We start from the raw sequence: 135,694 nt of genomic DNA, 5'->3' as shown, positions 1-135,694 counted from the left end.
AGTGGCTGTGGTCGCGGCAGAGCGATGCCCTGGAGGGGCAGAGCATCGCACCCTGATGGGCAGAGCGTCGCCCCTGGTGGGCGTGCCGGGTGGATCCCGGTCGGGCGCATGCGGGAGTCTGTCTGACTGTCTCTCCCCGTTTCCAGCTTCAGAAAAATACAAAAAATACAAAAACAAAAACAAAAAAACCCAAAAACCTCTCTTCTCTCTAAAAAGAAAAAAAAAAAAAAAGAAGCAACTACTGCAGGTTGATGCTCCCCACCCGCCCCTCTTTTTCTCCTCTCTAAAATCAATAAATAAAATCTTGAATTTTTTTTTTAATAAAAAAAAAAAACAGGGAGGCAGTCAGACAGACTCCCGCATGTGCCCGACCGGGTTCCACGCGGCATGCCCACCAGGGGGCGATTGCTCCGCCCATCTGGGGCACCGCTCTGTTGCAACCAGAGCCATTCTAGCGCCTGAGGCAGAGGCCATAGAGCCATCCTCAGCGCCCGGGCCAACTTTCCTCCAATGGAGCCTCGGCTGCGGGAGGGGAAGAGAGAGACAGAGAGGAAGGAGAGGGGGAGGGGTGGAGAAGCAGATGGGCGCCTCTCCTGTGTGCCCTGGCCAGGAATTGAACCCGGGACTCCTGCATGCCAGGCCGATGCTCTACCACTGAGCCAACCGGCCAGGGCAATAAATAAAATCTTTTAAAAAAAATAACAACTCTGGCCAGTTGGCTCAGAGGAGTGCTTCAGCCAGGCCGTGCAGATGTTCCAGGTTTAATCCCAGTGTTCCAGTCAGGGCACATATGGGAAACAACCATCTACTTCTCTTTCCCTCTCTCTCCTTCTCTCTTCCCCTCTTTCAGCCAGTGGCTCGATTGGTTTGAGCATCGGTGCCAGGCACTGAGTATAGCTCAGTTGGTCCAAGCATTTTCCCCAGGCGCTAAAGGTGGCTCGCTTGATTCTAGCATCGGCCCAAGAAGGGGGTTACCAGGTGGATCCTGGTCAGGGGCATGCAGAAGTCTGTCTGTCTCCCCTCCTCTCATTTAAAAAAAAAAGAAAAAAGGCTTCCTAGGGAAAGCTCAAAAAAGGGATGACCAGATGGGGACAGTGTTAAGGATGGGGAGAGTATCCACCTCAGGAGAAACAGTACTTGCAGAGTCGGCAGTGGGAAACAATTTGGTGTGGTTGACATGAAGCACAATTCCAGAAATGGGCAGCTTGTTAAGGCGAGGGGTAAGCGGGGCTGGAGATGATGTGGATCATGTCACCAGAGAGCCCTGGAAATGTCCACTGTGGGGGCGAGATGAGAAATTCCTCGAGTACACTGGAGGGGAGGATGTAAGTGGAGGGAACAGCAGAAACTCAGAGAAGGTGGAAACAGTGGTGTGGTCAGGACACTCCTCAGTGTGACAGAATATGAGAGGGACAATAAGGCATGAAGGCCAGATTGCAACCCTGGCCAGTTGGCTCAGTAGTAGAGTATCAAGGCGGCGTGTGGGGCATGTGGAAGTCCTGGGTTTGATTCCCGGACAGGGCACACAGGAGAAGCACATTCTAGCACTGCCCCAGGCGCTAGAATGGCTCCAGTTGCAACAAAGCAACACCCCAGATGGGCAGAGCATCGCCCCCTGGTGGGCATGCCGGGTGGATCCTGGTCTGGTGAACGCGGGAGTCTGTCTCTCTGCCTCTCTTTATCTCACTTCAGAAAAATACAAAAATAAATAAACAAACAAATAAATAAAAGGCCAGATCGCACAGAGCCTGGAGTTCCAGGCTTGGGGGCTGGGACCTTCGGGGGGGGGGGGGGGGCTATTGGAGCCAAGGAGGGGCTGCGAACAGGAGGGGCAGAGTCAGCTCTGGGAACATGCAGAAGACTAATGAAGGGAGAGACTGGAGGCCAGGAGTCAGGAAGAGCATTCAGGGAAGAGGACAGGGCCCAAGCTAGGCAGTGACCCTTTGGGACGCCAGGGGTACAGTTCAATGTCCCTCCTCCCTCCCAATCCCCTATGTATTTATTCCTAGCAAGACACAGACCAAAGGCAAAAAACATTTTTATTTCCATTTTAGAGATGCTACCACCTTCTTCTCCCCACTTGGAAGCACAGGGAACACCAGGTCAAGAAGGCACAGACAGAAGGGGCATTGCCACCATCAGTTGCTGAGGACAGCAAAGAGAGAGGACTCAGGACCCAGGAGTTCGTCCCCCAGCCCCCTCCTTCCTCAGACCCAGAAGTCCAGGCCCCCCAGTGTCTCTGCTTCTCTGCTCCACCACCCACCGCCCACCCGGCTCAAGTACCCTTCTCTTCCGATGGAAGGCCGCCTTGCTCTTATCAGAGTTGATCTGCAGGGGGATGTAGACATCCAGATGGTACAGCTGCTGGGGGCCACCCATTACTAGACGGTTCTCCCCGATCTCCAGCGATAGCCCTGGAGCTCCATCCTGGGAAGACAGTGAAATCAGCCCACCCTTCCCTTCCCAGCTACAGGACACAGGATGCTAAGAACATGGACCAGGGTCTCCGGCCATACCACCCTGAACGCGCTTGATCTCATCTGATCTCGGAAGCTGAGAGGGTCGGGCCTTATTAGTACTTGGATGGGAAAATATGGGCCAGGGAAGAGAAGAATCAAGTGCTTGGATACCATATCTAAGGGCCTAACATTCCAGGTAAAAGGTGGAGTATGGTAATCACAGTTCTCCGTGTTTGATCACTTACAGTGCCCTGGGCATCTTTGGGACAGCACCAGAAGTGGGCCTGAGGGCCCGTGGGACAGGAGGCAGCCATATTCAGAGGGCAGCACTAGCCAAGCTCACACAGGTCTGGCAACAAGCCCATCTCACTTTCCCTCGAACACTCATCCTCATGCACCAGCTCTGGCCGAGGATGCACGCACCAGTTTGGGGAGGTCGATTTCCGCCAAGAGGAGGTCAGGGGCTTCCAGCCAAAGGTTCAGGTGAGGCTTCTCAGGGCTGGGGAGTAATAAGACCCAGAACTGAGGAGACCGCCTGTAGGTCTTTGCTGAGCTGTTCCCTCAGCCTGGCATGTGGCTCCCTTCCTTTCTCATTCCCACCAGCCCTGCTGCCTCAGGGTAGCCTTCCCAGTGGGAGTTCAGCTCCCCCCCTCCCCGGGGGTTCCTAGAGCCCCAGGACACGACCCCTTATGGGGAGGGAAAGGTTCCAAAGAGACACTAGGGAGACATGAGAGAGGGAACCCATGGAAAGCCCACCCTTCCTCCGGTCTCAAGGAGTCAGCGGTGTACAGGTTCCCCAGCTCCTGGATCCGAGGGCGCTGTTGGGAGCGGATATTTTGCTGGGAGATGGAGCCCATAAAAGGCCGGTTCTTCAACATGCGCCACTCTGCAGGGCGGGAGGGCAATGTCAAAGGTCACATGGGTCAGGGCTGCCTTTGCTTCTGGGAGGGGGGGGTCCTGCAAGAGCTTCCCAGGAGGGAGGACCAGGCGAGGAACCTGACCATACCTCCTGGCTTGGCTTTAGGAAGCCCGCCCACCTTAGCCCCACCCTTCCCAGGGTACTGGCCAATAAAATCTGTCCCCTGGAGATGCTTCCAACTCTGATGCTGTAAGGCTTTCCAGACCCCGCCCCTTACTTGGAATCCCGGGCCTAGTCACGACCCCCAAACACTACCCCCTACCCCAGCTTACCTTGGGGAGCCTCACCCTCTCCCTGGAATTCAGAGCCTAGAGGCTAAGGAAAAGCTCACACTAGCCTCACCTCTCCTGAGGGCTGCCCCCAGTTGCTTCTGGCTGGGCTCCTGGGATGGCCCAGGACCCGTCCCTCACCTGGATTCAGCTGCAGGCTGTATTTGTCCTCAAGGCCCTCCCTGGCAATGGTAATCACGAGCTCTCGCAGGAAATCGCTGTTCTGGGAGAGAGAGGGAGCAGGAATGCAGGGGTGCAGGAGGGCTGGGGGGGAGTCAAGGGAGAAGCCCCTGTCCCGCCCTCACCCTCAGCCACACCCCCAACCTGCATCCTCCGGTAGAAGTCGCTGTTGACAGCTACGTCGTAGGCGGTACAACCCTGACTCTCTGCAGGTAGAGAAAGGGGGTGAGGTGCCCAGCACTCCAGGGCAACCCCACCATTCAGACACAGGCAAGGAAAAAAGCAACAGAGAGACCCAGAGAGCATCAGGAAATGACTCAAGACACACACCTGCCAGGATGGACTCATACCAGCCTCTCCTAATTCCTTCTGGTCCTTCCCCAGTATGTCCCAGAGCTGACCCTCCCTCTCCCCTGCTCACAGACCTCCGTGGCTCCCTAGCACACCCATGCAAAGGCCTGAGTACTGCATCCTGGCCTGGGAGGCCCTGTGTGGTATGCTCCTCCCACCTGGAGAGAAAAAAAGCTATTCTCTTTACCAACCTCCTCCCTGTAAATTTCTTCCATCTCTCTCAATGACTGGCCAATCCAGTTCATTTTTTCTGGCCTCTGGATCTCTCTGTTCCCTCGGCCCCCAGAACCCTCTTCTCTGTCTTGCCTGATGGACTCCTCTTGTTCCTTCTAGTCTTATATCTGACACCTATTCTTCCAGGAAGCCGTACCTGACCACTCACTGTGGGTGAAGAGCCCATATAGTGCAGCAAGAATTACACAATATTGAAATCGCAGGTTCTGGGTTTAATAAGTCCCTACTTCTCAGGGCACAACCCAAAGCTTGGTTCCAGAAGGCTTCAGGGGACATATATGAATTTTTATTTTTATTTATTTTTTTCATTTTTCTGAAGCTGGAAACAGGGAGAGACAGTCAGACAGACTCCCGCATGCGCCCGACCGGGATCCACCCGGCGCGCCCACCAGGGGCGATGCTCTGCCCACCAGGGGGCGATGCTCTGCCCATCCTGGGCGTCGCCATGTTGCGACCAGAGCCACTCTAGCGCCTGAGGCAGAGGCCACAGAGCCATCCCCAGCGCCCGGGCCATCTTTGCTCCAATGGAGCCTTGGCTGCAGGAGGGGATGAGAGGCAGAGAGGAAAGCGCGGCGGAGGGGTGGAGAAGCAAATGGGCGCTTCTCCTGTGTGCCCTGGCCGGGAATCGAACCCGGGTTTTCCACACGCTAGGCCGACGTTCTACCGCTGAGCCAACCAGCCAGGGCGAATTTTTATTTTTTAAAAAGGATATAGCCCTTGCTGGTTGGCTCAGTGGTAGAGCGTCGGCCTGGCGTGCAGAAGTCCCGGGTTCGATTCCCGGCCAGGACACACAGGAGAGGCGCCCATCTGCTTCTCCACCCCTCTCCCTCTCCTTCCTCTCTGTCTCTCTCTTCCCCTCCTGCAGCCAAGGCTCCATTGGAGCAAAGATGGCCCGGGCGCTGGGGATGGCTCTGTGGCCTCTGCCCCAGGCGCTAGAGTGGCTCTGGTCGCGACAGAGCGACGCCCCAGATGGGCAGAGCGTTGCCCCCTGGTGGGCGTGCCGGTTGGATCCTGGTTGGGTGCATGTGAGAGTCTGTCTGACTGCCTCCCCGTTTCCGGCTTCAGAAAAATACAAAAAAAAAAAAAAAAAAAAAAAGAATAAAGCACTCCTAGAAAAAGATTAAAAAAAAAAAAAAGGATATACACGCCTGACCAGGCGGTGGTGCAGTGGATAGAGTGTCGGACTGGGATGCGGAGGACCCAGGTTCGAGACCCCGAGGTCGCCAGCTTGAGCGCGGGCTCATCTGGTTGGAGCGAAAAGCCCACCTGCTTGAAAACCAAGGTCGCTGGCTGCAGCAAGGAGTTACTTGGTCTGCTGAAGGTCCGTGGTCAAGGCACATATGAGAAAGCAATCAATGAACAACTAAGGTGTCGCAATGTGCAACAAAAAACTAATGATTGATGCTTCTCATCTCTCTCCGTTCTTGTCTGTCTGTCCCTGTCTATCCCTCTCTCTGACTCACTCTGTAAAAAAATAAACAAAAAAATTTTTAAAAGGATATACACAACAGAATTGAATGACAAGATAACCTGGACATGTTTCCTTTGAATATATGTACCCTGATTTATTGATGTCACCCCATTAAAATAAAAATTTATTTATTAAAAAAGAAGGATAGCCCTGGCCGGTTGGCTCAGCGGTAGAGCGTCGGCCTAGCGTGCGAAGGACCCGGGTTCGATTCCCGGCCAGGGCACATAGGAGAAGCGCCCATTTGCTTCTCCACCCCTCCGCCGCGCCTTCCTCTCTGTCTCTCTCTTCCCCTCCCGCAGCCAAGGCTCCACTGGAGCAAGGATGGCCCGGGCGCTGGAGATGGCTCTGTGGCCTCTGCCCCAGGCGCTGGAGTGGCTCTGGTCGCAACATGGCGACACCCAGGAGGGTCGCAACATGGCGATGTCCAGGATGGGCAGAGCATCGCCCCCTGGTGGGCGTGCCGGGTGGATCCCGGTCGGGCGCATGCGGGAGTCTGACTGTCTCTCCCTGTTTCCAGCTTCAGAAAAAGGCAAAAAAAAAAAAAAAAAAAAAAAAAGGATATACACAGGAATGCAACAGAGACAGAAGCAAGACAAGGCAGAGAGACAGAGACGGGAGAGGGCGAAGGAGAAAACAGGACGAGACTGAAACCTGGCCTGGAACTAGAGCCAGAAGATCGACTAATGAAGCACCTGCCCAGCCCTCCCTCTCCCTGGGGTGGAGCAACGGGAAGTGCCAACCAGGCCAGGTAGGCAGAACCAGAACTGCCCCATGAAACTGATGCTGGAGGTACAGGGGGCTAGGGTTACGCCTCAAGGAAAAAGGATCAGATCCGGGGTCCAGATTTCTAGGCCTGCAGGAGGAGAGTCCTGGACCCTGGATTCTAGGATCCTAGGAAAGAAAGGACCGAGGGGGCTAGAGTCCTGGGTCCTTTGAGGGCACTAACTTGCATCCAGTTCGGCATGAGGCTCTCCGAGACTCATGGGGATGCGAAACCCGGCTTGGTCCTCCTCCAGCATTTGAAGCAGCTCATCCTCCGTCAGGTCAGCCGGAGGAGGGATGGAGGGAGAGTGACAAATGTTGATGAAAACCTTCCCTTGGGATGAGTTGGTCTTTATGCAGAAACCTGGTGGGAATGGTTTGGTCCTGACCATCCATCTTCACATAGGTCCTGATTTCCATCTGTCCGCTCCTCAGTCTGTCCTTTTGATCTGTTCCCCTCTTTGAGTCCCAGTCGTCCACTTTCTGGTTCTGTTCCCCTTCCTCCCTCCTGGGACCTCTGACTGTCTAGCTTGGAGTCTCAGATAGCTAGTCACTCCTATCCACCCCTTCTCTCTTTGGACCTTCCTCTGGGCCTCTCTTTCCTTTCCCACCAAGGCCTCTAAATCCCATTATTGGGTCTCTTTCCTCTCTCCTCTGTGTCCCCTGCCTCCAGCCTCCTCCATTTCTCTCTGGGAATCTACCTCACACTCTTCAGGTTTCTGCAGTTCTCACCAGGTTGAGGTTGGATCTGTGTTGATTGTGGTCTGCTTGTCTGGGCCTGCTGGAGCTCCTTGGAGGCCTGTATGGAAGAAAGAGACTTCCACGCTTGACATCTGTGCTATCAGACCATTTGTTCCTCAAATGTTCATTGAGCAATGTTTGTGGATATAAGCCATGCAGGAAATAAGACATATTACAGTATGTCCCCTTCATCCTTTGTGTGTGTGTGTGTATGTGAGAGAGACAGACAAATAGGGACAGACAGACAGAAAGGGAGAGAGATGAGAATCATCTATTCTTCATTGTGGAACCTTAGTATTTCATTGATTGCTTTCTCATATGTGTGTTGACGGGCGGGGGAGGGAGGGCTACAGCAGACTGACCCCTTGCACAAGTCAGCAACCTTACGTTCAAGCTGGTGAGCTTTGCTCAAACCAGATGAGCCCACGCTCAAGCCAGCGACCTTGGAGTTTTGAACCTGGGTCCTCTGCGTCCCAGTCCGATGCTATATCCACTGCACCACCGCCTGGTCAGGTATGTCCCCTTCCTCCTTTGAGGAACCCAAAGAACAACCCCAATCCTACTCCCATTTATTCTAGAGCCTACAAACTTGGGAGTTAACCAACAACAATTCCCATTAACCCTGTTGACTCCTAGTGCATTCTACTAACTGTAATCCTAACTCTGGGGAAAAAAAAAAATCCCCAAATACCCAGGAACACAGGAGTCCCGGTCAGTCCGCACCTGCAGCAGCAGCTCCTCGAAACGCGCCGTCTCAGTGCCCATGGCCTCTGCCTCGTTTAGCTCCGGCACCAGCAGTTTCGAGTCCGTCATGGCCCTGGGAAAAAGACCTAGGCGTCCCCAGCAACCCCGATGTGCGAGAACCTTTGCTGGTATCTGAACTCTGGGGCCTGCTTCCCGGGCCCTCAACAGACTCCGACACCCACTATTCTATATGAAAATCTAAGACTCTGGCCAGAGATTACAATTCCACTCAGATCAGATACCGTCGTCAAATCTGTTGGGAGTCGATATCTCAAGGTACTTTATAGGTCCTACGTGCCAAATGTGTGAAGGACAGCCACACTTCAGGTCTCTGTGTAACCAAAAAGTTGAGTTGGTCACATTTCCGACTACTCCCCAGTGCTCAATCCTTAACCGGCAACTGCTACCGACCAATCATAGTCCAAGTATGAGGCCACGCCTTTCATCTCAACCAATCAAAGTTAAATTCTGAGGCTGATCCCTCAATGCCACACTTCCTCTCTCTGTTCAAGTCACACTTCCCCTTCTTCCTGACAACCACCTCTGGCCAGGTTACGGGAAGTCAAGGCTGGATGGAGTACTATCAAAACCTTAATTTCATTGTCCATCCTAAAAGACTCTTTCTGATCTCTGAACTATTGCTTCGTCACAGAGCTTGATTCTATTCTAGAGTAAATGTTCTTCGGACCAAATGCTGTACGTTTGTAAACAGGGCGGTGGATACACCAATACAGCTATCCTTCTACATCTGTAACTCTCCTAACAATTGGCAAGGCACCCATTTTCTTTTCTCCTCTCGTGTCACCAACCGCCCCCCCCCCCCCGCTTTGAGGAGTGCGCATGCTCCAACTACGTTTTCCTCAGCCCAGCTCGTGGGCGGGGTCGCCGGGTCCTAAGGTTAGATCACTCTCTCCTATAGCCCGCCCTTTGAGCTGAAGGGGGTGGTCCCGCCCTTCGGACCTCAAGGTTCCTTTCGGCAGAGCGCCACGCAGTCATTGGAGAGTGGTCTGGACGGGTGATGGCTGCCACACGCGCAGAGCCCTGCGCCCGAGAAATCTTCAGCACGCTGGAGTACGGACCCGTGCCGGAGAGCCACGCATGCGCACTGGTGAGAACCTGCCTGCGGCGCTGTCCATCTCCCTCCCCAGTCCCGCCGCCCCGTTTTGCGCGCGGGTTCCCGTGATCCACCCGGGCAGCTCAGAGACTCCGCCCCTCTTGGTTCCAATGATTCCGCCACCCCTTAGGCCCCACCCATGAAGGACGTTCCCTTGAGCCTTTGCATTGCTACCTCTCAGCCCATTAGTCTGTTCCCAGGATTGGTGGTAGTTTTCGATCTCCACGGCCCCAACTCACGGTGGTGTTGGCCGGATTCCTCAGACCCGCCCCGAGAGGTTCCAGTGATTCTTCAGAGCCCCATCAGACCCTCCCGTGGTCCCCCGTGACTCAGAATTCCTGTGGGGCTCCCATGATCTTCCAAGGAGTCTCTGAACCCCCGTAGACTTCTCATGATTCTTTAAAACATCCTGTGCTTCCCATGGCCCTCCAGGGCACCCCCCAGAATTATTCTGGGGCTCCCTTAATCACCCGGAACCTCCGTGGAGTTCCTGTGATTTCTCAGGGGCCCTTCAGTACTTGTGAGGCTTCTATGATCTCAGGAACTCTCAGAACTCCAAAATACATCAGAACTTATAATTACCGACAACCCCTCAGAATACCCTTATAGGGCCCCCCATGATCCCTCACTACCTGTTGAAACGTCCCATTGGGTCCCTATGAGTCTTCAGGGCCTCTTAAATTCTAATGATCTCGTAACCTCAAATGTTCTGAAATTCTCTAGGACTCCTATGAACCTTCGGGGTCTCCCAGAACGTTTTGGGGGTTCCTATATATAAGCAAGTTGCCTCGAATTTTCTGCAATTACCCAGGTCATTCAGAATTCTCCTATGGAGCTATGGTCATCTCTGGGTCCTCTAGCACCCAAATGTGAGAAGGTTGGGCTTCTGTTGAGGGAGAGAGGAGAAGGCTAGAAAGATTGCCCAAGGGGAAGAAGATGAGACCAGAGCCTGTGCGGGCTGTACAGATGGAAAGTAGGGAATGAGATAGCGATGCAGGAGGAACAGTGTTTGGGGGAATTGAGAAGGCAAAGACAATACTTGGGGTCTGGCCCTGTGACTGGGTGGCTGCCCACCCTTCCATGGTGAACCCTGAAGGAACAGTCTTTCAGGGAAAGTAGCTAAGCTATCACATGTTGAGAGTGTAAGGGACCTGGGGACTGGCATGAACCATGTGCAGAAGTCAGATACTACTTTGATCCTCAGGTCTGCACACAGGGGCCTGGGAGGTACCAGTTGTATAAAGATAATTGAACTGTGGGAGTGTGAGAGTGACAAGATTATCAGAAATATAGTGTAGACTCAGATAAAAGGAATTATACAGAGAATTCCCACACTTAGAGGTTAGATGTCTAATATGAAATAATGATGTGATAAAAGCTTACATTTTAAACCTTTCCTTTTTAAATTTATTTTTCAGAGAGAGGAAGGAGGAGAGAGAAAGGGAGGAAAACATGTCAATTTGTTATTCTGCTTATCTATTCATTCATTGGTTAATTCTTGTACATGTCCTGACCAGGTTCGTATTGGGAAGATGCTCTAACCAAATAAGCTGACCAGGCAGGGCTAAGCTTATATGTATTTATTGGATGGTATCTATATGCCACCCTCTGTGCTCAGCGTAATTGCACTGAGTCCTCCAGAGCACCTGTGTGAGGGGATTGTCGTCATTATTTTAGTGATACACAGAGGCTTGAAGAAGTAAGTAGTTTCCCCATGGTCAACACAGCTTAAAAGAGGAAGCTGAGATTTGAACCCAAGCCCTTGGATTCCAGAGCCTGTGGTACCCCCACTTCTTCTGAAACAAAGGTCTCAACCTTTTAGTCTATTGATCAGACTCAGCCAACAAAAATGGTTTTTTTGGCCTAAACTTTATTTATAAAAATGTGAATTAATGCAGTGATTTTCAACCTTTTTTTTTCATAGCACAAACATACACTAATTACTAAGGTCAGTGCCCCAGACTAAATACAACAATTTTCATCTCATGGCACAAATAAATTAGTTACTAAGGAAGAAGAGGTCAGGGCCCCTTTTTCTTTAGTAATTAGTTTATGAGTGCATGAGAAACAAAGGTTGAAAACCACTGATTATTAATGGACCACTAATTCCATGTAAACATCCGGGGATTCCAGCTTCTCTGAAATAAAATCCCAAAATTTGGCAGCCTTTGGCTCACATTCCCTGACAAAAGTCATCTGGATCCATTTAGTGACAGTCTTCCCCCTCCTTTTTTTCCCTGTCTTTCCAAGTCTCCTCCTATCACCATTTATTCCCCTACACCCTTCTCTACCTCCCCCAACCCTCTCCCGGCCCCCCATCTTTTTTTTTTTTTTTTTTTTTTTTTTTTTTACGGAGACAGAGAGAGAGTCAGAGAGAGGGATAGACAGGGACGGAGAGAGATGCGAAGCATCAATCAACAGTTTTTTGTTGCAACACCTTAGTTGTTCATTGATTGCTTTCTCATATGTGCCTTGACCACAGGCCTTGAGCAGACTGAGTAACCCCTTGCTCAAGCCAGTGATCTTGGGTCCAAGCTGGTGAGCTTTGCTCAAACCAGATGAGTCCGCACTCAAGCTGGCGACCTCGGGGTCTCGAACCTGGGTCTTCCGCATCCCAGTCCGACACTCTATCCACTGCACCACCACCTGGTCAGGCATCCCTGCCCCCCCATCTTATTAGACAAGTTGTGGGTTCTAAATCTCTACCAGGCCCTCCTCTCACACTAACATGGTCTTCCAGAATCCTGTGGACATTCTTTTAGGATTTTGTTTTTCCTTTGGGGGAAATTTTACAAAATTCCACAGAGTACTTAATATTATGAACTCCCAAGCACCCATCACTCAGCTTCAACAAGCGCCATTTGGTCCTCTGTTGTTCCTTTTTCTGTTCTCTTTTTCTTGGGTGGTTTAAATCCCAGATGTCATGTTATTTTCCGGTAAATATTTGACTCCCCATTTCTAACACATAAAGACAGATTGTGTAACATAACCACCATGCCATTTTCACACTTAACATTAACAATTATTCTTTATTTTTTCTAATTTTTATTTATTAGTCTGAGAGAGCGAGATAGAGAGACATTGACTTGTTGTTCCACTTATTTATGCATTCATTGGTTGATTCTTGTGTGTACCCTGATTGAGGATCAAACAAGCAACCTTGGTGTATCAGGTCAATACTATAACTAACTGAGCTAACCATCTAATGCCCAACTCATGTTCAGATACCCTCAACTGTTTCAAAAATGTCTCTCCCTCCAAAGGCGGTGGTTGGTTGAATTAGGAACTTCTGGCTGACCATTTATCTTTATTTATTTATTTTTTTTTTTAGTTGAGAGGAGGGGAGATAGTGAGGCAGACTTCCATATGTGCCTCAACTGGGATCTACCCGGTAACCCCGTCTTGGGCCAATGCTCTAGTACTGAGCTATTTTTTAGCACCTGAGGCTAATGCACTCAGACCAACCGAGCCATCCTCAGTACCCAGGGCCACACTGGAACCAATCAAGCCACTGGCTGCAGGAGAATAAAGGAAAAGAAGGGGGCAAAGGAGGGGGAGAGAAGCAGATGGTCACTTCTCCTATGTGCTCTGACCGGGAATCAAACCTGGGATGTCCATACGCCAGGCCAACACTCTGTTTACTGAGCCACCAGCCAGGGCCCATTTGTATTTAAAGAAAAAGTGAGAAGGGCCAGTTGGCAGGGGAAGGGAAATATCAGGAGAATGTGGCATCGGGGATGCTAAGAGAAGAGTTTGTAGGAGGAAAGGTAGAAAGTGTGTCTTGGATTTAGCAAGGATTTGGGGAAGACAGGACCAAGGACAGAAACATGAAGCTCATGTGGAGGGTAAGATGCCATAAAATTAATAGAAAGTCTTAAGTAGTGAGGCTCTGAATTTATAACACATATGTAATCCTCGCCACAGCCTTTTGAAGTGGGGAGGGACTGTCATTACCCCTGTCCTCCAGGTAGTTTAACAGAGGCCAGGGTATTAGAAGATCTGGCTAAGGTTGTACAGTGAATAAAGTATCAGAGCCAGGATTCAAACCCTGGCCATGTAGCCCCTCGCTGCAGAAACACCACACTAGGCTGCCCTTCCGCAAAGCCCATGTGCTATGCCTTGGGCTCAGTTAGATGTGTCACAGCCAAATAAACTGCACCTGGCAGGGAAGCATCGATCCTGGCTTCAGTGGAGTCCACACCCACTCCCTAAGGAACAACTACTGAGATAGGAGGAAACACCATCCCACGGGGGGTGTAAGAGCCACCTGGTCTCATGGGCATTGCTTCTAGGGCCCTGGCAAGGGTCCCAATTCACAATAGCCAAAAAGTGGAAACTACCCAAATACCCGTCAACTGATGAATGGATAAATAAAATGTGCTCTATTCAGATAATGACTATCCTACAGCCATAAAGAGAAATGAAGTGTTGATACAGGCTGTGACATGGGTGAACCTCAAAAACACCATGCCAAGGGCAAGAAGCCAGTCATAAAAGTCACATATTGTAGGATTCCATTCATATGCAATGCCCAGAATAGACCAATCCATAGACACAGAAAGCAGATTAGTAGTTAACAGGCTAGGGCAGTGGAGAAGGGAGAGTGACTGCCTAATGACTATGGAGTTATCTTTTGGGGTGATGGAATGTTCTGGAATTAGATAGTGGAAATGGTTGCATGATGTTGTGCAGGTATTAAATGCCACTGAATGGTACACTTTAAAATGGTGAATTTCACCTGACCAGGTGGTGGCACAGTGGATAGAGCGTTGGACTGGGATGTGGAAGATCCAGGTTTGAGATCCCGAGGTCGCCAGGTTGAGCGCGGACTCATCTGGTTTGAGCAAAGCTCACCAGCTTGGACCCAAGGTCACTGGCTCAAGCAAGGGGTTACTCGGTCTGCTGAAGGTCCACGGTCAAGGCACATATGAGAAAGCAATCAATGAATAACTAAGGTGTCACAATGGAAAACTGATTATTGATGCTTCTCATCTCTCTCCCTTCCTCTCTGTCTGTCCCTATCTATCCCTCTCTCTGACTCTCTCTCTGTCTCTGTTAAAAAAAAAAAAAAAGTGAATATCTGTTATGCCTCTTATGTTGATGGGTATTTTCTACCGACACAGGAAAAAATTTAACTGATGGGGTGAAGGGGGCAAGTGTCCCCCACCCAGAGGACACAAGGTTGGAATTGAACTCCCTAGCTGCCTCCCAGACCCCTTTCCAAACTGTCTCCACCTCCCCTAGGCCTGGTTGGACACCCAGGACCGGTGCTTGGGTCACTATGTAAATGGAAAGTGGTTAAAGCCAGAAAACAGGAATTCAGTGCCTTGCCAGGATCCCATCACAGGTATGTGGTATCCCCCAGTCATTAGGGGAGGGACAGGCATCCATACCCCCAGTCATACCCACCAAAGACACCCTGTTCCCTTTGTTCAGGGCCCTGAGGGCAGGAAGCAACCGATGGGAGTAGGAGGCTAAGTTCTGGTTCCTCCTGATAATAATTATTCTAATATGGTCCCAAGTCCCTGTGGATGATTTTAAAGTCACCACCTACTAAAATCCTTTTCTTACCTTTGGGAGGCAGTCAGAGCAATGACCAATAAATTTATCCCCATTTGTCAGATGATAAAACTGAGGCCCTCAGCAGAGCTGGGGACCACCTTTAGTGCCTACTCCCAGTCCTGGAAATCTCAGCCCCCTCCAGTTCTGACATGACACAGCTTCCCTCTTTGATCTGGGTCTGCCTGTCTTCTCCCCAGGAGAGAGCTTGGCCAGGTGCCTCGAGGCGCAGGCTGAGGATGTGGCAGCAGCCACAGAGGCAGCCAAGACGGCACTGGCGAACTGGAGTGGACTCCCCGGAGCCTCTCGGGCCCAGCACCTGACCAGGTGATGCAGTTGAGGAGCGGACCACAGGACATGGGGAAGGACTTGAGAACAGAGTCTAGTTCCCAGCATTCCACTGAATTCATTGGCCACTAAGGCTCATATTCCCAGCATGCCTTAGGACCTTTAGTGGCTAAAAGGTCTACGTCCCACTATTCACTGGGACTAGTAGTAACAAAGCCTCTATTTCCCAGAATATCCTTGGGGCTCATCTGAGTTCTGTTTCTCTGCTGCTCATTGGAACTGATAGAGTGCCAAAGCCCATTTTCCAGCACATTCCTGGGACATCTAGAGACAAAGATACCATTCCTAAAAGTAACTGAAATTAAAGTTAAGCCCCAGCACCTGTGGGGGTTAGAGGTGGCCAAAATCTTTGGATAGCAGCCTCAGGTTTTGTTTCCTGGACTACATTTCCCATAAATCTCTGGTGTCCTCCACCCCTAATATATAGTAAGATTGTCCCAGGGGTTCGTAGGGATTATTGTAGTCCAGGTGTATAGTGTGTGTTCCAAGACTCATCAAGCCAAGGGCACTGGGAAATCACCCCCCTTGCTTTCTCCACAGGCTGGCCAAGATGATCCAGAAGCACCAGCGGCTGATGTGGACCCTGGAGTCCCTGGTTACTGGGCGGGCTGTCCGAGAAGTTCGAGACAGGGATGTCCCGCTGGCCCAGCAGCTCCTGCAGTACCATGCAGTTCAGGCACACATCCAGGAGGAGGCGCTGGCAGGCTGGGAGCCTATGGGTGAGAAGCAGGAGCCCTTGCCTTCAGTCCCTTCCTCCATCACCATCCAACAGGGCCTGTCTCAGTTGCCTCATTTGTACTTGCAGGAGTAATTGGTCTCATCTTGTCACCCACGTTTTCCTTCCTTGAGATGATGTGGAGGATTTGCCCGGCCCTGGCTGTAGGTAAATGATGGGCTGGGTGCCTGGACTCTTTGGTCTGAGGGAGGAGGGGGCTAGGGGCTGGGACACCTTGGTCTGAGGGAGGAGGGGGCTGGAGGCTGGGACACCCTGGTCTGAGGGAAGAGGGGGCTAGGGGCTGGGACACCCTGGTCTGAGGGAAGAGGGGGCTGGAGGCTGGGACACCGTGGTCTGAGGGAGGAGGGGGCTAGGGGCTGGGACACCGTGGTCTGAGGGAGGAGGGGGCTGGAGGCTGGGACACCCTGGTCTGAGGGAGGAGGGGGCTAGGGGCTGGGACACCTTGGTCTGAGGGAGGAGGGGGCTGGAGGCTGGGACACCTTGGTCTGAGGGAAGAGGGGGTGGGGGCGGGGCTCCTGGGTCCTTGAGCTGCCTGCCATCCCCAGGCTGCACTGTGGTGATCCTCGTGCCCCCGGCGTCCCCGACACCCCTCCTCTTGGCCCAGCTGGCAGGGGAGTTAGGCCCATTTCCAGGAATTCTCAACGTGATCAGTGGCCCTGCCTCCCTGGGACCTGTCCTGGCCTCCCAACCTGGAGTCCAGAAGGTGGCCTTTTGCGGAGCCGTCGAGGTATATTTAGGGCTGAGAGGGTGACAGACATGGCTGGGGGCCAGAAGGATTTTTCCCCAGCTTGAACCTTGCGGTGGCGGACCCTTAGGAAGGACGTGTCCTTCGGCGGATCCTGGCAGGCACGGGTCCCGAGCTGGGCCTGGCATTGGGGACCGAGTCGCTGCTGCTGCTGACGGAGGCGGCGGATGTGGACTCTGCCGTGGAGGGCATCGTGGATGCAGCCTGGTCTGACCGCAGCCCAGTAAGACCCATGCTCTGGTCCCCTCATGTCCTGGACCATGCATGTCTGTCTCCAGACCTTGGGGCCCTGTGTTTCTGTTTATTTTAATTTTCAGTTCTTGGTGTCCCAAAGCTGTGTTGACCCCATTGCATGTGTGGGACTCCTCATCTCCTCAGATTTCTGAATCTTCCTGTCTTTCCTGGTCATTCAGGGGTGGGGCCTGTGCCTCTTGTCCTGTAGAACTCCTTGTCATTCTCAGTGTTGATGTCCCTGGTTTTCCAGCCTCCGCCTTGACTCTGAATCACCACCTTTCTGCACTCCACCTTCCACCCAGGGTCTGGGGCCTCGGAGAGTCTCCAGGGTCCTTGGCCATGTCTCCTTGACCCTCCTTTGATCTCTGCGTGTGTGTCCCTGAGTCTCAGCCCTCTGTGGGGACCTATCCCCCACCCCTGACATGGGCCCTGAGTTTGCCTACCCTGACATCCCTTTCCCTAACAGGGAGGCCTCCGGCTTCTCATCCAGGAGTCTGTGTGGGATGAGACAGTACGGCGACTCCAGGCGCGGATGGCGCGGCTTCGGGTAGGCCGGGGGCTGGACGGGGCCGTGGACATGGGGGCCCGAGGGGCAGCTGCACACGACCTGGCCCAGCTTTATGTGCAGGAGGCCCAGAGCCAGGGTGCACAGGTGAGCTAGGGGTGCTGGCTCCAGGGGGCCGGGGGAGAAAGGACCTGGGCTTGAGGGAGGAGGGGCTGGAAGCCTGGACTTCTGGGTTCTTGGGAGGAGACACCTAGGAGTGGACTTCTAAGTCTCTTCTTCTTCCCCAGGTGTTCCAGGCTGGTGATGTGCCCTCAGACAGCCCGTTCTTTCCCCCCACCTTGATCTCTGACCTGGCCCCAGCCTCCCCATGTACCCAGGCAGAGGTGAGCCCCTTTGGGTCCAAGAAACCCTATTCCATCCATCTATCTGCACCCAGACAACTGGGCAGCAGCAAAGGGAGGCCCCTGGGTGACCATCTGGCCTGGGTCGGGGGCTGCTGATGGCTGGATGCCAGCCCCTGATGGGTGGGGTGTGGAGGAAGGGGCTGGCCAGACTGCTTGAACTCTCTCATCACCCTTCCAGGTGCCATGGCCTCTGGTCGTGGCCTCCCCATTCCGCACAGCCAAGGAGGCACTGGCCATGGCCAACGGGACGCCCCGAGGAGGCAGTGCCAGTGTGTGGAGCGAGAGGCTGGGGCAGGCCCTGGAGCTGGGCTACGGGTCAGTCGGCACCCACCAGGGGCACAGCCGCCGGCCTGTTGGGATGGCCCACGCTTTGGTCTTCATGTCTCCATCTCTTTCTGGGTCTCTCTCCCCCAGCTGCTCTGACTCACCACACCCTCAACTTGTTGTTTTTCTCTCTGACATTCCTGTCTCCCCATAGGCTCCGGGTGGGCACGGTCTGGATCAATGCCCACAGCCTCAGAGACCCTGCGGTGCCCACAGGTGGCTGCAGGGAGAACGGGTCATCCTGGCATGGGGGCCTAGATGTGAGTGCGCCCCATCCCCACCCACAGCCACCCTTCATCGACTTTGTGCTCACCTTACGTCCCTTTGACACTGTTCTTCTCACAGGGTCTGTATGAATATCTGCGACCCTCAGGAGCTGCTGCTCGGCTGCCCTACCTTTCCAAGGATCTGAACTATGACACCTTTGGCCTTGTTGTCCCCTCAACCCTACCAGCTGGGCCTGAAACAGGTCCCAGGTGTGCTGTTCCAGGGGCTGCAACTCCCTCCCTGGGGGTGGGGGAGGGGCGAAGGGCAGTTGTGGCAGGCTCCCCCTGGGCTGAAGTGGGGTTCATGAGAGCCATCGAGGGGTCACTGAGTCCCTCTGAGAATTTCATTCTGGTCTTATGACCTCATACTCATCATCATTGGAGCCTCAGTTCTGCTCAAGGAAGGTCTGTGATTTCCCAGAGCCTTGTGGGGCCAAGAACTTGGGGTTACCCAGAGTCCTCTTGGGAGCTGGAGTGGTCCATCCAATGGGGTGGCTCATGGGGTTCTAGCAGAACACACCTTTATGCTTCATCCTCCTCCAGCCCAGCGCCCCCTTATGGGCTCTTCGTGGGGGGCCGTTTCCAGGCTCCTGGGTCCCGGAGCTCCAGGCCCATCCAGGACTCTCAGGGCCATCTCCATGGCTATGTGGCTGAGGGCGGAGCCAAGGACATCCGAGGTGCCGTGGAGGCTGCTCACCAGGCTGCTCCTGGGTAAGTGGGCTCACGCAAGAAAACCCAGGAGTTCTGAGATATCAGAGAGGGTAGCCTGGGACCCCCAAGGGGTCTAGACCTCGAGGGCCGGTACTCTGGAGGTTAAGCTCCCATGGTTGATGGAATATGGGTCTAGCCCCTCATTCTTCTTGGGCAAATGAGCTATAGGGCTTTGGCCCCCATGATAAGGAGGAAGGCCCCCTGGGAAGAGCCAGGACCAGGATTCCAGTCTTCCATGTGCACTGTCCACCCACAGCTGGGTGGGCCAGTCACCAGGGGCCCGGGCAGCCCTGCTGTGGGCACTGGCAGCTGCCCTGGAGCGTCGGGAGTCCACATTGACCTCGAGGCTGGAGAGAGACGGAGCAGAGGCCAAGGCTGCCAAGGCGGAGGTGGAGCTGAGCATCGGGCGGCTTCGGGCCTGGGGGGCCCGAGCCCAGGCCCAGAGCCACAGCCTGCAGGTGAGAGGGGTCTATTGGAGGGCAGACAGGGGCGCAGTCTGGAGTAGGACCAAACAAAGACTCTAGAATGAGCCAGACCTGGGGCTCAAGTTGTGATCACCAGCAAGTAACCTTACCTCTCCCTGTATCTCAATTTCCTCATCTGTATAATGGGCATATGGCCTATCTCACATTAGGGTTTCAAATTGTTAGTAATGAATGACTGAGCCATGAAATCAATTTACTGGGTTGTAGCCATGATTTTCTTTCTTTTTATTTTTATTTTTATGATTTTCTTTTTTATTTGACAGTTTTTAAAGTTCAGCTTTAACTTCGGTATAATATGTATATAAACTATATCATCTCAGATGTACAGTTTGGTGAAGTTTGACAAATATATACTTTTATATAATCCCAATCAGTACACAACATTTTCATCACCCCAGAGGGTTTCCCTTGTCCCTTTGTGGCCAATCTTCTTCCCCCCACTCCAAGTGCTTGGCAACCACTAAACTTTCTGAATTTTTAGTGTCAGATCTTATAATATTCTTTTTCCAGGGGATCGTAAGAGGAATCATCTTATGGCTTGCTTTGTGTCTGGTGTCTTTCATTGCTTTAAGATTCAGCCATGTTGCCTGACCAGGCGGTGGTGCAGTGGATAGAGCATCGGACTGGGATGCAGAAGACCCAAGTTTGAGACCCTGAGGTCCCCAGCTTGAGTGCGGGCTCATCTGGTTTGAGCAAAAGCTCACCAACTTGGACCCAAGGTCACTGGCTTGAGCAAGGGGTTATTCGGTCTGCTGAAGGCCCATGGTCAAGGCACATATGAGAAAGCAATCAATGAACAACTAAGGTCTTGCAACGAAAAACTAATGATTGATGCTTCTCATCTCTCTTTGTTCCTGTCTATCTGTCCCTGTCTATTCCTCTCTCTGACTCTCTCTGTTCCTGTTACAAAAAAAAAAAAAAAACAAGATTCAGCCATGTTGCATATATCACTATATCTCTTTCTCTTCCCCACTATATTCCTTTTTATTGCTGAATAGTAGTCTGCTATGTGTTTACCATATTTCTTCCTGCATTTACTAGTTGCTAGAAAGGGGAGTATTTCTAGCCTTTGGCTTTGATGAATAAGCAATTTGTATATATGCCTTTGTATGAATATGTGGGTTGCTTTATTCTTAATTGACTTTTTTAAAATTTTTATTTATTCATTTTAGAGAGGAGAGGGAGAGACAGAGAGAGAGAGAAAAAGAGAGAGAGAGGGAAAGAGGAGCTGGAAACATCAACTCCCATATGTGCCTTGACCAGGCAAGCCCAGGGTTTCGAACCGGCGACCTCAGCATTTCCAGGTTGACACTTTATCCACTGTGCCACCACAGGTCAGGCTTAATTGACTTTTGAGTGAGAGGAAGGGAGAGAGTGAGAGAGAGTGAAACAGGAACATTGATCTATTCCTGTATGTGCCCTGACCAGGAATCAAACCAGCAACCTCTGTACTTCAGAATAACACTCTAACCAACTGAGCTATCTGGCACCAGGGCTAAGTTTTTTCCTTTTTTTAAAAAATTATTTTTTATTTTTTATTTTTAGAGACAGAGAGGGATAGATAGGGACAGACAGGAACGCAGAGAGATGAGAAGCATCAATCATCAGTTTTTTGTTGTGGCGCCTTAGTTGTTCATTGATTGCTTTCTCATATGTGCCTTGACCGCGGGCCTTAAGCAAACCGAGTAACCCATTGCTCGAGCCAGCGACCTTGGGCTCAAGCCAGTGAGCTTTTGCTCAAGCCAGATGAGCTGGGCTCAAAGCTGACGACCTCAGGGTCTCGAACCTGGGTCTTTCGCATCCCAGTTCGACGCTCTATCCACTGCGCCACCGCCTGGTCAGGCGTGGTTTTTTTTTTTTGTGGGGGTTTTTTTTCTGTATTTTTCTGAAGCCGGAAACAGGGAGAGACAGTCAGACAGACTCCCGCATGCGCCCGACCGGGATCCACCCGGCACACCCACCAGGGGGCGACGCTCTGCCCACTAGGGGGCGACGCTCTGCCCCTCCGGGGCGTCACTCTGTTGCGACCAGAGCCACTCTAGCGCCTGGGGCAGAGGCCGAGGAGCCATCCCCAGCGCCCGACCATCCTTGCTCCAGTGGAGCCTCGGCTGCGGGAGGGGAAGAGAGAGACAGAGAGGAAGGAGGGGGGGGTGGAGAAGCAGATGGGCGCTTCTCCTGTGTGCCCTGGCCGGGAATCGAACCCGGGACTTATGCACGCCAGGCCAACGCTCTACCACTGAGCCAACCGGCCAGGGCCGTGTTTGTTTTTTTTTAATATGTTTTTACTGCTCTTGAGTAAATACCTAGGAATCAGATTGCTAAATTTTGTGATACCTGAATATTTAATTTCATGAGAAACCACTAAACAGTTTTTCAAAGTGCTGTATCATTTTGCTATCCACCAGCAATATGTGTTTAATTTTCTCTATATATCCTCACCAACATTTTAGAAATACCAATTTTTATTTAAAATTTTAGCCATTTGCCTGACCAGGTGGTGGCGCAGTGGATAGAGCATTGGACTGGGATGCGGAAGGACCCAGGTTCGAGACCCCGAGGTCGCCAGCTTGAGCGCAGGCTCATCTGGCTTGAGCAAAGAGCTCACCAGCTTAGACCCAAGGTCACTGGCTCCAGCAGAGGGTTACTCGGTCTGCTGAAGGCCCGCGGTCAAGGCACATGTGAGAAAGCAATCAATGAACAACTAAAAAGTCGCAACGCGCAACGAGAAACTGATGATTGATGCTTCTCATCTCTCTCCATTCCTGTCTGTCTGTCCCTGTCTATCTCTGCCTCTGTAAAAAAAAAAAAAAAAAATTTAGCCATTTTTCTGTCTGACCTGTGGTGGCGTAGTGAGTAAAGCATTGACCCGGAATGCTTAGGTCACAGGTTCTAAAGCTGAAACCCTGAGCTTCTTGGTCAAGGCATATACAACAAGTAATCAAGCAATTGATGAACAACTAAAAAGAAGCAACTATGAGTTGATACTTCCTGCTACCCCCCTCTTCTCTCTGTAAAATCAACAAATAATTTTTTATTTTATTTTTTAGCAAGAAGGGGGTACAGATAGGAACAAACAGATGGGAAGGGAGAGAGATGAGAAGTATCAACTCATATGTAGTTGCAGCACCTTACTTGTTCACTGATTGCTTCTCATATGTGCCTTGACCCTGGGGGCTCCAGCTGAGCCAGTGACCCCTTGCTCAAGTCAGCGACATTGGGTTTCAAGCCAGCGATCCCGTGCTCAAGCCAGATGAGCCTGCACTCAAGGCAGCAAACTTGGGGTTTCGAACCTGGGTCCTCAGCATCCCAGGCTGATGCTCTATCCACTGTGCCACCACCTGGTCAAACACAAATAAAAACTTTAAAGTAATTTTTTTAGCTATTTTCATAGGTATGGGATTATACCTCATTGTGGCTTCAGTTTGCATTTCCCTAATGATCAGTCTTTAGTGGTGTATATACAGTCTTTAGTGGTGCTGAGCATCTTTTCATGTGCCTGTTTGCCATTCATATCTCTAGAGTGAAGTGAATTGTAACGTTCTTAAGCCTTTATAATTAGATTTATTGGTGAGTTCAAGAGTTCTTTCTTGGCCCTGGCCTGTGGCTCAGTGGCTAGAGTGTCAGCCAAACATATGGACATCCCAGGTTTGATCCCTGGTCAAAGCACACAGGAGAATCAACCATCTGCGTCTCTCTCCCTCATTCTCCACCTTCTCTCCCACAGCCAGTGGCCCAATTGGTTCAAGAGTCAGCCCAAGGTGCTGAGGATGGCTCAATTGGTTTAAGTGCGTCAGCCTCAGGCACTAAAAATAGCTCAGTTGATTTAATCGTTGGCTCCAGACAGGGGTTGCCAGGTGGATCCTGGTCAGGGCGTGTCTGTCTCTGTATCTCCCCTCCTCTCACTTAAAAAAAAAAAAAGTTCTTCATTTTTATTGATTGATTGATTGGGGAGAGAGAGAGGGAGAGTGAGAGAGAAACGTCAGTTTGTTGTTCTAGTTATTTATGCATTCATCGGTTGATTCTTTTTTTTTTTTTTTCCTGAAGCTGGAAACAGGGAGAGACAGTCAGACTCCCGCATGAGCCCGACCGGGATCCACCCGGCACGCCCACCAAGGGCAACGCTCTGCCTACCAGGGGGCGATGCTCTGCCCCTCCGGGGCATCGCTCTGTCGCAACCAGAGCCACTCTAGCGCCTGGGGCAGAGGCCAAGGAGCCATCCCCAGCACCCGGGCCATCTTTGCTCCAATGGAGCCTCAGCCGCGGGAGGGGAAGAGAGAGACAGAGAGGAAGGAGAAGGGGAGGGGTGGAGAAGCAGATGGGCGCCTCTCCTGTGTGCCCTGGCCGGGAATCGAACCCGGGACTTCTGCACGCCAGGTCGACGCTCTACCACTGAGCCAACTGGCCAGGGCCATCGGTTGATTCTTGTATGTACCCTGAATGGGTATTGAAACTGCCACCTTGGCATATCTAGACGATGCTCTAACCAACTGAGGTACCCGGCCTGAGCCTTCCTGTGACTGTTATGTAAATTTGTACTTCTTAATCTCCTTAGCTTTTCCCCCAGATCTCTAATCTTCCCTCTAGCAACCCTGTTTTCTGTGTCTTTGAGTCTATTTTTATTTTGTTTGTTCATTTATTTTGTTGTTTAGATTCCACATATAAGTGAAATCATATGGCATTTGTCTTTCTCTGACTGACTTATTTCACTTAGCATAATACTCTCTAGGTTCATCCATGTTCTCACAAATGGTAACATTTTATTCTTTTTCATGCTGAGTACTATTCTGTTGTATGTATACGTACCACCACTTTTTCATCCACTCATCTAATGATGGACACTTGGGTTGCCTTCATATCTTAGTAAATATCACTGCAATGAACATAAAGGTTGATATATCTTCAAATTAGTGTTTTGGGTTTCTTTGAGTATATACCCATAAATGGAATCGCCAGGTCATAAGGCAGTTCTATTTTTAATTTTTTGAGGAACTTCCTTACTGTTTTCCTTAGTGACTGCACCAATCTGCATTCCCAAAAGTGCATTAAGGCCTGACCAGGCGGTGGCGCAGTGGATAGAGCGTCGGACTGGGATGCAGAAGACCCAGGTTCGAGACCCCGAGGTCTCCAACTTGAGTACAGGCTCATCTGGTTGGAGAAAAAAAGCTCACTGGCTTGAGCCCAAGGTCGCTGGCTCAAGCAAGGGGTTACTCGTCTGCTGAAGGCCCGTGGTCAAGGCATATATGAGAAGGCAATCAATGAACAGCTAAGGTGTTGCAACACGCAACGAAAAACTAATGATTGATGCTTCTCATCTCTCCGTTCCTGTCTCTCCCTGTCTATCCCTCTCTCTGACTTTCTGTCTCTGTAAAAAAAAAAAAAATCATATAAAAGTACATTAGGCTTCCCTTTCCTCTGCATTCTTGTCAACACTTGTTTGTTCGTTTGTTTATTTCTTTATTTATTTTATTTTTCTGAAGCTGGAAACAGGGAGAGACAGTCAGACAGACTCCCGCATGCGCGGACCGGGATCCACCCTGCACGCCTACCAGGGGCGACGCTCTGCCCACCAGGGGGCGATGCTCTGCCCCTCCAGGGCGTCGCTCTGCCGCGACCAGAGCCACTCTAGCGCCTGGGGCGCCCGGGCCATCTTTGCTCCAATGGAGCCTTGGCTGTGGGAGGGGAAGGGAGAGACAGAGAGGAAGGAGGGGAGGGAGGAGAAGCAAATGGGCGCTTCTCCTATGTGCCCTGGCCAGGAATCGAACCCGGGTCCCCCGCACGCCAGGCCGACACTCTACCGCTGAGCCAACCGGCCAGGGCCTGTTTATTTATTAATGAGAGCCATTCTGACAGGTGTGAGGTATATCTCATTGTGCTGTTAATTTGCATTTCCTGATCATTAGTGATGTTAAGTTGTTTTTTTTTATGTGTCTATTGGCCATCTGTGTGTCCTCTTTGGAGAAGTGTCTATTTAGATCCTCTGCCCTTTTTTTGTATGTGACAGAGACAGAGAAAGGGACAGATAGGAACAGACAAGAAGGAAAGGAGATAGATGAGAAGCATCAGTTCTTTTTTTGCAGCTCCTTCATTGTTCATTGATTGCTTTCTTTTCTTTTTCTTTTTTTTACAGAGATAGAAAGAGTCAGAGAAAGGGATAGATAGGGACAGATAGACAGGAACGGAGAGAGATGAGAAGCATCAATCACCAGTTTTTCTTTGTGACACCTTAGTTGTTTATTGATTGCTTTCTCATATGTGCCTTGACCATGGGCCTTCAGCAGACCGAGTAACCCTTTGCTTCAGCCAACGACCTTGGGTCCAAGCTGGTGAGCTATGCTCAAACCAGATGAGCCTGTGCTCAAGTTTATGACCTCAGGGTCTTGAACCTGGGTCCTCTGCATCCCAGTCTGATGCTCTATCCACTGCGCCACTGCCTGGTCAGGCTTGATTGCTTTCTTATATGTGTCTTGACCAGGGGTCTACAACAGAGCGAGTGACCCCTTGCTCAAGCCAACGATCTTGGGCTCAAGCCAGTGACCTTAGGCTTCAAGCCAGCGACCTTGGACTTCAAGCCAGCAACATTTGGGCTCAAGCCAGCAATCATAGGGTTATGTCTATGATTCCACACTCAAGCCAGTGACCCTGCGCTCAAGCTGGTGAGTCTGTGCTCAAGCTGGATGAGCCCGCACTCAAGCTGGTGACCTCGGGGTCTCGAATCTGGATCCTCTGCATCCCAGTCCAACTTTCTATCCACTGCGTCACCACCTGGTTTGCCCATTTAAAAATATTTTATTTTATTTTTTTGCATGAGAGAAAAAGAGAGATGAGACATGTCAACTCATTGTTGCATCACTTTAGTTGTTCATTCATTGCTTCTCATACATGCCTTGACCTGTGGTTTCAAGCTGAGCCAGTGACCTTGGGTTTCAAGCCAGCAGCCTTTGGGCTCAAGCCAGCAACCAAAGGGTTATTTTGATGATCCCATGCTCAAGCCAGCATCCTCCAGGTTTTGAACCTGGGTCCTCAGCATCCCAGGTTGATATTGTATCCACTGCACCGCCACCAGTCAGGCCCTGTGCCTACTTTTTAATTGAATTAGCTGGGTTTTTTGATGTTCAATTGTATGAGTTCTTTGTAAATTTTGGATAGTAACATCTTATCAGATGTATCACTGGGAAATATGTTCTCGCATACAGTAGGTTGTCTTTCATTTTGTTGATAGTTTCCTTCAATATGCAAAACTTTTTAGTTTCATTTGTTTATTTTTTTTTTCCATACTGTTTTCTTTTTTTTTTTTTTTTTTTTTTCGCATTTTTCTGAAGCTGGAAACAGGGAGAGACAGTCAGACAGACTCCCGCATGCGCCCGACCAGGATCCACCCGGCACGCCCACCAGGGGGCGACGCTCTGCCCACCAGGGGGCGATGCTCTGCCCATCCTGGGCGTCGCCATGTTGCGACCCTCCTGGGTGTCGCCATGTTGCGACCAGAGCCACTCTAGTGCCTGGGGCAGAGGCCACAGAGCCATCCCCAGCGCCCGGGCCATCTTTTGCTCCAATGGAGCCTTGGCTGCGGGAGGGGAAGAGAGAGACAGAGAGGAAGGCGCGGCGGAGGGGTGGAGAAGCAAATGGGCGCTTCTCCTATGTGCCCTGGCCTGGGGTCGAACCCGGGTCCTCCGCACGCTAGGCCGACGCTCTACCGCTGAGCCAACCGGCCAGGGCCTCATTTGTTTATTTTTTATATTGTTTCCCTTTCCTGAAAAGATATATCAGGAAAAATATGGCTAAGAGAAATGTCAGAGAGCTTACTGCCTGTGTTTTCTTCCAGGAGTTTTATGGTTTCGAGTCTTACATTTGAGTTTTTAATCCATTTTGAGTTTATTCTTGTATGTGGTATAAGAAGGTGGTCTAGTTTCATATTTTGGCATATATCTGTACAATTTTATCAACACTATTTATTGAATGGACTATTTTTACCCCGTTGTATGTTCTTGCCTTCTTTGTCATATACTAATTGACCTTATAAGCTTGGATTCATTTCTGAGCTCTCTATTCTGTTCCATTGATCTATATGTCTGTTACTATACCAGTATCATGCTGTTTTGATTACTATAGCCTTGTAATATAGTTTGATATCAGGTAGCATGATACGTCCAACTTTGTTCTTCTTTCTCAAGATTGTGGCTATTCATGGTCTTTTGTCATTCCATATAACTTTTTAGGTTGTTTGTTCTAGTTCTTTGAAAAAATGCTATTGGTATTTTGATAGGGATCAAATTGAATAGATTACTTTGGGTAGTATGACATTTTAATAATGTTAATTTTTCTATCCATGAATATGGTATATGCTTCTATTTACTTGTCTCTTCTTCATTTTCTTTCTTCAGTGTCTCATAATTTTCTGAGTACAAATCTTTTACATCCTTGGATAAATTTATTTTTAGAGTTTTTTTGGGAGGGTGCAATTGTAAATGGGATTTTTTAAAGCTTCTTTTTCTAAAAGCTTATTATTGGTGTATAAAAATGCAGACAAGCCCAGGCCAAATGGCTCAGTTGGTTGGAGCATCATCCTGATATACAAAGGTTGTGGCTCCGATCCCCAGTCAGGGCACATATAGGAACAGATCGATGTTTCTGTCTGTCTCTCTCCTTTTCTCTCTCCTCTTTCTTGAAATCAATAAATAAACTTTTGGCCTAACCAGGCTGTGGCACAGTGTATAGAGCATCGAACTGGGACACAGAGGACCCAGGTTTCAAACGCCTAGGTTGCTGGCTTGAGTGCGGGCTCATCTGGTTTGAGCAAGGCTCACCAGCTTGAGCCCAAGGTCACTGGCTTGAGCAACAGGTCACTCAGTCTGCTGTAGCCCCCTAGTCAAGGCACATATGAGAAAGCAATAGATGAATAACTAAGATGCCACAATGAAGAATTGATGCTTCTCATCTCTCTCCCTTCCTATCTGTCCCTCTCTCTGTCTTTGTCACAAAAATAAATAAATAAATAAACAAACAAACAAACTTTTTAAAAATGCAACCAATTTCTGAGTATTAATTTTGTATTCTGGTACTTTACTAAATTCATTTTCAGTCCTAGTAGATTCTGGTAGAATCTTTACAGTTCTATATATATCATATCATGTTAACTGCAAATAGTGACAGTTTCTCTTCTTCCTTTCCAATCTGAATGCCTTGTATTTCTTCTCCTTGTCTGATTACTGTGGCTAGGACTTTCAGTAAAATGGAATTCCTCTCTTGTTCCTGATTTTAAGGGAAATGTTTTTTAGTTTCTCTGTTGAGTGTGATGTTTTTTTTCCTTCATGAAGAAGTCCCTTTGGCCCGGGCCAGTTGGCTCAGCGGTAGAGCGTCGGCCTGGTGTGCGGGGGACCCGGGTTCGATTCCCGGCCAGGGCACACAGGAGAAGCGCCCATTTGCTTCTCCACCCCCTCTCCTTCCTCTCTGTCTCTCTCTTCCCCTCCCGCAACCAAGGCTCCATTGGAGCAAAGATGGCCCGGGCGCTGGGGATGGCTCCTTGGCCTCTGCCCCAGGCGCTAGAGTGGCTCTGGTCGTGGCAGAGTGACGCCCCGAGGGGCAGAGCATCGCCCCCTGGTGGGCAGAGCGTCGCCCCTGGTGGGCGTGCCGGGTGGATCCCGGTCGGGCACATGCGGGAGTCTGTCTGACTGTCTCTCCCCGTTTCCAGCTTCAGAAAAATACAAAAAAAAAAAAAAAAAAAAGAAGTCCCTTTAACATTTCATGTAATACTGGTTTGGTGGTGATGAACTCCTATAGCTTTTTCTTGTCAGGGAAACTCTTTATCTCATCTTTAATTTTTTTTTTCAAGTGAGAAGAGGGGAGATAGTGAGACAGACTCCTGCATGTACCCCAACCATGATCCACCTGGAAACCCCTGTCTGGGGTTAATGCTCTAAGCAACTGAGCTCTCCTCAGTGCCTGAGGCCAATACTCACATGAATCAAGTCACTGGCTGCAAGAGGGGGAGAGGAAGAAAAGGGGGAGAGCTAGGGTAAGAGAAGCAGATGTTTGCTTCTCATATGTGCCCTAAGCGAGGAATGAATCCGGGATATCTGCATCCGGGCTGATGCTGTTATCCACTGAGCCAAGTGGCCAGGCCTCTGTTCTTCCATTTTAAATGATAGCCTTGCTGGGTAGAGTAGTCTTGGTTATAGGTCCTTGCTTTCTGTCACTTTAAATATTTTGTGCCAATCCCTTCTGGCCTGAAAGATTTCTGTTAAGAAATCAGCTGACAGCCTGACCAGGTGGTGGCGCAGTGGATAGAGCGTCAGACTGGGATGCGGAGGACCCAGGTTTGAGACCCCGACGTCGCCAGCTTGAGCATGGGCTCATCTGGCTTGAGCAAAAGCTCACCAGCTTGGACCCAAGGTCGCTGGCTCAAGCAAGGGGTTACTCGGTCTGCTGTAGCCCCATGGTCAAGGCACATATGAGAAAGCAATCAATGAACAACTAAGGTGTCGCAACAAAAAACTGATGATTGATGCTTCTCATCTCTCTTCGTTCCTGTCTGTCTGACCCTATCTGTCCCTCTCTCTGACTCTCTCTTTGTCCCTGTAAAAAAAAAAAAATTAAAAAAAAAATCAGCTGACAGTCTTATGGAAGTTCCCTTGTAGGTAACTGTCTTTCTCATGCTGCTTTTAAGATATTTCTCTTTGGGCCCTGGCCAGTTGGCTCAGTGGTAGAGCGTCGGCCTGGCGTGCGGAAGTCCCGGGTTCGATTCCCGGCCAGGGCACACAGGAGAGGCACCCATCTGCTTCTCCACCCCTCCCCCTCTCCTTCCTCTCTGTCTCTCTCTTCCCCTCCCGCAGCAGCCGAGGCTCCATTGGAGCAAAAGATGGCCCGGGCACTGAGGATGGCTCTGTGGCCTTTGCCCCAGGCGCTAGAGTGGCTCTGGTCACGACAGAGCGATGCCCCGGATGGGCAGAGCATCGCCCCCTGGTGGGTGTGCTGGGTGGATCCCGGTCGGGCGCATGCGGGAGTCTGTCTGACTGCCTCCCCGTTTCCAGCTTCAGAAAAATACAAAAAAAAAAAAAAAAGATATTTCTCTTTGTCTTTAACCTTTGCCATTTTTTATTTATTTATTTCTTTTACAGTGACAGAGAGAGAGAGTCAGAGAGAGGGATAGATAGGGACAGACAGAGAAGAACGGAGAGAGATGAGAAGCATCAATCATCAGCTTTTCCGTTGTGGCATCTTAGTTGTTCATTGACTGCCCTCTCATATGTGCTTTGACTGTGGGGCTACAGCAGACTGAGTAAGCCCTTGCTCAAGCCATTGACCTTGGATGCAAGCTGGTGAGCTATTTTTTTTTTTTCAAACCAGATGAGCCCACGTTCAAGCTGGTGACCTCGGGGTCTCGAATCTGGGTCTTCCACATCCCAGTCTGATGCTCTATCCACTGCGCCACCGCCCAGCCAGGCTGCCATTTTAATTATGATGTGTCTTGGTGTGAACCTCTTTGGATTCATCTTGTTTGGGACTCTTTGCATTTCCTGGACTTGTATGTCTTTTTCCTTCATCAGGTTAAGGAAGTTTTCAGTCATTGTTTCTTCAAATAGGCTCTCTGTCCCTCGTTCTCTCTTTTCTATGATGCAGATGTTGTTATGCTTGATGTTGTCCCAGAGGTTCATTAAACGATCCTCATTTTTAAAATTCTTTTTTCTGTTTGCCTTTGAGTGGATGTTTTCTGCTACCTTGTCTTCCAAATTCCTGACTCCATTCTCTGCTTCACCTAATCTGTTGATTCTTTCTGGTATATTCTTCATTTCAGTTAATGTATTCTTCATTTCTGACTGTTACTTTTTTATGGATTCTATGACCTCTTTTATGCTATTGAAGTTCTCCCTAACTTTTTTCCTTTGAGGCATTTTATTTGCATATATGTATTACATCCCTAGAAAAAGAATCCCAGGATTTTCCCTCCTGTGTGTTTTCATCTTGCTTCTTCATGGTCCATGATGCCCGCTGAGGTTGTCAGTACAATGAAACCAAACTGACGGGACGGAAGCAGGTTGTTCTGCCATTTTTCTAGATCTTTGAGTTGCACATCAAATCTGGAGCTGATTACTCCACACTTGTTTAACCTGCCTGTGAGGTTCACAACAATTTTCCCAGCCATGTGGTCATCAATAATTTCAAACTCGCCAATATAACCATGCTTCATCATCACAGTTAGAAACCGGACGATGACTTTGGAGCACGGCCTAATGAGAACCTGGTGTTTGCCTCTCTTCTCGGCATTGTTGATACTCTTGAGAGCATCGGCCAGGACATTCATGCGCACCATTATGGCGGCACGGAAAGATGGTGGAAAGAGCTCCCTAACTTTTTTTTTTAAGAGATAGAGAGAGCTTGACCTCTGGTGGTGCAGTGGATAAAGCATCAACCTAGAATGCTGAGGTCGCAGGTTCAAAACCGTGGGCTTGCCTGGTCAAGGCACATATGGGAGTTGATGCTTCCTGCTCCTCCCCCTTCTCTCTTTTTCTCTCCTCTCTAAAATTAAGAAATCAAAAAATATATAAACATGTAAAAAAAAAGAGGGGGGGCAGAGACAGGAAGGGAGAAAGATGAGAAGCATCAGCTTGTGGTTGTGGCACTTTAGTTGTTCATTTATTACTTCTTATATGTGCATTGTCTGGGGGGCTCCAGCCACACCAGTGGCCCCTTGCTCAAGCCAGAAATCTTGGGCTTCAAGCCAGCGACCTTTGGGCTCAAGCCAGCAACCATGGTATCCTGTTGTTGATCCCACACCAAGCCAGCGACCCGGCACTCATACTAGTGAGCCTGCGATCAAGCCAGTTAAGCCCGTGCTCAAGCTGGCGACTTTGGGGTTTTGAACCCGAGACCTCAGCATTTCAGGTCAATATCTATTGCACCACCACCAGTCATGCCCTTGAGCATCCTTAAAACCATTGTTTTGAGCTCTGATTCTGGTAGATTGCTTGCCTCCATTTTATTTAGTTATTTTTCTGGGGATTTCTCTTGTTTTCATTTGGGCATGGTTCTTTGTCTCTCATGTTGGCTACCTATCTTTGGGGTTTTTTTGTGTGTGTATTAGGTAGATCTGCATCTCCCAGTCTTGGTAGAGTGGCTTTATGTTATAGGTGGCCTGTGGAGCCCAATGGCTTAGTCTCTCTGATCACCTGAGCCTGGTACTCCAGGTTTGTCCCCTGTATGGGTTATGTGTGCCCTCCTGTTGTAGGTGAGCTTTGATAGCTGTTGGCACATCTGTGGGTGGGGTTGACCCTCAGGGTGGCTGGCTGTGAGGATTGGCTACAACCACAGTAAATAAAAGCAGCTGTGTGGGGGCTGACCCCACAAAGTGGAATTCACCACAGCAAGGTCTGGTGCTGAGACCTCCCTTTGGGTGTGCCACTTGTGGAGCTAATCAGGTGGTGCTCTGTTGTAGTCCAAAGCCAGCCACCAGATATCTTGGTTCTGGGGCCTCTTGGGAGGAACTTTAGTGCAGATCAATGTTAGACGCTGCCTGTGACCACCTCTGGGCTACCTGTTAAGAGCTAGAAAGCAATTCATGATTGGTACCTTCCTGTGCTGGGCCAGGATGCATGTAAGAGGGGCCGAGCTGGGAGCTGAGGCTGGCTACCACCAGTGCCAGGCCCAGGGCACCCTGAGATCCACCATCACTTGCAAATTGTCCTTTAGGCTTAGCCTCTGAAAGAGCCTCAGGTGGTACATGAGTTGTGTGAGTCAGTTTCTTGGGGAGTCATGCGTTGGTGTGATCGGTATTCACCAGGTTAATACAATTTCAAACTTAGCACCAATGCTGGCTCTGAGACCACTCAGTGAAAGCCCTCAGGGAACACCAATGCCAGCAGCCACTCACCAGGGCCTTCAGATCTATGCAGAGGGTCAGGGTCTCCAGGAGTCATAAGGGTGAAGTTAGTAGAGTTCACCAGGCTAAAGCAGATTAAGATTTGGCCAGTGGGTGGAGTGCTTAACACAGTAAAGGTAGCACCTGTTGGCCATGCAGAGAGACAGCCTCATCTTGAAGCCAAACAACTCAATTTCTGTTTATGTGCCTCTGGTATCACCACTCCTCCCCACCTTGAGCTTTACCAGAATTCCTTGAGATTTTTGTTTTGTTGTTGTATATTTCTGAAGTGAGAAGTGGGAGGCAGAGAGACAGACTCCTGCATGTGCCCGACCGGGATACATCCCGGCATGCCCACCGGGGGGTAATGCTCTGCCTGTCTGGGGCGTTGCCCTGTTGCCATTCCAGTGCCTGAGGCAGAGGCCATGGAGCCATCCTCAGCGCCTGGGCCAACTTTGCTCCAGTGGAGCTTTGGCTGCGGGAGGGGAAGGGGAAGAGAGAGACAAAGAGAAAGGAGAGGGGGAGGAATGGAGAAACAGATGGGTGCTTCTCCTATGTTCCCTGGCTGGGAATTGAACCCAGGACTTCAAAACACTCCAGGACTTCCACACATTGGGCTGATGCTCTACCGCTGAGCCAACCAGCCAGGGCCTCCTTGAGAATTTTTTTTTAATTTAATTTAATTTTTTTACAGAGACAGAGAGGGAGATAGATAGGGACAAACAGACAGGAATGGAGAGAGATGAGAAGCATCAATCATCAGTTTTTCGTTGTGGCACTTTAATTGTTCATTGATTGCTTTCTCATATGTGCCTTGACTGTAGGGCTACAGCAGACCTAGTAACCCCTTGCTTGAGCCAGCGACCTTGGGTCCAAGCTGGTGAGCTTTGCTCAAACCAGATGAGCCCGCGCTCAAGCTGGCGACCTTGGGGTCTTGAACCTGGGTCCTCTGCATCCCAGTCCGATGCCACCACCCGGTCAGGTCCTCCTTGAGAATTTTTAAAGAAGGACTGCCGTGTGCTCTGGGCTGGTTGCTGCTGCTGCTGCTGCAGAGCCTCTGGGTTGCTTGAATTGGTTAGGGTGGGGCCTCAGGGTGGAGCTACTGCAGCTCATCAGGCTAATGCCATGGAGGGGAGTGCTTGACCCGGAGAAAGATGGCACCTGTGGGCTGTGCGGTAGGAGGACACAACACAGGGGCATTGGACTCTATTTCTCCAGTTCTTGCCTTGAAACCACACTACTCAGTCTCCCCTGAATGACACCAACTCAGCCACCGTCCTCACGCTGGAGCGCAGGGCGAGAGCCTGCGAGCGAGTTTGTGTGCCGGCCGTTAGAGGGTGCCTGGGCTTCCAGCAGCCTTCCTTCTCCCCAAGCGGCAGAGTCCCTGCTGGTTTTCAGTCAGGTATTCTGTGGGCACCTCTTTCTGGCTCTGGTGCTCTGGGCTGGTGAGCCCAGCATCGGTAGGGCTGAGAGGCCCTGCTCCTCAGGGGGCCTCAACACTTGAGATATCCCTCCGGATTCTCAGTCGCCAGTGTAGAGGGACTGGAGGTCTGTACCCTGCTAGTAGGCATGTGAACGGGACAGCTATTCTGGAAGACAGTTTGACAGTTTCCTCAAAAGTGAAACACTCATCATATAACCCAGCTATGATTCCCGAGTACTTATCTCGATAAATTTAATTTTTAGGTTTTAACCCAAGAGAAATGGAAGCATATATCCACATAGGAATTATGCACAAATGTTTATAGCAGCATTTCTCATGGTAGTAAAAACTCAAAGCAACCCAGATGTCCCTCAGTAGGTTAGTGGATAAACAAAGTATGGCACCTCCTCACAGTGGAATCCTACTTGGCAATCAGAGGGTGCGAACACACCACCACACGGGTGAACCTCCAAGCAACTGTGCTGAGGGAAAGAAGTTAGATGGAAAAGGACGTAGACGGTGTGGTTCCACATCTAGAAAATTCTAGAAAATACAGATTAACCTGGTCTGTGGTGGTGCAGTGGGATAAAGATTCAACCTGGAATGCTGAGGTGGCCAATTCGAAACCCTGGACTTGCCTGGTCAAGGCACACACAGTAAACAACTTTTACGAGTTGATGCTTCCAGCTTCTACTCTCTCTCTCTCTCTCTCTCTCTTTTTCTCTCCTCTCTCTAAAAATTAAGTAAAATAAAAAATATATATATAGCCTGACCAGGCGGGGGGCACAGTGGATAGAGCATTGGACTGGGACGCAGAGGACCCAGGTTTGAAACCCTGAGGTTTGAGCGCAGGCTCATTTGCTTGAGCCACGGTCGCTGGCTTGAGCAAGGGGTCACTTGCTCTTCTGTAGCCCTCCCCGTCAAGATACATGTGAGAAAGCAATCAATGAACAGCTAAGGTGCCGCAACGAAAAATTAATGCTTCTCATCTCTTCCTGTCTGTCCCTATCTGTCCCTCCGTCTCTCTCAAAAAATATATATATATGTATGTGTGTGTGTGTGTGTGTGTGTGTGTAGAAAGAGAGAGAGAGAGCACTTAATCTATAGGTAGAAAAAGGTCAGTGGTTGTCTGAGGACAGAGAAGGTTCAAGTAGGCGTTGGGGGGAAGGACCACAAAGGGGCACAGGAGTATTGGGGATGAACTTTATGATCTTGATTGTGGTGGTGGTTTCCCGGGTATATGCATATGTCAAAACTTATCAAATCCCTTTAAAATATGTGCAGCCTGACCAGGCGGTGGTGCAGTGGATAGAGCGTCGGACTGGGATGCAGAGGACCCAGGTTCGAAACCCCGAGGTCGCCAGCTTGAGCGTGGGCTCATCTGGCTTGAGCAAAAGCCCACCAGCTTGAACCCAAGGTCACTGGCTCCAGCAAGGGGTTACTCGGTCTGTTGAAGGCCCACGGTCAAGGCACATATGAGAAAGCAATCAATGAACAACTAAGGTGTTGCAGCGCGCAATGGAAAACTAATGATTGATGCTTCTCATCTCTCTCCGTTCCTGTCTGTCTGTCCCTGTCTATCCCTCTCTCTGACTCTCTCTGTCTCTGTAAAAAAAAAATATATATGTGCAGTGTAGTGAACGTCAGTTATAAAGTGTTATTTTATTTTATTTTGTGGCAGAGACAAGGGAGAGTCAGAGAGAGGGACAGACAGACAGGAAGGGAGAGAGATGAGAAACATCAAGTCTTCGTTGCAGTTCCTTAGTTGTTCATCAATTGATTTCTCATATGTGCCTTGACCAGGGGGCTACAGCAGATCTAGTGACCCCTTGCTCAAGCCAGTGACCTTGGGCTCAAGCTGGTGAGCCTTGCTTGAACCAGATGAGCCCATGCTCAAACTGGCGAACTCGGGGTCTCGAACCTGGGTCCTCCACACCCCAGTCTGACGCTCTATCCACTGCGCCACTGCCTGGTCAGGCTATAAAGTGGGGTTTGTTTTTTTTTTTTTTAATAAACAGTTTTTATTTTTATTTTTATTTTTATTTATTTATTTTACAGAGACAGAGAGAGAGTCAGAGGGATAGACAGGGACAGACAGACAGGAATAGAGACAGATGAGAAGCATCAATCATTAGTTTTTCGTTGCGCGTTGCAACTTCGTAGTTGTTCATTGATTGCTTTCTCATATGTGCCTTGACCGCGGGCCTTCAGCAGACTGAGTAAACCCCTTGCTGGAGCCAGCGACCCTGAGTCCAAGCTGGTGAGCTTTTGCTCAAGCCAGATGAGCGCTCAAGCTGGTGACCTCGGGGTCTCGAACCTGGGACCTTCCATATCCCAGTCCAACGCTCTATCCACTGTGCCACAGCCTGGTCAGGCTATAAAGTGTTATTTTTAATGTACACACAAACAAACCCATGGGCCAGATTCTGAGCCCTCTACACACATTAGCTCATTTCATTTTAACCGCAAATATCTGAGGTAGGTACTATTATTATCCTTACTTGAAGATGAGAAACTAAGGCCCAGAGAGGTTAAGTAACTTGTGTGGTGTCGCACAGCTAATAAATAGTAGAGCTGGGGCTTGAACCCTGGCCATTTGGCTCTGAACCATCACCTGGTTATATTGTTATTGGAGTTGTTATGGAAAAGGGAAGATGGGATGTGAGGAGGAAAGGGACGGGTAATGGAGGGCAGTCAGGTACCTCTGCCACACCCATGACCTCCCACCTGTCCCTGCAGGTTGCTGAGCTGAGAGGCCCTGTGCTCCGACTTCGGGAGCCACTGGGGGTACTGGCTATTGTGTGCCCAGACACGTGGCCCCTGCTTGCCTTCGTGTCCCTACTGGCCCCTGCCTTGGCCTATGGTAACACCGTGGTGTTGGTGCCCAGCGGTACTTGTCCCATCCCCGCCTTGGAGGTCTGCCAGGTATGGTTGCCTGCCTGCTGCTACTTCCAGCAGCCCCTGGGGCAACAGACGGATGATAGGTGCCCAAGGCCTACAGGGAGAGGCTCTCCTCCTCACCCCTTGGTAATCCCAGTCCAAGAATCCAAGTCTTCAACTCCTCTAGATCCAGTGACCATGTTCTTTAGACCACAAACCTTCACTAGTCGGAACTGCAGTCCCATTTCTTCTGGGTGACCCGTGCCACTGCCCCAGATGCTCACTACCCTGCCCCTACTGCCCTCAGGGTCTCAGACTCCTTCCCTCCCAACCCTGCATGGCCCATTCTCTCTGCCCCCTAGGATATAGCCACCTTATTGCCAGGGGGCCTCGTGAACGTGGTGACAGGAGATCGGGACCACCTGACTCGCTGCCTGGCCTTGCACCAGGATGTCCAGGCCCTGTGGTATTTTGGATCTGCCCAGGTACCCTTTGTTTTCACATCTTCTGGCTCTTCTTTTTCTGAGAACATGGCTCTTCCCCCTTAAAACTTCCATTGCAGCCTGACCAGGCGGTGGTGCAGTGGATAGAGCACTGGACTGGGACGCGGAGGACCCAGGTTCGAGACCCCGAGGTTGCCAGCTTGAGTGTGGACTCATCTGGTTTGAGCATGGCTCACCAGCTTGAGCCCAAGGTCGCTGGCTTGAGCAAGGGGTCACTCGGTCTGCTGTAGCCCCCCGGTCAAGGCACATATGAGAAAGCAATCAATGAACAACTAAGGAACCGCAACGAAGAATTGATGTTTCTCATCTCTCTCCGTTCCTGTTTGTTTGTCCGTATCTGTCCCTCTCTTTGACTCTCTCTGTCTCTGCCACAAAAAAATAACACAAAAAACAAACTTCCATTGCTAAGGGGGGAAACTCCTTGCCAACCAGGTTCTGAAGGGCCTGTCCCTTTAGCACCCTAGTTGCTAAGGAAGAGGATGTGCTTAGCAACAAGGGCCTGAGAACTTACCTAGCGCAAAGACCTTATCTTACTGGACAACCTATTGCTAAGGACCACATCCTAGCAACAGAGTTAGAAGCCCATAGTCTACCCTCTTTAAATTTCCTGGGGACTCCTTGTCAGCAAAAACCTCAGGCCCCACTGGAACATGAGCTGCTCATTGGACGGAAGTCCCCTAGCCACAAAGGTCAGCCCCATTTCCCTCAACATCTGGAAGGTTTGCTTGCCAAGAGCTGAGCATTACAGCCACAGGGCCGAGGTCAAGCCCTCACGTCCCTTCTCAGTAATAGTTCTTGTTGCCAAGGAAGCAGCTGCTGGTTACAGAACTGGAGTAAACACCGGTCCCCTGTCTCCATGCCAGGGCTCCCAGTTTGTGGAATGGGCCTCAGCAGGAAACCTGAAGCCCGTGTGGGTGAACATGGGCTTCCCACGGGCCTGGAATCAGGAGGCTGAAGGGGCAGGCCCAGAGCTAGAGCTTCGGGCAGCACGAACCAAGGCCCTGTGGCTGCCCATGGGTGACTGACGCCTGAGTGCCACCCACTTGATCTTGGACGGAGAAGAATTGGACTCCAAGCAGACTCCAGAAGGCTGAAGTTTTCCTCTTATTTTGGTTTCCATGACCTCAAATAAATTCTGACCAACCTTGGCTCTGCTTCTAAGGGTGGGAGGAAGCAGTAACTTTTAGTCTCTCGGAGGTCACTTTAGTTCTGTGATTCAGCAGCCTGGTGGGCTGGCTTCAGTACAACACAGTGTTTGTGAAACAGATAAAGGGGACTTTGAGAAGCCCAGGACAGGACAGCAGGGCTTCCTGTTTCTTCTGTTCTTCTCCATCAGGCAGCTCCTGTTTTTTGACATTCTCTGCCTATGCTTTGCCTTGGAATCCGGTGTGCTGGTATAAAATAAAACACAATAGCTCTCCTGAATAAAGAGCCCTGGTGAGGAACTTGTGCCAATTTCCATGGTGTAAATGTTCCCATCATGTCAGCTGTTCCCATGAGCTCCCCCAGCATACTAGTTTTAGAATTATTTTTGATGCAAAGAACCCACTGACACTAGCTTAGGATAAAAGGGAATTTTCTGGAAAGCTACAGAGACACCTTGGAGAAGACAGAACAAGATACACATCCAGGTACCTCAGGTCCTGAGAAACTGAATGCAGGCATGGAACCAGGGCAGGTGCTTGCTTTCACTTTATTTTATTTTAGTAATTATTTTTTAAGTGAGAGGAGGGAACATAAACTCACGCATGCACCCCACTGAGATCCACCCAGCAACCCTGTCTAGAACCAATGCTCAGTACCAAGCTATTTTTAGCACCTGAGGCTGATAGGCTCGGACCAGTCAAGCTATCCTCAACCAGCAAGTGCTTTCTGTGGGCCACATGATTTCTTTTTTTTTTATACGCTTTATTTATTTTTATTTTATTTATTCATTTTAGAGAGGAGAGAGAGGGAGAGAGAGAGACAGAGAGAGAGGAGAGAGAGACAGGGAGGAGGAGCTGAAAGCATCAACTCCCATATGTGCCTTGACCAGGCAAGCCCAGGGTTTTGTACCGGCTACCTCAGCATTTCCAGGTCGATGCTTTATCCACTGCACCACCACAGGTCAGGCCCACATGATTTCTTGTATCTCTGCTGGTCTGCTTCATTTAAGTCTTTTAGTCATGTGATATTAGGAATGTTTCTTGGCCACTCTGAGCCTCAGTTTGCTTAGCTATAAACTAAAGCTAGTAGTTACAACCTATTGGGTTGACTCAGTGGTGAGTACACTAGATGTGCTTAATGAGAGTGCTAGCTATTAGAGGCTGATTTTGGCCTTGGAGTGAATGAAAAAGAGCACCTTCCTGTCAGTATTTCACTAAGACTGGGCCAAGTCCGTTACTGGTTCCAGGACATTTGGACATGTTTGGACAGAAGAGACACGAATGTGAGTTGGAGGGAAGTCCCAGGAAGCCTATAGTTCCCATCTGTGGTTCCACAACTCACTCCCAGATTCCATGGGCTGCCTCATGTCCTTCCTATTAATTCTGATTATAATTCCTATAATTTTTTTTAAGTGAGAGGAGGTAAAGCAGAGACAGATTCCTGCTTGCACCCCAACCAGGATCCACACAACAAGCCCCTACCAGGCAATACTCTGCTCATCTGGAGCCCTTGCTTTGTTGCTCAGCAACCGAGTTATTTTAGCACCTGAGGTGGAGGCCATGGCATCATCCTCAGTGCCCAGGGCCAACTTTGCACAAACCATTCAAGCTATGGCTTGGGGAGGGGAAAGGGGGGGGGGGGGAGAAGCAGATGGTCGCTTCTCCTGTGTGCTCAGACTGGAAATCGAACCAGGACTTCCACATGCTGGGCCAACACTCTACCACGGAGGCAATTCCTATAATTCCTGGGGCAGGGGAGTTTGTTTTCGTTTTTTTGACAGAAACAGTCCGAGAGAGGGACAGACAGGAAGGGAGAGAGATGAGAAGCATCAATTCTTTGTTGTGACACCTTAGTTGTTCATCGATTGCTTTCTCATATGTGCCTTGACTGGCAGAGGGGCTACAGCAGAGCGAGTGACCCATTGCTCAAACGAGTGACCTTAGCCTCAAGCCAGAGATCTTTGGGCCCAAGCCACCAACCGTGGGGTCATGTCTATGATCCCACTCTCAAGCCAGTGACCTTGGGATTTCAAACCTGGTTCCTCCGTGTCTGAGTCCAATTCTCTATCCACTGCGCCACTGCGTGGTCAGGACAATTCCTATAATTCTTTAATCAGCGGGAGCCACCTGCAGCAGGTCAGTATCCCACCAGCCCAGACCGCTAGCAATGCTCAGTAGCGCAAAAATTTGATTGGCCAGCCTGGGTCAGGTGTTCACTTCTGGGCCAATCATGTCAATCCAGGGAGTGGGAGCTCCTGGTTGATGCAGCCCCTCAGTCAATCAACAGGTATCTATTGATTGCCCGCTATGAATGAGACACCACTCTAGGTGCTGGGGAAATTGACATGAACAAAACAACTTGGCCTCTGCCTGACGGGTGGTAGCACAGTGGATAGAGCGTCGACCTGGGACGCTGAGAACCCCAGTTCAAACCTGGAAGTTGCTGGCTTGAGCAAGATGTCACTAGCTCTGCTGGAGCCCCCCTCACCCCCATCAAGGCAAGTATAAGAAGCAATCAATGAACAACTAAAGTGACACAACTATGTATTGATGCTTCTCATCTCTCTCTCTCTCTCTCTCTCTCTCTCTCTCAAAACAAACAAACCAAAACAGACAACTTGGCCTTATAGAGTGGGTTAAAGGTGTATTAGTTTCCTGTAGCTGCTGTAATAAATAACCAAAAAGTTAGTGGCTTAGATAAAACAACACAAGTGTATTGTCTTACAATTCTGCAGGTCAGAAGTCAAATGGGTTTTACTGAGCTAAAGTCAAAGTGTCAGCAGAAGCTGGGAATTTATCTCTGAGAGCACTAGGGAGCCATAGAGGGTCTGTAAGCAAAAGAGAGGTAGGTTCAGCCCTGGTTGAAAGACACACAGATAGAAGCTAAGGTGTCATGTACTATAATAATAGAGGAACCTCAGGGCACTCTGGGGGCCCAGAGAAGGCACACTACCCAGCGTGTGTGTGTGTGTGTGTGTGTGTGTGTGAGAGAGAGAGAGACAGAGACAGAGACAGAGAGAGGTGGCAGGAATCTTCTCAAGGAAGATGCTGTCTTCATTGATGGTGTTTTTTCCAGCTTTATTGAGGTATGATTGACAGATAAAATTATATATTTCCGTTGTAGAACATGATTCTTTAAGGTGTACAGAATGATTTAATATACATATGCATTATGAAATGGTTATCACAATCAAGTGAATAAACATCTATTGGCTCACATAATTACCTTTTGTGTGGGTGGTGAGAACACTTAAGATTTACTCTCTCAGCAGCTTCCAAGTACAATACAGAATAGAGTATCACTGACTCTAGTCACCACACTGTACATTTCATCCCCAGAACTTAACTCATCTTCGAAATGGAAGCTCGCATTCTTTGACCAACATCCCATTTCCCCCACACCAGCAACAACCCTTTTACTCTTTGGTTTTATGAATTTGACTTCTTTAGAATCCACATATGAGATCAAACATTGGCTGCGATACTGCCACTCTGCAAAACTTATATTTCACATCTTTATCCATTTGTCAGTGGACACTGAGATTGTCTCAATTTCTTGGCTCTTGTGAATGAGTAATGCTGCCAATGAACATGGGAGTACAGTTATCCCTTTCAGATACTGATTTCATTTTCTTTGGATATATACCCAAATGTGGAATCACTGGATCATAAAGTAGTTCTATTTATAATTTTTTCAGGACCCTCCATTCTGTTTTCCACAGTGACTACACCAACTTGAATCCCCACCGACAGTGCACAGGGGTTCTCTTATCTTCCTGGTATGGCCATTCTAACAGGTGTGAGGTGGCTTCTCATTGTGGCTTTCACTTGCATGTCCCTGAAGATTAGTCATTGCACTCAGTCTGAAGTCCATGAGAATCTGATTAGGCTGGAGAAGTGGCATTTGAGATCTTGCTTCCCAGCAACTGTTACCACTTTAGGCTCAAATAAACTCTTCTAAAAATTCAGGGGAGGGGGATGGCAGAGAGCATCTCAGGCAGAGGGAACAGCATGTGCAAAGGTCCACAGGAGAGCAATAGCTTTGAGGGAACTGTAGTGGGTTGAACAGTGATTCCCTAAAAGATATGGCCACATACTCCTCCCTGGAACCTGTGAATATGACCTTATTTGGAAAAACAGTCTTTGCAGATATAATGCCGTTAAGGATCTTTGATCTTTATTTTTTCATTATTGATTGGTTTTAGGGAGAGATAAGAAGAGAAAAACATTGATTTGTTGTTCCACTTATTTATGCACTCATTGGTTGATTCTAGTATGTGCCCTGGCCAGGGATCAGACCCACAACTTTGGCATATGGGGATGATGTTGGAACCAGCCTAGCCTGGCCAGGGCATCATTAAGGATCTTGAGATAAAATCACCCTGGGATATCCAAGTAGGCCCTAACTCTAATGACAAGTGTTTGTACAGGAGACAGAAGAGGGAAAGACACAGAAGGGGACAAAACCATGTGGAGGCAGAGGCAGAGGTGGAACTCTGTCTGCCAGCTACCACCCGACCCCTGCACTCGCCCCCCTCCCCAGCTTAGAGGTGGAAGATTGGCAAATTAGGCTGATAACCTGTATCTCAAAGCCCCAAACACTGTAGGCCCTGGCTGGTTGGCTCAGTGGTAGAGCATCGGCCTGGTTTGTGGATGTCCTGGGTTCAATTCCCAGTCAGGGTACACAGGAGAAGCGCCCATCTGCTTCTCCATCCCTCCTCTTCCCCCTTCTCTCTCTCTTCTTCTCCCATAGCCGTGGCTCAATTGATATGAGTACATCGGCCCTAGGTGCTAGGGATGGCTCCATTGAGCCTTTGCCTCAGGTGCTAAAATTAGCATGGTTGTGAGCATGGCCCCAGATGGCAAAGCATCGGCCCCAGACAGGGTTTGCCAGGTGGATCCCAGTCGGGGCACATGCAGGAGTCTGTCTCTCTGTCCCCTCCTCTCACTTGGAAAAGTGGGGGAGAAAAAAGCCTTAACACTCTAATCGTGATTGGTCTTTCTGGGCTGACCAGCCCCCATCTCAAGTAATCTCATTAGCATAAACTTAAGTGAAGTCAGGGGATCCCTTATGATTAGCAGGCACTCTTATCCCTTCTCTGGGAAATTCCCAAGAACTCAGAGGTTGTCTCCCAGGAAACAAAAAAAGACCAGATATGGTCTCTATATACAACAATAATAAGGAAAGAAGCCAGGATGCATTTGTTCATTTACTTATTTACTTAACAAATATTGATTGAGCACCTGCTGTGATTCAAGTACAGTTCTAGATGCTAGAGATCCAGCAGGGTAAACAGACACTCACCATCGTCCCGGAGCTGATGTCCCAATGGGGGCAATGAAGAAGGTAAGTGCACTATGTGTCAAGAGGTGATAAGTGACAAGGGAAAGAGCAAAGCAGGTGTACAATTTGGACAAAGGTGACTGGGGAAGGTTCTGCCTGTGTTTTTTTTTTTGTATTTTTCTGAAGCCGGAAACAGGGAGAGACAGTCAGACAGACTCCCGCATGCACCTGACCGGGATCCACCCGGCACGCCCACCAGGGGCGACGCTCTGCCCACTAGGGGGCGATGGTCTGCCCCTCCGGGGTGTCGCTCTGCCCCGCGACTAGAGCCACTCTAGCGCCTGGGGCAGGAGCCATCCCCAGCACCCGGGCCATGCGGGAGGGGAAGAGAGAGACAAAGAGGAAGGGGGGGGGTGGAGAAGCAAATGGGCGCTTCTCTTATGTGCCCTGGCCGGGAATCGAACCCGGGTCCCCTGCACACCAGGCCGACGCTCTACCGCTGAGCCAACCGGCCAGGGCCACTGCCTGTGTGTTTGAGCAAAGGCCTGAAAGCAATGTGTGTGTGTGTGGGGGGAGTGAGTCAGGTGGGTATCTGGGGGAGGGTATTCAGGCTGAGGGATCTGCCAGTGCAAAGGCCCTGGGGCAGGAGTGTGTATGTCTCAGGCTCAGAGAGGAGGCCAAGGCAGAGAGGCAATGTGGCTAGATCTTGCAAGTCTGTGTGGGCCATGGTGAGGACTTGTCTTTTCATTTGAGTGGCAGGAAGCAGGGGAAGGTTTAGAGCAGAGGAGAAAGAAGAGCTGATTTAGGTCTTCACAGCCTTCCTCTGGCTGCACATGAGGCACAGAGGGAGAAAGGAAAGGGTGGTGCTTGGGAGACCAGGGCGGAGGGGGGGACAGGACACACCCGGATTGTGAAGGCGGAGGCCAGGAGAGGAGGCCACAGCGGTATTCAGGTAGAAGACCGTGGCAGATCTCGGGTGATGGCAGCCGATGGTGAGAAGTGATTGGACAGACTATGGATACATTTTGAAGATCAGCGAACAAATTTGCTGACGGACTGAACTGTGTGGGCAGTGAGAGGCCAAGAGGCACAAGTCCATACCAAGGCTTTGGGCCTCAGCATCTTGGTACAGAAGGTAGGAGGCGGGAGTAAGGTTCAAGGCGAAGATGAAGGGCTTAGGGGGACCTCCTCCTCGCCCTGAGTGCATTGGTTCCAGCTAAAGATAGATCCGGGTTCCAGCCCCAGCTCCTCATTCAGTCTCTTCTCCGCGGGAGAATTGACCCAAACTCAGCCCTCCTGGGGGAGGCGCCCTTTGGGGCGTGAGTAACCACTAGGTGGCGCCCCTGATTCAGAAAGATCCACCCCCATTCACTATCCCCCTCCAAAATTTTCTTTCACTTTCGATCTTTGACTGTCACCCGGCCTGGCCCCTTCCACACCCATCGGGGGGAAAAGCCTGGTGCGAGAAGAGAAATGGGCTCCGGGTCCCCGAGGGGCGGGGCTGGGGTGCCCATCCTGGGGCTGAGAGAAGAGGAGTGGGGGTCGGATTCCTGGGCCCCTGCCTGGGGAGGGTTCCGGGGACCGGTCGTCGGGGTTCTTAGAAAGGGAGATGAGGAGTTTTCGCCGTAAATGGGGCGCACGCAGGAAACCCGAGTAAGAAGGAGGCGGAAACTTAGCCACATCAAGGAGCCAAGGGAGGAGCGAGTGAGGGAAGGGCTGGGGTGTGGAGACCCAAGACCCACTCTTCCGTCCCTTCCAAGATCCGGCCACAGGCATGAGGGGCTTCCGACGGAGATGATAGTATTGGCACCAGCCTGGAGCCCAACTGTGCGTATCCTCGAGGGTCAAGGTGGGGGAAAGGAGGGAGGTGTCATGATGGTCAGACAGGTGGGGCAATGCGGAGAGGTGGAGGAAAGAGAGACAGAGGTGGGAGCGATGGGCAGGATGGAGGGAGATGGGCAGGATGGAGGGAGATGGACAGAAGTGGAGGGAGATGGACAGAAGTGGAAGGAGATGGACAGAGGTGGAGGGAGATGGACAGAAGTGGAGGGAGATGGACAGGGTGGAGGGAGATGGGCAGGGTGGAGGGAGATGGGCAGGGTGGAGGGAGATGGACAGGGTGGAGGAAGATGGGCAGGGTGGAGGGAGATGGGCAAGGTGGAGGGAGATGGGCAGGGTGGAGGGAGATGGACAGAGGTGGAGGGAGATGGGCAGGGTGGAGGGAGATGGACAGAGGTGGAGGGAGATGGGCAGGGTGGAGGGAGATGGGCAGGGTGGAGGGAGATGGACAGGGAGGAGGGAGATGAGCAGGGTGGAGGGAGATGGGCAGGGTGGAGGGAGATGGGCAAGGTGGAGGGAGATGGGCAGGGTGGAGGGAGATGGACAGAGGTGGAGGGAGGGTGAGGGAGATGGACAGCGGTGGAGGGAGATGGGCAGGGTGGAGGGAGATGGGCAGGGTGGAGGGAGATGGACAGAGGTGGAGGGAGATGGGCAGGGTGGAGGGAGATGGACAGGGTGGAGGGAGATGGACAGAGGTGGAGGGAGATGGGCAGGGTGGAGGGAGATGGGCAGGGTGGAGGGAGATGGACAGGGTGGAGGGAGATGGACAGCGGTGGAGGGAGATGGGCAGGGTGGAGGGAGATGGACAGCGGTGGAGGGAGGTGGAGGGAGATGGACAGGGTGGAGGGAGATGGGCAGGGTGGAGGGAGATGGACAGGGTGGAGGGAGATGGGCAGGGTGGAGGGAGATGGACAGGGTGGAGGGAGATGGGCAGGGTGGAGGGAGGTGGAGGGAGATGGACAGCGGTGGAGGGAGATGGACAGCGGTGGAAGGAGGTGGAGGGAGATGGACAGCGGTGGAGGGAGATGGACAGGGTGGAGGGAGATGGACAGAGGTGGAGGGAGATGGGCAGGGTGGAGGGAGATGGACAGAGGTGGAGGGAGATGGACAGGAGTGGAGGGAGATGGGCAGGGGTGGAGGGAGATGGACAGGGGTCGGAGAGGTGGACAGAGGTGAGGGAGACGAACAAGGTGGAGGGAAGAAACAGTGGGAGGTGGGCACAAACGGGGCAGAGGGGACCCAGATGGAAGGAGAAATGGGAGACAGGAGCACAGAGGGGTAGAGGGTGGACTGGGAGGAGAAGATTCCACGCAGGAGCAGAGACCGAGATCAATGGGGCAACTTGGGGGACTGAGACCAAGGAGACTGGAAATTGGACAGCGTGGGACAAAAGCAGAGAGAAAAACAGGGACAGAGGGTCAGAGGTGGTCAGCCATGAGTGAGAGAGACTGAGGCGGGACCGGGAAATAAAGAGAGGGACTGAGCCCCGGAAAAGGAGGGGTGAGGGTCAATAGAGGCACCCCTCCCCCACAGACCCCCCTGCTGCTCCTGCTGCTGCTCAGCCCCAGCCCCGGCGGGGCCTCGGACTGCTCCTTCCGCCACAGCCCCATTTCCTCCACCTTCGCCGACACCATCCGCAAGCTGGTGAGCGCCCGGCTCCGTCCTCTTCTGCTGTCCCTTCTCAGGCTGAGGGTCTGGCGCTGAGTCTGAGTTCCCCCCGTCCGGGTCTCTGTCTTTGGGGTTGCCTGTCCCCTTCTCCCTGGGTCTCTCTTCATAGGTCTGTTTCCTCCTGTCCTCAGTCCAGCCTGAACCCATTTTCTCCCACAGTCTGACTACCTGCTTCAAGATTACCCCGTCACTGTCGCCTCCAACCTGCAGGACGTGAGTCACAGATGGGAGGGGCCTGGGATGGAGGTAGGAAAGAGACTCTAGATGCGCCATTCCTAAGGGGACCAGGCTAGTTTGCCAGCCCAGTTCCACCTCCCCTGGGACCCAAGAGCCCTGCCCCAGCCCCTCCCCCCTCAGACCCGGGAGTCCTGACCCTCAGCCCCTCCCCCCTCAGGCCCGGGAGTCCTGACCCCCAGCCCCTCCCCCCTCAGACCGGGAGTCCTGACCCTCAGCCCCTCCCCCCTCAGACCGGGAGTCCTGACCCTCAGCCCCTCCCCCCTCAGACCCGGGAATCCTGACCCCCAGCCCCTCCCCCCTCAGACCGGGAGTCCTGACCCCCAGCCCCTCCCCCCTCAGGCCCGGGAGTCCTGACCCCCAGCCCCTCCCCCCTCAGGCCCGGGAGTCCTGACCCCCAGCCCCTACCCCCTCAGGCCCGGGAGTCCGGGCCCCCCAGACCCGCCCCCCTCAGACCCGGGAGTCCGGCTCCCAGCCCCTCCTCCTCCTTCAAAATCGGAGTCCGGGCCCCAAGCCCCTCTGCCCACGGGACCCAGAGCTTGGGCTCTCTCCCCAGGACAAGCTCTGCGGGGCCTTCTGGCGTCTAGTCCTGGCCCAGCGCTGGATGGAACGGCTCAAGTCTGTGGCTGGGTCCCAGATGCAAAAGCTGCTGGAAGATGTCAACACCGAGATCTTCTTTGTCACCTCATGTGCCTTCCAGGTCAGCCCTGAACTTGGGGGACAAGTGAGGGGAGCGAGATGTCTTCCTAGAGAGTGGGAAACGAAGCTCCGTTCATCCTCCCTGGAGATTTCTTTAGTCTGGAGCAACTCAAGGGGTGTGTGGCTGGAACCCCAGTCCCACTGGGACCCTTTGCTGGGGGGAATAGCACTTCTCTAAGCGCAGGAGCGTGGGGCGGGGCCAGCCCAGTGCACCCATGCTGCTTTTACGGTATTCCTCAGGCCCTGCTACAGGGCGTTGCTACGGGGGTTTCTCCCAGAGCAACCAGGAGAAGAAGAGGATCTAAATGCCCTCTGGACGCAGGCTGTCCTGGGCTCCGTTGCTGGGTGTCGCTGAGCAGGGAAGGCCCTTGGGCTGAGATGCAGGGGGTGATACTGTGGTGACATCTCCCTCCCCTGCCCCCAGCCCCTCCCCAGCTGTCTTCGCTTCGTCCAGACCAACATCTCCCACCTCCTGCAGGACACTTCCGAGCAGCTGGTGGCCTTGAAACCCTGGATCACCCACTGGAATTTCTCTGGGTGCTTGCAGCTGCAGTGTCAGCCCGGTAAAGGCTCCCAGCCCTCCCAGCTGCCCACAGCCCCGCCCCCTCTGCACAAGGAGTCTCAGACCCCGCCTGCTCCCTTGGGCTGCGTGACTTTGGGCATGTTCCCCCCAGGTCATTCCCCTTTCCAAGCCCCAGTTGACCATCTCTGAGAAGGGACAGCACTCCCTTCCTGTTTCTCTAAGGCAGCCGTACAACAGTATATAACAAGCCAATTGTTTGAGTGTGTCCTTTCTAGTAGCCATTTAAAAAAAGTTAAAAAGAAAAAAGGTAAACACACTTTTTTTTTTGTGACAGAGACAGAGAGAGGGACAGATAGGGAGGGACAGACAGACAGCAAGGGAGAGAGATGAGAAGCATCAATTCTTTGTTGCGGCACCTTAGTTGTTCATTGATTGCTTTCTCATATGTGCCTTGATGTGGGGGTTGGGGGGGCTACAGCAGTCTGAGTGACCCCTTGCTCAAACCAGCAACCTTGGGCTCAGGCTGGTGAGCCTTGCTCAAAATAAATAAGCCCGCGCTCAGGCTGGCGACCTTGGCGTCTCAAACCTGGGTTCTTCACGTCCTATTCCAAGGCTCCATCCACTGCGCCACCTCCTGGTCAGGCAAACTCACTCTTGTTCAGGGTTTTTATATTCTGTCCACCTTCTTATGGTGTTACTCAGAGTCTTTTGGTCCTTGTCAAGTTTGTCTACTAGGTCTGTCAAGTTCTGAAAGGGAAATTTTATTTATTTTTTTAAATGAGAGGAGGGGAGAGAGAGACAGACTCCTGCAACCCCATCTTGAGCTAATGCTGGAACCAACTGAGCTATCTTCAATGCCCTTCAATGTTGGTTTGGGCCGACACTCAAACCAATCAAACCAATCAAACCACTGGCTGAGGGAGAGAAAGAGAGTGAGAAAGGGGAGTGGGAGGGGAAGGGAAGTAGATGGTCACTTCTCATGTGTGCCCTGACTGGGGATCAAACCTGGATGTCTGCATGCTGGGCCAATACTCTACCCACTGATTCAGCCGGCCAGGGCCAGTGAGAGAGAAATTTTAAAAAGCTCTCAACCTAAGTAGATTTTTCTCAATTTCTCCCTCCATTTCAATCTTTCTCACTCATATCTAACTTTGTTTGTCATTTATATATACATTTTTTTAGAGGGGGGGGACAAGGACAGGAAGGGAGAGAGAGATGAGAAGCATCAACTCATAGTTGCAGCACCTTAGTTGTTCATTGATTGCTTTCTTATATGTGCCTTGTCCAGGGTGTGGGGGGCTTCCAGCCTAGCCAGTGACCTCTTACCTAAGCCAGCGACCTTGGGCTTCAAGCAAGTGTGTGTTGGGCTCAAGCCAGTGACCCTGGAATGTGACTATGATCCCATGCTCAAGCCAGGAACCCTGCACTCAAGCTAGTGAGCCCACAGTGAAGCTGGTGACCTCGGAGTTTTGAACCTGGGTCCTCAGCGTCCCAGGTCAACACTCTATTCACTATGCCACCATCAGTCAGGCTATATTTACATTTTTTAAAATGCAGTCTTCTTTTTTCTTTTCTTTTTTTTTATAATTTTAATTTTTTTTATTTATTCATTTTTTTTTTAGAGAGGAGAGGGAGAGACAGAGGGGGGGAGAGAGAGAGAGAGAGAGAGAGAGAGAGAGAGAGAGGAGACACAGAAAGAGAGAAGGGGGGAGGAGCTGGAAGCATCAACTCCCATATGTGCCTTGACCAGGCAAGCCCAGGGTTTCAAACCGGCGACCTCAGCATTTCTAGGTTGACACTTTATCCACTGCACCACCACAGGTCAGGCATATTTACATTTTTAACTATTTATTTACTCAACCAAATTTTATTAACCATTTCCTTGGTGCCTGACATTGGAAACACAGAACAGTAAAAGACCCCAAGTTTGTTCACATGTAGGGTAGACAGACACTCTAATCAGGAGACAGGCAATAAACATGCAAACAAACAGGAAAATATCTGAGTGCAAAGAGCCTATGTAGTCAATTAAAACAGGAATCACAGTCTAAGGTGGTTGGTTAGAAAGTCACAGAAAGTAGAGAACAAGGCAATAGCCAGTGCAAAGGCCCTGAGGCAGAATCCTGCCTACAGTGAAAAGGCCTGTGTGGCTGGAGACAGTGAGGGGAGAGTGAGAGATGAAGGTATAGAGGGAACAAAGGGGACCAGATGGTATGGGCTCTGCGAGCCAAAAGAGCTTCATACATGGCATCGTTTATTGTTTATTATCTGTTTGTTTATATAATTTGTGTACATTAAACTCTTTTTTGTGTGGCAGAGACAGAGAGAGGGACAGATAGGGACAGACAGACAGGAAGGGAGAGAGATGAGAAACATCAATTCTTCATTGTGGCTCCTTAGTTGTTCATTGATTGATTTCTCATATGTGCCTTGACCATGGGCCTTCAGCAGACCAAGTGACCCCTTGCTCAAGCCAGCGACCCTGGGTTCAAGCTGGTGAGCTTTGCTTAAACCAGATGAGCCCGTGCTCAAGCTGGCAGGTGACCTCGGGTCTCGAACCTGGGTCCTCTGCATCCCAGTTCGCAGCTTTATCCACTGTGCCACCACCTGGTCAGGCTACATTAAACTCTTTGTTTGTTTGTTTTTTTAATTTATTTTTTATTCATTTTAGAAAGGAGAGAGAGAGAGAGAAGGGGGGAGGAGCAGGAAGCATCAACTCCCATATGTGCCTTGACCAGGCAAGCCCAGGGTTTCGAACTGGCGACCTCAGCATTTCCAGGTCGACGCTTTATCCACTGCGCCACCACAGGTCAGGCCGCTACATTAAACTCTTATATGATCTAGTGACCACTAAGTAGTAGGCTCTGGGAATAAACAAATAAATAATACAGATAACATATCTATCACCCACATGCAGCTCATAGACTATATCAGGGGAAGAAGAGGAATAAACAAATGAACATTGAAGCACTAGAAACATTTGTTCAGTTATAAAATATGCAACCTAGGCCCTGGCAGGGTAGCTCAGTTAGTTAGAGCATCATCCCAAAACACCAAGGTTGTGGGTTCAATCCCTGGCTAGGGCACATACAGGAATGGATTGATGTTCCTGTCTCTCTCTTGCCAGTCATCTCAATAAAATCAATAAATAATTTTTAAATGCATAAATAAGTGGAACAAGTCAATGTCCTTCTCTCTCACTCTTTCTCTCAAAAATCAACAAATGGCCCTGGCTGGTTGACTCAGTGAATAGAGCATCGGCCTGGCATATCAACATCCTGGGTTCAGTTCTCAGTCAAGGCACGCAGGAGAAAGGACCATCTGCTTCTCCACCCCTCCCCCTCCCATTCCCCCTTCTCTCTCTCCCTCTCTCTTTTCCTCTGGCAGCCATGGCTCCATTGGTTCAAGTGCATCAGCCCCAGGTGCTGAGGATGGCTCTGTGGAGCCTCCACCTCAGGTGCTAAAAAATAGCTCGGTTGTGAGCATGGCCCCAAATGGGCAGAGTATTGGCCCTAGATGGTGGTTGCTGGGTGGGTCACAGTTGGGATTTTTGTCTCTCTATCTCCCCTCCTCTCATTTGGAAAAGAAGAAAAACATTTTTTTAAATAAAAATATCAACAAATAAATAAAAATTTAGAACTTTCTGGTGGCAGACACAGTTCTAAGCTCTTTCTGTTTATGTATTTAATTTTTGTGACAACCTTAGGATGTAGGTATAATGACTGTCCCCATTTTACTGATCAGAAGACAGGCACAGAGAGGCTAGCAGCCCACCAGAGATCACACAGCCAGCACCAGAAAGGCCTCTCCCTAGCCTGACCCTTCTCCTTGGTCAACCGGGCTCCTCTCTCTCCTCAGACTCCTCCACCCTGCTGCCCTCAAGGATTCCCAGGGCCTTGGAGGCCACAGCCCTGCCAGCCCCTCAGGCCTCTCTGCTGCTCCTGCTGCTGCTGCTGCTGCTGCCCATGGCCTTCCTGCTGCTGGCCGCCGCCTGGTGCCTGGACTGGCGAAGGAGGAGGTGGAGGACGCCCTACCCTGGGGAGCAGGTGAGCCAGCAGGGTGGGCAGATGGCCTGGGCAGGGCTGAGGGGCGGCCGGAGGCCCCAGTTGCCCAACTGTGGCTGACCCTGGGGAGGCCACAGGGGGCCCCCTGCCTCCAGACCCCAGGAGCACTGACTCATCCTGGTGAGTCTCCACCAAACTGGGAACTCTTTGTGTGTGTGTGGAGGGCTGGCAACAAGGGAGGGGTAGGATGCAGAAAGTCCCCTCTGGGGCCATGATGGGGACAGACTGGAAGAAGGGGCCTGGAGGCCAAAGAGGAGGCTGGGTGAGCGTCCAGGGAAGGAGGACAAGGGCTGAGCCAGGCTGGGGCCACGGGGATGGAGAAAGGGAGGGCTGCCAGGGGTCAGGAGGGACAGGGCTGGAGACTGACAGGCTTGGAGGGTGACACAGACCACCTTGGGTCTGGCCCAGTGACTGGGTGGACAGGGAGGGGGGAGATTAGGAAAATACAGTGAGCCCAGTGGGACCTGTGGGCATGAGGGGCCCTCACAGAAATATTTAGATGCAGGAATCCGCAAGCCTGGGGACAGTCCTCTTCTGGAGCGGGAGGGGGGCAGCCTGTGCAAAGCCTGCCAGGTTGGACAAAGTTCAAGGTATTCCAGTAACTTCAGCCAGCCTGAGGCAGGTGTGGGTGGGGGTTTGAAAAGCACACAGGAAAATCTAGGCTTAGATGCCAGTCAAGGGAACTGAGACTGCCTTCACAGGGCAGCACCGAGCTGTGGGAGGCCTGCGATGGAAGGAAGAACCCAGAACAGGTGTGGGGGCAGAAGGTTGGTGGGCTTGGGAGGGAGGAAGAAGGGAGGCTATAGTTGGGTCCACAGAAGCCCAAAAGGATCTAACTAGAAATATTTCACAGTAACTACTTACATGCATAGTGCCTCAGGGACACAGGCCTTGCGCTGAGGGTTTCCACAGGTTCACCAACTGGAGGTGCCATTATTATCCCCATTTCACAGAAGCTGAAACCAAGGCCCAGAGAGGTAAATAATTTGCCAAAAGTCACACAGCTTGTGAGTGGCAGAGCCAAGATTTGACTTTGGGCTGTCTGGTTCTGGCAGCTGTGACTTTCACTCCTCTGCCTCAGTTTCCTTATCTGTACTAAAGACTGATAATAGTCCTTCTGCCACAGAGCTGTCTAGAGGTAAAGTGAAGTGACACATGTAAAGCCCTCAGAGGAACACGGGCCCAAGGAAATGGAACAGAAGCCACACATAGTCATATTTGAAATAAAAGAGGCCCTGGCCAAGTAGCTCAGTTGGTTAGAGCATCATCACAATACACCAAGGTTGTGAATTCACAAATAATGAACAACCAATGAATGCATAAATAAGTGGGACAACAGATTAATGTTTTTTCTCTCTCCTCTCTTTAAAGTCAAGAATTTTTTTAAATTTTATTTAAAAAAAAAAAAAGAAACAAGTACTTTATTATTATTATATTTTGAGAGACAAGAAGGAAGAGAGAGAGGATAGAGAGTGAGAAGCATCAGCTTGTAGTTGCTTCACTTTAAATTGTTCATTGATTTCATCTGGTACATGCGGGGGGTGGGGGGATGTGGGTGAGGGGTAATGGCTCAAGCCCAGCCAGTAACCCCTTGCTCAAGCAAGCGACCTTGGATCATGTGGATGATCCCGTGCTCAAGCCGACCTCAAGGTTTCCAACCAGGACCTCAGCATCCTAGGTTGAGGCCCTGGCCGGTTGGCTCAGCGGTGGAGTGTCGGCCTGGCGTGCGGGGGACCCGGGTTCGATTCCCGGCCAGGGCACATAGGAGAAGCGTCCATCTGCTTCTCCACCCCCCTCCCCTCCTTCTTCTCTGTCTCTCTCTTCCCCTCCCGCAGCCAAGGCTCCATTGGAGCAAAGATGGCCCGGGCGCTGGGGATGGCTCCTTGGCCTCTGCCCCAGGCACTAGAGTGGCTCTGGTCTCGGCAGAGCGACGCCCCAGAAGGGCAGAGCATCGCCCCCTGGTGGGCAGAGCCTCGCCCCTGGTGGGTGTGCTGGGTGGATCCCGGTCGGGCACATGCAGGAGTCTGTCTGACTGTCTCTCCCCGTTTCCAGCTTCAGAAAAATACAAAAAAAAAAAAAAAGCATCCTAGGTTGATGCTCTATCCACTGTGCCAGCACTGGTCAGGCATAAATAATTTATTTATTTTTTAATTTTTTTTATTATTTATTCATTTTAGAGAGGAGAGAGAGAGAGTCAGAGAGAGAAAGAGAGGAAAGAGAGACAGGGGGAAGGAGCTGGAAGCATCAACTCCCATATGTGCCTTGACCAGGTAAGCCCAGGGTTTCAAACCGGCGACCTCAGCATTTCTAGGTCGACACTTTATCCACTGCGCCACCACAGGTCAGGCCATAAATAATTTATTTTATTTCACCCTGTGTATTCAAAATGTTATTTCAACATGTAATCAATATTTTAAAAAACTATTAATGGTATATTTTACATCCATTATTTTTTTTTTTTTTTTTTTTTTTTACAGAGACAGAGAGAGAGTCAGAGAGAGGGATAGACAGACAGGAATGGAGAGATGAGAAGCATCAATCATTAGTTTTCATTGTACATTACAACACCTTAATTGTCCATTGATTGCTTTCTCATATGTGCCCTGACCCGGGACCTTCAGCAGACCGAGTAACCCTTTGCTGGAGGCAGTGACCTTGGGTCCAAGCTGGTGAGCTTTTGCTCAAACCAGATGAGCCCATGCTCAAGCTGGCGACCTCGGGGTCTCGAACCTGGGTCCTAGGCATCCCAGTCCGACGCTCTATCCACTGCACCACCGCCTGGTCAGGCTACATCCATTTTTTAAAAAGATTTTTTTTTTTTATTTTATTGATTGATTTTACAGAGAGAGGAGAGGAGAGAACAAGAAGTATCAAGTCATAGTTACTTCACTTTATTCATTGATTACTTGTTGTATGTGCCTTGACCGGGCAAGCCCAGGGTTTTGAACCGGCAACCTCAGCATTCTAAGTCAATGCTTTATCCACTGCGCCACCACAGGTCAGGCTAAAAAGATTTTTAAGGCCTGACCAGGCAGTGGCACAGAGGACATGAAGGACCCACGTTCAAAACCCCGAGGTCAACGGCTTGAGTGCAGGCTCACCCAGATTGGGCGCAGGGTCGCTGGCTTGAGTGTGGAATCATAGAGATGACCCCAAGGTCATTGGCTTGAAGCCCAAGGTCCCTGGCTTGAGCCCAAGGTCGCTAGCTTGAGCAAGGGGTCACTCGCTCTGCTGTAGCCCCGGGGTCAAGGCACATATGAGAAAGGAATCAAAGAACAAGCAATCAATGAACAACTACCGTGTTTCCCCGAAAATAAGACAATGTCTTTATATTAATTTTTGCTTCTAAAGACACACTAGGTCTTATTTTCAGGGGATATCTTATTTTTCCATGAACAAGAATTCACATTTAGTGGTGAACCAAAAAATCAATTTATTGCCTGACCAGGCGGTGGCGCAGTGGATAGAGTTTCGGACTGGGATGCGGAGGACCCAGGTTCGAGACCCTGAGGTCGCCAGCTTGAGCGCAGGCTCATCTGGTTTGAGCAAAAAGCCCACCAGCTTGAACCCAAGGTCGCTGGCTCCAGCAAGGGGTTACTCGGTCTGCTGAAGGCCCATGGTCAAGGCACATATGAGAAAGCAATCAATGAACAACTAAGGTGTTACAATGCGCAATGAAAAACTAATGATTGATGCTTCTCATCTCTCTCCATTCCTGTCTGTCTGTCCCTGTCTATCCCTCTCTCTGACTCACTCTCTGTAAAAAAAAAAAAAAAAAAAAATCAATTTATTAATATACTGTAGTCATGTCATCACAAACATCAGCATAACCAGCCAAACTCTGAATTCCATCAAGAATTTCTTGTGACTCTATTTCCATGTACAACAATCTACCCTGTTTCCCCCAAAATAAGACAGTGTCTTATATTAAGTTTTGCTCCTAAAGACGTGCTAGGTCTTATTTTCAGGGGAGGCTTTATATTCCTAAGCTTGAAAAAAATTGCACGAGGTCTTATTTTCAGGGGATGTCTTATTTTCAGAGAAACAGGGTAAGATTCTTCTCATCTTTCTGCCTTCCTATCTGTCTGTCCCTATCTGTACCTCTCTCTGACTCTCTCTGTCTCTGTCAAAAGAAAAAAAAAATTTTTTAAGGCCCTGGATAGTTCCCTCAGTGGTAGAGCGTCATCTGGGCGTGTGGAAGTCCTGGGTTTGATTCGGGGTCAGGCACCCGGGAGAAGCGCCCATCCGTTTCTTTACTGCTACCCCTCTTGTGTGTGTGTGTGTGTGTGTGTGTGTGTGTGTGTGTGTGTCTCTCTCTCTCTCTCTCTCTTTCTCTCTTCTCCTCCCACAGCCATGGCTCAATTACAGCAATTTGGCCCTGGGTGCTGAGGATGGCTCCATAGCCTCCACCTCAGGCAATAAAAATGCCTCCAGATGCAAAGGAGCAAGGGCCCTAGATGGGCAGAGCATCGCCCCCTAGTGGGTTTACCGAGTGGATCCCGGTCAGGTCGCATGCTGGAGTCTGTCTCTCTGCCTCCCCTCCTCTCACTAAAAAAAAAAAGAGAGAGAGAGAGAGAAATTTTTAAAATATATTGATTGCTTTGAGAGAAAGAAATACTGATTTGTTGTTCCAAGTTATTTATGCATTCATTGGTTTTTTTTTTCCATTGGTTGATTTTTTTTCTTTTCTTTTCTTTTTTTTTTTACAGAGGCAGAGATAGGGACAGACAGACAGGAACAGAGAGAGATGAGAAGCATCAATCATCAGTTTCTCGTTGCGCATTGCGACTTCTTAGTTGTTCATTGATTGCTTTCTCACATGTGCCTTGACCGTGGGCCTTCAGCAGACCGAGTAACCCCTTGCTGGAGCCAGCGACCTTGGGTCCAAGCTGGCGAGCTCTTTGCTCAAGCCAGATGAGCCCGCGCGCGACCTCGGAGACTAGAACCTGGGTACTTCCGCATCCCAGTCCGACGCTCTATCCACTGCGCCACCGCCTGGTCAGGCTGGTTGATTTTTTTTAAAAAAATTTTTATTTATTCATTTTAGAGAGGAGAGGGAGAGATAGAGAGAGAGAGGAGAGACAGAGAGAGAGAAGGGGGGAGGAGCTGGAAGCATCAACTCCCATATGTGCCTTGACCAGGCAAGCCCAGGGTTTTGAACCAGCGACCTCAGCATTTCCAGGTCGACACTTTATCCACTGCGCCACTACAGGTCAGGCCTGGTTGATTTTTTTTATTTTTATTGATTTTTAGAGGGCGGGGGAGAGAGAGAGAGAGAGAGAGAGAGAGAAGAGAGAGGAGCAGGAAGCATCAACTCCCATATGTGCCTTGACCAGGCAAGCCCAGGGTTTTGAACCGGCGACCTCAGCATTTCCAGGTCTACACTTTATCCACTGCGCCACCACAGGTCAGGCCTGGTTGATTTTTTAAAAAGATTTTATTTATTGATTTTTGGTGGGGGGAGAGAAGAGGGAGGAGCAGGAAGCATCAACTCCCATATGTGCCTTGACCTGGCAAGCCCAGGGTTTTGAACCAGCGACCTCAGCATTCCAGGTCAATGCTTTATTCTCTGCGCCACCATAGGCCAGGCGCATTGGTTGATTTTTGCATGTGCCCTGACTGGGGATCAAACTCGCAACCTTGATGTATCAGGAGGACACGAACTGATCCGCGAGGCCAGGACTTTTACATCCGTTCCTCATACCAAGTCTTCAGAATCCGTGTGTATGCTACCTTCACGGCACATCTCAAGTCAGATGCTACGTTTTTTATCAGAAATATTTGACCTGTACTTAGATTTCATGAAGTGTACAGTAGCAAAAGGAGACTTGCCTGATTAATCTGTTTGAAATATACAGTTTTCCAATAACTGGATCGAGGATCAGTTTCTAAATTTAATAATTTTTCATTTCAGCACTTGTTTTGGAACAGATCTTTTATTACAATTTTTTTTGAAAAGAAATACATCGAGACGTTTTCTTTGCGGCTTGTCCCTGCCAACATGTTTCCCCACTCTCTCAATAACCATACTATTAAGTTAAAATCAGGGAAAACTTCAAACTCAGGCGCACTGGCCACACGTGGGGTTTTGGTATTCCTGCAGCTGGGACCGTGGCCTCCTCGGCAAGCGCAGACCTGGGACGCGTCCGCCCCTGCAAAGAAGTCTTTGGGCAGCGAGGCCCTGACACGGGAGTGCTTGTCTGGGCGACCAGGTGTTTTCAGCACCAAGTCCATGAAGGCCCTGAGCTTGCCGCCTCCCTTTCCTCTGTCCACGGATCCCCACAGCCCAGTGAGACAGACGCATCTATTACCCCATTTTGCAGAGGACTCTGAGGCCCAGGGAGAGGAGTCACCTGCCAGAGGACACAGAGCCGGGACTCGGAGGAGGTCAGCTAGAGACTGGTCCCTTCCTCGGCAGCACTGCCCCTGTCACTCTCTCCCCAGGACGGAGGCAACGCCAACACCCAGCGCCTACCCCAGCCCCACCTGCCCCCCTCTGTACAAAGCCCTCGTCAGCAGGAAAGTGTATATAAATCATCCTTTTTCTACCAGCTCTGGTCAGGCCTGTCTGTGGATGGGACGATTGGGGTTGGAGTCTTGGTGTTTTCATTGAATGCAGTGTTTCACTCAATACCTGTTTCCTGAGGCCTCCTGGGACCCCGGAACAGTGCAGGGCAATGCTGGGCCCCAGACAGAGTCCGAAGCAGCTCAGCCCTCCCGGGGCTCCTGGTCAATGGGGGAGAAGACACGAGACAGCCTCAGTAGATAATCGCTCTGATCTGGTAACTCATAAGAGGCGCCTGACACAGCCTGCGGGCCACCACGTGTCCTACAGCTTGTTCTCTCTTGAAGGGGTTACAGCGCTGCCCCACCACGTCAGACGCCTGCCCCACCATGTCAGACGCTTTGCTCGAGGGATATTAGCAGTCCCTCAAAAATATGGCGGCAGAGGCTGGACGGGTCCAGCCCCACCAGAGCCCGTTCCACACCACGTGATCGCTCGCCCCGCACAATCATGGCCGCCGAGGTCCTTGGGGAACGATTCCCGGATTGGACCATCAGGAGACGGCCCGCCTTCTAATAGAACCTCTATACGCACGCGCATGACACTCTGGCCAATGAAAGAATACAAAGCTGTCCACATGGTTCATGTTGCGTCACTTCACCGCCCCTGTTACAAGGAATAAGAAACCCTGCGCCAACACTTCCTTCTTTTCCAGGCGGCTGCCGAAGATGGCGGAGGGTCAGGTGCGGGCTCCTCGAGGGTCGCGACGGCGAGGGTCCGGGTGGGATCCAGGCTGGAATGGGGTTGGGTCCTTTGCCCCTTTGTACGTATGTAGCAAAACTTAAAGTCGATAGTTGAGCAAAACGAAGAGTAAAAGGGTTGAGACAGTTCTGTAGTGGGGAATTACAGATAATGAAACTGTCTTTGTACTCAGGGCTGGGTAAATGCGACATCGTTCCTCTATTATGGGGGACTTTCAGCCCAGAAAGAGCTATTTTTAAGAACTAGACCTTGTTTACCTTGATATCGGCTGGTAAGAGGCTGAATTGAATCCGTGTGTTTCCAGTGAATGGGAAGCACGTGGAAAGCGGCTGAGAAGCCCTCCAAAATTGGCCAAAATGGAGGGTGTTTTCACTCTTCTCAAAAATGCCTTGCTCTGCTCCCTCTTGGGGGCGCGCTAATTAGGCTTCCCCTGCATTTCTAGGTATTTTAGCACGAAACCCAGTGGGTTGAAGGAGCTCTTGCTTATGGAGCTTTTTCAGGAACGAACTGCTTTTTCCTTTGCTTATGGGCTTTATGGATGCTTTGAAGTAATGTTGCTGTTGGAAATAGGACGGATAAAATGCACCACAGCCCCGGGACATCCTTTGTCCTTAGCCACTTGATCTTCAATGAAAGCAGCAGAAGCTTCTTTCTGAGTGGTTTCTTCTGTAACATGTTTTTGAAGGTGGGGAAAACTCTAGAACAGCCTTGTGCCGAGGGTAGGAGTCTGGATTTCATGCAGTGGGTCTGTAGGTAAAGAAAGAGAAATCAAGGTTGGAGGCAAGGGTAGAGTTCTCAGAAGGTGTCCCTGCATTTACTGTGTGCCTGGCACAGTTTCCCTTGTATTTTCTGTAACTGAGAAAATGATCACAATGTTTCTGAGGCAGATATTGTTATCCTCATCTTCCAGGTGAGGAAGTTGAAGCATGGAGAACTGCAGATCTTTGCCCAAAGTCACATTGTCAGGAAATGTGGCTATAGCTTCTGTATCTTTCTGCCTTCCAACAATCACAACGTATATAACCAGCACTTGATAAGAGTGGGGACTTTTACTCTTGATGAAGAAGCTATAATCTGGGCATAAAAATTCCTGCCCTTCAAGCAGCCAAGATGTGAGAGGAGTTCTTACCCCGTTCATTGAAATCACGAGTCAACCATTTGCTTTTTTGGCCTCGTCTGTAAAGTGAGCCATGGGTCCTAGTTCCTAGGTCTAGTACCTGGATAGGAGGCACCCTGGGGGATAAGGTGAAACAAAGAGAATTAGAAAGCAGTGACGGGTGGGGAATCGGAAAGTCCTAGATGACTAAGGCTTCATCCTGTCTTCAACAGGTCCTGGTGCTTGATGGCCGAGGCCATCTGCTGGGCCGCCTGGCGGCCATCGTGGCCAAGCAGGTACTGCTGGGTAAGTCTGCCCACTGCTCCCCCAGACACGAGCTCTGAGCGGAGGTCAGTGATGAGCAACAATCACCATCTTTCGTTTGAGTCTCACGACCATGAGATCAACCCCATGCACCGCTCTGAGACCTGCCAGCCCCTTGCTACCCTGGGGTTAGGGGCTCTGGGATCAAAAATGTTTTTCTGTTGGGCTAATAGTTCACTTAATCAGTAATCCACCTATGCCAAGCACTGCTCTATGGTTTGAGGCAAGAGGCTTCACCTCTGGGCCCTGGCCTTTCTAGGCATGGTCAGTTCCCTACCTGGGGGCATCTGTCCTTCTAGGCCCTCAGCAGTAACTGGGCAGGGTGTGGTTCAGGTGGAAGAGGGGCCTTTGATGGCTTCCAGATGACTGCCTCCCTTTCCTTTCCCTCTAGGCCGAAAGGTGGTGGTTGTACGCTGTGAGGGCATCAACATTTCTGGCAATTTCTACAGAAACAAGTGTAAGTTATGGCACAGGAGAAGAGCTAGAGAGGGTTGACTTGTGAGGTGTTGGTTGGAGCTCCAGAATAGCCCCTGCGGGTGTGGATGTGGGTTGGAAGCTAGCATTTGCATGGGGACTGGGAAGCCTCACGCCTTCCCCTCTCATCAGTAAAGTACCTGGCCTTCCTCCGCAAGCGGATGAACACCAACCCCTCCCGCGGGCCCTACCACTTCCGAGCCCCCAGCCGCATCTTCTGGCGGACCGTGCGAGGTGAGTTGGACTAGGGCTGCGGGCAGCGATGGGGTGGGTGGCCAGTGATGAGGACTTCTCCCACTCAAGTTCGAGTTTCCCAGCCGTGAGATGACTCCACATGCACTACCATCTGAGGCCACCTGTCTTGCCTGGCTTTCTGAGGGTCCCAGGAGCCTGTCTGAGAAGGGTCACTGTGCCTCTGCCTGCAGGCATGCTGCCCCACAAGACCAAGCGAGGCCAGGCTGCCCTGGACCGCCTCAAGGTGTTCGATGGGATCCCTCCACCCTATGACAAGGTAAGCTGGAGCAGGCCCTCCGCGCAGCAGCCACTGCCCGCGGTGTCCATGATGATCTACGGTTACCTACATTGTTTGACCCTCATGAGAACAACACTGGCTGAGACACCTGCCCTAGCCGTCCTCCTCCCGTCTCTCACTCCAGGTCCCTAAGCCCCTTTCCTTCTCTAACAGAAAAAGCGAATGGTGGTGCCTGCAGCTCTCAAAGTTGTGCGTCTGAAGCCTACACGGAAGGTGAGTTCCAGGCTACGTGAGTGGGCTGCCATGGGGACCCGATTGAGGGGTGAACTTAAGGTCCTCAAGACTGGCAGATGATGGCTTTTTCTCACGATGGTCTGCGGATGCCACTGTGGGCACTGCCGATAACGCCAATGGCTTGGCTGATGCCAGGAGAAGCACAGAGCCCTGGGTGGTGTGGGGCGGGGCAGGTGTCTTCTGGCTTAAGCTCGGTGTAGAAAGTTGGGTTGTTAAATTTCCAGGGTCTTTTTGTATTTTTCTGAACTGAGAACTGGGGTAGCAGAAAGACTCCTGCCAGAGGGGAAGGGAGAGGGAGGAAGGTGGAGAAGCAGATGGTTACTTCCCCTGTGTGCTGTGACCAGGAATCGAACCTGGGACTTCCACATACTGGGCCGATGCTCTACCACTGAGCAAACCGTCCAGGGCCTCCAGGACCTTTTATTTATTTATTTATTTTTTTAATTTTTCCTTTATTTATTTATTTACAGAGACAGAGAGAGGGATAGATAGGGACAGACAGACAGGAACAGAGATGAGAAGCATCAATCATCAGTTTTTTGTTGCGACACCTTAGTTCGATTGCTTTCTCATATGTGCCTTGACTGCGGGCCTTGCTCGAGCCAGCGACCTTGAGTTCAAGCTGGTGAGCTTTTTGCTCAAACCAGGTGAGCCTTCACTCAAGCTGGCGACCTCAGGGTCTTGACCTGGGTCCTTGGCATCCCAGTCCGACACTATCCATTGCGCCAGGCTCCAGGTCAGGCTCCAGGACCTTTTTTTTTATTATTTTTTTTTATTTTTCTGAAGCTGGAAACGGGGAGAGACAGTCAGACTCCCGCATGCTCCCGACTGGGATCTACCCAGCACGCCCACCAGTGGCGATGCTCTGCCTCCGGGGGGGTCGCCCTGCCGTGACCAGAGCCACTCCGCAACGCCTGGGCCATCTTTGCTCCAGTGGAGCCTTGGCTGCGGGAGGGGAAGAGAGAGACAGAGAGGAAGAAGGGGGTGGTGGAAAAGCAAATGGGCACCTCTCCTATGTGCCCTGGCCGGGAATCGAACTTGGGTCCCCCGCATGCCAGGCCGACCTGGCGAGTCTACCGCTGAGCCAACCAGCCAGGGCCTAGGACCTTTTGATAGAGGTCATCACCCCTCTTGTGGTCATTTTCTCCCCAAGCCTGGCTCCTGTTTCTTGACTTCATTTCTTCTCCCACCCCCAGTTTGCCTATCTAGGGCGCCTGGCTCACGAGGTTGGTTGGAAATACCAGGCAGTCACAGCCACTCTGGAGGAGAAGAGGAAGGAGAAGGCCAAAATCCATTACCGGAAGAAAAAGCAGCTTACGGTGAGGGTGGGGGCACCACACTCGCCAGTGGTCTTGCTTGTCCGAGGGCTCTGCTTAAAGCCCAGCCTGGAATTTCAGTAGGAGTTGTGTCCCTGGGGTGAGGGAGGTCCCAGGGAGCAGCCACTGAATATTCTGTCCTTCTGACCCCACAGAGACTACGGAAACAGGCTGAAAAAAACGTAGAGAAAAAAATTGACAGATACACAGAGGTCCTCAAGACTCATGGACTCCTGGTCTGAGCCCAATAAAATTGACTGTTAATTCCTCATGCTTGGCCTGGCCTGCCCTTCCTCCATCGCCGCCTTAGGATGTGGGGGGCCCCCAGGGGCTGTCCCGGGGCCACAGGAATCCCGGGCCTTAGAAGACTGGGAACACAGGAGGGGCTTTAGTCACTGCTGTTTGAGAAAGGCCTTTTAAAAAGTTTCAGTGCCTCATAAGAGCTGCACGATGTAATCTGCCTATCACCCTACTCTTTCATGAGGGTTTTAGGAAATCAGCAATTGGAACAGGTCATTCTGTTTTAGTATTTACAAATAAGCTGGAAAACTTGGATTAACTCCCCACATGATCAGACACTATTCTCTGCAGCTGTTAGAATGGGAGCAAACATGGGGAGACACAATGACCCTGGTGTTTGTTGTGCAGGGGTGTTCACAGATGCATACTGGGACACAGCCAGTGAGTCACAGGCATTGCACTTACAAGTTCCTGTACCTTGTGATCAGAAATGAATAAATTATTTTTAAAGAAATTTGTCGTCTTTGCAGTATCTGTCTGCAGTGGAGGCAGGCTCTTGGAAAGAAGAGGGCTGTGCTGGAGCATGGCCAGACAAGTGGATCATTTTGCTTTCTAACCTGTTGAAGGAGAGTTGACCTTTATGGAGATTTATCTGCTAACATTTTCCTCAAGCCTATGAAATTCCTGTTTCTCAAACCCACCGTAGCCTGTGACGCCTGGTGTTGCCCCCTTGAAAAGGCTGCCTCACTCCAGCTGCAAAGTGTGGAGTTGGCACCATTTTTAGGCCATACCCATTTGTGTGGGCTATTCTAGCTTTCTGCCAAACCGTGGGTGGGGTGTTCCTGTCAAGAAATGGGCAAGAAACATTTTTTTTGTAAGTGGTGTTCAGGCACTAAAAGCAGGATATTAAAGTTCACATAGTTGAAGCCTGACCAGGCTGTGCTGCAGTGCATAGTGTCCTTGACCTGGGATGCTGAGGACCCAAGAGCTGAAACCCCAAGGTCACTGGCTTGGCTGGAGCACCTTGTACCCCTCCCCCATCAGTGCACATATGAGGAAGCAATCAATGAACAGCTAAGATGCTACAAGTTAGTGCTTCTCTCTCCCTTACTGTCTCACTAAAAAAAAAAAGACAAAATGACGTTAAATCTGCCTGGGTGAGTCCCCAAAAGGGTAAGTAGCAGGTAACGAGCACTTCAGGTCACCTTTGATCACCTCATTCAGAGCCTGGTTTGGGTGGAGTCACCTAATAGGCTCCAGATCCAGAATTCCAAACGGTTTGACAAAGGTAGGTAAATCCATCCTGGAAAGGAAGCTGGGTTTATGCTGCCCCTGGGATTGGTGTGCCATATTTAGAAATCTTTCTAATTCAGTTCAGTATTCAAATGCCTGACAGCGCAAAGGGATCTAGTTGAGAATAGTTCACAAGCAAATTATAACATGCCACTCTATCATGCTTAATCTTTCTAAAATGTCTAAGATAACCAGCCAGACTGGTGGCACAGGTTCTAAATCCCTAAATCATCAGCTTGAGTGCAGACTCACCACCAGCTTGAGCGTGGGGTCGCCCAGCTTGAGCGCGGGATCATAGAATCCCATTGTTGGCTTGAAAGCCCACTGTCGTTGGCTTGAGCAAGGGGTTTCCAGCTTAGCCTGAGCTGCCCCCCACTCACCCATCAAGGCACATACGAGAAGCATAAACAACTCAAGTGACACAGCATTGAGTTGATGCTTCTCATCTCTGTCCCTTCCTGCCTGTCTCTTTCTCTCTGTAAATAAATAAAATGTCCAAGATATCAATGGCACATTTGCTCAATCTAACAGGTGGTGTTCCCACCTGTCCTGGGGCTCCTGGGATCTGTCCCCAAAAGCAACCAAAGACACAGAAAGCTTAATTCTAAAATTTAGCAAAACCGCATGTTAAAGCAGCACAATAATCCCAACAAAAGCATGATCTATTAAAAAGATAAATCTGGATTTACAAAAAATTTTCCACTTCAAAAGACACCATTAAGATGATGACAAGTCACAGACTGGGAGAAAACATTTGCAAATAATTTTTTTGAAGAATTCATATCCTAAACATGTTTTTAATAACCTCTTAAAACTCACTAACAGCCCTGGCTGGTTGGCTCAGGGGTAGAGTGTGGCCCAGTGCGTGGATGTCCCAGGTTCTATTCCCAGTTGGGGCACACAGGAGAAGCGCCCATCTGCTTCTCCACTCCTCCTCCTCTCACTTCTCTCCCTTTTCTCCTGCAGCCATGGCTCGATTGGAGTGAGTTGGTCCCAGGCACTGAGGATGGCTCCACGGCCTCCACCTTAGGCACTAAGAAACAGCTCCTGATGCAATGGAGCAAGAGCCCCAGATGGGGAGAGCATACGCCCCTAGTGGGCTTAATGGATGGATCCAGGTCAGGGCACACGTGGGAGTCTGTCTCTGCTTCCTCTCCTCTCACTAAATTGAAACAAACAAAATAACTCAGTAACAAGGAGACAAACCAAGTAAAACACTAGACAAAGATTTCAATAGACTTTCACTGAAGATATACAAACAGCCAATAAGCCAATGAGAAGATACTGAACATCATTCTTTTTTTTTATATAAAGATTTTATTTATTCATTATAGAAAGGGGAGAAAGAGAGAAGGGAGGAGGAGAAGAAAGCATCAACTCCCATATGTGCCTTGACCAGGCAAGCCCAGGGTTTTGAACCGGCAACTTCAGCATTTCCAGGTCGACACTTTATCCACTGTGCCACCACAGGTCAGGCCTGAACATCATTCAACACGAGAGAATGAAAATTAAATCTCTTGGCAGACACTTAATTCTTCATGTAGAACAAATGTGGGGAATCAGAGCCCTGGTCAGTAGGAGGAGCATTTTTTTTTAATTTTTTTATTTATTCATTTTTAGAGAGGAGAGAAGGGGGAAGGAGCAGGAAGCATCAACTCCCATATGTGCAAGCCCAGGGTTTTGAACCGGCAACCTCAGTGTTCCAGGTGGATTTTTTTTTTTAATTTTTTTTATTATTTATTCATTTTAGAGAGGAGAGAGAGAGAGTCAGAGAGAGAGAGAGAGGAGAGAGAGACAGGGGGAAGGAGCTGGAAGCATCAACTCCCATATGTGCCTTGACCAGGTAAGCCCAGGGTTTTGAACCGGCGACCTCAGCATTTCTAGGTCGAGGCTTTATCCACTGCGCCACCACAGGTCAGGCCATCCAGGTGGATATTTTATCCACTGCACCACCACATGTCACGCTAGGAGGAACATTTTTAAACCTCCAGTTCCAACTGCATACCAGCAAAGCATATGGTACTGCTCAGTCCATGGAGGGTGCCATAACGGACAGTCTTGTTTTGAGAGGCATTTCTGTGCTCACTGGGGATGTCTCCAGGTCTGTTAGCTTTTGCATTTGTTATGAAATACTGGGAAATAATGTCTGTGAAATCTGGCAGAGGCTGGAAGTAACTAGAATTGGCTGAAGTTTATTACTGGACACCACGGCTGTTCACAATGCAGGTCAAAAAATCGATCCAGCCACAAAATAAACAATATATATGAAAAGAAAAAAATCAGTGTATTGCAGGAAGAAAAACAGAGTTAAAAGTTAGAAAGGAAGGCAGGGAGGGAGGAAGAGAGACACAAAGAGACCACGGAAGAGAGAAATGTGTTTGATAAGAATGCAGAATGTTATTTCCTATTGTGGGTTGTGATTTAAAAACGTTTAAAAGCTAAGGCTCTAACCATCTCTAAATTTTCCCCACCCTTTCAGAGTGGAACAGTATTTTTCTTTGCTTTTCTCTTATCATCAAAATCTCACCAGCTACTCTGAACAATTTGCAAAATATTGAGCACTCTCAAAACCAGAAAGAAAATCACACCTATTTCCCACCACCTGGAGATGATGTAAACCACTGGGGCTTGCATATTCTTCCAGGCTTTTTTCTAAAAAATTTTATACATAGATTAGCACACATTGTAAATAGCAACTGTAGATTCTGCCTCTTTTTAAAAACTAACATTATAGCCTGACCAGGCGGTGGCACAGTGGATAGAGCATAGGACTGGGATGCGATGGACCCAGGTTCGAGACCCCAGATGAGCGTGGGCTCATCTGGTGTGAGCAGAGCTCACCAGCTTGGACCCAGGGTCGCTGGCCTGAGTGAGGGGTCACTCGGTCTGCTGAAGGCCCACGGTCAAGGCACATATGAGAGAGCGATCAATGGGCAACTAGAGTGTCACAACAAAAAACTAATGATTGATGCTTCTCATCTCTCTGCATTCCTGTCTGTCTGTCCCTCTCTCTGACTCTCGCTCTATCTCTGTATTAAAAAAATAAAAACTAACATTATAAATCCTTTCCAAGTCGTTCAAAAATTCCAGAAATTACTTTTTTCTTCAAAAATAAATTATAAAGATAGTTAAGAAGGCTCTAAAACAGGAAAAAGTCCCCGTATATACTATCCACAGAGAAACTGATACAACTACAATTAAAAATGTATTATTCAAGCCCTTGCCGCATAGCTGGGTTGGTTGGAGCATCATCTCGAAAGGCAGAGGTTGCTGGCTGAATCCCCCATCAGGGCATACACAGGAGCAGATCGATGTTTCTGTCTCTCTCCCTTCCTCTCTCTAAAATCAATAAAACATTTAAAAAACGTGTCCTTCAAAATTCACAAAGCTATTGTGTAAAAGAAATTTAAATAATTAAACTTCCAAATGACTTATTGTAAATTTGTAGCATTTATATATCCTATATTCTGCACTGCTCAACGTGGTAGACAGTAGATACGTATTTTTAAAAGTAATAAAATATAAGTAAAAAATTCAGATCTTCAGTGGTTATTCCAGTTTTGCACAGAGATTTCCAATTTAGAGGAAAGTTCTATTGGACTGGGCCGTTTACAGACAGAAAAGGAGCGAAAGAGCAGATTTTCTCTCCCAACACTCCATTGTCTGGGGTGTGAAATGGGACCTAAGAAACCAACTTTCACTAAACTTCAAAAAGCTCAGGGTAGCACCCGCCACTCACAAACATTGGCAGCGGTTTCACGGTCTCCCACCCCGCAAAAAGATGGCAGCCGCCGCATGCCGTTTGAAACCTGTACGTACGCAACCACGCGGTCCCGAATACCCTGGCTGACGTTACGGTCCGCAGAAACGGACGGCGTCTCTATAATTCTCGCGATAACGTCAGAGAGCTTAAGGCTGGCCACGCCTTTCTAACGTGAACTAGCGTGCCCAGTTCACGCGTATATGGCTGGACTATCGCGAGAAAGTGTCCAGCACTTCCCTCCCCTTTATAACTCTGCCCTCTGCCATCTTGGTGGCGTCCGTGCACTCTCCCAATCGCCTGCTTGGTTAGTGCCGTCCGTCAATCAGAGTCGCGCCCGAGGCACCGCCCCATAGCGTTGCTATCCCTTTCCCCTACTCGTCACTTCCTCTGTAGCTCAGTCGAAAAGGAAATCCGGATGCCAAGTGGCTTTCCTTTTACCAGGCGGCCGCGAAGATGGCGGACATTCAGGTGCGAGCTGGTGCCCAGCGCCGCGGTGCCGGAGCCCTCATGGGGCCTCAGGGGCGTGTCTCGGGGAGGGGGATCCCGCACCCCACTTGGGGGATTGGTTCTGGGTGCCCTCGATTTCCTGGGGTCTAATTCGGACAGACGGCGCATGTGTTTACATTGTCTAGACTAGCTTCTTTTCTCTCAACTTTTCAAAATGATTTTAGTGAGAGAGGAAGAGACAGACAGACAGGAATATCAGTCTGTTCCTGTATGTGCCATGACCGGAGATCCAACCGGCAACCTCTGCAGTTCGGGTAGATGCTCTAGGCGGCCATGGCTAAATTAGCTTCTAAATCCCGGGGACTCCACACTTGGAAGTCGTACATATTTGATAAGAAGTGAATCACGGGTGGATGTCTCTCTTGAAGAATAATCCTTGGCTGAATTGTGCCCTCCGGGGTGTTGGAGAGATGATGATTGTGTGTCTGCGGGGTTTTGTTTTTTTTTTTTCATTTTTCCGGAGCCATCCTCAGCGCCCGGGCCAACTTTGCTCCAATGGAGCCTTGGCTGCGGGAGGGGAAGAGAGAGACAGAGAGGAAAGCGTGGCGGAGGGGTGGAGAAGCAAATGGGCGCTTCTCCTGTGTGCCCTGGCCGGGAATCGAACCCGGGTCCTCCGCACGCTAGGCCGACGCTCTACCGCTGAGCCAACCGGCCAGGGCGTGTCTGCGGGTTTTAACGAGTGAATTCTGCAGGCGATGGGCGGTGTTTTAGAGCATAAATGCTTTCATAACGTCGGGTTTAGAGTCTTATCTGAATTAGAGGTACATTTGGGGTAAGTGTTTTTGGAAGTAATTCTGGGGCAGTAGCCCTTGGAGGCCAGGCTTGGAGAGGATGGGACCTGGGGGGTCTTGGGAATGTTTCCAGGCTCACTTGCTGCCTGTTGTAGACTTACCATCTTCCATATCCCTGCAGACAGAGCGTGCCTACCAAAAGCAGCCCACCATCTTTCAAAATAAGAAGAGGGTGCTGCTTGGAGAAACTGGCAAAGAGAAGCTTCCCCGGTACTACAAGAACATCGGCCTGGGTTTCAAGACGCCCAAAGAGGTACAAGCACCCTCATAAGAATGAGACCACCTCCCTCCTACACGTGTGCTCCAGTTCAGTTTCTCTTCCCACATCTGAATGTTTGCCCAGAGGGCTGCTGGGAATTGTAGTTTGTCTGAGGCCACACCCCCTGTTCTTTTCAGGAATTACCTTCTGAAGTCTTTTTCTTTTTCTACAGAGACAGAGAGAGGGATAAATAGGGACAGTCAGTAATGGAGAGAGATGAGAAGCATCAATCATTAGTTTTTCCTTGTGCATTGCAACACCTTAGTTGTTCATTGATTGCTTTCTCATATGTGCCTTGACAGTGGGCTACAGCAAACCGAGTAACCCCTTGCTCGAGCCAGCGACCTTGGGTCCAAGCTGGTGAGCTTTTGCTCAAACCAGATGAGCCCGCGCTCAAGCTGGCAACCTTGGGGTCTCGAACCTGGGTCCTCTGCATCCCAGTCTGATGCTCTATCCACTGCGCCACCGCCTGGTCAGACCCTTCTGAAGTCTTAACTTAACTTCTTTATCCCTTCAGGCCATTGAAGGCACCTACATCGACAAGAAATGCCCCTTTACCGGAAATGTCTCCATCAGGGGGCGCATCTTGTCTGGTAAGTAGGGCTGTCTGGGGTGTAGGTTCTGATTTCTGGGTCTGAGGTAGGAGGGGTTGGGGACACTCAAGACTCCTGGTTCCTGGGGCTCTGGCAGGTGATGTCTGCTTTCACAAAGGTCTTCAGATCCCTGCCAAGGGCACTATTTAGAAAGCCACATGGCAGAACTGATTCCAGAAGCACAGTTTCTAGAGAGCCCTGCCTATGCCTTGAACGTATAGCTCTTTTGGTTACAGCATCCTTTTGAAGAACAGACATTGCCATTTCGATTCCCGGTTCAGGCATCTACAGGAACAAATCAATGTTCCTGGCTCTCTCTTTTTCCCTTCCTCTCACTCAAATCAATAAACATTAAAACTTTTTTTTATAGAGCTTGACCTGTGGTGCGCAGTAGATAAGGCGTCAACCTAGAACGCTGAGGTCACCACTTCGAAACCCTGGGCTTGCCGGGTCAAGGCACATACAGGAAGCAACTACTACAAGTTGATGCTTCCTGCTCCCCTGCCCGGTCCTATTTCTCTTTTTTTTTTAAGCTGGGGGGTGGGACAGACAGAAAAGGAGAGAGTTAAGAAACATCAACTTATGGTTGCCGTACTTTTTTAGTTCATTGATTGCTTTCTTTTTTTTCTTTTAAGATTTTATTCATTCTGACCTGTGATGGCACAGTGGATAAAGTGTCAACCTGGAACGCTGAGGTCGCCAGTTCAAAGCCCTGGGCTTGCCCTGTCAAGGCACATATGGGAGTTGATGCTTCCTGTGCTTCTCTCCACCTTCATCTCTCTCTCTCTCTCTCTCTCCCCCCCCCCTCTCTCTCCCTCTCTCCTTCCTCTTCCCTAAAATGAATAAATCTTTAAAAGAAGAGAGATTTTATTCATTTTTGAGAGGAGAGAGAAGAGGGGGCAGGAAGCATCAACTCCAATATGTGCCTTGACACATATTGTCAAACCCGAGGCAAGCCCAGGGTTTCGAACCATCTTAACTGCCCCACCCCCCAGCCTAAAAAAAAGAGAAATAGGACCGGGCAGGGGAGCGGGAAGCATCAACTTGTAATAGTTGCTTCCTGTATGTGCCTTGACCCGGCAAGCCCAGGGTTTCTAAGTGGTGACCTCAGTGTTCCAGATTAACGCTTTATCCACTACGTCACCACAGGTTAGGTGTTGATTGTTTTCTGATATGTGCCTTGACCAGGGGGCTCTGGCCCCATGCTCAAGCCAGTGACCTCAGGGTTTCAAACCTGGATCCCCAGCGTTCTAGGCCAATGCTCTATCCGCTGTGCCACTGCCTGGTCAGGCACCGGCCCTCTCTCTTAAAAAAAAAAAATTTGAGAGGCCCTGGCCGGTTGGCTCAGCGGTGGAGCGTCGGGCTGGCGTGCGGGGGACCCGGGTTCGATTCCCGGCCAGGGCGCATGGGAGAGGCGCCCATTTGCTTCTCCACTCCCCCCCCCCTCCTTCCTCTCTGTCTCTCTCTTCCCCTCCCACAGCCAGGGTTCCATTGGGGCAAGGGTGGCCCGGGCTCTGGGGATGGCTCCTTGGCCTCTGCCCCAGGTGCTGGAGTGGCTCTGGTCGCGGCGGGGCGACGCCCCCCAGGGGCAGAGCATCGCCCCCTGGTGGGCAGAGCTTCACCCCTGGTGAGCGTGCCAGGTGGATCCCGGTCGGGCGCATGCGGGAGTCTGTCTGACTGTCTCTCCCCGTTTCCAGCTTCAGAAAAATACAAAGGAGAAAAAAAAAAGACAAAAGAAAAAGACCAAAAAAAATTTTTAGAGAGCCCTGCTTAGCAGCTCCCAGCATGCTCTGGGCTGCCTGTGGCTCCCTTTCCCAGCAAGCCTCACCTACAGTCTGTCCCCTCCCCCAAGGCGTGGTAACCAAAATGAAGATGCAGAGGACCATTGTTATCCGCCGAGACTACCTCCACTACATCCGAAAGTATAACCGCTTTGAGAAGCGCCATAAGAACATGTCAGTGCACCTGTCCCCCTGCTTCAGGTGAGCACAGTGGGTCCGAAACCCAAACCAGCCACCGTTGGAAGCAGAAAGGAGGAGGCAGGCTGCACTCCAAACTGAGTGATGTGGTGGGTGTTAACAAGGACACCTGGGTGCTAAGGAGGTAGTAAACTGAGCGGGTGGGGCGTGCAGAGGCTGCTGTAAGCGAACCACTGTCCTGGGAGCCTCCGGTTCCCTGTAAAGTGGAAATGGTTGGGATCTTCTGCCCTGAGTGGTCCCTGGAAGGGTTGGAACAACCTTTGCACAGCATTGAGCCTGGTGCCTTGCACAAGTAACTTGTGCTCAATAATTAATGACAGGAGGCAGCCTGATGACCATGAAAGAATGTCTCCTCTAGAAGCTGCTTGTGGCAGCTTTGTGTCATTGTCCCCAATATAACAGACGCTGCTCCCTCTCCACAGAGATGTCCAGATTGGTGATATTGTCACCGTGGGGGAGTGCCGACCCCTGAGCAAGACCGTACGCTTCAACGTGCTCAAGGTCACCAAGGCTGCTGGCACCAAGAAACAGTTCCAGAAGTTTTGAAACTAGGTGCCTGTTCATTCAAAATAAAGTTATTTTCTCAGTCATGTGCCAGGCTCCGGGTGTCTGTGGCCTTACCAGAGGGAGGTATTGTCCCTGGGAATGTTGACGAGAAAGACGGGGTTTTTTTCTGCCCTCTGGGGCGTAAGGATGGGAATGGGGGTCAAACCTGCCTCCCTGCCCTCATCTCTGGGTGAAGACAGCCTGTATTAAAGATGCTGTACCTCTCTGTCCTGTGGTCCTTTTCACATACCTGGCATTGAGCTGCTAACTCCCCACCCCCAAGTCTCTGGGGAGGAAGTGAGGGCGGAGGTTCCTGGGTTCTTGGGCCCTTTCTGGCCTTTTGTGGGGAGAAGGAAGAAGCAGCAGCCACACTCTGGGCCTCTCTGAGAGGGGTTGGGGGGCTTGAGGTCACAGCTACCTGGCTCTGAACTAGGAAGGCTTGACCTTAACCTGGCTTTGCTTTCTCCCCACCCCATGTGAGTCCCCCGCCCTAAGTGCTGTCCTTTTGCATATAGGCAGACTCATCTGAGGGGCAAGTTCCTCGCTTTAAGAGTCCCAGTAAGTACCTGAGCTCCAGGTGTCAGGTTCCGAAACTTCCTTTGCCTTGAAAATCCAACTAAAGAAACTGGCCCTGAGGCCGAGTTGCACAGTGAGGCCAGGCTGGAGTGCAGGGTCCGGGGCTGCTCAGAAATGAGTTGGAAGCCCCTGAAGGTGAGAGGGACTGACCAGGCAGGGGCCTTGTGACAGAGAAATAGATGGGGAGGAATGGGTCAGGATCAGGCCAATTAGGGAAAGATGGCTGAAAAAGGAAGATGGAGAAGGGTTGAGTTGGTAACAGCAGAAGGTAATCTGTTAGAAAAAGCAAAGAAAAACGAGAAAAGGGGGAGAGACCTTAAGTGTCATACAGAGATAAGGAGAGACTAGGCAGAGGGTTCATTCAGCTTGACATAGGAGACCTAACCACAGATGGGGACAGACAGGTTTCAGAAAAGGAGAAAGTCAAGAAAGGACAGGGAAAGGGCAGCAAGGACTTATGGAAACTGGATGGGAGACCCTCACCCAAGCAGAGATGGGAGATAGCAGGGATGTGCTGGAATCACCCCGCTGACTTGCCTTCGCTCCTTGGGCCGGTTGCTGCCGGGGTCCCCAGGTCCCTGCCCCCCATGCCTGTACCAGGGACCGTGGCACATCACTGGTACAAGGATTGGGAGACAGGGCCTTGAGGAGAGGGGAGCCGCTGCTACTCCAGGGAAACCACCTCGGGATTAGCCCCGGGGCTCCTTTTTACCCAGCGAGGGCGGGGGTTCCTGCCAGAGGAAGTGGGGCCACATCAAAGAGGGCAGGAAGGGGCAGGGACGGGTCAGAAAGGGGGCGCCGCCCAGATTGCAGCCTGCAAGCCCGCCCCACCCCACTGGAGGGCTACAGACCCTGAGGGAGGGGCTCTCAGACCCTGAGGGAGTTGAGGCTGCCCTAGAGCCCCCACCACTGCAGGTGCTTCCGTTCAGGGTGGGGCGGCCATGTTTACAACAACAGCCCAGCTCCCCTGTTTTCTCCCAGTGGTTGTTGGGGCGTTTCCTTGGCACCTCATCATGTCAGGCTACCTAGTCATGGACGCGGCAGGTGCCTGGTATGCATTAGGGGCCACCTCTGGTGGGCCTGGTGGGTCACAAAGACCCAGAAGAGACCTCTGGGCCTCGGCAGTTCTCTTGGCAATTCTCTTGCATGAGGAGTGGGACCGTACCTGTGACTGCACGTGACAGCTAAAGATAGAATTCCTTCGCCAGGATCACAACCTGGGTGCCTCTCCCTCTGCCCACCCGCTCTCCGCTCCCTGTCTCCCTCCCACCGCCTGCCTGTGCCCACCAACCTGCCCCCTCCTCTGAGCCTTTGCACTGGCTGTGCCATGTGCGAAGAACACTCAGCCCCAGGTTCTTTCTGGCTTCCTCCCTCACTCCTTAGTCTCTCTAATGCTCACTAACCTCTTTTCACTCCTAATCACCCTTCCAATCACCCTGCCTTGCTTTATCTACGTGGACAGGTAAGACCTATTTATGATGTATTTGTGGGTTTATCATGCAAATTAATTTGCGTGTTGACTGGAATTGGAGCTCCACGAGGGCAGGGATCCCTGCAACCCAGGCCCGGGATGAGTTGTAAGTGCTCCACGCGCATTTAGTTGAGTGAATGAATGACTTGAAGTTAAATCTCCACATTCGCACAGGGTGGGCTTGACAATTCACAGAATAACCAGAAGCAGTGAACACCAGCAGAAGCCTGCAAACATGAAGACCACAGGCTCTGTTCTGAATTCTAGCCCTGCCGCTCAGTAGCTGCGTGACCTTGGGCCGGTGACCCACCCTAACCACCAAGACTCAGTTGCCTAATCTGTAAAATGGGTTCTTGGTACCCTGCCCCCATTGGGAGGATGAGATATGCTCACATGTGTTAATGGGGTAAAACTGGTTCAGTTAAATGATATTAGGAAAGAATTATGCCCAAGCCCTGTGCCTGTTGTTAGAGAGGGCGGGTGGTATTCAGTGCAGTAGGCTCTGGGTCCCTTTGTTCCTTTGGACAAGCACCATGACAAGAATCCTTGGCAAGTGGCCCCAGAGATTTTTTTATTTTTTATTTTTTTTATTTTACAGAAACAGAGTCAGAGAGAGGGATAGACAGACAGGAACGGAGAGATGAGAAGCATAAATCATCAGTTTTTTGTTGCGCATTGTGACACCTTAGTTGTTCATTGATTACTTTCTCATATGTGCCTTGACCATGGGCCTTCAGCAGACCGAAGTAAATCGTAAACCCTTGCTCAAGCCAGCGATCTTGGGTCCAAGCTGGTGAGTTTTGATCAAACCAGATGAGCCCACGCTCAAGCTGGTGACCTTGGGGTCTCAAACCTGGGTCCTCTGCATCCCAGTCCGACGCTCTATCCTCTGCGCCACCGCTTGGTCAGGCCCCAGAGGTATTATGTGATGCGGAATCCTGAGTCTATTACAGGAAGCCCCGATGATTTGTCACGGGACCTTGAGTCTATTTTAGCATGCTTCTGGAATGTTTTGTTGCATGCCTCTTCTGCGAGGCCCCAGTAACAGGGAAGTTAGCTCCAGGCACAGTTTCATAGCAGGGCCCTGGGTTTATGAGAACAGCAGGCAGGTCAGGTGCATCATGATGTCTTATGGTCCTACCCCAATCACAGCAGACCACAGGGGAATTCTATCACAGCCAGACTAGCCAGCACTGTGGCAGCCCCCTGTAAGTGTCCTGTTAGGGCAGGACCCAGCTATATTGTAGTGGGACCTCGGGTCCTGTAACAGGACATGTTGGTGGTCACAATACCCTGGTTACATTATGGCAGGCCCGTGGGTATTATTTGTGTAGCAGGTACCTGAATTCATTTAACTGGTCCCGAGGGCTGTGAGGCCGAATCTAGGTAAATTGAATTGGAGTGGCTTTCATGTATGTATTCTTGTGCTGCCCTGAGGCTGTCATGGGAAAACTCAGGTCTAACATAGTAGGTCCCAACTTTATCACCTGTTATAACAGAACCTACAGATTGTTTCAGGGGTGGGTATAGATCCTGCTGGAACATTCTAACAGGACACTTATGCTATTTAAGAAGAATTTTAGGGGCATATTAAACCAGGCAGAGTCATTCATTATTGCCTTCATTCATTCTACAAACATTTTCTGTGCTGGCTGCTGGGTTTGCAAGAGAGAGCAAGACAGATTCAGAGCCTGGTATCTGTGACTCTGGGAACCTTAACAGAAACCTAGGATAGAGGGCCTTTAGGGGAACAGGTGCTATTATTGTGCCAAACCTTTGGCTTGCTGAAGCCACTCTCCTAAGGTGGGAACAATTATCCTGGCTTTACAGACAAAGAAGTCAAGGCTCAGAGAAGCCTACCTGGGAGAGGCAGGATTTGACTTGGAACTCAGGTGTGATTCCCTCTTGGGATCAGTAGGGGGCATTCTAGTGTAGATGCAGAGAGGGGAGGGGTAGATGTCAATATGTCAAGTCAGAGAGCACAACTCAGAGCTGCCTGGGGCCGTTTCAGGTGCACAGACACCAGGGGCCAAGGTGGCTGAGCAGATGTTCAGTTTGGTTTGATACTCTGCTTCAACTGTCCTGAAATTGGAATAAGGGGCCCTGGCTGGTTGACTCAGTGGTAGAGTGTTAGCCCAGCACATGGATGTCCCAGGTTCGATTCTGGTCAGGGCACACAAAAGAGGCAGCCATCTGTTTCTCCTCTCTTTCTCTCTCTCTCTCTCTCTCTCTCTCTCTCTCTCTCTCTCCTCCTCCCCCCCCACACACAGCCATGGCTCAATTGGTTCAAGAGCATCAGCTCCAGGCACTGAGAATGACTCCGTGGAGCCTCCACCTCAGGTGCTAAAAATAACTTGATTGCAACCAGTGGCCCCAGATGGGCAGAGCATTGCCCTGACGGGGGTTGCTGGTTGAATCCTGGTCAGGTTGCATGCAGGAGTCTGTCTCACTATCTCCCCTCCTCTCACTTTATTATTATTATTATTAATAATAATAATTTTTAGGGAGAGAGGAGAGAATGACAGAAAGAGAGAGAGAAGGGGGCAGCAGCAAGAAACATCAACTCCCATATTTGCCTTGACTGGGCAAGCCCGGGTTTCAAACTGGCGACCTCAGCATTCCAGGTCAATGCTTTATCTACTGTGCCACCACTGAACACCCCTTCTCTCACTTAAAAAAAAAAGAAAAAGAAATTAGAATAAGGGGCCCCACATTCTCGCTTGGCATTGGGCCCAGCTGATGAGTAACTGGTCCTCCCACTGGCTTTCTATTGCTTTCTGTTTACCTCTTAGGACATGATAAGAGGATCCCAGGAGATCTGGTGGGCATAGACAGAGATCATTAGAGCAGGACCCTGGGGATTCCATAGGAAACAGCCAGCAAATGATGTAGCAGGATCCCAGAGCACCTAGAAGGGACTCCCACTGGGCATTAAAAGACCATAAAGGCTTTTTTCTTTAAAAAAATTTTTATTATTGATTTTTAGAGAGAGAAACATTGAATTGTTCCACTCATCCATGCATTCAGTGGTAAACTCTTATATGTGCCTCAATTGAGGATTGAACCCATAATCCTGGCGTATCAGGATGACACTCCAACCAACTGAACTACTTGGCGAGAGTGAGGGATTTTTCTTTTATAGCAGGAAGGAGAGAAGTTATAGGGAATGTTTGGGGCTGACTTCTTTTTCTTTTCTTTCTTCTTCTTCTTTTTTTATATGGAACGCTTCACAAATTTGCATGTCATCTCAGTACAGGGGCCAGGCTACTAATCTCTGTATCGTTCCAATGTTCATTTTAGTCTCTGTGCTGCCAAAGTGAGCAGTCAGCTGACTTCTGAGAGGCCTCATGGCTAAAGCCTGAGGCCATCCTAACTGGAGGGAGAGGAGATCAGAATGGGGACATTCTCGCAGGGGCAAGGGAGGGCGTCCTCAGTGACTGCGGTAAACTGGATAAAGATCCCCCAAAGATGTCGATGCCCTAATCCTCCAGAACCTATGAATATGAGACCTTATGTGATAAAAGGGACTTTGCAGATGTGATTCAGTTCAAGATCTCGAGATGGGAAGATAGTCCAGGATCATCCAGGTGATGCCCCTGTCATCACAAGAGCCCTTATAAGAGGAAGGTGAGAGGATCAGAGTCAGAGAGAACTATAAGGACAGACACAGGGGTCAGAGAAGGGAGAAGATGCTGGTGTTGAAGATGGAAGAAGGAGCCTGACCTGTGGTGGTGCAGTGGATAAAGCATCGACCTGGAACGCTGAGGTTGCTGGTTTGAAACCCTGGGCTTGCCTGGTCAAGGCACCTATGGTAGTTGATGCTTCCTGCTCCTCCCCTATTTCTCTCTCTCTCAAAATGAATAAATAAAATCTAAAGAAAAAGAAAGATGGAGCTTCGAAGGTGCCAAGAATCACCAGCTTGAGCGCGGGGTCGCTGGCTTGAGCGTGGGATCATAGACATGACATCATGGTCACTGGCTTGAGCCCAAGGTCATTGGCTTGAGCAAGGGGTCACTCGGTCTGCTGTAGCCCCCCCAGTCAAGGCACATATGAGAAAGCTATCAATGAACAACTAAGGTGCCGCAACAAAGAATTGATGCTTCTCATCTCTCTCCCTTCCTGTCTGTCCCTATCTGTCCCTCTCACTGTCTCTGTCTCTATCACACACACACACACACACACACACACACACACACACACGGACATTATTTCTGGGCCTCAGGATACTGTTGGGGCCTGAGACGATCAGACCCAGAGGCAGGGTAGGGTCCGCTGGTGATGATACTGCAGAACTCAGGGGCACTGGAGTTAAAGCTAGTTATTCCTGAAGAGCTGTGAGAGGTGCATTGAGACCCCAGGGGCAGTGTAGCAGGGGCCTGGCACGGCCAAGGGAACGTGAGACCATCTTAATGGGCCACAAGGTCTGAGAGTGGAATGACAGGGCTCATGGAGCGTTAGGTGAGTTCTGGAGTGCCATAAAATATTTTTGGTTTTTCTTTTTCCTTTTTTACTCCCTTCTTTTTCTAGATGAGAAGAGGGGAAATAGAGAGACAGTCTCCCACATGCACCCCAATTGGGCTTTACCCAGTGACCCCCATCTGGGGCCAATGCTCTACCCATCTGGGGCCATGCCTAGCAACCGAGCTATTTTAGCACCTGAGGCGGAAGTTCCACAGAACCATCCTCAGCACCCAGGCCAATGCGCTTAAACCAATTGAGCCATGGCTATGGGAAGGGGAGAGAGAGATTGAGAAAGGGAGAAGGGGGAGGGGTGGAGAAGCAGATGGTTGCTTGTGCCTGTGCCCTGACTGGGAATCAAACCTGGGATTTCCACATGCAGGGCGACGCTCTACTACTGAGCCAACCGGCCAGGGTCTATTCTGCATTTCTAAAATTGGTTTGAGAGAGAAAGAAACATGATTTGGATTAGTTGTTTCACTTACTTATGCATTTGTTGGTTGATTCTTGTATGTGCCCCATCAAGTGTCAAACCCACAACCTTGGTGTATGGGGACAAAGCTCCAACCAACTGAGCTACCCGGCCAGTACAGTTCTGAGGCATCTTAAAGTGGGACATAAGAGTAACCCCAGGGTGATGGTTTCCAAGGAAAAGTATAGCATGATCCTGGGGGCATTGTCACAGGACATTGGGCACTTTATACCAAGGTCCAAGGAACACCATAGTAGAGGCTTGAGGGCCTTTAAAATGAGAGCTCAAATGTCCTGGCTGGATAGCTTGGTTCATTAGAGCATTGTCCTGAAATGCAGAGGTTATGGGTTCAATCCCCGGTCAGGGCACACACAGAAGCAGACTGGTGTTTCTGTCTGTCACTCTCTCCCTCCCTTCTTCTTTTGCTAAAATCAATAAATATATATATTTTTAATGAGAGACTAGAGACTGCTGAAATAGTGTCCCAGAGACATAACTGGATCCCAAGGACAGAAAGGACAGCCGGACATGACAAGTTCCTCTGGGAATGCTAAGGGTGCTGTAATAGGACTCATGGGACATGAAAACAGAAGCCTTCAGTGTCATAGGCAGGCACTTGTGGTGGGTCTGTGCCTATTCTAGCAGGACCCAAGGAGAGTAATGAAAATCAACAGAAGTTTCTCAGTAAGTCGAACATAAATTTACTATCTGTAGTGGTTCATTTCGTGTGTCTGCTTAGCTGGGCCTCCGTGCACCGAGGTTTGGCCAAATGTTACTCTGGATGTTTCTGTGAGGGTGTGTTTTGATGAGTTTTACATTGAAATCAAAATGTGGGGCCCTGGCTGGCTGGCTGGCTCAGTAGTGGAGCGTCGGCCTGGCGTGCGGGAGTCCCGGGTTTGATTCCCGGCCAGGGCACACAGGAGAGGCGCCCATCTGCTTCTCCACCCCTCCCCCTCTCCTTCCTCTCTGTCTCTCTTCCCCTCCCGCAGCCGAGGCTCCATTGGAGCAAAGATGGCCCGGGAGCTGAGGATGGCTCTGTGGCCTCTGCCTCAGGCGCTAGGATGGCTCTGGATGCAACAGAGTGACGCCCCAGAGGGGCAGAGCATCGCCCCCTGGTGGGCATGCCGGGTGGATCCTGGTCGGGCGCATGCGGGAGTCTGTCTGACTGCCTCCCTGTTTCCAGCTTTGGAAAAATGATTAAATTTAAAAAAAAATGTGGGTAGATCACATGCAATCAGTTGACAGACTAAGAAGAAATAGACCTCCCCTAAGCAAGAAGGAGTTTTGCCAGCAGACACCTTTGGGCTTCATCTGCTAGATCAGCTCTTTCTGGTTCTCCAGCCTGCCTGCCTTTGTCAGCTGCAACTCTTTCCTGACTCCCCAGCCCGCCCACTGCCCCTATCGAATTTTAGACTCAGCAAGCCTCCGCAGTCATGTGAGCCAATTCCTTGAAGTCTTTTTCTATATATATGTATATACACATCCTGTTGTTCTGTTTCTATAGAGAACCCTGACTAATACATCATATGACCTAGTAATTCCATTCCTGGGTATAGATCCAAAAGAATTGAAAACAACTGGTTTAAAAAAATAAAAAAGGTGGCCCTGGCTGGTTGGCTCAGTGGATAGAGCGTTGGCCCTGTGTATGGATGTCCTGGATTCGATCCCCGGTCAGGGGACATACAGGAACAGATTGATATTTCTGTCTCTGTCTCTCTCTTTCTCTCTCCCTTCCTTTCTCTAAAATCAATAAATAAAAGTAAAAAAAAAAAAAAAAGAAACAATGAAAGGAAGGAAGGAATTGAGAAAGAAAGGGAGAAAGACAGGAACATCAATCTGTTCCTGTATGTGCCCTAACCGGGGAACAAACCAGCAACCTCTACATTCTGGGAGCTATCTGACAGAACTGGAATCAAGATTTGATCCATGCTACATACCAGGGGTCGCGAACCTTTTTGGCTGAGAGAGCCATGAATGCCACATATTTTAAAATGTAATTTCGTGAGAGCCATACAATGACCCGTGTATGTTACACATTATCCAATAAAAATTTGGTGTTGTCCCAGAGGACAGCTGTGATTGGCTCCAGTCACCCACAACCATGAACATGAGCAGTAGGAAATGAATGGATTGTAATACATGAGAATGTTTTATATTTTTAACGTTATTATTATTATTATTATTTTTTTTTTACAGAAACAGAGAGAGAGTCAGAGAGAGGGATAGACAGGGACAGACAGACAGGAACGGAGAGATGAGAAGCATCAATTATTAGGTTTTTTTTGCGCGTTGCAACACCTTAATTGTTCATTGATTGCTTTCTCATACGTGCCTTGACATTGGGCCTTCAGCAGATAGAGTAACCCCTTGCTCGAGCCAGCGACCTTGGGCTCAAGCTGATGAGCTTTTGCTCAAACCAGATGAGTCCGCGCTCAAGCTGGTGAGCTCGGGGTCTCAAACCTGGGTCTTTTGCATCCCAGTCTGATGCTCTATCCGCTGCGCTACTGCCCGGTCCGGCCATTATTATTTTTTTTTTATTAAAGATTGTCTGCGAGCCAGATGCAGCCATCAAAAGAGCCACATCTGGCTTGCGAGCCATAGGTTCCCGACCCCTGCTACATACAATATGGATGAACACTGTGCTAAGAGAACAAAGCCAAACACAAAAGGCTACAATATTGTATGATTCCATTTATATGAAATAACCTTAACAGGCAGATCCATAGAGACAGAAAGTACATGAGTGGTTTCTAGGAGCTGGGAGGAGGAAGGGCTGCTAGATGTGTAGAAGGTTCCCTTTTTGGGGTAATAAAAAAGTTCTGGAACTAGATAGTGGTGATGGTTCACATAGTGAATGCAGTAGATGTCATTAAATAGTAAGTCATTTTATTTTATTTTTTTTTAATTTATTCATTTTAGAGAGGAGAGGGAGAGAGAGAGAGGAGAGACAGAGAGAGAGAATGGGGGAGGAGCTGGAAGCATCAACTCCCATATGTGCCTTGACCAGGCAAGCCCAGGGTTTCGAACCGGCAACCTCAGCATTTCCAGGTCGACGCTTTTATCCACTGCGCCACCACAGGTCAGGGCAAATGGTAAGTCATTTTAAAAATTTTATTTACTTATTGATTTTAGAGAGAGGGAGAGAGAAACATCAATTTGTTGTTCCACTTATTTATGCATTTATTGGTTAATCTTTTTTTTTTTTTTTTTTTACAGAGACAGAGTCAGAGAGAGGGATAGACAGGGACAGACAGACAGGAACGGAGAGAGATGAGAAGCATCAATCTTCAGTTTTTCGTTGCAACACCTTAGTTGTTCATTGATTGCTTTCTCATATGTGCCTTGATCACGGGCCTTCAGCAGACTGAGTAACCCCTTGCTGGAGCCAGCAACCTTGGGTCCAAGCTGGTGAGCTTTTGCTCAAACCAGATGAGCCCACGCTCAAACTGGTGACCTCGGGATCTTGAACCTGGGTCTTTCCGCATCCCAGTCCGACGCTCTATCTACTGCGCCACCGCCTGGTCAGGCCATTGGTTAATCTTTAAATAATTTTTTTAGCGAGCAAGAGAGACAGAGATAGAGAAAGAGACAGGAAGGAAGAGAAATGAGAAGCCTCACTTGTAGTTGCGGCACTTTAGTTGTTCATTGATTGCTTTTCATACATGCCTTGACCCGGGGGGCAGGGGGACTCCAGATGAGCCAGTTACCTCTTGCTCAAGCCAGCAACCTTGGGCTTCAAGCCACTGACCTTTGGGCTCAAGCCAGCAACCATGGGGTCATGTCTGTGATCCCACACTCAAACCAATGACCCGGCACTCAAGCTGGTGAACCTGCTCTCAAGCCAGATGAGCCCGTGCTCAAGCCAGCAACCTTGGGGTTCCAAACATGGGTCCTCTATGTCCCAGGTGGATGCACTATTCACTGTGCCACCACCAGTGAGGCACATTGGTTAATTCTTTTTTTTTTTTTTCTGAACCTGGAAACGGGGAGAGGCAGTCAGACAGACTCCCGCATGCGCCCGACTGGGATCCACCCGGCACGCCCACCAGGGGCGATGCTCTGCCCACCAGGGGGCATGCTCTGCCCCTCCGGGGCCTCGCTCTGCCGCGACCAGAGCCACTCTAGCGCCTGGGGCAGAGGCCAAGGAGCCATCCCCAGCGCCCGGGCCATCTTTGCTCCAATGGAGCCTTGGCTGCGGGAGGGGAAGAGAGAGACAGAGAGGAAGGAGGGGAGGTGGAGAAGCGAATGGGCACCTCTCCTATGTGCCCTGGCTGGGAATTGAACCCGGGTCCCCCGCACGCCAGGCCGACGCTCTACTGCTGAGCCAACTGGCCAGGGCCCATCGGTTAATTCTTACATGTGTCCTCACTGGGGATGGAATCTACAACCTTGACAATTTGGACGACACTCCAACCAACTGAGCTACCCAGCCAGGGCTCTTTTCTTATTTTTTTTTCTTTTTAGTTTTTATGTGTGTGAGAGAGAGACAGAGAAACGGAGACAGACAGAAAGTGATAAAGATGAGAAGCATCAACTCATAGTTCCGTCACTTTAGTTCAGGGGTCCCCAAACTACGGCCCGTGGGCCGCATGCGGCCCCCTGAGGCCATTTATCTGGCCCCCACCACACTTCTGGAAGGGGCACCTCTTTCATTGGTGGTCAGCGAGAGAAGCATAGTTCCCATTGAAATACTGGTCAGTTTGTTGATTTAAATTTACTTGTTCTTTATTTTAAATATTGTATTTGTTCCCGTTTTTTTTTGTTTGTTTGTTTTTTGTTTTTTTTTTACTTTAAAATAAGATATGTGCAGTGTGTATAGGGATTTGTTCATAGTTTTTTTTATAGTCTGGCCCTCCAACAGTCTGAGGGACAGTGAACTGGCCCCCTGTATAAAAAGTTTGGGGACCCCTGCTTTAGTTATTCATTGATTGAGTCTCATACATGCTTTGACCAGGGGACTCCAGCTGAAGCAGTGACCCCTTGCTCAAGCCAGAAATCTTTGGAGTCAAGCTAAACATGACCATGGGATCATGTCTATGATGTCACACTCAAGCCGACGACCGTGTTCAAGCTGGTGAGCCCACGCTCAAGCCAGCAACCTTAGTGTTTTGAACCTGGGTCCTCTGTTCCATGTCAACACTATCCACTATGGCAGTGCCTGGTCAGGTAAATCTTTCTTTTTTTTTAAGACTTTAAAAAATATATCCATTTTAGCCTGACCAGGTGGTGGCGCAGTGGATAGAGCGTCGGACTGGGATGCGGAAGGACCCAGGTTCGAGACATCGAGGTCACCAGCTTGAGTGCGGGCTCATCTGGCTTCAGCAAAGAGCTCACCAGCTTGGACCCAAGGTCCCTGGCTCCAGCAGGGGGTTACTCAGTCTGCTGAAGGCCCGTGGTCAAGGCACATGTGAGAAAGCAATCAATGAACAACTAAGAAGTCGCAACGCGCAACGAGAAACTGATGATTGATGCTTCTCATCTCTCTCCGTTCCTGTCTGTCTGTCCCTGTCTATCTCTGCCTCTGTAAAAAAAAAAAAAAAAAAAAAAAAAATCCATTTTAGATAGGGGAGAGAAAGAGAGAGAAGTAGGGGAGGAGCAGGAAGCATCAACTCCCATATGTGCCTTGACCAGGTAAGCCCAGAGTTTTTTGTTTTGTTTTTTAATGTTTTTAAATTTTTTTTATTTATTCATCTTTAGAGAGGAGGGAGAGGGAGAGAGAGAGAGAGATAGAGGAGAGAGAGAGACAGAGAGAGAGAAGGGGGGAGGAGCTGGAAGCATCAACTTTCATATGTGCCTTGACCAGGCAAGCCCAGGGTTTCGAACCGGCGACCTCAGCATTTCCAGGTCGACGCTTTATCCACTGCGCCACCACAGGTCAGGCAAGCCCAGAGTTTTGAACTGGCAACCTCGGGATTCCGGGTCGACACTTTATCCACTGTGTCACCACAGGTCAGGCTTAAATGTTAAATCTTATGTTCTGTGCATTTTTACAATAAAAAGAATGAATAGAAGCATTATAACGAGCATGTAGGCTAGGGGTTAGTGACTGAATAGGACCTGTAAGCATAATAGCAGCACATTGGTGTGCCTTGGTAGTGGGGGAGGGGGGGATTGGTTCCAGGACCCACTGAAGATGTCAAAGTCCAGGAAGCTCAAGTCCCTTATATAAAAGGATAGAGATACAGCCCTGTTGGCTCAGTGGTAGAGCGTCGGCCCAGCATGTGGAAGTCCTGGGTTCGATTCCCGGCCAGGGCACACAGGAGAAGCGCCATCTGCTTCTCCACTCTTCCCCTTCTCCTTTCTCTCTCTCTCTCTCTCTCTCTCTCTCTCTCTCTCTCTTCCCCTCTCTCAGACAAGGCTCCATTGGAGCAAAGTTGGCCCAGGCACTGAGGATGGCTGCATGGCCTTCACCTCAGGCCCTAGAATGGCTCCAGTTGCAACAAAGCAACAGCCCAGATGGGGAGAGCATTGCCCCCTAGCAGGCTTGCTGGGTAGCTCCCGGTCGGGCTCATGCGGTAGTCTGTCTCTCTGCCTCCCTGCTTCTTACTTCAGAAAAAAATACAAAAAATAAAATAAAAGGATATAGAAACATATGTTGGGCCTGACGTGTGGTGGCTCATGGTGGCTCAGTGGATAAACTGTGGGCCTGGATCGCTGAGAACACCTGTTGGAAACCCTGGGTTTGCCTGGTCAAAGCACATATGGGAGATGCTTCCTGCTCCTCCCCCCCCACTTTCTCCCCCAGCTCACTTTCTCTTTCTGTCTCCTCTCTCTCTAGAAATGAATAAATAAAATCCAAAAAACAAACAAACATATATTGGGGCTTATATGCTATTGAGGTCCTATCAGAAGATATTAAAGACCTAAAGATGCCTGAGTAGTGGTAGCACAGTGGATGAGCATAGACTTGGGATGCCAAGGTCCAGGTTGGAAACCCCCAAGATCACCAGCCAGCTTGAGCAAGGGGTCACTGGCTTGGCTTGAGCCACATGGTCAAGACACATATGAGAAGCAATTAACAAACCAACTAAAGTGACACAACTATGAGTTGATGCTTCTCATCTCTCTCCCTTCCTGTCTCTCTCTCAAAAAAAAAAAAAAAAAAAAGGATTCAAAGGTTTGTGGACAACACTATACTTGAAATTACTATAGAAAAGACATCCTAGGGCCTGACCTGTGGTGGTGCAGTGGGTAAAGTGTTGACCTGGAAATGCTGAGGTTGCTGGTTCAAAACCCTGGGCTTGCCTGGTCAAGGCACATATGAGAGATGATGCTTCCAGCTCCTCCCCACCTTCTCTCTCTGTCTCTCTCTCTCCTTTTCTCTCTCCTCTCTAAAATGAATAAATAAATTTTTTTTTTAAAAAAAAGAAAAGACATCCGAGGAAATTAGGATGGCGAGGCTTCAGAAATAGACTAATCTGAACACCTGCTATAAAGCATCAGTATCATGGTCCTTGAGCAAGTTTATTTCAGTTTATCATGCGAAGTATTTCAAAAAAAATTCTTGATCATTTTTCAGGGAAAACTGTTATGAATACTAGTCTACGCTCTTTGCAGTTATTGCTTTCTTGAAGAAATAATAATCTAGCCTGACCAGGTGGCAGCATGGTGGATAGAGCATCAGCCTGGGACTCTGAGGACCCGGGTTTGAAACCCTGAAGTCATTGGCTTGAGCTTGGGCTCACCAGCTAGAGTGTGGGATCACAGACATGACCCCATGGTCACTGGCTTGAGCCCAAAGGTTGCTGGCTTGAGCAAAGGGTTACTGGTTCAGCTGGAGTCCCCCCACCCCAATCAAGGCACATATGAGAAGCAATCAGTGAACAACTAAGGTGCCACAACTATGAATTGATGCTTCTCATCTCTCTCTCTTCTTGTCTGTCTGTACCTGTCTGTTTGTCTCTTTCTTACTAAAAAAATAAAAATTTAAAAAAGAAATACTGCCTGACCAGGCGGTGGCGCAGTGGATAGAGCGTCAGACTGGGATGCCGAGGACCCAGGTTCGAGACCCCGAGGTCATCAGCTTGAGCGCGGGCTTATTTGGTTTGAGCAAAAGCTCACCAGCTTGGACCTAAGGTCATTGGCTCGAGCAAGGGGTTACTAGGTCTGCTGAAGGCCCACGGTCAAGGCACATATGAGAAAGCAATCAATGAACAACTAAGGTGTCGCAATGTGCAACGAAAAACTAATGATTGACGCTTCTCATCTCTCTCCGTTCCTGTCTGTTCCTGTCTGTTCCTGTCTGTTCCTGTCTGTCTGTCCCTGTCTGTCCCTCTCTCTGACTCTCTCTCTCTGTCTCTGAAAAAAAAAACAAAAAAAAAACAAAAAAAAAACAAACAAAAAACAAAAAAAAACAAAAAACAACTAAGCTAGGCAATGTGTTCGTTTCCAGGTTTTAAGCACTTTTAGAACAACGAGAAGTGCCTTTTTGCTGATGGGTGATTTTCCAGTTTGTTAACATCTCTGCTGGTTTAGTTTCTGGGAAGTTTTAATGTGCCATTCCCCCCAGCCTTTTTTTTGCATTAATGGGATCATTTATTTGGTAGAGGTGGAATCTGTCTATTTTGCTTTGCATGTGCTATGCCCATTCAGTGTTTGATGTATAAATGTAAATAGAGCTTTTGATCTGTAATGCTTTTATACAGCTTTTATCTTACTAATTAAACATTGTTCTGAAACAAAACTATTGTTTTGTGTGACAAAACAAAACTATTTTCTGAAAAGAAAAAAAAAAGAAGTGCGGGGGCACTTTAAGGGGACACTTGGGGGAGGGGTTCCGAGAAAGAAATAAGAGAAGTACAGTATCTAGAGACAGCCGTTTTTTTGTGGCAGGAGCTAGTGAAGGCCAGAGGGTAAATGAGGTAAGAAGGGGACCTGTAGAAACCCCATAGTGTTGGGTCTGCTTTCAACTTGGTCATGAAATTGCCCGCTGGCTGATAGTCTCAGAATGAAAAAATCAAAATAAAAAAAAATCAAAACGAAGCAGCGGAGAAAAGAGGCCAAAAGGAAAAAGGACAGAAGTTTCAAGACAGGCAGACAAACACTGTGAGAGTCTGGGCCCCGGGCCTGGGGTGTGCCCTGCAGCTGGGGGGGCGGGGTTGGATATTCCTGGTGTCGGGGAGCCGTCTCCGGACAGGATGTGAGAGAGGAACTGGGGTCTCCAGTCACGGGAGCCAGCTGAGGCTGCAGGCGGGAAGGTATCGCGGCTGCGGTGAGCAGCGCTGGGGCCCAGAGGATCGGCTGGCGTCGGGACTTCTGGGGCCGAAGGAGGACCCGCTGGGGTCGGGGCTTCTGGGGCCGAGGGAGGAGGGGCTGCGATCCAGATTCCTGGGTCCGACAGAGGAGGAGTGGGAGCCCGGACTTCAGGGTCTGACGGAGGAGGGGTTGGGTCTAGATTCTTGTCTCCAGGAGAGGAGGTGCTGGGGGCCCGGACTCCTGGGTCTGAGAGAGTACGTAGCTGGGGGCTTGGACAGAATTCTGGATCAGAGGAAGGAAGGGCCTGGGGTCCAGATTCCTGGATCCAAGGGAGGAGGGGCCGGGGGTCCAGATTCCTGGATCCGAGGGAGGAGGGATTGGGGCCCGGACTTTTGGGTCCGAGAGAGGTGTAGTTCGGATTCCTAGGTCTGAGGAAGGAAGGGCCAGGGGTCCAGATTCCTGGGTCCGACAGAGGGGAGGGCGGACTCCTGGGTTAGAAGGAGGAGGGCTGGGGGCCCGGATTCCTGGGTCTGAGGGAGGAGGGCCGGGGGCCGGACTCCGAGGACGGAGGGCGGAGGAGGAGGCGGGGCTGAGCTCTGAGAATGAAATCTCAGCCTATCCTGGCTCTGTAATTAATTAACCAACAGGGATCAAATTAAGGGGTGAAAGTTCATTGAGGCGTAGGGCATTTTTGTCACCGTCCCTAACAGAGCTCCGAACCCACACCCGTAGGCGCCGGCGTGGTGGCCGAGCCCCGTGGAGCTGGGGGAGGAGGGGGCGGGGCGGGGGTCCCGAGAAGTCACGAGCCCCCTCCCGCCCCAGGTCTCCCTCTCAGAATGCGGGTCCCCCGGCCTCAGCCCTGGGGGCTCTGTCTCCTGCTATTCCTCCTGCCCGGGACCCTACGCGCAGGTGAGGGGTGCTCGACTTGGGCTGTCGGGGCAGAGGGAGGTGTCACCGGCCGGGAAAGGAGTGGAGAAGCAAAATCTAAGGTTTCCCCGAAGCCCAGCAGTTTCCTCCTTCGCCATTTTTCACTTTGTTGAATACTTTCTCCTTCGCTCTGTGTGTCTGGGAACTACCTGCCCCCTGTGTCCAGGTCCTTGTCCCCCTCTCTCAGGGTCTGTCCGCTCTGTCCGGAGTTGAGTCTTTCCTCTCTCTAGGTATGTGCTCCCTGTCTAGGGCCCTGACCCCACCTACAGCCTTCACCTGTGTCACCTGTGTCTCCGCAGACAACTACCGCTCCCTCCTCTACCACTTCACCGCTGTGTCCTCCCCCGCCCCGGGGGCGCCTGCTTTCTGGGTATCAGGCTGGCTGGGTCCACAGCAGTACCTGAGCTACAATAACCTGCGGTCGGAGGCTGAGCCCTGTGGGGCTTGGGTCTGGGAAAACCAGGTGGCCTGGTATTGGGAGAAAGAGACAACAGACCTCAAGAACAAGGAGCAGCTCTTCCTTGAAGCTCTCACAGTCTTGGAAAAAGGAGGTGAGACCCGGCCTTCAGGTCTGAGGGAGAGGAGGGGGCTGGGGTCCTGAATCCTGGATCTGAGGGACAAGCTGGTCCCCCCCCCCCGCTGCTGCTCCTGGGCCCTGCTCACCTGTGTGTGGGTACCCCAGGTTCCTACACCCTGCAGGGCCTGCTGGGCTGTGAGTTGGGCCCTGACAACATATCAGTACCTGTGGCCACGTTTGCCCTGAACGGCGAGGAGTTTATGAAGTTCGACCCCAAGGTGGGCATCTGGGATGGAGAGTGGCCCGAGTCCAAGACCATTGGTGATAAGTGGATGCAGCACGCAGACTCCGTGAACAAGGAGAAGACCTTCTTGCTGTACTCCTGTCCCCAGCGGCTGCTGGGCCACCTGGAGCGTGGCCGTGGAAACCTGGAATGGAAAGGTGAGCACCTTCCGGATCTCTAGTCCCCAGGGGCCTCCCCTACCCCACAGCCCTGCCTTAGGCCTTATGCTCTTCCCACAGCCTCCAGCCTCCCCTAGCCTATCCCCCACTCATCCCAGAGGGTCTTTCTGCCCTCAGAGGTGACCCTGCCTCTGTGCTGCACACAGCCCTCCATGGCTCCCAGAGCCCTTAGGATAGAGCTCAAGTCTCTCAGTCTGGCACTGGGGCCCCTGGTCCCCTATGCCTTGGGCTCTGTCCTCCTGAGCCTCACAGGTCTCCACCTGCCCCCCCAACCCCCACAGCTAATGGAATCACCTGGAGGTCCGCTCATTTCTTCACCTCTGCCATTCTCCTTCCAGTTTCATTGCTGCCACACCTAGGGACATTCCTCTGGTTCCTGAGCCTTTCAGTCGCCTCCTTGGGGCTTCCATGATACCTTATGTGACCACCTTTCCAAATGACTCTGAGCTGTAATGACGTACATGCCTGGGGAATGCTCAAGGGCTGGAATTAGAGTTCTTTTTTTGTTTGTTTGGTTTGTTTTTTTTTAGGTTTTTTTTTTTTTAATTCATTTTAGAGTGGAGAGGGAGAGACAGAGAGAGAGAAGAGGGGGAGGAGCTGGAAGCATCAACTCCCATATGTGCCTTGACCAGGCAAAGCCCAGGGTTTCAAACCGGCGACCTCAGCATTTCCAGGTCGACACTTTATCCACTGTGCCACCACAGGTCAGGCTGGAATTAGAGTTATTTTGTCCACAGTGCCCCTCACCTTGCCATCCCAGCTTCCCTTTCAGACTTCTGTATAGACCATCCTCTACCTGGCTGTCAGATGTTTGTTGGTTTGTTTTTTGTTTTGTATTTTTCTAAAGTGAGAAGCAGGGAGGCAGAGAGACAGACTCCTGCATGCACCTGACCAAGATCCACTCGGCATGCTCACTAGGGGGTGATGCTCTGCCCATCTGGGCTGTCGCTCCTTTGCAACCAGGGCCATTCTAGTGCCTGAGGCAGAGGCCATGGAGCCATCCTCAGCGCCCAGGCCAACTTTGCTCCAATGGAGCCTTGGCTGCAGGAGGGGAAGAGAGAGATAGAGAGTAAGGAGAAAGGGAAGGGTAGAAAAGCAGATGGGAGCTTCTCCTGTGTCCCTTGGCTGGGAACTGAACCAGGAACTTCTACACGCTGGGTCAACGCTCTACGGCTGAGCCAACTGGCCAGGGCCCTGGCTGTCAGATGTTTTAAAATGTAAATGACTTTCATCCAGCCCCTGCTTAAAACTGTCCAAATAGCTTCCCACTAGTCTTAGACTAAATCCAAATTCTACAATGTGGCCCACAAGCCCCGCAATATCCAGCTGTTTTCTGCCGCTGTAACTTCACAATGTTCCTGCTCTGGTGGCCTTCTCCCTATCTTCCAACATGTCTGACTTTTCCTCTTCAGGGTCTTTACATATGCTGTTCCCTCTGCTTGTGATTCTCTTCCTGCGGGTCCTGCATGACTGAGTCCTTCTCATGCTTTATGTTTGATCTTGAATTTCATCAGATCTTCAGCAAGACCCTCTCCCATCCCATTGCCACTATTGTCTCTCACACCGCTGTTTGTCCATTCAATCATTATAGTATCTCTCTCTCTCCTATTTTTTTATTGATTTTTTTTTTAATTTTTTACATATTGATCCATATAAGTTTAGGCCAAATATAAGTAGATTGTTTCATGGAGAGAATCATGAGCAATATAGGGCAGGAATGTTAATGTTGAAGATCATTTGAAATACATGTTCAGTGACATTTTTGTCAAAGATGGCTTGCTAGTGTCCTGACATCTCAACAGTTCATGGGAAAATAAGGTAGGGTTAGTGGCTGAGGAGGGGTATCAACAAAGGGAGTGTCAGTGTCCAGAAAGAGACATCAACAGTCAGTGGATTCCTGCCATCATATTCTCAGAGGACAGAGGGTCAGAGGGGCTGAATTTCTTCTGCTATCATTGAAACCAGGACTGAAGAAAGGCCGCAGGGGTCCAGTGAAGGCACAATTAGAGAAGGTGTACATGAGGGAGCCATGGTCAGTGATGTTGTAGAAGGAGACAGTGCTGGCTTCATAGTCCAAAAAGATCCCAATTTGGCTTGGAGGCACCTTCTGCTGCGTGTCTCCAAGTCTCACTTGTCTCTGATCCTCTGAAACAATGAGCCATGGATGGGCTGTGTGTGCGTCCATAGTGATGTGTACTCCATACATCCTCAACATCCTCTTCAGCCCTGGCACATGGCACACGGTCTTCAAGTCTGGAGAGACGATGTCCAGCTCTTTCATGTTCCAGGACTCACTTCTTTCCAGGACACTTTTCACCTCCTCTGTTCCCCATCTCATTCTCTCTGCACAAACTGTCTTCTCCTTCAGCACTCCGCCATCTTGGCTGCTTCTCTCTCTTCCACGTGGCCTTACTCTGCTCTCCTCCTAGAACACAATCACTCTTCTCCTTTTTTTATTGATTTTAGAGAGAGATGAAGAAAGAGAGAGAAACATCAATTTGTTCCACTTATTTATGCATTCATTGGGTGATTCTTGTGTGTGCCCTGAGCCGAGGATCCAATCCACAACCTTGGCGTATTGAGATTACGCTCTAACCAACTGAGCAATATGGCCAGAACTTAATTAATTTTTATATGTACCCATGTAACTGCCCTCCAGATAAAAATCTAGAGCATTCCTAGCCCCCCAGGAGATTTCCTTGTGTATCCTCAAGGGTAACAATTGACCTGACTTTTGTCACCATAATGTTGCCTGATTCTGAACTTCATACAACTATATGAGTATGTATTTGTTTGTGTCTGGCTTCTTTCACTTAAGCTGTGTCATGAGACTGTTCTTACGTGTATCAGTATTGCTGAATACTATTCCATTGCGTGGTTCATACCACAATTTATGAAGGAATGGGTTTATTTCCAGATTGGGGCTCTTATGAGTAAAGCTTCTATGAGACTCCTTGTACATGTCTTTTTTTTGTTTGTTTGTTTGTTTGTTTGTTTTTTAATTTATTCACTAGAGAGAGAGAGAGAAAGAGGGAGAGAGAGAGAGAGAAGGAGGGAAGGAGCAGGAAGCATCAACTCCCATATGTGCCTCGACCGCGCAAGCCCAGGGTTTCGAACCAGTGACCTCAGCATTCCAGGGTGATTGCTTTATCCACTGCGCCACCACAGATCAGGCTGTACATGTCTTTTGATGAAGCTATATTTTCATTTATTTTGATGTAATACTCATGAGTGGAGGGACAGTTGAGTCATAGTCTACATATAGGGTTAAGGGTTAGCTTTAGGAGATAGTGCTATACATTTTTCAAAGTGGTTGAACCAGTTTCATACTCCCACCAGCTGTGCATGTGAATTCCAGTTGCTCTACAGGTTTGCCAGAATTTGGTACTGTCCTTCATTTGAACAATAGTACATAGTGGTATCTTATTGTGAATTCATTTTTTTTTCTCAGATATATGCTTTGAGCTCTGGCCAAGTAGTTCAGTTGGTTAGAGTACTGTCCTGATATGCAAGGTTGCAGGTTCGATCCCCAGTCAGGGCACATACAAGAATCAACCAATGGCCTGACTGGGCGGTGGTGCAGTGAATAGAGCGTTGGATTGGGATGCAGAAGACCCAGGTTCGAGATCCCGAGGTCACCAGCTTGAGCTCAAGGTTGCTGGCTCAAGCAAGGGGTTACTCGGTCTGGTGAAGGCCCGCGGTCAAGGCACATATGAGAAAGCAATCAATGAACAATTAAGGTGTTACAACGCGCAATGAACAATTGATGATTGATGCTTCTCATCTCTCTCCATTCCTGTCTGTCTGTCCCTGTCTATCCCTCTCTCTGGCTCTCTCTGGCTCTGTAAAAAAAGAAAAAAAAAAAGAATCAACCAATGAATACATAAATGGTGGGAACAAAAGATCCCCCCTCTTTACCCTCTCTCTTTAAAATCAATCAATAAATAAACATTTACCAAAAAAATGACTTGCCTGACCAGGTGGTGGCACAGTGGATGGGGCATCTGCCTAGGATGCTGAGGACCCAGGTTCAAATCCCCGAGGTCGCCGGCTTGAAGGCAGGCTCGTCTGGCTTGAGTGTGGGATCATAGACATGACCCCATGGTCTCTGACTTGAGTGCAAAGGTCGCTGGCTTGAAGCTCAAAAGTCGCTGGCTTGAGCAAAGGGTCACTGGCTCTGCTAGAGCCCCCTGGTCAAGGCACATAGGGGAAAGAAACCAGTGAACAACTAAGGTGCCGCAGCTATGAGTTGGTGCTTCTCATCTCTCTCCCTTCCTGTCTGTCTGTCCCTCCCTCCACACCTCTCTCTCGCTTAAAAAAAATGACTTGATGACTTGCCGTGTTGAGTACTTTTCACATATTGGCCAATTGGGTATCCACTCCTTTGAAGTGGCTGTTTGAGATTTTTGCCCATTTCAAAATCAGAATTTTGTCTTTTTTTTTTATTACAGTTCCTAATATATTTTGGATATATATATTCTGGTGGTTCTATTGAAAATAACTTCTCCCAGTCTGCATTTGTTTTTTTGTTTTGTTTTGTTTTTAAGACTTTATTCGTTTTAGGAGAGAGAGAGAAAGAGAGAAGGGGGGAGGTGAGGAGCAGGAAATGTCAACTCCCACACGTGCCTTGACCAGGCAAGCCCAGGGTTTTGAACCTGCAATCTCAGCATTCCAGGTCAATGCTTTATCCACTGCGCCACCACAGGTCAGGCTCCCAGTCTGCAGTTTGTCTTTTTTTTTCTTTTTTTGAGAGAGAGAGAGAGAGAGAGAGAGAGAGAGAGAGAAAGAAAGAAGTGGTGGGGGAAGTGGGAAGCATCAACTTGTAGTAGTTGCTTCTGGTATGTGCCTTGACCCAGCAAGCCTCAGGGTTCGAACTGGCAACTTCTACATTCCAGATCAATGCATTATCCACTGTGCAACCACAGGTCAGGCTTTTTACTCTCTAAGTGAAAGTTGGGGTTTTTTTCATTGTTTGTTGTTCTCGTTGTTGTTGTTTAGCAAGAGATAGACAAGAAGGGAGACAGGTGAGAAGCATCAACTCGTAGTTGGGGCACTTTAGTTGTTCACTGATTGTTTTTCATATGTGCCTTGACTGGGGGACTCAAGCCAAGCCAGTGGTCCCTTGCTCAAGCCAGTGACTTTGGGCTTCAAGCCAGCAACCCTTGGGCTCATGCCAATGGCCATGGGATCATTTTGATGATCCCATGCTCAAGCTTGCGACTTTAGGGTTTCGAACTTGGGACCTCAGCATTCCAGGTCGACACTCTACCCACTGTGCCACCACCGGTTAGGCTTAATGAAACTTTTTTTTTTTTAACAGAGACAGAGAGAATCAGAGAGAGGGATAGAGGGATAGATAGGGACAGACAGGAACGAAGAGAGATGAGAAGCATCAATCATTAGTTTTTCGTTGTGACAACTTAGTTGTTCATTGATTGCTTTCTCATATGTGCCTTGACTGTGGGCCTTCAGCAGACTGAGTAACCCCTTGCTCAAGCCAGCAACCTTGGGTTCAAGCTGGTGAGCTTTGCTCAAACCAGATGAGCCCACGCTCAAGCTGGCGACCTTGGGGTCTCGAACTTGGGTCCTCCACGTGTCCTAGTCCGACGCTTTATCCACTTTGCCACCGCCTGATCAGGTTTAATGAAAGTTTTTGTTGAACAAAAGTTCTTAATTTTTTTTAATATTTTTCTTTTTTTTAGATTTCTATTTATTCATTTTAGAGAAGGGAAAGAGAGAGAGAGAAAGGGGGGAGGAGCAAGAAGCATCAACTCCCATATGTACCTTGACCAGGCGAGCCTGGGGTTTTGAACCAGCGACCTTAGCATTCCAGGTCAGTGCTTTATCCACTGCACCATCACAGGTTAGGCCTTTTTTTTTTTTTTTTTCATTTTTCCGAAGCTGGAAATGAGTAGGCAGTCAGACTCCCGCATGCGCCCGACCAGGGTCCACCCGGCATGCCCACCAGGGGGCGATGCTTTGCCCCTCTGGGGCGTCGCTCTGTTGCATCCAGAGCCATTCTAGCGCCTGAGGCAGAGACCACAGAGCCATCCCCAGCGCCCGGGCCATCTTTGCTCCAATGGAGCCTCGCTGCGGGAGGGGAAGAGAGAGACAGAGAGGAAGGAGAAGGGGAGGGGTGGAGAAGCAAATGGGTGCCTCTCCTGTGTGCCTTGGCCGGGAATTGAACCCGGGACTCCTGCACGCCGGGCCGACCCTCTACCGCTGAGCCAACCGGCCAGGGCCTTCTATGGCTCTTTTGTATATTATCTTTAAGAAATCTTTTGTCTTCCTGACCAGGTGGTGGTGCAGTGGATAGAGCGTTGGACTGGGATGCAGAGGACCCAGGTTCAAGACCCCAAGGTCACCAGCTTGAGTGCAGTCTCATCTGGTTTGAGCAGGGCTCACCAGCTTGAGCCCAAGGTCGCTGGCTCGAGCAAGGGATCACTCGGTCTGCTGTGTCATCCGCCCCCCCCCCCCCCCCCCCCCCCCCCGTCAAGGCAGATATGAGAAATCAATCGATGAACAACTAAGGAGCCGCAACGAAGAATTGATGTTTCTCATCTCTCTCCCTTCCTGTCTGTCTGTCCCTCTCTCTGACTCTTTTTCTGCCACACACACACACATACACACACAAAAAAAGAAATCTTTTGCCTGACCTGTGGTGGCTCAGTGGAAAAAGCATTGACCTGGAACGCTGAGGTCACCAGTTTGAAACTTCAGGCTTGCTTGGTCAAAGCGCATATGGACTTGATGCTTCCTGTTTCTCTCTCTCTCTCTCTCTTTCTCTCCCTTCTCTAAGAATGAATATATAAAATCTTAAAAAAAAACTTTAAAAAAGAAAAAGAAATCTTTCCTCTCCCAAAGTTATGAAGATACTATGCTATGTCTTCTAAAAGACATTGATAAATATCTTTCATATTTTCTTTTGCATTTTTTTTTTTTTTTTATGAAGCTGGAAACGGAGAGACAGTCAGACAGACTCCCGCATGCGCGCGACCGGGATCCACCCGGCACGCCCACCATGGGGGTGACGCTCTGCCCACCAGGGGGCGATGCTCTGCCCATCCTGGGCGTCGCCATGTTGCGACCAGAGCCACTCTAGCGCCTGAGGCAGAGGCCACAGAGCCATCCCCAGCGCCCGGGCCATTTTTGCTCCAATGGAGCCTTGGCTGCGGGAGGGGAAGAGAGAGACAGAGAGGAAGGTGCGGCGGAGGGGTGGAGAAGCAAATGGGCGCTTCTCCTGTGTGCCCTGGCCAGGAATCGAACCCGGGTCCTCCGCATGCTAGGCTGACGCTCTACCGCTGAGCCAACCAGCCAGGGCAAATATCTTTCATATTTATAAATAGCTTTCATATTTAGCTATATGATCCATCACAACTTAATTACATGTAATGGTGTGAGGACAGGGATAAAGGCTCATGTGTCCCTCATGGATGTCTGGTTGAACAAACATCATTTGTAGTGAGACCATCATCTCCTCTTCCCCACTGAATTGCAGTGGAACTTTTCCCCTAAATTAGATGTGAATCTGCTTTTAGACAGTCTCTTCTATTCCACTGATCTATTATTGGGTTGAAACTGAGCCAATAACTCACTCTCTTGATTTTTTTTTTTTAAGATTTTATTTATTGATTTTAGGGAAAAGAAAGCAAGAAAGGGGTGAGGGGAGGAACGGGAAGAATCAACTCTTAGTAGTTGCTTTTCATATGTGCCTTGACTGAGCGAGCCCAGGGTTTCGAACCAGCAACCTCAGTGTTCCAGATTGACGCTTTATCCACTGCGCCACCATAGGTCAGACCTCACTCTCTTGATTAATGTAGCTTTGTGGAAAGCTTTGGTATCTAGTAGTTAAGTTTTCCAGGTTTACTGCTTTGGTTATTCTATGTAATTTTCATTTTATATACATTTCTGCTTGTCTATTTCTGCCCCCAAAAAATCCTGTTGGAATTTTTATAGTAATTAAATTGTATCTATAGATCAATGTGGGGAGTTGACATCTTAACGATATTGTCTTATAATCCATGAATGCAGTATATCTTTTAACTTCTCTGAGTAATATTGGCAGTTTTCCATGTTAAAAGTCTTACACCTCTTTGGATAAATTTATTCCTAAGTACTGACATTTTCTGATGATTCTCTAAATGGCAATTCTAAAAATTTCATTTTTTAATTATTTGTAGCTAGTTTATAGAAGTACTATTGATTCTTATATCCCTGTGTCCAGAAATTTTGCTGAATTCACTTATTTATATTAATTAATGTTTTGTTTTGTTTTTAATTAATGTTTTTTTTGAGAGAGAGAGAGAGAGAGAGAGAGGGAGGCAGGGAGAGACAGGAACATCGAGCTGCTCCTGTATGTGCCCTGACCAGGGAATCAAACTGGCAACCTCTGCACTCTGGGACAGTGCTCCAACCAATGAAGCTAGTGATTTTTAGAGAGACAGAGAGAGGAAGGAAGAGAGAGGTGAGGGGGTTGGAAGCATTAATTTGTTGTTTCACTCAGTCGTGCATTTATTGGTTGCTTCCTGTGTGTGCCCTGACCAGGGACAAAACCCGCAACCTTGTCATTTCAGGTCAGCGCTCTTAACTGAATGAACTAACCAGCCAGGGCTCTATTAAATTTTTATAGCTTCTTTTAGATCATGTCATCTATTTTTCTTTTCTTTTTTTTTTACAGAGAGAGGGATAGATAGGGACAGACAGACAAGAACGGAAAGAGATGAGAAGCATCAATCATTAGTTTTTCGGTGCACATTGCGACACCTTAGTTGTTCATTGATTGCTTTCTTATATGTGCCTTGACTGTGGGGCTACAGCAGACTGAGTAACCCCTTGCTCAAGCCAGCGACTTTGGGTCCAAGCTGGTGAACTTTGCTCAAACCAGATGAGCCCGTGCTCAAGCTGGCGACCTCGGGGTCTCGAACCTGGATCCTCCACATCCCAGTCCGATGCTCTATCCACTATGCCACTGCCTGGTCAGGTTAGATCATGTCATTTTTTTTTTTTTTTTTTTTACAGAGGCAGAGATAGACAGGGACAGACAGACAGGAACGGAGAGAGATGAGAAGCATCAATCATCAGTTTCTCGTTGCGCGTTGTGACTTCTTAGTTGTTCATTGATTGCTTTCTCACATGTGCCTTGACCACGGGCCTGCAGCAGACCGAGTAACCCCCTGCTGGAGCCAGCGACCGTGGGTCCAAGCTGGTGAGCTCTTTGCTGAAGCCAGATGAGCCCGCGCTCAAGCTGGCAACCTCGGGGTCTCGAACCTGAGTCCTTCCGCATCCCAGTCTGACGCTCTATCCACTGCGCCACCACCTGGTCAGGCAGATCATGTCATCTTTTATATGTTTTATTTTCTTTTCCAATTTCAATACCTTTTATTTCCTTTTCTTATTTTATTGCACTGGCTAGAATTCCCATACAATGTTGAATAGAATGGTAATAATGAACATTTTGTATTCTCAAACTCACAGAGAAAGCACTGCATTTTACCAAGTATTCTGTTGTTATAGGTTTTTTTGTTGTTGCCCTTTGTCAAATTAAGGAAGTTCTCGTCAACTACTAGTTTGCTAAGAGGTTCTTTTATTTTTGTATAGTGCTGAATTTTATCAAATGACTTTTTGCTTTTTCCCTTTTAGTCTAACGTGGTGAATTATATTAGCTGATTTCTAAAAATTAAACCAACACTACATTCCTGAAATAAACTTCACTTGATCATAATGTATTATTATCCTTTATATAAATGACTTGATTCTTTCTGCGTGTATAATATAGATTTAGGGGTTTTGATTTTTAGTCTATTGGCATGAGAGATATTGGTCCTAAATTCCACTGCTTGTTATGTCCTAGTGAGGTTTTGTTAATAAGGTTACTCTGGCTTCATAAAAAGTGCTGAGAATTGCTTCCTCTTTTTTCAATTCCCTAGAAAAATTTGTGTAAGAGTAGTAGTTTTTTTTTTTTAGTTGTTTTGAAGAATTTACCAGTGATATCATCTGGGCCTGGCATTTTATTTGTTGAAAAGTTTTATATTATGCCTGACCTGGGGTGGCGCAGTGAATAGGGCTTTGACATGGAATGTTTAGGTTGCTGGTTCAAAATGGCTAGGCTTGTCTGGTTGAGGCACATACAAGAAGCAACTACTGGGCCCTGGCCGGTTGGCTCAGCGGTAGAGCGTCGGCCTGGCATGTGGGGGACCCAGGTTCAATTCCCGGCCAGGGCACATAGGAGAAGCACCCATTTGCTTCTTCACCCCCACCCCCTCCTTCCTCTCTGTCTCTTTTCTCCCCTCCCGCAGCCGAGGCTCCATTGGAGCAAAGATGGCCCGGGCGCTGAGGATGGCTCCTTGGCCTCTGCCCCAGACGCTTGAGTGGCTCTGGTCGTGGCAGAGCGAAGCCCCGGAGGGGCAGAGCATCGCCCCTGGTGGGCTTGCCGGGTGGATCCCGGTTGGGCACATGCGGGAGTCTGTCTGACTGTCTCTCCCCGTTTCCAGCTTCAGAAAAATACAAAAAAAAAAAAAAAAAAAAAGAAGCAACTACTGGCCTGATCTGTGGTGGCGCAGTGGATGAAGTGTCGACCTGAAAATGCTGAGGTCGCTGGTTTGAAACCCTGGGCTTGCCTGGTAAAGGCACGTATGGGAGTTGATGCTTCCAGCTCCTCCCCCTTCTCTCTCTCTGTCTCTCTCTCCTCTCTCTCCCTCTGTGTCTCTCTCTCCTCTTTAAAAATGAATAAATAAATAAAATTTAAATTAAAAAAAAAAAAAGAAAAATGTGGCCCTGGCCGGTTGGCTCAGCAGTAGAGCATCGGCCTGGTGTGCAGGAGTCCCGGGTTCGATTCCCGGCCAGGGCACACAGGAGAAGCGCCCATCTGCTTCTTCACCCCTCCCCCTCTCCTTCCTCTCTGTCTCTCTCTTCCCCTCCTGCAGCTGAGGCTACATTGGAGCAAAGATTCCCCGGGCGCTGAGGATGGCTCTGTGGCCTCTGCCTCAGGCGCTAGAATGGCTCTGGATGCGACAGAGTGACGCCCCAGAGGGGCAGAGTATCGCCCCCTGGTGGGCATGCCGGGTGAATCCCGTTTGGGCGCTTGCAGGAGTCTATCTGACTGCCTCCTGGTTTCCAGCTTCAGAGAAATAAAAAAAAAAAAAAAAATTAAAAAAAAAGAAGAAGCAATTACTGCAAGTTGATGCTTCCTGCTCCTCTCCCCTCCCCCTTTCTCTCTCTCTCTCCTCTCGCTAAAAATCAATAAATAAAATCTAAAAAAAAAAGGAAAAGGAAAGTTTTAAATGATGACCCTGCCCAGGTAGCTCAGTTGGTTAGAGCGTGGTTCCAATACGCCAAGGTTGCAGGTTCCATCACCAGTCAGAGCACATATAAGCATCAACCGATGAATACATATGTAAGTGGAACAACAAATTGATGTTTTTCTCTCTCTCTCTTTCTCCCCCCCTCCCTCGCTCCTTCCCTCTTTTCCTCTTTTCTTTCTCTAAAAGCAATCAATCAATACATTTAAAAAATATATTTTATTTATTGACTTTTTAGAGAGAGGGAGGAGAGAGAGAGAAAGGGGGAAGGAGTGGGAAGCATCAACTCATAGTAGTTACTTCTCGTATGTGCCTTGACCAGGCTGGATTTCAAACCAACGACCTAAGCATTCCAGGTTGATGCTTTTATCCACTGTGCCACCACAGGTCAGGCCATACACACACATACACACACACACACACACACACACACGTCAGGCTAAATATATATATATTTATATATATATAAAAGTTTTGCCTGGCCAGATAGCTCGGTTGGTTAGAGCATTGTTTCAAAACACAAAGGTTGCAGGTTCAATCTCCAGTCAGGGCACATACAAGAACAGATAGATGTTTCTGTCTGTATGTGTGTCTGTCTCTCTCTCTCAATCTCTCTCTCCCCTTTCCTTTTTTCCAACCCGGGGAGGAGGTTGGAAGCATTCATTTATTGTTTCACTCAGTCGTGCATTTATTGGTTGCTTCCTTTGTGTGCCCTGACCGGGGATGGAATCCACAACCTTGTCATTTCAGGTCAGTGCTCTTAACCAAATGAGCTAACAAGCCAGGGCTCTATTAAATTTTTATAGCTTCTTTTAGGTCAGTTGTAGGAAGGGATGGATGAGAGCTAGATACCCTGATGGTGGATAGGTTGGTCCTCCGTCCCCCTGGAAAGGTCCTTCTCCTTTTACCATTATATTCTGCAGACATAGCACAGTGCAAAGCACATGGTGGGGCCTGCTGGGGAAAATGAAATGATTGGAGACCTCCATGTCCCTATCAGGCCCTATTGGGCCTGGTCCCAGGGGTTCATGGGCTAGGGGCTTAGGCCTGTCTGCCTGTTTGTCTGCAGAGCCGCCCTCCATGCGCCTGAAGGCCCGACCAGACAGCCCTGGCCTTTCTGTGCTCACCTGCAGTGCCTTCTCCTTCTACCCTCCTGAGCTACAGCTGCGATTCCAAAGGAATGGGCAAGCCGTCGGCTCCGGTGAGAGCAACTTCGGCCCCAACGGTGATGGCTCCTTCCATGCCTGGTCATCACTAACAGTCAGAAGTGGCGAGGAGCACCACTACCACTGTGTGGTGCAGCATGCAGGGCTGTCAAAGCCCCTCATTGTGGATCTGGGTGAGGTCCCTCTGGGTGATGATACTCACTATTTCTGGTCTTTCTAGCAATCCTTTCTGAGTCTGACCACCTTCCACCCCACTGCTGCCAGCCCTCCATGTGTCTGACTGCTTTGTACCCCACTACAGCCAATTGTTTCAAAGCCCGACAGCCTTCTGTCCTGTGTTGTTTATCCTCTCTGGGCTTCCATGCTGCTGCTGCTGCTGTTGGCCTTGTCAAATCTGGCCCCTGTTCACTACTATGGACAGTCCTCTCTAAATCTGACCACCTTCTGTTCTGCTGATGTTTGTCTTCATGGAGTCTGACCACTGCTGTCTGCTGCTGCCAGTCCTTACCAACACCGACCATTTACTGCTTTGAGTCTGATCTGCTGCTCTGCGCCCTTCCTCCTCCCCGAGTCCTTATACCACCTCTGTGCTGCTGCAGGTTCCTTGTCGTGTGTGAGACTGCTCTTGCTATGGCTGGTTCTTACATCCAACCTGGGGGCGTTCTGCCCAGACCTAGAACATCAACCGACTGGCCTTTCATCTGCCCACACCTATTCTTCAAAACTTGGTGTTGGGATCTCTGAGATTGGGAGTGACTAAGACTTCCCAGCCCCCTGTATTGGCTCAGATGGGGCAGAGGGGCCGTTCAACATCTGACAGCATTTCTCTGGCTGCAGAATCGCCTGCCAAGTCGTCAATGCCAGTGGTTGGAGTCGTCATTGGCCTCTTACTGATCACGGCAGTGGCTGCAGGAGGAGCTCTGCTGTGGAGGAGGAGGAGGAATGGGCTACCAGGTATGGGTAGGAAGAGGAAAGAGACTGAAAGAGCTCAAAGGAGGGGACAGACATCTAGACAGAGAGGGACAGAGATCTAGAGGGAGAAAACAGATTCGGGGGGACAGAAACCCATAGAGTGGCAAAGAGACTCAGACAGACAGACAGACACACACACACACACACACGCGCACACACGGGAGGGGCAGAGACTCAGGATCTCAAAGATTCCGATGACCTCCCCCTTTCTCTTTCTTTAGCCCCTTGGCTCTCTCTCCGTGGGGATGACGGAGGGGCCCTCCTGCCCACTCCTGGCCTGCCCAAGGATGCTGACTCTTAGGATATAAAATTGTTCTCAGCAACTGCCTGATCGTCCCTCATCCTGGCTGCTACCAGCTAATGCAGTCAACTCCCTTTCATGCTGTGAGATCTGGAATCCTGGTATTTCTGAGCCTCCAGAAGGAGTCCTGGGCCCCATGTCCACCCTCTGGATTTCTCCTCCTGTGGTCTGCCTCAGTTTCCCCTCCTAATGTATATGGCTGTTTTCCACCTCCACATATAACATGAGTTTGGGCCAGAATCATCGTGTTCTCGTTTCAATTTTTTTCAGTGGGGGAAGTAAGGGAATGGGTGGGGGGGAATTTGAAGCCCTGGGCTTTAAATCTTTCCTGAGGCTAACACATTGCCATGGCGGAATCTGCCAATTTTATATACCAAGTCATATATTTTTCATTTATAAATTTCAGAAATATTTACTGAATTCCTATACTGTGCAAAGCATTTTGAGGAGTTCTTGGCTAGAGTCTTGACAGGACTGGTGGAGCGGCAAACCTGTTCCCTCTACAGGCAAGAGGATTGCTCCTCTGGCCCCTGGGTTCCCTTCTTTTTCAAACTATGCTGACAAAGGGAAAGATAAAAGTAAATCTCCCATGGAGCTTTAGAGTTACAACAACTGGAAGTTGTTGGGCACGGCGCCCCGAAGCTTCCCGGGAGTTGTAGTTTGCCTCGGCCGCGTCACTTCGGCGTCGCCCACCTCGCCTGCCCTAGGAAGGGGAGAGGCGGAACCTCGTGGGTCTTCCTTTCCTTTGTGGACGTGGCGAGGGGCGTCCGCTGCCGCCTGAACTCTCTTCGGCTCCGCCCCTTGGGGGGGTCCTCCTGAACTTATTGGTCTGGGGGCGGGGCCTGGCTGGAGAGCAGCCAAACTGGGCATCTTTTTTGGAGAACTCGAAGTGGAGCCTGAAGAACGCAGTGAGGTTGGATAACCTGGTAAACGGGGACGAGGGCGGGGGGCCGGCCCAAGGAAGACTTTTCAGATCCTCTCTGGTAGAGGTTAGAGTCCAGGGTGAAAAGGACGCCCAGAAGCTTGCATGATTTTTCTCTTTTATCTACGACCCTGACCCACACTTTACGTGGGAAGTACGCCACGTCTCCCACTTGAATTCCTCCACTTGTGGCTCTGGGACCCCTTTGGGACTCCCTCAGAAGATTCAGCCCCCAAAGCTGGTTTTTACCTCCGAGAACCCAGACCTCCTCTTTCACCCCAGCCCAAAGCCTAAAACTTTGAGGCCAACTACCATCTCTAGGTCTCCCATCCCCCCAGTCTTCTGTCCGATCTTTCTCTTTTTCCCTGTGACCCCTGACTTCTAGCCTCCGCCACTCCTCAGGGATTGATGATGTGGCAACCATCACTTCTGCTGCTGCTCTTGCTGTTCAGGCACAGGGCCCAGGGGAAGCCCTCCCCTGAGACTGGCCCTCATGGCCAGGGAAGGGTGCACCAGCATGCTCCCCTGAGCGAGGCCCCTCATGATGACGCCCACGGGAACTTCCAGTACGACCACGAGGCTTTCCTGGGACGAGAAGTGGCCAAGGAATTCGATCAACTCAGCCCAGAGGAAAGCCAAGCTCGTCTGGGGTAGGAGACAGATGGGGTCTGGAAGATTCAAGGTTGTAATTTAAAACAGGGAGGTCAGGGGAGGCCTAATTGAGAAAGTTTTATTTGGGCCATATGGGAGTAGCATTCCAGGCAGAGGGAAATGTAAATGCAAAGGCCCTGAGACAGGAGTAAAGTAAGCAAGGAATAGTGAGGCTGCTGTGCCTGGAGCCCAGTGAGCAAAGGGGAAGGGAAATGTTGGCACAGAAAGAACAAAGTGATTGTGCAGGGCTTTGGGCCATAGTGAAGGTTTTTTTTCTTTTTTAGGTGAGAGAAGGGGAGATAGACTCTCACATGTGCCCTGGGCCAGGATCCATTTGGCAATCCCCATCTGGGGCCAATGTTCAAATCAGTCAAGCTATTTTTAGCATCTGAGGCTGACTCTGGGACCAACCCAGGGCCGATGCTCAAACCAATCGAGCCACTGGCTGCAAGAGAGAAAGGGGAGAGAGGGTCGGAGAGAAGCAGATACTCACTTCTCTTGTGTGCCTTGACCAGGAATCAAACTGGGATGTTCATACACCGGGCCGATGCTCTATATACTGAGCTGACTGGCCAGGGTCCACAGTGAAGATTTAAGCCAAGGGTCCCCAAACTATGGCCCGCGGGCCACATGCGGCCCCCTGAGGCCATTTATCCGGCCCCGCACTTCAGAAGGGGCACCTCTTTCGTTGGTGGTCAGTGAGAGGAGCATAGTTCCCATTGAAATACTGGTCAGCCTCACCAGGCAGTGGCACAGTGGATAAAGCATCAGACTGGGATGCCGAGGACCCAGGTTCAAGACTCCGAGGTTGCCAGCTTGAGCGCGGGTTCATCTGGTTTGAGCAAGGCTCACCAGCTTGGACCCAAGGTCACTGGTTTGAGCAAGGGGTTACTCCGTCTGCTGTAGCCCTACGGTCAAGGCACATATGAGAAAGCAATCAATGAACAACTAACGTGTCGCAATGAAAAACTGATGATTGATGCTTCTCCTCTCTCTCCGTTCCTGTCTATCTGTCCCTATCTATCTCTCTCTCTGACTGTCTCTGTAAGAAAAAAAAAAAGAAATACTGGTCAGTTTGTTGATTTAAATTTACTTGTTCTTTATTTTAAATGTTATATTTGTTCCCATTTTGTTTTTTGTTTTTTTTGTTTTTTTTTTAAATAAATTTTTTATTTTTATTTTTTTAAGTGAGAGGAGGGAAACAGAGAGAGTCCCATAAGCAAGCCACCCTGCAATCAGTCCCGTCTGGGGCAATCAATCCCTTCTGGGACTGATGCTCGCAATGCTCTAATTAGTCTAGCTACTTTTAATTTATTCATTTTAGAGAGGAGAGAGAGAAGGGGGGGAGGAGCTGGAAGCATCAACTCCCATATGTGCCTTGACCAGGCAAGCCCAGGGTTTTGAACCGGCAACCTCAGCATTTCCAGGTCGACGCTTTATCCACTGCGCCACCACAGGTCAGGCCCATTTTGTTTTTTTTTACTTTAAAATAAGATATCTGCAGTGTGCATAGGGATTTGTTCATAGTTTTTTTTTTATAGTCCGGACCTCCAATGGTCTGAGGGACAGTGAACTGGCCCCCTGTGTAAAAAGTTTGGGGACCCCTGATTTAAGCTTTTCTCTGAGTAAGATAAGAGCCATGTGAAGGTTTTAGAGGAAGGATGAGGATGTGAGCTGACTCAGGTCTTAACAGAATCTTTTTGGTTGCCATTTGGGGAACAAACTATATAGAGCGAGAAACAGGGAGCCCATTGAGGAAGCAACGGCAGTAGTCCAGGTGGACTACTAGGGACGATGGTGCCTAGACCAGGTTGGAGATAACCATGGTGCCAAGTCTCTGGCTGGGAGAGTGTGCATAAATGGGGTTGGGTGAAGGAGGGATAAGGGAGGAAAAGCAATGAGAGGCTAACACATTTGGCATAGCACTTACTGCAATGCCAGGCACTGTTCAAAGGGCTTTACAAGCATTAACTAATATATTTATTGCCTATTGTTCTACTACATATTTATCCCCATTTTACAGAGTGGAGAACTGAGGCACAGAGACGTTAAGTGACCTGCCCATAGTCACACAATCAGTAAGAGGAGGCTGCAGAATTTGAACTTAGACTATCTGGCTAAAACCTCAGGGTAGGACCTGTGAGTCCTGGAAACCGAGGGCCAATCCCAGCCGAGTGCCTGGGTCGGGAGGGGGCAGCTGGGCCTACTCAGATTCAATCCTGGCAACTGGGTCGGAGGGGCTTAGGAACAGTTACAAAAAAGGCTTTTTGAGTGGTCCATTAGCGGTTTGGCAAGGACCCAAACCGGTGACGGGGGTGGCCAGGGTAATGGGAAGGGGCCTGGGGGCCTACAGGTGAGACCTGAGAGGAGTGTGACTTCGGGCCTACTAGGGTTTGACATGGGGGGGGGGGGGCGCTGGCGGAAGCCAAGCCTGCGGGGTTGCAGATGGTCCTAGGTCAGTGTCTGATAACGGCTGGAAAAGATAGGGGACAGGGCGTGGGGCAAGAGTGGAGGGAGAGGGGCCTAAAGTTGAGCGGCACATCCAGGGAGGGGCAGAGCAGAAAGTGGGATTAAAAGGGAGGGTCCTAAAACTGGCAGTCGGGGGAGAGGAGAGGATATGGGACGGGACCTGAGACGGCGAGAGGTCTGTGGCCTTGGCAGTTGTAGTTCAGAGGTAGTCTTGGGACAGGAGTCCTGAGGGCCAGGGGTGCACTGTGACAACCCTACCCCTAGCCCTCGTTGCAACTCGGACTTCCCCTAGAGATGGAGCACGTGCAGGGTCTAGGGGCGAGGCCAGTGCGGAGAATGTGGTTCTGGGTTGTTAGGTTCTTCCCTCATCTGGGCATGTGGTGGGCCGCAGCCCCAGCCATAGGCCCGGGGGTTGAGAGGGCGGAGCCTACATAGGCGCGGTCTTAGGATTGACATGTGCCTCCCCCAGTTTGTGGGCAGCTTTTGGAGAGCAGTTTAGCCCTGATGTGCCTCGAGGGGGCGGGGCTCTAAGTGAGGGGGCGGGGCTTGGGCGGAGGGGGCCGCCCCCAGACTTACTTGTGTTCTGCCCCCGCTGGCAGGCGCATCGTTGACCGCATGGACCGTGCTGGGGACGGGGACGGCTGGGTGTCGCTGGCCGAGCTCCGCGCGTGGATCGCACACACACAGCAACGGCACATACGGGACTCGGTGAGCGCGGCCTGGGACACGTACGACACGGACCGCGACGGGCGTGTGGGTTGGGAGGAGCTGCGCAACGCCACCTATGGCTACTACGCGCCTGGTATGCAGCGAGACCTTGACCCTACTCCTCACACACACCGTGACCCTGACCGTTTTGATCCCTCATCCTGAGAACCTTTAGCGGCTAAAGTTTAACCCATTAGCCAGAATCCCTTGACCTCTACCCTCTGGTCCTTGACCAGGGTCTACCCACTTTTAAGACCCCGATCACCCTGAAATCACCAATCCCTGATTACTGACTTCTCGTTCCAGCATCCACAACCTCTATAACCCTAGGATCAGGGGATTTCAGATCCTTGACAGGAGATATGTACTTTCCATGCCCCTGACCTCTCATCCTGAGAACTCCAAAGCCATTTACCTTGCCCGCTGACTCCCTGGGTTCTCTCCTCCTAGTCCCCATGCCCCAGCCTTAGGCACCCACAGCTCTTATTCTGTCCTTCCTGTACCCTCACCCCTGCCTGTCCCTCATATATCCCCAGAGGTGTCTTTTCATACCCAGAGCTTACCCTGACCCTCTGCTGCTCACAGACTCCCCATGACTCCCCTGGGCCCCCTGTAGAGAGTCCCAGCTCCTCAACTCCATCTGGCCCACCCCTCTGACTTTGTTTTTCTGCATTTTCTGCCCTGACCAAATGGATTTGCCATTTTCCTGAACTCACCACATTCTTCAAACCTCTACACTCTGCACATACTGTTCCCTCTGTCGAAAATGCCTTTCCCCTACTCTCTGTCCAGCAACCTGAGGCAGTATAATCTACTGCATCAGAGCATGACGTGGGGGCCCAATGGCCAGTGTTAATTCCAAGTCCATCATTCCAGGCTGTATGATCTTGGGCGAGATATTTCCTTTCTGGGAGTCAGGGTTTTTTTTAATTTTTTTTTTTTTTTTTTATTCATTTTAGAAAGGAGAGGGAGAGACAGAGAGAGAGGGGAGGGGGGAGGAGCTGGAAGCATCAACTCCCATATGTGCCTTGACCAGGCAAGCCCAGGGTTTCGAACCGGCGACCTCAGCATTTCCAGGTCGACTCTTTATCCACTGCGCCACCACAGGTCAGGCGGAGTCAGGGTTTTTTTCATAAAATGAGAATGAACAAAAAAACTCTACTTGCTTTTTGTGTGGGTTAAATGCAATATTGTAGGTAAAGAGCTTAGCCTATAATAAACTCTTACTACAATGTAGCAAATGTATGCAAATAAGAATATATGTTATGTATCATTAATTCAGTAAAGGTTCTTCCTTCCCTGACCCCCCAAGTTAGATCCTTTTGTCTTTCTTTTCAATGTGCCTGGTGTTACCTCCATGAAAGCACATCTCACCGAGCTCCCTCCTTTCCTAGGTGAAGAATTTCACGATGTGGAAGATGCAGAGACCTACAAGAAGATGCTGGCTCGAGATGAGCGGCGTTTCCGGGTGGCTGACCAGGATGGGGACTCGATGGCCACTCGGGAGGAGCTGACGGCCTTCTTGCACCCAGAGGAATTTCCTCACATGCGCGACATTGTGGTTGCCGTGAGTGAGGGCCACCCTTCCAGTGCTTACCTTGGGATTCCAGTCACCTGGTCTTCTGGCATGTTACCAGGAAACCTGGGCCACAAATGCCAATCAATGGAGGGTGACATCTTCCATCCACCCTGTGCCCACCAGAGCCACTATTAGTGGAAGGATTTATATGTACTTCTACTATGCCTGACTCTTCTAAAATTACTTTAAAAAATGTAATTATATGTATTTTTCAAATAGGTAACATATTGATGTGGTTAAACACCCAAAAGATGCAAAAAAGGTGAACAATCTTCTTTCCTTGCGTGTCCCTACCCTGTCTCCCACAGTCCTGTCTCCACGGCTAACCCCTTTCTTGTGTCTAGGGCAATGCTGTTAGGATCAAGGGCTCTAAGGCCAGAAGGCCTGGGTTCAATTTCCAGCCCTGCTTCTTCCTGGCTGTGTGACCTTGGGCAAGTTATTCAACCTCTTTTGACATGAATTTCCTTACCTGTAAAATCAGGGTACTGATAATGATCCCGTGGAGGACACCAGAAGGGTGGTTGTAGGGACTAGCTGAGTTCATACATGTAATACTGTAAAACTGGCCTGGGGTAAATGCTCATTACATCATTTTATAACATGTCAGTACAGCTACAGGATAGGACTTGCTGGATCAAAGGAGGTCAGAGAGGAGAGATGTCATTAACCTAGGTTCCTCAAACCGCTTATACTTCCTATCCTATAAGGCCCAACATCCCTCTTTAAAAGCAGATAATGTGTAACACCTTTCTCTTCTCCTGAGTTAAGATTATTTAACAAACCCTGACTGAGCATGTCTTATGTGCCAGGTACCCTTCTAACTCCTTTACCTGCTTCACCTCAATTTATTTATTTATTTATTTATTTATTTATTTATTTATTTTAGTAAGAGGAGGGGAGATAGAGAAACAGACTCCTGCATGCGCCCTGAGATCTACCTGGCAACCCCCATTTGAGGCTGATGCTGGAATCAGCCCAGTTATCCTCAGCTCCTGGGGCCAACACTCAAACCAATCAAGCCACTGGCTGTGAGAGGGGAAGAGAGAGAGAAAGGGGAGTGTGTGTGTGGGGGAGAAGCAGATGGTCACTTCTCATGTGTGCCCTGACTGGTGATTGAACCTAGGATGTCCACATCCCAGGCAGATCCTATTTACTGAGCAAACCGGCCAGGGGATCACCTCAATTTAACTGTCATGGCAACCCTATGGTGGTGGCCTATCATCTTCGTTTTACAGATAAGGAGACCTTGGCACAAAGTGACTTTCCTAAGATCACCCAGATGAGAAGTGGCACAGCCTGGATTTGTACCTAGACGATGGAATCCCCATGGTCTCAACCAGGGGTCAGCAAACTAGAACCTGTGGCCAGAGCCAGCTCACAGATTGTTTTTGCAAATAAAGCTTTATTGTCACACAGCCACACCCATTTGTTATATATGCTACAATTGCAAAGTTGAGTCAGTTCACCAGAGACTATACAGCAGGCAAAACTGACCATGTTTACTCATTGGCCTTTCATGGAAATGTTTGCTGAGCTCTGGTCTCAACTCTGCTGCCATCGCGCATGTTCGCGGACAGTGAGCAACCTTCCCACATGCAAGATTTCAAAACATGACTCTGAGCCTCAACAGTACTATAGGAAACACTAAAGGAAGTCACTTATAATAAATAACAGAAATTTCAATATGTAAGTGTTGTAGAGTTATTAGATCCAGCAAATAACTTAGGACATTTAATTACATTTGCATTTATAATAGCAACTAATATGAGCAACAAATCATATTTTAAATTTATTGATTTGAGAGAGAGAAACATCTATTTGTTGTTCCACTTATATATGCATTCATTGATTGGCTCCTGTATGTGCCCTCACTGGGGATCGAACCCATAACTTTGTCATATCCAGATGACACTGACCAACTGAGCCACCTGGTCAGAGCAAGTTTTTTTAGTGTAAGTGTATACCACGCAGTATTTGGGACATATTATTACTAAAATATTATATATCTGGAACCGAAGTAACTCAGCATCCTGTACTTTAAGTATGTCCCAAATATTGTGCAGGACAGACTTATACTAAAGAATTATTTGTTGTTCATTTGAAAATCAAATGTAATTGAGAATTCTGAATTTTAGCTTGACTTTGCTAGAAGACATAGTGGAGTGTCAGGTGCCTGCATCACCTTACAGGGAGTGAGTTTGAATGCGGAGGTGGGGAACAGAAACAGTTTGCTCAAGAAGTGAAGGGAAAAGCAGAGGTGTCAAGTGGAGGCGGATTTAATGGCGGGCGCACCCTGGGCCCCGACTTCTGAAGGGCTCTGCAAAACCCCAACTTTACACTTTTTTCTAATGACACCAAGTTTGGTTTCATATGTGCAATTTTAACATGAATAGTACGTAATATTTTTTATTTATTTAAAAATATGGTTAACATGTACTTTTATGTTCCCTGTCTCTCTTTTTTTTTTTAAGGGGCCCAATATTTTCTTCTGTGCCTGGGGCCTCAACTGACCTTAATCTGCCTCTGGTATCGAGGGTGTGTCAACATGGTCCACTAAGTATTAGAATTTTTATATATTTTTTTATTTTATTTATTTTTTATTTTTTGTATTTTTCTGAAGTTGGAAACAGGGAGGCAGTCAGACAAACTCCCACATGCGCCTGACCAGGATCCACCCGGCATGCCCACCGGGGGCAATGCTCTACCCATCCAGGGCATTGCTCTGTTGCAACCAGAGCCATTCTAGCGCCTGAGGCAGAGGCCACAGAGCCATCCTCAGCACCCGGACCAACTTTGCTCCAATGGAGCCTTGGCTGCAGGAGGGGAAGAGAGAGACAGAGAGGAAGGAGAGGGGGAGGGTGGAGAAGCAGATGGGCGCCTCTTCTGTGTGCCCTGGCCAGGAATCGAACCCGGGACTGCTACACGCCAGGCCAACGCTCTACCACTGAGCCAACCGGCCAGGGCCAAGTATTAGAATGTTTAAACAAACTGGATTATGGCCCTGGCTCTGCCTGTTAAAGGAAAAGAAGCTTCTGCCCTGGGGCATGAGAAAGTTGTTAGGGATATGGGACAGCTCTCCTGGTTTTCTGGGCTCACCCATTAAGTGCAGATAGGGCCTGCATCATTATAGCACCCCAGAAAGCCCCCAAATTCCCCGCATGTCTCTGGGGAGAGTTATACCTTGTTGAGACTGCTTTAATGCCTGGCCTCACACCCACTCCAGAATGAAACCCCCTAAGAGAACCTAATATCCTGCCCCTGGGGGTCTGTTCCCCCTTGGGAGCCAACCCCAAAACCTTTTTCTCCTCAGGAAACCCTGGAGGACCTGGACAGGAACAAAGATGGCTACATTCAAGTAGACGAGTACATTGGTGAGTAGCACCTGAATTCCTCTCTGAGGAAGTCTGCCCCCACCCGAGTCTGGGTGGCAATCCAATGCATTATCACCGTAAAGAGCAAAAGCCCTCCGAAGTGGAGGCAGGGGCACTGCTAAAGTTTATGCATCTGGCCTGACCTGTGGTGGTGCAGTGGATAAAGCGTTGACCTGGAAATGCTGAGGTCGCCAGTTCGAAACCCTGGGCTTGCCTGGTCAAGGCACATATGGATTTAATGCTTCCAGCTCCTCCCCCCTGTCTCTCTCTCCTCTCTCTCTCTGTCTCTTTCCCTCTCTCTCTCTCTCCTCTCTAAAATGAATTAAAAAAAAAAGTTTATGCATCTACCAAATATTTATTGAGCACCTACTATGTACCAGGTCCCCAAAGCATTTATTCATCACCCACTGTATACCAGGCCCACCAAATTTTTTTTCTTTTCTTTTCTTTTTTTTCTGAAGCTGGAAACAGGGAGAGACAGTCAGACAGACTCCCGCATGTGCCCGACCGGGATCCACCTGGCACGCCCTCCAGGGGTGACGCTCTGCCCACCAGGGGGCGATGCTCTGCCCATCCTGGGCGTCGCCATGTTGCGACCAGAGCCACTCTAGCGCCTGAGGCAGAGGCCACAGAGCCATGCCCAGCGCCCAGGCCATCTTTGCTCCAATGGAGCCTTGGCTGCGGGAGGGGAAGAGAGAGACAGAGAGGAAAGCGCAGCAGAGGGCTGGAGAAGCAAGTGGGCGCTTCTCCTGTGTGCCCTGGCCGGGAATCGAACCCGGGTCCTCCGCAGGCTAGGCCGACGCTCTACCGCTGAGCCAACCGGCCAGGGCCCCACCAAATTTTTATTAAACACCTATGATAGCTTGACCAGGTGGTAGCACAGTGGATAGAGCATTGGCCTGGAATGCAGAGGACCCAGGTTTGAAACCCTGAGGTCGTTGGCACGAGAGTGGGCTCACCAGCTTGAGTGTGGGATCACTGGCTTGAGTGTGCGATAATAGACATGACTCCATGGTCACTGGCTTGAGCTCAAAGGTCGCTGGCTTGAGCCCAAGGTCGCTAGCTGAGCAAGGGGTCACTCGCTCTGCTGTAGCCCCCTGGTCAAGGCACATATGAAAAATCAGTCAATGAACAACTAAGGTGCTGCAACAAAGAATTGCCGCTTCTCATTTCTCTCCTTTGTCTGTCTGTCCTTATCTGTCCTTCTCTCTCTCTCACACACAAAAAAACACCTACGATAGACCGGGGCCAGGAAATCTAATACCTTTAGTATGCCAGACTGAAAAAGCATATATCAAGCACCTACTGTGTGCGAGGACCAAGAAGCATTTAATGAGCTTGGTAGTGACTGAGGTTATAGCACAGACCATCACACACCAGGTCATTTCCTGGGAGGGTCTGGAGTTTCTACAAAATCAGGGCCCAAGGACTGTGTCTGCTTGTGATGGGAAGTCAAGGAGTTTGTCTTGAACCTGTATTTACATAGAAAAGTGTAAGCATCTTTGTTACTCAGAATATTGGGGAGCCCTTGTGACACCTCCAAATATCACTGTAGCCCTGCCTCTGTCCTTGCCCTCAGTAGGCAAGGAATTTAGTTAAGGGGAAAGCTTTTAGGTATAGAATTGCTAAAAGATTGAACACATTTTTCTGTAGAATGTTTTTATGGAACAAACCTGTAGGCAGGATCTTTTTCTTTTTTTTCAAGCAGGGCGATAATTTCTTTCTAGTTTAATTTATTGGGGTGACACTGGGTAACAAAATTATACAGGTTTCAGGTACACAAGTATATAACACATCTATACATACACTGCATTGTGTGTTCACTGTCCCGCCCAAGTAAGACATTGTATTTTAAGCACAATTTTTTTTTTTTTGGTCAAGAAAGAACTTGAACCTGACCAGGTGGTGGCACAGTGGATAGAGCATCTGACTGGGACATGGAGGACCCAGGTTCAAAACCCTGAGGTCGGCCCTGGCCGGTTGGCTCAGCAGTAGAGTGTCGGCCTGGCGTGCGGGGGACCCGGGTTCGGTTCCCAGCCAGGGCACATAGGAGAAGCGCCCATTTGCTTCTCTACCCCCCCCCCTTCCTTCCTCTCTCTGTCTCTCTCTTCCCCTCCCGCAGCCAAGGCTCCATTGGAGCAAAGATGGCCCGGGCGCTGGGGATGGCTCCTTGGCCTCTGCCCCAGGCGCTAGAGTGGCTCTGGTCGCGGCAGAGCAACGCCCCGGAAGGGCAGAGCATCGCCCCCTGGTGGGCAGAGCATCGCCCCTGGTGGGCGTGCCGGGTGGATCCCGGTCGGGTGCATGCAGGAGTCTGTCTGACTGTCTCTCCCGTTTCCAGCTTCAGAAAAATACAAAACAAAACAAAAAAAAAAAACCCCGAGGTCATCAGCTTGAGCATAGGCTCACCAGCTTGAGCGAGGGGTTGCTGGCTTGAGCCCAAAGGTCGCTGGCTTGAGCAAGGGATCACTCACTGTGTGGTAGCCTCCAGTCAAGGCATATATGAGAAAGCAATCACTGAACAACTAAGGAGCTGCAATGAAGAATTGATGCTTCTTATCTCTCTCCCTTCATGTCTGTCTGTCCCTATCTGTCCCTTGCTCTGACTCTCTTTCTGTCTGTGTCCAAAAAAAAGAAAGAAAGAAGGAACCAAACCCTGGCCAGATAGCTCAGTTGGAGCATCAACCTGGAGTGCAGAGGTTGTCAGTCCAATCCCCGGTCAGGGCACACAGAGGAGTAGCTTGATGTTACTGTCTCTCTCTTTCCCTGCCTCTCAAAAAAAAAAAGTAAAGAAAGAAAGAACTGGAGCGTCACAGCAGTTGAATCACAACAGTAGCTGACGCAGTCTGTGGGCACTGTGGTTAATAGCTCACAAGTGCATCTAGTCCCCACATCCACCCTGGGCGATGGTTATTGCCCCACCTTACAGATAGGAAGCTGAGGCCCTGAAGGAAAAACACTTCGCTAAGGTCACTGGCTAGTCAGGTGAACATGACTTGCGTCCAGGCAGGAAGACCTCATGGTTCTGCCCTAACACCCAGGCTGCGGGGTCCCTAGAGGGCTCTAGGGACAGAGATGTGGGCAGAATCCCAGGATCCCCCAAAGAAATATAATTCTGCACCGCTGGATGGTGCGGGGAAGGGCACTAATGAGGAGTCCTGAGGGGCACTGCGAGTCCTAACCCAGGCTGAGCGGGTGGGTGTCCAGGGAGATGAGAGAGTTGTGGGGTTCCCTGTATGGGCTCCAGCCTGGCCTGGGGTGGCACAGTGTCTCTCTCTTTCTCCCCCTTACTCTCTCTTTAAAATCAATAAATACAATTTTTAAAAAAAGACTTAAAAAGCTTTTTATTTATTGATTTTTAGAGAAAGGAAGGGAGAGAGAGAAACTGATTTGTTGTTCCACTCTTTTTTGTGTGTGTGTGATAGAGACAGAGTCAGAGAAAGGGACATGTAGGGACAGGCAGGCAAGAAGGAAAAGAGAAGCATCAGTTCGTTGTGGCCTCTTGGTTGTTCATTGATTGCTTTTCCATATGTGCCTTGACTGGGGGGCTTCAGCAGAGCGAGTACCCTGTGCTCAAGCCAGCGAGCTTGGGCTTCAAGCCAGCACCCATAGGGTCATGTCTGATTCCACACTCAAGCCAGCACCCATAGGGTCATGTCTGATTCCACACTCAAGCCAGCACCCATAGGGTCATGTCTGATTCCACACTCAAGCCAGCACCCATAGGGTCATGTCTGATTCCACACTCAAGCCAGCGACCCAGTGCTCAAGCTGGTGAGCCCGCGCTCAAGCCGGTGACCTTGGGGTTTCAAACCTGGGTCCTCTGTGTCCCAGTCCAATGCTCTATCCACTGCACCACTGCCTGGTCACGCTGTTGTTCCACTCGTTTATGCATTCATTGGTTGATTATTTTATGTGCCCTGACCAGGAAACAAACCCACAACCTTGGTGTATGGGGTTGATGCTCTAACCAGCTGAGCTTTCTGGCCAGGGCAGGAAGACGTTCTGTGCTAATTATCATGGCTTTGTGTCTGGTGTAAAAGGCTTGTCAGGTTGTAATGTACAGGAAATCTATCTGTGGGTTTCTCCACGGCAGCCCCTGGGGTGAAGAGTTTTGTAGACATTTCAAATAATTGGAAAAAAGAAAGGCTCCAGCAATCTTCAGGGAGGTTCTTAGAGTGAGGTGAGCTTTATCATATCTCCTGTCACCTCCCCAGAAACATGTTCACTCATCCTTTCTTCCTACGGAGTGCACACTGTGTGCCAGGTACTGAGCCACATGACGCACACAGTATTTCATTTGGATATCAAATCGCTCATTCAGTAGATCAATGAACTGATCAAGCAAGTCAATTTCATGTATAGCATAATGATCACCTGTAAATCGAGTGTTGTTATTAATCCCATTTAAACAGCAGAAAGTGAGGCTACAGAGAGAGAAGGGAGTGGCTGGGATCTCTTGATGAGAAAATGTCAGAGCCAGGATGAGAGCCTCTGCTGGCTCCGCTGGTCTGGGCACGGGCCCTGAGCCGCTGCCTCTCACCCTGACCCCAGCGGACCTGTACTCTGCGGAGCCTGGGGAGGAGGAGCCGACCTGGGTGCAGACCGAGCGGGAGCAGTTCCGGGACTTCCGGGACCTGAACAAGGACGGGCGGCTGGATGGCAGCGAGGTTGGCCACTGGGTGCTGCCCCCTGCCCAGGACCAACCGCTGGTGGAGGCCAACCACTTGCTACATGAGAGTGACACGGACAAGGTGCCGATGGGGCCCACAGACCAGCGTGGGGGGGAGGACGTGGCCTGGAGCTGCCAGGGTTCCTGTTTGGTGGAGAAAAGGACAGAGAGACCTTGAGAAAAGGACAGAGAGTCAAGGAAAGAGAGACTGTGAACCAGAGAGAAAGGGCAATAAAGACCCACAGAGAGATGCCCTGGCCGGTTGGCTCAGCGGTAGAGCGTCGGCTTAGCGTGCGGAGGACCTGGGTTCGATTCCCGGCCAGGGCACACAGGAGAAGCGCCCATTTGCTTCTCCACCCCTCCGCCGCGCTTTCCTCTCTGTCTCTCTCTTCCCCTCCCGCAGCCAAGGCTCCATTGGAGCAAAGATGGCCCGGGCGCTGGGGATGGCTCTGTGGCCTCTGCCTCAGGCGCTAGAGTGGCTCTGGGCGCTAGAGTGGCTCTGGTTGCAATATGGCGACGCCCAGGATGGGCAGAGCATCGCCCCCTGGTGGGCGTGCCGGGTGGATCCCGGTCGGGCACATGCGGGAGTCTGTCTGACTGTCTCTCCCCGTTTCCAGCTTCAGAAAAATGAAAAAAAAAAAAAAAAACCCACAGAGAGGGAGATGGAGACCCGAGAGAGAGAAGGACAGACCCATAGAAAGGGGGACAGGGACCCAGAGAGGGAGACAGAGACCTGAAGGGTCATACTTAGGCTCAGAGAGGGGTCTCACATGCAGGGTACTGAGTTCCTTGCTGACTTCTGACCTTCCATCCAGGACGGACGTCTGAGTAAGGCTGAGATCCTGGGCAACTGGAACATGTTTGTGGGCAGCCAGGCCACCAATTACGGCGAGGACCTGACACGTCACCACGACGAGCTCTGAGCCTCAGCGCGCCCACCACAGCCTTGTGGCCCCATAGGACGACCTGAGGAGGAGCCCCAATGGCCAGGTGCTCCCTCCATCTTCGACCCTGCAGGATGCAGACACAGCCCATGGTGTCCCCTGTTCCTGGGCTCTTATGGACCCACTTGGTCAAGATCTCTTCCTGAGACACCTCAGCCCTCTCTGCCCTCACCACTGCACCCCACTCCAGGGTCTCTCACAGACCTGAGGAGTGAGGGACCACCCATTTCTCACTGGAAGAATCTCCCAGCTCAGTCCATGGCCCCCAACACCACGCTCAGCCTCCGAGAGCCTCCATCGACCACACAGCTCCAAATCTGAGCCTCATACGATAGACCAGAAACACTCCCCTGCCAGCCTCAGCTCAGAGCTTGCCCACAGGCATCACCCCCGAACACCTCCTCTGTGAGGGAGGCAATAAAATCTAGTGCTGGGGCCTCAATTATGTGTCTCTCTGAGGGGTAACAGGAGCCTTAGGGAGGAATTGGGAGCTGCAACTGGGAGAGAAACATGCTAGGAGTTTGGGGGAATGTGGACTGAAGGAGGGGGCAGGGCATTTGAAGAGGGGGCTCTGGGTGTTGGTAGGGTTTGAGGGCATTCCTGAGGATGAAAAATTAAAGTAGCAGCCTGGACCCAGCAATCAACAAGGTGAGAGTGGTCCCAGTAGAGGGAACAGCACATGCAAAGGCCCTGAAGTAGGAGTGGGCCTGGTGTATGTGAGGATGACCGAGGAGGCCAATGCGGCTGGAGTGGAATGAGGGAGGAGAGGGAACCAGGATCATGTCACCATGGTCCCAGTATGATGGGGCAAGATAGAGGCAGAAACCTAAAATACTGGAACCTGACCAGGTGATGGCACAGTGGATAGAGCATTGACCTGGGACACTGAGGACCCAGGTTCAAAACCTGGAGGTCTCTGGCTTGAGTGTAAGATCATAGACATGACCCAATGGTTGCTGGCTTGGCTTGAGCCCCTCAGTCAAGGCACATCTGAGAAGCAATCAATGAACAACTATGGTGCCGCAACTAGGAGTTGATGCTTCTCATCTCTCTCCCTTTTTTTTTTTTTTTACAGAGATAGAAAGTCAGAGAGAGGGATAGATAGGGACAGACAGACAGGAACGGAGAGATGAGAAGCATCAATCATCAGCTTTTTGTGGTTTTTTTTTTTGTTGTGACTCCTTAGTTGTTCATTGATTGCTTTCTCATATGTGCCTTGACCACAGGCCTTCAGCAGACTGAGTAACCCCTTGCTTGAGCCAGCAACCTTGGGTCCAAGCTGGTGAGCTTTTGCTCAAACCAGATGAGCCCACGCTCAAGCTGGCGACCTTGAGGTCTTGAACCTGGGTCTTTCCTATCCCAGTCCGACACTCTATCCACTGTGCCACTGCCTGGTCAGGCCCCTGTCTGTCTTTTTCTTGCTCTTTATCTCTCTCTAAAAAAAAGAAAAAAGAAAGCTGAGTTGGCACAGGGACTAAAGGGTGAGAATGACAGGCATTTGTTCCTCCAGGGCCCTAAGACCCCTGGTTAAATCTTCTAGCGTTGAACAGCTTAAACTTCTCACAGCAATTCCACTCCAGGTAGCTCTGGAGTGGAAATTAAAGTCACCAAAATAAGGGTCATAGCATCTTTAATCAAAATAGTCGCAAACTGGGAACAAGCCATGTGCTCATCCACAGAAGGGTTAAGTGCATGCAGGGCCTTCGCCCAGGGGAAGCCAGAGCAAGGTGGAGGGGTGGCCTCATACCCCCACACCCCCAGTGGCACGGAGGAGCTGGATGCCCAGGATCACATGCCACATGATTCCATTCACAGGAAATTCAAAAACGGGCAAAACTAACATGGATCAGAAGTCAAGCTGGGGCTTCCCCTTGCTGAGGAGGACTGGCGTGGGCCTGAGGTGGTTATGGGGGGCTGAGTTTGGGCTGGGAACGGCTTCCTCGGGGTGTTCAGCCTATAAACATTCACCCCACTGTCCACGCAGGAGGTGTCCACCTTTACGCGGGATACATTTCAAACATTTGCTTTCAAACAAATCCCCCTGATTTTTAGGGCAGTGAAACGATTCTGTATTCTGTATGATGCTGTAATGGAGGACAACTGTAATTTTACATTTGTCAAAACCTGCAGAAAGTGCCACACAGAGAGTGAACCTTCAGTATTGATGCACTTCAGTTAGTAATGTATCAGTATTGGCTCACCAATGATAACAAAGCACCTATTAATGTAAGATGTTAATAATGGGGGAAAGTGGGAGTGGGGTGAGGGGTATATGGGCACTCTGTATTTTCTACCAATTTTTCTGTAAACCTAAAACTGCTTTTAAAAATAAAGCCTGACCTGTGTTGGCGCAGTGGATAAAGCGTCGACCTGGAAATGCTGAGGTCACCAGTTCGAATGCTGGGCTTGCCTGCTCAAAGCACATATGGGAGTTGATGCTTCCAGCTCCTCCTCCCTTCTCTCTCTCTCTGTCTCTCCTCTCTGTCTCTCCTCTCTCTCTCTCCCTCTGTCTCTCCCTCTCCTCTCTAAAATGAATAAATAAAAATTAAAAATAAATAAATAAAAATAAAGCCTGGGCCCTGGCCAGTTGGCTCAGTGGTACAGCGTCGGCTTGGCGTGCAGGAGTCTCGGGTTCGATTACCAGCCAGGACACACAGGAGAGGCACCCATCTGCTTCTCCACCCCTCCCCCTCTCCTTCCTCTCTGTCTCTCTCTTCCCCTCCCGCAGCCGAGGCTCCATTGGAGCAAAAGATGGCCTGGATGCTGGGGATGGCTCCTTGGCCTCTGCCCCAGGCGCTAGAGTGGCTCTGGTCGTGACAGAGCGACGCCCTGGAGGGGCAGAGCATCGCCCCCTGGTGGGCAGAGCATCGCCCCCTGGTGGGCGTGCCGGGTGGATCCCGGCCGGGCGCATGCGGGAGTCTGACTGCCTCCCCGGTTCCAGCTTCAGAAAAATACAAAAAAAAAAAAGAAAAAATAAATAAATAAAGCCTGCTAGCCCTGGCCGGACAGTTCGGTTGGTTAGAATTTCGGTCCAAAGCACCAAGCTTGCCAGTTTGAACCCCGATCAGGGCACATACAGGCACTGATTGATGTTCTTTTCTCTCTCCCTCTCTGGCTAAAAATCAATCAATAAAAATAAACAAATAAATAAATAAAGCCCACTAAAAGCATTATAAGCAACTAAAATTAAAAAAAGGAAATCCCCTTGTCTTGGCTGGTTGGCACAGTGGTAGAGCAACGGCCCTGTGTGTGGATGACACCTCCAAGGTTGAGTTCGTGTCAGGGCACACAGGAGAAGCACCTATCTGTTCTTTCATTCCTCTCCCTCTCACTTCTCTCTCTCTCCCTCTCTCTCCTCCCCTCCTGCAGTCAAGGCTCGATTAGAGCAAGTTGACCCTGGGTGCTGAGGATGGCTCTGGTTGCAATGGAGCATGGGCACCAGATGGGCAGAGCATTGCCCCCTAGTGGGCTTGCCAGGTGGATCCTTGTTGGAGCGCATGCAGGAGTCTGTCTCTCTGCTTCCCCTCTCTCACTCACAAAAGAAATCCCCTTTATAGGTTAAGTCATAGATTTCCCTGTATTTGATGATTTTTGTTTTTCTTCAGGGAAGCGGGAAGAGATGCAAATATCATAGGGTGAGACTGTAAACCTATATATAAAGCAGCAATCTTCAACTAGTGTGGTGCAGAATTTTTTTTAAAGATTTTTTTTAAACTTTTTAAAAATTTTTTTATTTATTCATTTTAGAGAGGAGAGGGAGAGACAGAGAGAGAGAGGGGAGAGACAGAGAGAGAGAAGGGGGGAGGAGCTGGAAGCATCAACTCCCATATGTGCCTTGACCAAGCAAGCCCAGGGTTTCGAACCGGCGACCTCAGTATTTCCAAGTCGACGCTTTATCCACTGTGTCACCACAGGTCAGGCTTGCAAGAATTTTTAAAAAATGTTTGTTGTATTGATTTTAGGGAGAGAAAGAGAGGAAGGGAAGGAGGGAGAAAGAGGAACATTGATCTGCTCTTTTTTTTTTTTTCTTTTAATTTATTGATTTTAGCCAGAGAGGAAGAGAGAGAAAGACAGGAATATCAATCTGTTCCTGTATGTGCCCTCACCACGGATCGAACTGTAAAACAGTGCTTTGGGCCAATGCTCTTACCAGTGGATCTATCCAGCCAGGGCTGATCTGCTTTTTGTGTGTGTGTGTGTGTGTTTTTCTGAAGCTGGAAACAGGGAGAGACCGTCAGACAGACTCCCGCATGCGCCCGACCAGGATCTACCCGGCACGCCCACCAGGGGGCGATGCTCTGCCCCTCCGGGGCGTCGCTCTGCCGCGACCAGAGCCACTCTAGCGCCTGGGGCAGAGGCCAAGGAGCCATCCCCAGCGCTCGAGCCATCTTTTGCTCCAATGGAGCCTCGGCTGCGGGAGGGGAAGAGAGACACAGAGAGGAAGGAGAGGGGGAGGAGTGGAGAAGCAGATGGGCGCTTCTCCTGTGTGCCCTGGCCGGGAATCAAACCCGGGACTTCTGCACGCCAGGCCGACGCTCTACCACTGAGCCAACCGGCCAGGGCCTGATCTGCTCTTTTATATGACCTGAATGGGGATCAAACCAGCAACCTCTGAGCTTTGGAATGATATTCTAACCAACTGAGCTATCTGACCAGGGCCTGCAAGAATTTTTTTAAACATGCAATACCTGACTATTTACTCAGGAGCACTGACCTCTTTTCCCTTAAATTATCAAATTAAAAAAATGACAACAAAAAAAGAAAAAAATTTAACAACAGCGAACACAATAGCTGTTTACTGTGGAATCAAGTACTATTTTTTTTTTGTCAGATTGACAAAAATATATTTTTGGGTGTGCTGCAGAAGTTCAGTAATTAGTTAATATGTGCCATGAGATGAAAAAGATTGAGCCTGACTTCTGGTGGCGCAGTGGATAAAGTGTCGACCTGGAACGCTGAGGTCGCCGGTTCAAAACCTTGGGCTTGCCCAGTCAAGGCACATATGGCAGTTGATGCTTTCTGCTCCTCCCCCCTTCCTCTCCCTCTCTATCTCTCTTCTCAAACATGAATAAATAATTTAAAAAGAAAAGAAAAGAAAAAGATCGACTATCACTGCTATAGCCCTGGCCAAGTAGCTCAGTTGGTTAGAGTATTGTCCTGATACATCAAGTTTGCAGGTTCGATCCCCAAATAAGAATCAACCAATAAATGTATAAATAAGTGGAACAACAAATCAATGTTTTTTCCCCTCTCTTTCCCTTTCTCACTCTCTAAAATCAATAAATTTTATAAAATTGAAAAAAGAAAGTGCTGCTATAGACCAATGTGAGGAGAACTGACATCTTAATGTCTTCCAATCCATGAATATAGTATATGTTCCCTTGATTTAAGTGTTGAAATTCTCTCAGCAATGTTTTATAGGTTTCAAAGTAAAGGCATTATATCTATTATTAAATCTACTTCTAAGCCTTGACCAGTTGGCTCAGTGTGAAGCATTGGCCTGGCATGTAGATGGCCTAGGTTCAAACCCCAGTCAGGGCCTGACCAGGCAGTGGTGCAGTGAATAGAGCGTCAGACTGGCATGCGGAGGACCCAGGTTCAAGCCCAGAGGTTGCCAGCTTGATTGTGGGTTCATCAAGCTTGAGCACAGGCTAACCAGCTTGAGTGCAGGGTCACTGGCTGGAGCAAGGGGTCACTGGCTCAGCTTGAGCACCCTGGTCAAGGCATGTATGAGAAGCAATCAATGAATAACTAAAGTGCTGCAACTACAAATTGATGCTTCTCATCTCTCCCTTTCTGTCTATCTCTACACTTTTGTTAGAAAAAATTTTTTTAAAAGCCCAGCTAGTCCTGACTAGATATCTCGGTTGGTAGAGCAGCATACCCAAGTGCAGAGGTTGCCAGTTTCATTCCTGGTCAGGGCACATAGAGGAACAGCACTATGTTTCTCTCTCTCTCTCTCTCTCTCTCTCTCTCTCTCTCTCTCTCTCCTATCCCGTCTTCTCTTGTTGAAATAAACAAATAACATTTTAAAAAATTTAAAGAAGCCTAGCTAACTCTAAAAACAGTGAACTGAGCCTAACCAGGCGGTGGCGCAGTGGATAGGGTGTCGGACTGAGATGCAGAGGACCCAGATTCGAGACCCTGAGGTTGCCAGCTTGAGCGCGTGCTCACCTGGTTTGAGCAAAGCTCACCAGCTTGAACCCAAGGTCGCTGGCTCGAGCAAGGTGTTACTTGGTCAAGGCATATATGAGAAAGCAATCAATGAACAACTAAGGTGTCACAACGAAAAACTGATGATTGATGCTTCTCATCTCTCTCCGTTTCTGTCTTTATCTATCCCTCTCTCTGATTCTCTCTGTCTCTGTAAAAAACAAACAAACAACAATAACAACAAAAAACAGTGAACTGGGCCCTGGCCGGTTGGCTCAGCGGTAGAGCGTCGGCCTAGCGAGCGGAGGATCCGGGTTCGATTCCCGGCCAGGGCACACAGGAGAAGCGCCCATTTGCTTCTCCACCCCTCCGCCGCGCTTTCCTCTCTGTCTCTCTCTTCCCCTCCCGCAGCCAAGGCTCCATTGGAGCAGAGATGGCCCGGGCGCTGGGGATGGCTCTGTGGCCTCTGCCTCAGGCGCTAGAGTGGCTCTGGTCGCAATATGGCGACGCCCAGGATGGGCAGAGCATCGCCCCCTGGTGGGCAGAGCGTCGCCCCTGGTGGGCGTGCCGGGTGGATCCCGGTCGGGCGCATGCGGGAGTCTGTCTGACTGTCTCTCCCCGTTTCCAGCTTCAGTATAAAAAAAAAAAAGAAAAAAAAACACAAAAAACAGTGAACTGAAATTTGAGCTAAAAATTCACAGGCGAGACAAAGTTTACAGAGATTAAAGTTTGAGTCCAACCGGAAGATTGTATTTTTGTATTCTAGAAGCAAGAAATTGGAATGTAAAGTTAAAAAACAATTTCATTTACAACAATATAAACATATTTAGAAATATAACTTTATTTTTTATTTATTTATTTTTTACAGAGACAGAGAGTGAGTCAGAGAGAGGGATAGACAGGGACAGACAGACAGGAACAGAGAGACGAGAAAAATCAATCATTAGTTTTTCATTGTGCATTGCAACACCTTAGTTCAGGGGTCCCCAAACTTCTTACACAGGGGGCCAGTTCACTGTCTCTCAGACCGTTGGAGGGCCGGACTATAAAAAAAAACTATGAACACGGCCCTGGCCGGTTGGCTCAGCGGTAGAGCATCGGGCTGGCGTGCAGGGGACCAGGGTTCGATTCCCGACCAGGGCACATAGGAGAGGCGCCCATTTGCTTCTCCACCCCCCCTCCCCTCCTTCTTCTCTGTCTCTCTCTTCCCCTCCCGCAGCCGAGGCTCCATTGGAGCAAAGATGGCCCGGGCGCTGGGGATGGCTCCTTGGCCTCTGCCCCAGGCGCTAGAGTGGCTCTGGTCGCGGTAGAGCGACGCCCCGGAGGAGCAGAGCATCGCCCCCTGGTGGGCAGAGTGTCACCCCTGGTGGGCCTGCCGGGTGGATCCCAGTCGGGCGCATGCGGGAGTCTGTCTGACTGTCTCTCTCCGTTTCCAGCTTCAGAAAAATACAAAAAAAAAAACCCCACAAAAAACAAAAAAAGAAAACTATGAACAAGTCCCTATGCACACTGCACATATCTTATTTTAAAGTAAAAAAAACAAAACTGGAACAAATACAATATTTAAAATAAATAACAAGTAAATTTAAATCAACAAACTGACCAGTATTTCGCCTGACCTGTGGTGGCGCAGTGGATAAAGCGTCGACCTGGAAATTTGAGGTCGCCGGTTCAAAACCCTGGGCTTGCCTGGTCAAGGCACATATGGGAGTTGATGCTTCTAGCTCCTCCCTCCTTCTCTCTCTCTGTCTCTCTCTCCTCTCTCTCCCTCTCTGTTTCCTCTCTCCCTCTCTCTCTCCTTTCTAAAAATGAATAAATAGGCCTGACCTGTGGTGGTGCAGTGGATAAAGCGTCGACCTGGAAATGCTGAGGTCGCCGGTTCGAAACCCTGGGCTTGCCTGGTCAAGGCACATATGGGAGTTGATGCTTCTAGCTCCTCCCCCCTTCTCTCTCTCTCTGTCTCTCCTCTCTCTCTCTGTCTCTCCCTCTCCTCTCCAAAATAAATAAATAATAAAAAAAAATTAAAAAAAAAATGAATAAATAAATTAAAAAAAAAAAAAAGAAAAGAAAACCCTTTAAAAAAAAAAAAAAAAACTGACCAGTATTTCAATGGGAACTATGGGCCTGCTTTTGGCTAATGAGATGGTCAATGTGCTCCTCTTACTGACCATCAATGAAAGAGGTGCCTCTTCTGGAAGTGCGGCGGGGGCCGGATAAATGGCCTCAGGGGGCTGCATGTGGCCCGTGGGCCGTAGTTTGGGGACCCCTGCCTTAGTTGTTCATTGATTGCTTTCTCATATGTGCCTTGACTGTGGACCTCCAGCAGACCGAGTAACGCCTTGCTGGAGACAGCGACCTTGGGCTCAAGCTGGTGGAATTTTTGCTCAAACCAGATGAGCCTGCACTCAAGCTGGCAACCTCGGGGGTCTCAAACCTGGGTCCTCTGCATCCCAGTCCAACACTCTATCCACTGCGCCACTGCCTGGTCAGGCGAGATAATTTTTTTAAAAGATTCTTGTTGATTGACTTTAGAGAGGAGAGAGAGAGAGAGAGAGAAAGAGGGGAGGAGCAGGAAGCATTGACTCGTAGTAGTTGTTTTTTTTGTTTGTTTATTTGTTTTTTTAATTTTTCTGAAGTTGGAAACGGGGAGGCAGACAGACTCCCGCATGCGCCCAACCGGGATCCACCCGGCACGCCCAGGTGGCGATGCTCTGTTGCAACCAGAGCCATTCTAGCGCCTGAGGCAGAGGCCATAGAGCCATCCTCAGTGCCTGGGCCAACTTTGCTCCAATGGAGCCTTGGCTGTGGGAGGGGAAGAGAGAGACAGAGAGGAAGGAGAGGGGGAGGGGTGGGGAAGCAGATGGGCGCTTCTCCTGTGTGCCCTGGTGGTTTTTTTTGTTTTTTGTTTTTTTTTTTACAGAGACAGAGAGAGAGTGAAAGAGAGGGATAGATAGGGACAGATAGACAGGAACAGAGAGAGATGAGAAGCATCAATCATCAGTTTTTCATTGCAACACCTTAGTTGTTCATTGATTGCTTTCTCATATGTGCCTTGACCGCGGGCCTTCGGCAGACTGAGTAACCCTTTGCTCAAACCAGCGACCTTGGGTCCAAGCTGGTGGGCTTTGCTCAAACCAGATGAGCCCACGCTCAAGCTGGGGACCTCAGGGTCTTGAACCTGGGTCCTCCCGCATCCCAATCTGATGCTCTATCCACTGCGCCACTGCCTGAGACCTCAGCATCCAGGTCAGCACTTTATCCACTACACCAGTGGTCCCCAACCCCAGGGCTGCGGACCGGTACCGGTCCGTGAGCCATCTGATACCAGTCCGCATAGAAAGAATAAATAACTTTATTATTTCTGTTTTATTTATATTTAAGGCTGAACGATGTTTTATTTTTTGTATTTTCTAAAGTTGGAAACGGGGAGGCAGACAGACTCTCACATGCGCCCGACTGGGATCCACCTGGCACGCCCACCAGGGGGCGATGCTCTGCCCATCTGGGGTGTCGCTCTGTTGCAACCAGAGCCATTCTAGCGCCTGAGGCAGCGGCCATGGAGTCATCCTCAGCGCCCAGGCCAACTTTTGCTCTAATGGAGCCTTGGCTGTGGGAGGGAAAGAGAGAGACAGAGAGGAAGGAGAGGGGGAGGGGTGGAGAAGCAGATGGGCGCTTCTCCTGTGTGCCCTGGCCGGGAATCAAACCTGGGACTCCTGCACATCAGGCCGACACTCTACCATTGAGCCAACCAGCCAGTGCCTGATGTTTTATTTTTTAAAAATGACCAGATTCCCTCTGTTACATCCGTCTAAGACTCACTCTTGATGCTTGTCTAGTAAGTTCGACAATTATATTTAAAAATACACAGTTTTGCCTTGGCCGGTTGGCAGTGGTAAAGCGTCAGCCTGGCATGCAGGAGTCCCAGGTTCGATTCCCAGCCAGGGCACACAGGAGAAGAGCCCATCTGCTTCTCCACCCCTCCCCCTCTCCTTCCTCTCTGTCTCTCTCTTCCCCTCCCGCAGCCAAGGCTCCATTGGAGCAAAAGTTGGCCTGGGCGCTGAGGATGGCTCTGTGGCCTCTGCCTCAGGCACTAGAATGGCTCTGGTTGCAACAGAGCGACACCCCAGATGGGCAGAGCATCGCCCCCAGGTGGGCGTGCCAGGCGGATCCCAGTCGGGCGCATGCAGGAGTCTGTCTGACTGCCTCCCTGTTTCCAACTTCAAAAAAATACAAAATAAATAAATAAATTAATTAATTAAATAAAATAAAAATACCGCAGTTTTTACACCAGTCACATAATTTTATTTTGTGCATTTATCCTTCCCACCCTAAAGGCAGGTCCATGAAAATATTTTTTGACATTAAACCGGTCCGTGGCCCAAAAAAGGTTGGGGATCACTGCACTACACCACCACCAATCAGGCTAGGCCAGTGGTCGGCGAACCACGGCTCACAAACCACATTGCATTCTTTGACTCCTTGAGTGTGGCTCTTCCACAAAATATTATATGTGGATGCTACCTCGATAAGGAATGTACTTACTTATATAATTTAAGTTTAAAAAATTTGGCTCTCTCCTGACCAGGCACTGGCACAGTGGATGGAGCGTCAGACTGGGATGCAGAGGACCCAGGTTCAAGACCTTGAGGTCGCCAACTTGGGCGCGGGCTCCTCTGGTTTGAACAAAGCTCACCAGCTTGAGCCCAAGGTCGCTGGCTCGAATGAGGGGTTACTTGGTCTGCTGCTGCCCCACAGTCAAGGCACATATGAGAAAGCAATCAATGAACAACTAAAGTGTTGCAAGGAAAAACTGATGATTGATGCTTCTCATCTCTCTGTTTCTGTCTGTCCCTATCTATCCCTCTCTCTGACTCTCTCTCTGTCTCTGTAAAATAAATAAATAAAAATAAAAAATTTGGCTCTCAGAGAAATTTCAATTGTTGTACTGTTGAGATATTTGGCTCTGTTGACTAATGACTTTGCTGACTTCTGGGCTAGGCGAATTTTTTTTTAAAGAGGAGGGAGATAGAGAGACAGACTTCCGCATGTGCCCTAACCAGGGTCCACATGGCAAGCCCCATCTGGGGATGATGCTCGAATCAACTGAGCTATCCCTAGTGGCTGAGGCTGACGCTCAGACCAATAGAGCCACTGGCTGAAAGAGGGGAAGAGAGAGAAAAGGGGGAGAATTAGGGGCAGAGAAGCAGATGGTTGCTTCTCCTGTGTGCCCTGAGTGGCAATTGAACCCAGGAGGTCTGAATGCTGGGCCAACGTTGTGTCCACTGAGTCAATGGCTAGGGCCTAGGTGAGCTTCTTGAAGTGTACCCCATGCATCTGGTTCAGGGTCAGCTAGATATTTGAGCAGAATTTCCATAAACTATTTGGCTTCCATGAACTTTCACTGGCTCCCTCTTTCCCAAATTCATACCTGACTTTCCTGTTGCTGTGTTGCTTCAAGCTAGGAAGCCTATGGATTTTGTGGGGTTTTTTTTAAATACTGTATTTATTAACTTTTAGATAGAAAGGAGAGAGACAGAGACAGGGAGAGAAGGGGGGAGGAGCAGGAAGCATCAACTCCCATGTGTGCCTTGACCAGGCAAGCCCACGGTTTTGAACCTGCGACCTCAGCGTTCCAGGTTGACACTCTATCCAGTGCGCCACCACAGATTGGGCGAAGCCTATGGACTTGATGTTTTCCCTTGATGTTTTAGCTGCTTCTTGTGGCATGAACTAGAACCTGCCTCTAGGTGAAACTGTACAAATGAGAAACTCACCCACTGCCTTTCCTGTTTTCTAGTTTCAATTCCTCTCCAGTGTCTGCCTGTTTCTGCTTACTTTTCAGTGTCTTTAGTTAATTGTTTTCTGTTTTATTCAGAGTTTATAACTGTTAATCTGTGGGAGAGTTGGACTTTGAATCCAAGTGTCTCGCTGCAAGCTTTTAGTTATAACATTCTGACCCCTAGTGGCTGGAGGAGGCATGCTGGTTTATGAAGAAGTAGGTTAAATTTGTAGATTTTTTTAAAAATTAAAATAATATTCACAAATTACTTGTACAGACAGCTTTTGATGGAAAGCTTCTCAGCACCTTATCACCCTTAGGGGTTCTCCTCAGTTTTTTAATCTGTTGCACATCTGGGTTATTTTAAATTTTTGGCCTGACCTGTGGTGGTGCAGTGGATGGGGTATCGATCTGGAACTCCCCATGTGGTCGCCAGTTCGAAACCCTGGGCTTGCCCAGTCAAGGCACATATGGGAGTTTATGCTTCCTGCTTCTCCCCTTCTCTCTAATGAATAAATAAAGGTAAAAAAAAATTTTTTTTGGCAACTGCTCACTGAATACAAAATTCTAAATACTATATACAACATGCTCTATACTAAAAATGAAGTCTTCCTTCCACCAAGTTCACAGGTAGCCAGTGTTTCTCTCAGAAAGAATTTACACAGATTTAAGTAAGTACATACCAACTGTCTTTCTTCTTTTAATAGAAACTATAGCAGATGACTAACAATATTTTTTACCTCTCTAGTTTTTCTTTTTTTTCTTAGAAAGAATGAGGGACATCAATTTGTCGTTCCACTTATTTATGCATTCATTGGTTGCTTCTTGTATGTGTCCTGCCTGGGGATCAATCAACCCACCACCTTGGTGTATCGGGACAAAGCTTTAACCAACTGACCTACCCAACCAGGGCTCTCTTGTTTTTATTTCTTTTTCCTTAAAAATATTTTTTTCATTGATTTGAGAGAGAAGAGAAAGAAGAAGAGGGGGATAAGGGGGAAAGAGAGGCATCAACTTTTTGTACTTAGTTGTTCCATTTTATTTTTTAGTTTTTTTAATAATGCAAAGCAGTCCTTGTGTGTGTGTGTGTGTGTGTGTGTGTGTGTGTGTGTGGTGTGTGAGAGAGGAGGTGAGATAGTGAGGCTGACTCCAGCATGCCCCATTGCCATATGTACCCCAACCGGGATTCACCTGGCAACCCCATCTTGGACTGATGAGTACCAAGCTATTTTTAACGCCTGTGGATGACACACTCAGACCAACCGAGCTAATCTCAGTGCCCAGGCTACGCTCAAACTACTGGCTGCAGAGGGGAAGAGGGAAAGAAGGGGGAGATGGAGGGGAGGGAGAAGCAGATGGTTGCTTCTTCTCTGTGCCCTGACTGGGAATTGAACCGGGACATCCATATGCAGGGCAGACACTCTCTATCCACTGAGCCAATGGGCCAGGACCCATTCTTTTAATTTATTTATTTTTTTAAATTTAATTAATTAATTAATTTTACAGAGACAGAGAGTCAGAGAGAGGGATAGACAGGGACAGGCAGACAGGAACGGAGAGAGATGAGAAGCATTAATCATCAGTTTTTCATTGCGTGTTGCAACACCTTAGTTGTTCATTGATTGCTTTCTCATATGTGCCCTGACCGCGGGCCTTCAGCAGACCGAGTAACCCCTTGCTGGAACCAGCGACCTTGGGTCCAAGCTGGTGAGCTTTTGCTCAAACCAGATGATCCCGCGCTCAAGC

The 135,694-nt window shown here is 49.7% G+C and overlaps 8 protein-coding genes, 1 long non-coding RNA gene and 6 other non-coding genes across 38 annotated transcripts; 11 read left to right on the top strand and 4 right to left on the bottom strand.

Annotated features, from left to right (window-relative positions):
• Positions 1–2,022: 2,022 nt before the first annotated feature.
• On the bottom strand, positions 2,023–9,229 carry PIH1D1 (PIH1 domain containing 1). Of its 2 annotated transcripts, none has more exons than XM_066271572.1 (10): positions 9,091–9,229; positions 8,110–8,203; positions 7,378–7,444; positions 6,830–7,009; positions 3,972–4,033; positions 3,789–3,870; positions 3,216–3,345; positions 2,883–2,958; positions 2,284–2,427; positions 2,023–2,145 (listed from the first exon to the last, which is right to left on the bottom strand). In XM_066271572.1, the coding sequence occupies exons 2-10, from the start codon at positions 8,197–8,199 to the stop codon at positions 2,104–2,106; spliced, it is 873 nt and encodes a 290-aa protein (XP_066127669.1). In that variant the 5' UTR covers positions 8,200–8,203; positions 9,091–9,229; the 3' UTR covers positions 2,023–2,103. The 2 variants fall into 2 exon arrangements, with proteins under 2 accessions (XP_066127669.1, XP_066127670.1); XM_066271573.1 differs by having other exon boundaries at positions 8,110–8,216; positions 9,091–9,226.
• On the top strand, positions 9,107–39,367 carry ALDH16A1 (aldehyde dehydrogenase 16 family member A1). Its single transcript, XM_066271571.1, has 17 exons — positions 9,107–9,238; positions 14,489–14,591; positions 15,004–15,130; positions 15,692–15,870; positions 15,957–16,034; positions 16,433–16,614; positions 16,703–16,855; positions 17,333–17,518; positions 17,659–17,754; positions 17,954–18,090; positions 18,254–18,359; positions 18,445–18,575; positions 18,909–19,076; positions 19,333–19,534; positions 37,576–37,761; positions 38,079–38,201; positions 39,083–39,367. The coding sequence occupies exons 1-17, from the start codon at positions 9,149–9,151 to the stop codon at positions 39,242–39,244; spliced, it is 2,409 nt and encodes an 802-aa protein (XP_066127668.1). The 5' UTR covers positions 9,107–9,148; the 3' UTR covers positions 39,245–39,367.
• On the bottom strand, positions 31,438–31,893 carry LOC136329290 (small ribosomal subunit protein uS8-like). The gene has a single exon (XM_066265270.1). It carries the CDS (start codon positions 31,866–31,868, stop codon positions 31,515–31,517), a length of 354 nt encoding a protein of 117 aa, XP_066121367.1. The 5' UTR covers positions 31,869–31,893; the 3' UTR covers positions 31,438–31,514.
• Positions 39,368–45,564: 6,197 nt separating the features above from the next.
• FLT3LG (fms related receptor tyrosine kinase 3 ligand) lies at positions 45,565–60,316 on the top strand. Of its 11 annotated transcripts, none has more exons than XM_066271561.1 (9): positions 45,565–45,783; positions 46,409–46,475; positions 48,021–48,131; positions 48,315–48,401; positions 48,946–49,089; positions 49,513–49,651; positions 53,470–53,657; positions 55,853–55,945; positions 59,999–60,316. In XM_066271561.1, the coding sequence occupies exons 2-9, from the start codon at positions 46,443–46,445 to the stop codon at positions 60,206–60,208; spliced, it is 1,005 nt and encodes a 334-aa protein (XP_066127658.1). In that variant the 5' UTR covers positions 45,565–45,783; positions 46,409–46,442; the 3' UTR covers positions 60,209–60,316. The 11 variants fall into 11 exon arrangements, with proteins under 11 accessions (XP_066127658.1, XP_066127657.1, XP_066127654.1 ...); XM_066271560.1 differs by lacking the exon at positions 45,565–45,783 and adding an exon at positions 46,061–46,107; XM_066271557.1 differs by lacking the exon at positions 45,565–45,783 and adding an exon at positions 46,115–46,301.
• Positions 49,668–60,354, bottom strand: LOC136332176 (uncharacterized). The gene is made up of 3 exons (XR_010730603.1): positions 60,310–60,354; positions 54,540–54,631; positions 49,668–50,358 (listed from the first exon to the last, which is right to left on the bottom strand). It is a non-coding gene; the product is annotated as an uncharacterized lncRNA (long non-coding RNA).
• Positions 60,355–60,860: 506 nt separating this feature from the next.
• RPL13A (ribosomal protein L13a) lies at positions 60,861–65,189 on the top strand. Of its 5 annotated transcripts, none has more exons than XM_066271568.1 (9): positions 60,891–60,923; positions 61,853–62,125; positions 62,272–62,334; positions 62,754–62,819; positions 62,969–63,070; positions 63,262–63,347; positions 63,522–63,581; positions 64,799–64,921; positions 65,074–65,189. In XM_066271568.1, the coding sequence occupies exons 5-9, from the start codon at positions 62,998–63,000 to the stop codon at positions 65,158–65,160; spliced, it is 429 nt and encodes a 142-aa protein (XP_066127665.1). In that variant the 5' UTR covers positions 60,891–60,923; positions 61,853–62,125; positions 62,272–62,334; positions 62,754–62,819; positions 62,969–62,997; the 3' UTR covers positions 65,161–65,189. The 5 variants fall into 5 exon arrangements, with proteins under 5 accessions (XP_066127667.1, XP_066127663.1, XP_066127665.1 ...); XM_066271567.1 differs by having other exon boundaries at positions 62,272–62,344; XM_066271565.1 differs by lacking the exon at positions 61,853–62,125 and adding an exon at positions 61,513–61,627 and having other exon boundaries at positions 60,899–60,923; positions 62,272–62,344.
• Positions 62,386–62,469, top strand: LOC136332797 (small nucleolar RNA Z195/SNORD33/SNORD32 family). The gene has a single exon (XR_010730934.1). It is a non-coding gene; the product is annotated as a small nucleolar RNA Z195/SNORD33/SNORD32 family (small nucleolar RNA).
• Positions 63,108–63,192, top strand: LOC136332796 (small nucleolar RNA Z195/SNORD33/SNORD32 family). Its single transcript, XR_010730933.1, has one exon. It is a non-coding gene; the product is annotated as a small nucleolar RNA Z195/SNORD33/SNORD32 family (small nucleolar RNA).
• LOC136332800 (small nucleolar RNA SNORD34) lies at positions 63,388–63,458 on the top strand. Its single transcript, XR_010730937.1, has one exon. It is a non-coding gene; the product is annotated as a small nucleolar RNA SNORD34 (small nucleolar RNA).
• On the top strand, positions 63,654–63,740 carry LOC136332817 (small nucleolar RNA SNORD35). The gene has a single exon (XR_010730949.1). It is a non-coding gene; the product is annotated as a small nucleolar RNA SNORD35 (small nucleolar RNA).
• Positions 65,190–70,522: 5,333 nt separating the features above from the next.
• On the top strand, positions 70,523–74,933 carry RPS11 (ribosomal protein S11). 2 transcript variants are annotated; one of them, XM_066271551.1, is made up of 5 exons: positions 70,523–70,682; positions 71,634–71,765; positions 72,289–72,364; positions 74,217–74,346; positions 74,746–74,933. In XM_066271551.1, exons 1-5 carry the CDS (start codon positions 70,668–70,670, stop codon positions 74,813–74,815), a joined length of 423 nt encoding a protein of 140 aa, XP_066127648.1. In that variant the 5' UTR covers positions 70,523–70,667; the 3' UTR covers positions 74,816–74,933. The 2 variants fall into 2 exon arrangements, with proteins under 2 accessions (XP_066127648.1, XP_066127647.1); XM_066271550.1 differs by having other exon boundaries at positions 70,524–70,682; positions 74,766–74,933.
• On the top strand, positions 72,457–72,544 carry LOC136332819 (small nucleolar RNA SNORD35). Its single transcript, XR_010730951.1, has one exon. It is a non-coding gene; the product is annotated as a small nucleolar RNA SNORD35 (small nucleolar RNA).
• Positions 74,934–80,147: 5,214 nt separating the features above from the next.
• Positions 80,148–80,256, bottom strand: LOC136332768 (U6 spliceosomal RNA). The gene has a single exon (XR_010730911.1). It is a non-coding gene; the product is annotated as a U6 spliceosomal RNA (small nuclear RNA).
• A 10,415-nt stretch (positions 80,257–90,671) lies between these two features.
• On the top strand, positions 90,672–106,943 carry FCGRT (Fc gamma receptor and transporter). Of its 5 annotated transcripts, none has more exons than XM_066271545.1 (7): positions 90,672–90,727; positions 91,884–91,970; positions 92,288–92,539; positions 92,671–92,946; positions 105,334–105,603; positions 106,268–106,384; positions 106,624–106,943. In XM_066271545.1, the coding sequence occupies exons 2-7, from the start codon at positions 91,898–91,900 to the stop codon at positions 106,701–106,703; spliced, it is 1,068 nt and encodes a 355-aa protein (XP_066127642.1). In that variant the 5' UTR covers positions 90,672–90,727; positions 91,884–91,897; the 3' UTR covers positions 106,704–106,943. The 5 variants fall into 5 exon arrangements, with proteins under 5 accessions (XP_066127642.1, XP_066127643.1, XP_066127644.1 ...); XM_066271546.1 differs by lacking the exon at positions 90,672–90,727 and adding an exon at positions 90,734–90,911; XM_066271547.1 differs by lacking the exon at positions 90,672–90,727 and adding an exon at positions 90,974–91,063.
• A 545-nt stretch (positions 106,944–107,488) lies between these two features.
• Positions 107,489–122,458, top strand: RCN3 (reticulocalbin 3). Of its 4 annotated transcripts, none has more exons than XM_066271544.1 (7): positions 107,489–107,616; positions 108,028–108,275; positions 111,345–111,547; positions 112,848–113,020; positions 116,343–116,403; positions 120,955–121,154; positions 121,888–122,458. In XM_066271544.1, the coding sequence occupies exons 2-7, from the start codon at positions 108,034–108,036 to the stop codon at positions 121,993–121,995; spliced, it is 987 nt and encodes a 328-aa protein (XP_066127641.1). In that variant the 5' UTR covers positions 107,489–107,616; positions 108,028–108,033; the 3' UTR covers positions 121,996–122,458. The 4 variants fall into 4 exon arrangements, with proteins under 4 accessions (XP_066127641.1, XP_066127640.1, XP_066127639.1 ...); XM_066271543.1 differs by having other exon boundaries at positions 107,501–107,616; positions 108,011–108,275; XM_066271542.1 differs by having other exon boundaries at positions 107,522–107,629; positions 108,011–108,275.
• Positions 122,459–135,694: the final 13,236 nt, after the last annotated feature.

This window comes from Saccopteryx bilineata, chromosome 3 (assembly GCF_036850765.1).
Source record: "Saccopteryx bilineata isolate mSacBil1 chromosome 3, mSacBil1_pri_phased_curated, whole genome shotgun sequence".
Taxonomy (NCBI): Eukaryota; Metazoa; Chordata; class Mammalia; order Chiroptera; family Emballonuridae; genus Saccopteryx; species Saccopteryx bilineata.
Note: the sequence above shows the minus strand (reverse complement) of the source record. Positions and strands in the feature narration are given on the sequence as shown.

What these genes read in the sequence shown, in the direction of transcription:
- LOC136329290 (XM_066265270.1), bottom strand. Translation starts at nt 31,868, where the DNA reads ATGGTGCGCATGAATGTCCTGGCCGATGCTCTCAAGAGTATCAACAAT.
- PIH1D1 (XM_066271572.1), bottom strand. Translation starts at nt 8,199, where the DNA reads ATGACGGACTCGAAACTGCTGGTGCCGGAGCTAAACGAGGCAGAGGCC. An exon ending in TCATGCCGAACTGGATGCAA is followed by an intron (nt 4,034 to 6,829) that starts GTTAGTGCCCTC and finishes CTCTACCTGCAG; the next exon opens with AGAGTCAGGGTTGTACCGCC. An exon ending in ACTTCTACCGGAGGATGCAG is followed by an intron (nt 3,871 to 3,971) that starts GTTGGGGGTGTG and finishes TCTCTCTCCCAG; the next exon opens with AACAGCGATTTCCTGCGAGA.
- FCGRT (XM_066271545.1), top strand. Translation starts at nt 91,898, where the DNA reads ATGCGGGTCCCCCGGCCTCAGCCCTGGGGGCTCTGTCTCCTGCTATTC. An exon ending in TGGAAACCTGGAATGGAAAG is followed by an intron (nt 92,947 to 105,333) that starts GTGAGCACCTTC and finishes GTTTGTCTGCAG; the next exon opens with AGCCGCCCTCCATGCGCCTG. An exon ending in GCCCCTCATTGTGGATCTGG is followed by an intron (nt 105,604 to 106,267) that starts GTGAGGTCCCTC and finishes CTCTGGCTGCAG; the next exon opens with AATCGCCTGCCAAGTCGTCA.
- FLT3LG (XM_066271553.1), top strand. Translation starts at nt 46,278, where the DNA reads ATGGGGCGCACGCAGGAAACCCGAGTAAGAAGGAGGCGGAAACTTAGC. An exon ending in CCGACACCATCCGCAAGCTG is followed by an intron (nt 48,132 to 48,314) that starts GTGAGCGCCCGG and finishes TTTCTCCCACAG; the next exon opens with TCTGACTACCTGCTTCAAGA. An exon ending in TCACCTCATGTGCCTTCCAG is followed by an intron (nt 49,090 to 49,512) that starts GTCAGCCCTGAA and finishes CCCTGCCCCCAG; the next exon opens with CCCCTCCCCAGCTGTCTTCG.
- RPL13A (XM_066271565.1), top strand. Translation starts at nt 61,523, where the DNA reads ATGCACCACAGCCCCGGGACATCCTTTGTCCTTAGCCACTTGATCTTC. An exon ending in CAATTTCTACAGAAACAAGT is followed by an intron (nt 62,820 to 62,968) that starts GTAAGTTATGGC and finishes CCCTCTCATCAG; the next exon opens with TAAAGTACCTGGCCTTCCTC. An exon ending in CTTCTGGCGGACCGTGCGAG is followed by an intron (nt 63,071 to 63,261) that starts GTGAGTTGGACT and finishes CTCTGCCTGCAG; the next exon opens with GCATGCTGCCCCACAAGACC.
- RPS11 (XM_066271550.1), top strand. An exon ending in CAGGGGGCGCATCTTGTCTG is followed by an intron (nt 72,365 to 74,216) that starts GTAAGTAGGGCT and finishes CCCTCCCCCAAG; the next exon opens with GCGTGGTAACCAAAATGAAG. An exon ending in CACCTGTCCCCCTGCTTCAG is followed by an intron (nt 74,347 to 74,765) that starts GTGAGCACAGTG and finishes CCCTCTCCACAG; the next exon opens with AGATGTCCAGATTGGTGATA.
- ALDH16A1 (XM_066271571.1), top strand. Translation starts at nt 9,149, where the DNA reads ATGGCTGCCACACGCGCAGAGCCCTGCGCCCGAGAAATCTTCAGCACG. An exon ending in GGCAGGCTGGGAGCCTATGG is followed by an intron (nt 15,871 to 15,956) that starts GTGAGAAGCAGG and finishes TTGTACTTGCAG; the next exon opens with GAGTAATTGGTCTCATCTTG. An exon ending in TTGCCCGGCCCTGGCTGTAG is followed by an intron (nt 16,035 to 16,432) that starts GTAAATGATGGG and finishes TGCCATCCCCAG; the next exon opens with GCTGCACTGTGGTGATCCTC.
- RCN3 (XM_066271544.1), top strand. Translation starts at nt 108,034, where the DNA reads ATGATGTGGCAACCATCACTTCTGCTGCTGCTCTTGCTGTTCAGGCAC. An exon ending in GAAAGCCAAGCTCGTCTGGG is followed by an intron (nt 108,276 to 111,344) that starts GTAGGAGACAGA and finishes CCCCGCTGGCAG; the next exon opens with GCGCATCGTTGACCGCATGG. An exon ending in CTATGGCTACTACGCGCCTG is followed by an intron (nt 111,548 to 112,847) that starts GTATGCAGCGAG and finishes CTCCTTTCCTAG; the next exon opens with GTGAAGAATTTCACGATGTG.